The sequence below is a fragment of the Aedes aegypti genome, chromosome 1, assembly GCF_002204515.2.
Source record: "Aedes aegypti strain LVP_AGWG chromosome 1, AaegL5.0 Primary Assembly, whole genome shotgun sequence".
NCBI lineage: Eukaryota > Metazoa > Arthropoda > Insecta > Diptera > Culicidae > Aedes > Aedes aegypti.
Window position 1 is genome coordinate 39,854,265 of NC_035107.1, and position 122,299 is coordinate 39,976,563.

Below are 122,299 nucleotides of genomic sequence, written 5' to 3' on the forward strand. Positions count from 1 at the left end.
TATTCAGGCCAGCCATGTTGTATGCTGTACCAATATGGACTAGCTGTTGTAATACCAGGAAGAAACCCGAGCAGAAGAAAATAACTACTGAATACCAAATTAAGGTATTCCATACCAGATAATTTCCAATACTACATACCTGAATGAGGTATGAATTAGCCCTGCATAAGAGGTAAAATACCTCAAATAATATCTCAAGCATATTCTACGAACACCAAACTGATAACTAGATCAGGTATTATAATACCTCAATAATACTTGATGGATTTTCACATAAAAATGAAATTTTTCAATTGTAGTTCAATACCTCCAGCAGACCTCAATAGCTGTTTAATACCCCAATGAAGTATTTTTAATTGTTTTAAAGATTTTTTTCAATACCATTATAATACCAAATTGAGGTATTGACATCTGAACAATACCTAATTTTGGTATGATACCAAAATATGGTATGCATAAGTTATTGGGGAGTTATTTGTTCGTCCTCGGGAAGCTCTGCAGAGAATTCAAAATAAAATTTTTAAAATGATTCTGAAGCTTCCTCCCTGGTAGTACGAGTACCAATGAGTAACATAGAATATCCAATGTTGAAACATTGGAACAAATGTCAAATAAAATAATAAATAATTTCAGGCAAAAATCGTTACAATCTTCTATTGCCACGATTAATGCGTTATATGTTTATGTTAAGTAAATTCAAAGCGTTTATTTCTCTTATAGGCAGGTGAAATCAACTCACTTGCAAAAATCTGAACTGCTACAGCAAATGAAATGTAGTAATATGTTGTTAACAAAATCTTAAATTTGTTTTACCAAATTAGGATGATAGTGTTGTCTAATAACACAGACCATCTAGATATAAGCAATGAATGTAATGTTTGGAATGATACTAATAAATAAATTAAAAAAAAAAAGATAGCGTTTGTTTCGGATTCAGTTGGTGCAATAAAACAGGGAGCGCAGCGAGCTAGATGGGCAGACCAAATGCACAACCATTTGGCGAGCATGGGGCCGAACCGAGGATGGAGATGAAGTGCTTTAGTTACAGCACAACATTCAGAGGGTCGTTCAATAATAACGTAAACTCTTAAAAGAGTTGGAAGTTTTTCAAGAAATCTTACTTTATCTTACAAGAGAGGCATGGAGCTCAGATCTCAGATGAAATGTTATGTTAACTTTAATGAATAGTTTTATTATTATTTTCTACAGTTATAAGACTTGATAACGATCTAAGTAACAAAACGAATGCGTTATGTCTGTATAAGAAAGTAATAAAAAAAATTACATCATAAATGTGAGAGGAATTTTAACATAAATAATCTCATAATTCCATACATATAAGAGTACATGCAGAGAAAACAATTTTGATATCAAATATATTTTAAATCATAACAACAATGTTTCTGTATCATGTGCCCGCTTATAATAGCCTGTCATTGTTTTAATTACTGCTGGTGATTTAGTTTAAAAAATTTTGTTGTAGAATTTGACAGCTGAGTGAATCACGGTTCAACAATATATATTTTAGATTGAATATATTTTTCTTCTAAAACAACAATATTTTTGCGTTAAAATAAAGCTCTACTACAGTCGCCTCTCCACATCTCGATATCGAAGGGACCATCGAGATAGGGAGAGATCGAGACAAAGAACACATTTTTATTGAATACTAGATTGAAAACACTCCGTTACCAAGAAAATAATAAACAATCAGACGTCATTGCACGTTCCTTATTTGCTTCGAACCCCAAAAATTTCGTCTAGAAACCTTTGATTTTGATCACATCGACATACAGAGAGAAAACTGGGAACGAAAAATCAACAGGGACACATCGAGATAAGGAGGATATCGAGATGTGGAGAGAGAAATTGTATACAGAATGAAGGGACCTAAGAAATCATCGACATAGGGAGAGAATATATCGAGATGAAGAACATCGAGATGTGGAGAATCGACTGTATATTGAAACAAAGGCGAGTTGTTTTTTATTTCATAACATTTGTATTTGTAATAAAAGCGTCTTTTCATTGGTCTCAAGTCCCTCTTTTTTCGTTTTGTTTTTATTTTTAAATGAAAAAAATGATTATGTCTTTGAACCTATAATTTATTGACATTTTTCATAAATATGCTTATTTACTTGCACCACTTTCCAAATGACGAGATGAAATTTGCAGTTTCTTTCTACTAAATTAGTATAAGCGTTTACGTTATCTTGTAAGTAACTGCAATCATTCAAAACAGCAAATTAGAATCAACATTCTTGAAAAATTGGTCGTGACTTACCAATAATGGTTTTAATTGTTGTTTCAGATGTTGCAAAACGATTGATTTAATTTTTCTTGATGAAATTTTTTCCATGTCAAGATCTTCAATAAATATTTTCAGGTCGAAAATTTTCACTTTTACATCGTTATAAGCGAAAACTAAAAAGGGGGGTCACTTTATACATCAACAATGGAGATAATTTAAACAAACAATTTTTTCCATTAGAAGTGAAATATATTTTTGTTGTTAAAATATATCTGATTGAATATGCTGTACGTAAATTCAATGATATTTTCTTGTTGTTTTAATAAAAACCATTGTTGTTTAAACGCAATATATTTAATTACAACAAATTGAAAGTGTATGTTGAAAATAATAAAAATAATAATCATGTTTTCTGAAAAAAATAATGTAAGGAGCAGTTGGAAAGTGTACCAGTAGGGTAAGGGGATTTTTTGTCCATGTAGGGGAACGTCATTTGGCATAAAGTCATTAGGCATAAAGCCGTTTGACATAACTGATTTGAGGAGATTTTTTTTGCGGATTCGGTGGTTCAGTTCGGTGGTTCGTGTGCATAACACTGTTCGACAAAAAAAGTCGATCTGAATGCACAGAAACCGGACACCCCAGGCTTGAAAGTATAAAAATAAACAAAAATAATGGCGTTTTCAGAATGTTCGTGTCTGCCCCAGGTCATTTTTAAAATATACTTGAACTTTTAGCATTTTTTATTTAAAAATCTAATCTAATCAATAAACCGACACAGTGTTTTATATTCAGGACAATGGAATTCATGTGCCATATAATTTTTTCAACTTCAAATACAATATGAAGAGTTGTAATAAGATTTGCAGGGAGCTCTCCCCCCTTATTTTGTACCCTCCCCATTTTTAAAGTATCACAAATGATGGAATATTTGATATACAGGGGGTTGTCAAAATAACTGGAACAGGAAAAATTGGGCCAAATTTGGAATGCTGTAACTTTGACAAAAATTGACCGATTTCAATTCTTTAAGAAGTAATGGACGGATCAACTAATCTAGTTTTGAGGTGCATCCACAGAGATGAACTATGACCACCGGATACCGGTGATAATCCGGATTTCCGGAAGCACGTCTTATGCAGTAAAACTATGACGTGTTTTTAGCAAAGGTCTCGGCTATAAAATCAAAATTTTACTACACATGAAGATAGAAGATCAAATTCTGAAGCGATTTGTGCGCTAAGTATTAATATCGGTCCAGAAACCTCCAATATATGGCCATTTCCCCGGAATTGGTGCCGGTAGTGGATCCAAATTGAGATCAAACATTTTATTCACTCAAAATATGTCGCGCAATATTGTTTTCTCTTTAGCTTATCATTAAATACCCTATTATAAATTGAAAATGAGTCTTGTACAGATTTGGCCACTCATGGCGCCGGCAAGTGCCCCGGGGGAACCTTACATAGGGGACATTTCGACTTTGACACCAAAGCATATCATGCGACGACTAATTCTTCATGTCTTGTCGTTAATAGGGCAACTGTAGACTCAAAATGGATAGTTGACTACAGTGACTACTTCCGGGACCACCGGCTGTCCCCGAGGGAACCTGTAATTAGGGACAATTGAAATTGAACTCCAATACATATCGTGCGCTGGTTCATTTTTCATGTCTCGTGCTAAATAGGGCTATTGTAGACCTAAAATGGATAATTACTACAGTAGCCACTTTTGGGACTACCGGAATTTCCCGGAGGAACCTGTCATTGGGGACATTTCTGTTTTTCACCAAAACTTATCATGCGACGGCTCTTTCTTCATGCCTTGTCGTAAATAAAGTAACTGTAGACTCAAAATGAGAATTTAATTGAATTGGCCACTATTGGGACCACCGGGTGTCCCCTAGGGAACCTATGATTGGGGACAATTGGAATTGAGCTCCAATACTCATCGTGCAACGGCTCATTCTTCATGTTTAGTTATGAATAGGTCAACTTTAGACCGAAAATGGATATCTAATTAGAATGGCCACTTTGGGGACCTCCTATAGTTCCTTGAGGAACCTATCACTTTTGGGACCACCGGAATTTCCCGGAGGAATCTGTCATTGGGGACATCACAGCCTCCCTCAGGGATATCCGGTGGTCACAAAAGTGGCCACTGTAGTCAATTATCCACTTAAGGTCTACAATAGCTTTATTTAGCACGAGACATGAAAAATTAACTGTTGCACGATATGTATTAGAGTTCAATTTCTACAGTTGCCCTATTTACGACAAGACATGAAGAATGAGCCGTCGCATGATATGCTTTGGTGTCAAAATCGAAATGTCCCCTATGCAAGGTTCCCCCGGGGCACTGGGCGGCGCCATGAGTAGCCAAATCTGTACAAGACTCATTTTCAACTTATAATAGGGTATTTAATGATGAGCTAAGGAGAATACAATATTGCGCGACATATTTTGAGTGAATAAATTGTTTGATCTCAATTCGGATCCACTACCGGCACCGATTCCGGGGAAATGGCCATATATTGGTGGTTTCTGGACCGATATTGATACTTGGCGCACCAATCGCTTCAGAATTTGATCTCCCATCTTCATGTGTAGTAAAATTATGATTTTATAGCCGAGACATTTGCTAAAAACACATCATAATTTAACTACATAAGACATGCTTCCGGAAATCCAGATTATCATCGGTATCCGGTGGTCATAGTTCATCTCCGTGGATGCACCTCAAAACTAGATTAGTTGACCCGTCCATTACTTCTTAAAGAATTGAAATCGGTCATTTTTTGTCAAAGTTACAGCATTCCAAAGATGGCCCAAATTTGCCTGTCCCAGTTATTTTGACAACCCCCTGTATATCAAATATTCCATCATTTGCGATACTTTAAAAATGGGGAGGGTACAAAAAAAGGGAGGAGGGCTCCCTGCAAATCTTATTACAACTTTTCATGTTGTATTTAAAGTTGAAAACATTATATGGCACATGAATTCCGCTGTCCTGAATATAAAACACTGTGTCGGTTTATTGATTAGATTAGATTTTTAAATAAAAAATGCTAAAAGTTCAAGTATATTTTAAAAATGTCCTGGGGCAGACACGAACATTCTGGAAACGCCATTATTTTTGTTTACTTTTATACTTTCAAGCCCGGGGTGTCCGGTCTCTGTTCATTCAGATCGACTTTTTTTGTCGAACAGTGTAATTGAAAATCAGACAATGCTGCTATGTTTTTGCATTATCATGGCTTACATTTTCATATGTGATTTTCCTACTTTTGATCACACTGTTCTTTCTACTTTCGTTGTTAAACTAGTGTTTTGCATTGTAACTACAACATTTTCATTAACAAATTTGCCTTCTTTCCTACGTTGGCTTTATTAGTGCTAACATTTTCATCGATGATTTTCCCTTTTGAAGACAAGCTGCTCAATCGGCAAAGAAAGCTCTCAGTTAATAACTGTGGAAGTGCTCATAAGAACACTGAGAAGCAGGCTTTGTCCCAGTTGGGACGTAACGCCAGAAAGAAGAAGAAGAAGAAGATTAGTAAGTTAAACATTGTAAAACTATTCCGCAATTTTTAGATATTTTGTCCATTTTTCGAAAATTTGGCCATGGTGTGACCTCATTTGTAAAGCTTATTTGTTGCTGAACAATGTGCTTATTAATCGTTATTTTGGCCTTCTTTGGATTAACTACAGGGATGATATATCCATGTTGTATTAAGATTTTATAAAATACCTATTCAGCTTTTAATCATGTTCATGTTATGCATGGAAACAGCTGAAGTGCGAAGCAACCAAAACGTTAGTTCGTCTCCAGTAGATCTGTTCACACAATTATATTTGTTTGGTGGAATATTGGCTCTTTAATATAAGGAAAAATGACTTGTTCAACTCATTAGTAAACCAATCTTGACAAGTCGTCAGATATTCTTTGGAGAAGTTTAAAAAGTGTTGATTCTACTATTATTCATGAACATTGACTTAAATTTGGATCTAAATAGCATCTTCTCAGCTCTTTGTAGGGCATTTTTTTCAGCTGTCACCATTATTCAACAATAATTAACTATGTATGTTTATTTATGACACTGGACTGTAAGTTGGGTAACCACTTTCATGTAATTATTGTTAAATTATTATTTATACTTCGATTATCATTAAAAATGTTATGGTTAGTAACTTTTTCGGATATCAAGAAAGTCGCAGATGATGATCACTACATTTGGAAATTTTTAATCCAATGTGATTCGAACTTTACCCTCGTTGATTTATAGTTACCTACATGTCTAAGATTTGATTTAAAAAACATTTGAAATACTTGAAAATAACATAAAAAAGACATAATATGTTTTGCTTGAATAAAAGCATACTCATATACTGTTATTCGCATTGTTTTGAAGTTTTACTAATCATGCTGGTCAACATATTAAGTATTAGACACTGAAACTTCTGTACGATTTGTTGTTAATCAAATGTTCTATATTCTACTAAAGTGATGGCTACAACCTATAGAAGCTTTTATTCAGTCAATTGTTAAACTTCATATGTGTTGTAGAACAAAAGCTACTATATTTGCATTTTCGGAAGTTGATTCAGCTCTTACTCAAAACACAAACATCAAGTGGAATTACAGCTTTTTTATAAGCGGAAATTAATGTTATTCAATTAATGATTCAACTTAAAATTTGTTCAGCAATGGTTGCTGCCTGGGAGGGAGAAACCAATACGAAATTTATGTACGTCAAGGTGAGCCGAGATTCTGCTGTCACGAACTGTCACTGTGAGCCCAGGTCTGAAACAATGGACAAACATGATAAAAGCGCGTAATTGATTAAAACACATTTTTGCATTTTATCAAATGTGACAAAAAATCGATTGAAAAGCTATTCATGCCTATTCAAAAGTAATGTCACAATAGCACCTTCTATTCTGATTGAATATAAAGTATGCAAATACGCATCATTTTACTTTTTTCAATAAAAACGAAAATGAAATGCATAGAAAACTTTGGCCCTTTTTCCATGTTTGTCCAGAACGATCGAAGGAACACAACAAAAGAAAACTACCGATTTTCATCAAGTCTGCCTTGATTGTCGTTGGCAAGCTGAAGTTTTCTTGCAGTTCGAAATAACTTTGTGTCATATTTCGTGTGTAGTATCGGTGTCTCCCTCCCAGGTTGCTGCTATGCAGCTTGTATTAAACACGTAAGTATTTTAAAAGCTACCAATTGTTCCTTTGGAATGGTTTTACAAATAATCTTAACTATAATATCCAAACTCAGAGAATTTCACATTTCCTTCAATTATGAAATAAGTATTGTTAAGAAAATATTCATTAGCTTTTGATTTATGAACGAGTGGACAAAAAATAAATAAAGTTCTGAATGTGCAGGCTCACAAAATCACATGAAATTTTGTTTACGAATTTTAATTCAGGAATGCGAATGTAATTTCTTTGAACCTCTACTTAAAAATAAATTTAGAAATGTATACCAAAATTTCTCTAAAAATATGAATTTATTTCAAACTTGTAACGAAAAATTCTGTTATTATATTCAGAAAATTCAGAAGATATGAAAAGTTTTTTTCTTAGTTTTAAGTTGTCGTTGAAGCGTCTTTCTTATAATTTTCAATAATTCTCGGACAATTAAGAAATAACGATTAACATATTTTCTTGCAAAAAATCACTCATCAATTAAATGTATTTTGTAAGCATTTATGATACTTCTAATGATTTTCATAAAAAACCTTGCAGCAGTCACTTTAGAATTTCAAAAAAGAATATTGGATGGAGTTTTTAAGAAACGTTCCAAGTTAATTGTCGTAATAGCAGGGGTGCTGAAATGGAGGTTCGCCATGAGGTCACGCTACGGCTCTGGAGATGCAAGTGTGGAACAGTCCTATCTTTCCAAATGGCTTGTGAATTGAGTTGATCTTTTGATTTAATGTGCATATGAATCGAAGCCAAACCTCAGATTTTCAAGAGCACAAATCTGGAGAACTAAACAGTCGTTCAAGTAGAATGCTTAAACGATTGGTCACACTCCGGTGATGATCAATCGCTGCCTGGTTCTCTAGATTTATGCTCTTGAAAATTTGAGGTTAGGCTTCTATGCATCTTCGCCTTAAACCGGGAAATAGTGCGAAGGCAAAACAGTATCGGATTACAAGCGGAGTAGGTCAAATCTCTACCGGAATCACAGGACCGAATTCGGCCCCTCCCCTTTAGAATCAACATACTGATCAGAGTATGGAAGGTCCCGCAGCCAGGTAGTAATTGAGCAGATCGCGGAATAGCACCGGCAAATGGTCGTCGGGGACCTCGGAACCTGTTCAGTACTCAGATTAAACGGATCAGTAAAAGTTTCTAGCTTTTACTAGAGGTGTGAGAATTCAGAAGAAAAAGGTAAAACCAAATATGTCATGAGTTGAAACCCTCCCCGAAAACATGAGATAATTCTATAATTTTTAACATTGCCACATTTTTACACACGCTTCCAGTCCTAATATTGAACTATGCATTTTGATTGTAAATCTTCTGATTGGCTCTCCGCTAGCCCTTGTACTTACACGTACGCGTACGTTCACTTTAAATACACACATGCCCGCAGAAGGCAATGAAGGTACGTTACTCTGCAAAAGCGTCCTCGTTCCCATGCGAAGTGCATGGTGTGGTGTTCATCCAAACAGACCACCGACCGTTATCCACACCCCACAAACATCCACCCTTCTCAGCCAGCTTGTCGTCACCCTCCTCATCGCCGTCGGTTGTCGCATCTTTGCTTCGATTGATGCTTTGCGATTTCGATGAACACCGGTTGAGTCTCGTTATTCGGCGTCCCTAAAGTGCTCGCGAACGTATAACAAATGAGGTGTGTTGGCTGCTTTCGCATGCGATCGTTGTTTGCTAGATAGTGAGGTATTTAGTAATAAAATTCCAAACACTTTTCGTGATATCTTCATCATTTGATTGGTGAAGAGGGTGAGTGAGGTGATTCGCGAGGTCTATAACTGGAGTGGCGAGGTGGAACCAACAACAAAGGGCCCCAAGTCTCGTTCAAACGCAAACAGGGAAGCGAACGGCGACGGTCAACAAAAAGGGTGGAGAGACGACTAAAAACAACGCAAACTTGCCTCAGAAGTAACACTGCCTGACTGGAAGAAGTGTCAGCGAAATAGCAAAGAAAAGTGTCAGCGAAAAGTGTGTGAGGTGGGTATGCAAGTGGAAAGTTTTCGCGGAGTTTGGTGTCGTCTAGTCAAGGTTGTCGACGCGCGAAAGTGAGAAGAAGTCGTTCTGCGGGTGGTTTCTAGTTTCTAGTCTTAGCTCCACACATAGTTGCCTCGTCGCGGCTGATTAAGTATTGTGTGTGCGTTCTCCAGCGAAGGAAGACGAACATCTGTGCGGAAGGTTGCAGCCGAGCAGTCGTAGTGTCAAATCGATGGTGTTCAGTTCTTTCGAGAAAGAAATTGCGTGTTTTAATACAATCTCTCCTTCTGGTGTGCCATAAAACAGTGCTTTCTTCGAGGGCCCGACATTGCTCTTCATTTTTTTGATGTTGCCAAGCACGCAATAGAATCTACTTACTATATAGCAGCGTTAGAAGTGTAGTCAGTGAGTCACCCTTCGTTCGTGCCCCTATATTGGATATCAAAGTGCGGTGTTTGTATATAGTCGAGAGTCGCCGAACGGACATCTAGACTCTAGTGAAAAGTGCAAAGTGTTGCTGAAAATCGATAATTTTTCTGCCTCGGGACAGATTTCCATCTCAGCCATGGCTGCGCAAATGAACGACTACAACTCGAGGAAGCGTTTTGCCTTCGATATCGACATGGAAATCGAGAGCGAGGCCTCAAAGCTGATGCTGGGTAAGTACCCTCCGTTCTATGCTATAGGCACTCTTAATCAATTTACATGCGACGTCATCCCAATAGATTCAATCCTCATCAATTTCACCAGATTATTACCCAGCCGAAGTAGAATTTATTTTTAAACCCGGAATGTCTGGAGAAATCTTGCACCTCGTGAAATGATTCCACCTTGTTTCGTCCAAAGATTGCACCCGTGGCCAGATTTTATTACTCCTCAATCGAAATGATTTATTTTCACGAATTAACGGAAGGGCATAGCGCTTAGAAGTTGAAGTGGAATCGAAATAATTCGGCCAGATAGAAGAGGCACATCGTTGTCGCGTTGTTACTGGGGCTGGACATTGCTTTTTTGGTAGAGTGAACTATATGATTGTTGATAAAGTTGATGTTATTGAGTTCAACGAATGTGATAAGCGTTTCGTTTAGGGAAGTATTACTAAGCCGGTTCGTTATTATTGTCACCGATTGGAGATATGTCGACTCTGTGAGTCAACAATCCGCAAGGTCATCGGGGTGAGTTAACAAGCATAAGCATTGCAAAAGATTCGTAGGTGGTGTTTTCTAAAACATGTAATCGCCAGATCATAATAAAAAAAAACAAAGAGGAAGCTCTAATAGTGGATGTTATTATGTGATATTTTTCAATGATGCACGATACGAAAATGATACAAGTAATCGAATAATATTCATGAATTTTAACCGTAAAACTATTTAAAACAATTATTTTGCTTAATTTACTTGCTCCTTTGCACCTATAGTGGTGCATCAGTACCAATAGTGGAGGGTCACATAAGAAATTAATGGTGTGTTCCTATTATGGGTGCAAGGCTTTTTGCAGGAAAATTTCAAATAAATCGTAATTTTTATGCATTTGAGTGATAGAAGGATTTGAGATCTATCGAATGATACATTAAAATCATATATTTCATGATTTTATCACTATGTTGTAGCAGTTTTTCCGTGCACCACTAATGGTACACTCGCCCTACCTCAAGATTCAAATCATGTGTATCTCCTAAATTTTGGATTGTTGAACCTCATGCTTAGAGATTGAATTGATCCAAGTAAATACTAGTATATACTCGATAAAAAAAATGAAAACCGTCTAAAACCATTGATTGAAATAAACAAATAATTTGTTTAACCATATGCATTGCTGTTCATTGAATGAAGTTTATAGATTGCGCGTTGGGACATTAATATGTCTTGTGGTAATATCTGTGGTTTTAATGAAAGACATTGCTAAAAGCGCATAAATGGCTGTCCATTAATCACGTGGTCATTTTTTTTGGATTCCCAGACCTCTTCCTACCCCCGCGTGGTCTTTTGTCAATACAAAAATTTTAAAATTTGTATGGACCGTGGTCATTGATCAGAAGAAGAGAAAGAAAAGAAAAATGAATTCATACAAAATCTAAGCGAATGAGCAATTTTTATGCTATTATATTTAAATTTTACCACCTGTGGGAGCTCATGAGTGCTGACGTCACTTCTTACAGAAAACAACCATAATAATGATAATAATAATAGCTGTGTGGTACCAATTCAACATTTGCCAAGAAACCCCTATATAGAGCGGTTGAATGTTGTGCTTAAGGCGAAGTAGGCCGTCATTGAAATTTGTACGCGTCGTTGATGATTGTTGCTTATTCATCTCACGATTTCGATTCAAAGAAAATCAGTTGGTTTTGCACTGACACAGCTGAAAAAGTATCAGCATACTTTATGCATGTTAGCGCGTACAGTGATACTTTTTCAAGTCAATACAAACTATCAAGATTGAGTTTTATCACTTTGAAATGCAAGCTGAAAAGTCATCATTGTTGCCAAAACGATTGACGGGCTACTTAGCTTTAACATTACAAATGGTAGGAGACAAATAGTATAACTTAGCAAAAATATGTTTTACGTCAATGTGTATGTTTTGAGCGAGTAATACGATGTTAAACGCCTAAGTGATCCGTAACTGTGAGTGATCCGTATCAGTTAAATCTTTTGATAGAAACGTCCTAGCAAAAGAGCTTTCTTCTGCAAAGTTGTTCATTACGGCATTTTCTACATTTCTTTCGAAGACACTAATATTATATCACTGTCATGGGAGGCGCTGTATGACACTTTATTAAAAATTAGCAAAAAATCAATATTGGTCATTTTTTTCATACAACGGAATCGTAAAAAATATATTGTTATAACCTCATTGAAACTTGACGATAACAAAGTAAGTTGATTATATGTATTAGCAAAATTTTCATATTGAAAGGTATTTTCAGTAATTACTCTGTTTTTACAACGTTTTGTAAAATCCTTAACATCACATTAAGCAGCAGCTTTTTTTTGTCTACAAGTAAGGCTAATAAAATATGTTTTTAAACTTTTTTTTAGGGCCAAAATCGATTTTTTTGATGTTTTTAGAAAAGTGTTAAACAGTGCCATCCATGGCAGTAATAAAGCATAAGTGTCTTTTAGAAAGAAAAAAAAAAACATATAGAAAATGCCACAATAAACAGCTTTGCAGAAGAAAGTTTTTTTGCTAGGACGCTTCAATCAAAATAACTAGATCTAAATCAGTTAAACTTATTTAGATCAAAGCCAGAGAGTCAAGATGCAGTACACATTATTTCAAAACACTTTGTCCAAGACACCAAGCCTCAAGGATTCATATCTAGAGTACTATAGGTTTCATTCGTAGCCGCTCTCAGAAATGTACCAGCACGTCACGATTTTGAGCTGAAGTTGCTAAAGTTGTATAAAATACTGGTTCAGTTAAGATTCTTTTAAGAATGATGCATTTGCAAAAACAACAACGGCAGTTCTTTCCGAATGGATAACAAATCTAGAAAACTGAAAACATCTGTTTCTTCATTTTGTCAATTGCGAGATATATACGTTCTTGTTTCTCGTGATTTGATGACCAATCGAAGAAAACTCCTTACACTTACTAGAGTCCTAATGCTCACATGAAATTCAAACTATGATTTATTAAACTTTTTAGTGGCGGAGCATGCAGAACAGGACTTGAAATTTCATGTAGAATATAGTTAAGCATAAAATGCCCAATTAAATTTGGCTTAAATCGTTTTTTTTCCAACATGCATACAGTCTTGGTACAATGTGGAGGACCGGAATCATAGAAGGATTTATCATCGTCAAGTAATTTGAGTGGTTTTCTTGAAAAATCACTAAAAATGTCTAGTGTTTGGAACATGAGTCATGTTCGGAATTTGAGACTAGATGGTACTTTTATAAAGCATCAAAAATAACTTTTTTATGCCATCGAAAGTATTTTGAACTTTGTTGAAAAGTACATCCCGCATAGAAAATCACAATTCACCATACATTTAGAACAATTAATCACTTTTATCTGGTAAGGTTAGTGTACGACAAACAATAGCTTTTATGTTGAACTGTATTCACTTTAAGATTTAAGACATTTAAAAACGGTTTACGTAGTCCTAGCCAAACAGTAATAGTATAAGATACTGTGCAGACATTGTAAAATTATTCGGAAATTCAAATCCCCAAGAAATGGTTAAACTATGACTTGACATTCTGAGAAATTGTTGTTGAATTTATTCTCGAAATACACAAACACATATGCATTTTACCATAAACAACTGATGTTGAACAGTTTGGCAAACAGTGGCACGCTTTGGTGTTTGTGAGCGGAATGCCTGCAAAATTTTTACCGTTTAGCCTCGCACGCTTGAAAAAATGCACACTGATCGTGATAACAATTAAAAAATACTGATCATTTTGTTTCATATTTCCATACATTACTTCTAAAACAATATGAAATAGCACAAATGTTATTTTGTTTGAAACTTTTTCGTTCGATATATGTGGAAATTTGATAAAAATTTAAATATATTTGACTAAGGTTCAATTCATATTGTTGTACTGAATGGCTTTAGAGTGCCTTTCATTTTGTTTTGTTTTGGAGTGAAAAAAAAATGAAAATCGTGCGGAAACAAAATTTCAAGTGTTGATTCTAGCATTTTAAAAGCGTTTTCCCACTATTCGGAGGGTAAAATCCGAATTTAAGTTACCCGTTTTACATCCGGAATTCATAGGTGAGTAAAATATATTGCATTATTCAGTTAGAACTAAACATTTTGTTTCTTCCATGATATGTTGTTGCAATAAAATGTAACCGTCAATCCCGGATGTCCCCGCAATCTTTTTGCTGAGCCAGCAAGAACCTCAAGATATCGGAAGGGCGAAAGTGATAATGAAAATAGCGAAAAAGGAATTACGTGAGGAAATCAGACATACAATCTGTTTTACGGTGTTTCAAGCTCACCCTGACACGAGCTGAATTACGAAATGTATAAGTTTCCTAAATATTGTGGTAAAATAAATAAATATGCATTAAATATTATAAAATTCATCTTTCATTGTTTAATCACAACAGGGGTAAATCTTGGGTCAAATACTATATCACACCGTATAACGATAATTACATATACAGTAATCGTTTTTATTTGAATTATATGGGTCAACCATTTTCTACTTGTTTGGTTTACAGTAGATTGATCATAAAATGGATGGTATTTGAACCGTTTGATAGATTGTAATGTAAAAAATTTGTTCGACAAAATTGGCGTTTTTAAATGGTTACATAACTTAACCGCCTATTCCCCACATGGTAGTTTGCTCAATTACAATTTACCAGATTGTAAAAACCGTTCACGGTACGGTTGGTTTATTGTTATTTTAAATGTCATACGGAATTGTTCTGATACTGTTGTAAATTGTTGTGGATTGAATGGGAAACAGTAGAAATATGGTTTATAATTATGCGAGATAACAATACATTTGAATTCCGAGGAAAATTGAGCAAATAAATCGTCGTACAAGCTAGCAAACTTGCATTGAAGTTGACTAGATTCGTTTAATAGTACATTTTCAACAACCAATATTTCTAAAACTAGTCGTGCTTTGATATTTTTTGAAAACTTAAGCATCCTTAAATTAAATAAAAAGTGGTATTTTGGTACTCAAGACAAGAAAAATGATCCGCACTGTAATTATAAATGATAACAGCCCAAAGGGACCTCTAGCCTAGTAGTAACGTCCGCGGTTATTCTGCAAATTCATGCTCAAGTTGTCTGGGCTGAAAACAATTCAGTTCAGGATTTTTTGCGTAATGGAAATTTCCTTGACTTCCCTGGGCATAGAGTATAATCGTACCTGCCACACGATATTCGAATGTGAGCATGGGAACTTTGGCAAAGGCAGCTCTCAGTTAATAACTGTCGAAGTGCTCATTAAACACTAGGCTGACAAACAGGCTCTGACTCAGTGGGGACGTAATGACACATCTCTAATTTCTGCGATATATTTTATAAATTGCCTAGCTTTAAGCGTTTTTGCTATACTGTAGATATGCAATGATGAATTATGTACATGGATATTGAATTAGTAAGAGTAAAGTGTGTATTTTGCACTTTGTGAACCTCAATAATAAGCATTTAGATTGTTTTTTTTCACTTCGAAAGGTTTTTTATTTACTACTAGTGGTCCCGGCAAACTTTATCTTGCCATCAAACTTACAATTCCGTTGCCCTGTTCTTAAGCCATTTCATGACATACAAAACACCACTCCATTTTTATTTAGACAGATTGATTTTGAACATGTTAAGAAGCTCTCAAGAATTCGCCAAGGATTTTGTTAGCAATTTTTATCTCACATCTCTTTGATGTGTTCTATTTGGTATTTCTTCAGGGATACCTTCACATACGCTTCTGTAGGGATTTCATTTGAGTTCTCAGAATGAAATTCTCCATAAATCCACATAGAAAATTATTAGAGAATCCTTAATAAATGGTTACAAGAGAATGCAGCCACTGCACCGCGGATTTGACGAAAAACAATCCTCATCAATTCCACCTTGAGTTTTCTCTGGGATATTCTTCTCTTTTTCAAAATTTTTTTCACGCACTTGACAGCGACTTTATTTAAAGACATTTCTTTCACTTGTATCATAATATTTCAATATTTTCAGAGTACTTGTTCTCCAATTTTTGTATGAATTACGTCCCGAACCCTCGAAGGACAAATCCAGCAATATTCTCAATTCTGGATTTTCTAAAAGAATTCTCTCCAAAATTTATACAAAACTTTTTCTTATGATGCTTTTAGTAAGTTCTCTAGATATTTCTAGAATATTCTGGTATTTCATCAGACATACTTGCATACTTTTCTTAATAAATTCATTCAACCAAAATTCCTTTAGGAATAGCTATAGAGATTACTTCTACAATATCACTTGAATGCTTTTAAAATTGTTTTTTGAAACCTCTCAACATACTCTTAATAAAATTTATACGGAAACATCTACAAGTATTTGACACGGATTTGTCCTAAAACATGATGAAGAATTCTTTTGGAGATCTCGAATAATAGTCTATATATACCCGCGAAAGGGCGATGATATTCAAAACCGTTTACAGGACTAACGGTATCAACATAGTCTAATTTTATAGAAAGACGAAATATTCAATCTTAAATAAATGTTTAGAAGCTATCATGAGAACGAATTCATCTTTCAAGTGTTATATTCAAAACTCATTTCTAGGTTTACTCCACAAATTTCTCCTAGATAAAATCTCAGATACTTCAATGACAAAACTTTGCTTTTATTTTATGCAATTATCTATTTATTATTACAATGCAGTTTTTTTTATTTGTTATATGTAGACAGTCCTTAATCTACTCTTTTCTTAATATCGTTGCAAAAGTTTCTTTTTTGTCTCAAAGTCCAACATGTCAAAACTTTCAGTCCGTATTTTAATATTGAGTCCCTTAAATTGTGTGGAGAACCTGAACACTAGTAGGCTCGATGCACCAATAGTCGCATAGCTAAGAACAAATATTCGTATATTATTCAAAGAATAGGGAGTCGATGTCCCTACAGAAAAACATAAAATTAACACTCAAAGCAACCTCATTCCTATAAAAATCCACCGGGGGAGCTTCAATCGCACTGTTAGTCAGCAGTTTCAGGCAATTTTTCTTGGTTTGAGGTGCATAAATACAGATATTTGAACAGTTTTGTAAATAAAATCACACAAGAGGGTCCATTATTAGCAATTCCAGGTGGATAACACTATACATGTATTAAGAAACAAGCATTTGTCCTTTGTTGTTCTTGAATTGCATTTTGAGAACTTTGTGGTAGTTGATTAGTTATTTTCTTGTTTTAGCCTTCTGTAATTGTAACATCTATGTGCCATTCTGGTGTTCTTTAAAGCACTACTTTCATCTTTCTCCTTCAAACGTTCATTTTCCGAAATGCTTTCGCCTTCACGCTTGCACTCATTTATTCACCAAGCGACTTCTTTACGAATGTATCATTTCCATTTGAGTAGTAAGCTAACAAAACATCATCTTTTTTTTTTTGTATGAATTTATCCATGCGTGTATCAGAGCCCATCGCCATTTAGCTTTTAATTTAAACCGACGACGACGACGCAGTCACATCTCATTAGTACCATTATATTCCCCCCTGATTAGCGCGAAATGGTACACGGCCAAAAACAAACCCTCGATGCATTCACTGCACGCTGCACAATTGGGTGACTACCGCCAGGTTTTTTACGTCATACCTTTGCAAACGCCGTCTCTACCCATCTAGTTATACTTAGAGTATATTTGACATTAGCCCGTAATGCCAAGAACTTGATAATTTATTCCTGCACGTCGTCGTGAAATTTGTTGACCGGTGGCGTTATTAATTCAATAGATTGTGAGCCGTAATTTGTACTAAATGATGGAAATCAGTTACACAAACATGCTCCTATCGGAATCCTGGGGCTTGTTCCGCAATCCAAGATTTTTTATTCATATTTTCTAAAATTTAGGCGAGTTATAGTCTAAAAAGCATCAGTGACGATCCCATCAAGGGCAACTTAAATAAAGTAAACAGCAATGATGATGATCCAGAAGCCATCACTCAAAACAGCAGGTATCAGCTGCAAATAGTTACTATGTTTGGTAATGTCTACTCAAGCTATTCCTCCGTCTAGCGAAGAAGGTTATCTTATCGCAAAGTTAACACTCACGTTATTTAACGATGGATTTAGCCGACCAACAGTAGCTTGAAAGATTGGCAATCATTTATTTGAGTATTAAAACGAGAAATGGTTTATTAGGAATTACATACACAGAGTTGGGGATATGATAAAATACCATCACATCGCGCCAAGTGTCATTAATTAAAACTGCTCTAGCGCCAGCTCAATGTATTTGCCAAAATGAATTATTTATAGCAATTCAAGCATGGTGTGGCCACGTCATCAACGAATGGCATCAACGTAATAAGACGGTAGGAAAGAATGTAAACTAAATTGAGTGTAATTTTCCCAACATTTCCCCTTTTCGCTTACTACAACATTGTACTGGGAAAACGTATCACAGTACACAAAGAAAACTATTGTTTTCACTAAAGACAATACAAAGAACATCATTCAACTCATAACATGATTTTGTATAAAGTGTTGCAAGCTAAGAGATTCTCTACGATAGGCAGACAATCTAAAAAATCGTTGTGCAGAATCGAACTCTCGATTCTAATTCGATTGATAATTAGATGATGCCCTGCACTTATTTTTGGAGAACCTTAATCTTCAGTGACTAATTGGTGAACTAGAAGTACGATAAGCAATCAAAAGAAAGAGGTATTTATTGAATCATTCTCGACTGAGCACATGTTGCCAAAAATTCTGAGAACGGTACAATTCTAAAGAACCGCCTATCAAATAAAAAAATGGTGCATACCAGATCACCAGTTAGTTCACCATCGTGAAATTTATAAAGTTATGACAATTATGAGTGCCAAAAACTTTTCTGGGAAACATATCATTCTGGGAAAAGTTTCACAGCCAATTTGAGTTAAACTTTCTCTTCAAGACATCGATCGAAAAATGGCATAAAATATTGTAAACAAATGACTTTTTACAATGATTTTCTGAATAAAGATTTTTCTTACATCTATTGCAAATTTTACATCGTGCTCGTTAAAAACAATAAACATTGGGTTTATTATGAAACACCCTGCAAAATTAACGATGGTATCCTGCCAAAAATCTCTGTCCGAAGCTGGAGGAGATTTAAAACTGAATAGAGTTTTTATTTTTTCATTTTTTTTAATAAGTCTTTTTTTTTTGGGCTTCGTACATTTTGTATGCTGTGTAAAATTATTGAATCACTCACATCCGCTTTTCTCAAAAGTATTACACCATATTCTTCCAATCCCCTCAAATATTACTTTATTTCTATGTATAATGTTTGATGGCGGCAATTTCATGATAAAATACCGAATAATGTCGATCAATTCACACATTTTACCCGAAAGTAAAAACTACAGGGACCATACTCAAGTTCAGATCCATAAAAGTGTAAATTCCCAAATCACGAGCAAAGTTTTCCTTCCGACGTAACGATCCGCTTCAAATGAACAGCCCGGCAGTTGCCAATAAACTGTCGAAATCCCGTTGGCGGTGTGTTAGGGTGTCAAGTTCAAGCCTTGTGCCTCGAGACCTGCTTATGCTGGCCGGTGTTGGAGGGTCGTGTTTCATTCATAAGCATTGCCACGCCGCCGACCGAGGTGGTAGACTAAATTGTTCTGGAAAATCTGGGCGGCCGAGGGAGAATGTTTTATCAATATCATTCATCGGACACGGCATTATGAGTGCGATCTGATTGGGAGATGTTCATGGACTACGTACATCATTTTTGAACAACCCAGACTTCCTCAAGGATAGCTTTAGTCCACATTCCAGTGTAGATTTTGATCAGACCTCCAATGATAGGGCCACGTAGCTTATAAACGACCCCTCACTACTTTCAACCACAGTCACGAACTTATTTAGTGTAGTGATACGACACCAGCAACAGATACACATGTTTACAGTTTGATAAACGGACATCGTCATACAATCATAAACATTTTTTTTTTATATTCGTGAACGCGAAATTACCAAGTCATTGTGAAATTATCTCTGGTGAACGCGACTTGATTTATTGGAAATACACGATGCATAGGGATGTTCACTATTGTGAACAGCCTTTTATATTTATATCATTGCCAACTCAAAAAAGTTTCAAGGAACTATCAATATACTGCAATTTTCAAACATCTAAACTGGTCGCGCTACTTGTAGAGGAAGATCCCTCAGTACCGGACACCTAAGCCGCTAAAATCACAATTCAAAAACTATTGGTGTTGGTGCCCATTTAAGATAAAAAATATCATTTAAGTAGCGTACAACAATAAATTTGAAAATAAAATTATGAATTTTGGCATTGCCTTTTGATGATGTATTGTAATACCAAATTGACCAATCTTAAAAAGTGGCACCCAATACCGCAAACGATTTGGAAATGCCTCGAATTCTATGAATTTTTACATCATTACAGGTTGGACTCGATTTTCCGGAGACTCGATTATTCGGAGGCTCGATTATCCGGGATTCGATTATCCGGAATTTTAGACTTGATTATCCGAAATTTGTTTTTTGATGTTCTTGTTTTTCAATTTTATGCATAAATCTGAGATAATTTGGTATTGCAATATACAATATGAATGGTTTTGCCCTGGGAGGGAGAAACCGATACGGAATTTATGTACGTCACAGTGAGCCGAGATTCTGCTGTCACGAAATGTCACTGTGAGCCCGGATCTTAAACACTGGACTAACATAATAATAGCGCGAAATTGATCAAAACATATTTTCGTATTTCATCAAAGGTGAGAAAAATCAAACGAAAATCAATTCAAAAGTATTCAAATATAATGTCACAATAGAACCTTTCATTATGATTGAATACAATGTATTGAAATACGCATCTTTTGCACATTTTTGAATAAAAAAGAAATTTTGAATGCATAGAATACTGTGGCCCTTTCTCCATTTAGTCCGGGAAGGTCGAAGGTACACTATAAAAGAAAACTAGCGATTTTCATCAAGTCTGCCTTGATTGTCGTTGGCAAACTCGAGTTATCTTGCAGTTTGTAAAAATTTTGTTTAATATTTCGTGTGTAGTATCTGTGCCTCCCTCCCAGGTTTTGCCGTTTTGAACGTATTTGAAAAAGTGTTTTTTTTGTGTATGCTCATCAAAAATTTTATTTTCTTTTAAAGACCCCTATTGTTCCTAGAAATAATTTCTGGCTACGCCAACGCATCATATAAATAAAACAAAGAAAAAAGATAATATTTAAGTTCTTTTATAGAAGATTTCATATTTTTACGGAGGATTCGATTATCCGGAGTGAAAAAAATCGATACTCCGGATAATCGAGTCCGACCTGTATATGTTTTTAATCTAAAAATATGTAGTATTTTATTGCCATTTTAATGCATTTGCAACATTTACAAGAGTTTTTTTAGTTTGAAATAATCTGCAAGTCGTCCATCAAAAAACCTCTTTCATATATGATGAAAAATGACACATATTACGTGTTGTTCTGAATTTTTATTCTTATTTATATCAAATCTTAGATACCACGATAAATAGATAGATAAAATAATTACGAGAGACTGACTGCTGCAAAAATTAAAAAGATATCATGCAACGAATCAAGCTGTCCGAAGCTGGCAGACAGGAGGTGCTTGAATATAATTGTAGTTTGACTATATTTAGTTCAAATATTTATAGTACAAAATACATTCTTACTTCCAAATTAGGATGGTTTTACATTAGTCTACAATTACAAAGTCTGAATCATGCAGGGAAGGTCATTCAATTACTTTCAAAGCAACACTGCTTTTTGCTGTAGAACATAGTAGCCTGTATTAATTTCGACGGTGTCCGGTATTGGGTTTGGGTGCTGTCCGGTGCTGGGAAATCTCCCTCTAAAAGCTATAGGAAAGCTACAGTTCCTCCATGGTATAGTTGCTTTGCACGAAAACTACAACAAAAGAAAAGGAATTTGGGTAGTTTAGCAACCTAACTAGAAAAGGCTTCGAAACCCATCCTCTGTAAATTAAACTGAAGACTTTCTATAGAGGCATCGAATCATATAATACGGTTTTATAACGTTTAAAGTAATTCAAGAGTCTTTCCAAAAATCTTTCCATAAAGGTATTTGCAATAGATTGTCATATATATTTATCAAATTTATTCCACCATTAAATAGATTGAAAAGAATTATAGAATTTGTATACAAATGACAGCTAGGATTCTTCAAAATTTTGCCATATATTTCAATTAAGACATTTTTAAGCATTACTCTTGGCGAAGATTCTCCTAAATTTGTAGGGATTTTTCCAGTAATTTTTCCTAGTAGCTTTAACGCATTAAGGCCGGTTTGCTACTGACAAGAAAAGGAATCGCCTATCTCGATGCGTGGAAAATTTCTCCCAAGAAATGGTCAAGAAAATCACTTTTTCCTGATCGCAGTATGCAGTTGAGAAGAAATGTCACTTCAAAGGGGGCTCTCTGTAGGAAATTTCTTGACCCTTTCAGTCAAGGAATTTCTTTACTTTTCTTGAGCGAAACAGCATACTTAGCTTTACTTTAGGAATATCCCCAGATATGCCTAATAGTATTCAGTGTCAGTGTATCAGTATCAGTATCAGTGGAAGTCGCGCCTACTATGGGCTCCAGAAGAAGCTGCGGTCGAGAAAGATTCACCCCCACACCAAATGTACCATCAACAAAACGCTTATAAGACCGGACAAGGAGCCGGATAAGAGCCACATGCCACTTTTGAATATAATCTTCTTAAAAGAAAAAACACACTATTATTACTTTACAAAACATGCTCTGTGAAAAAAACATTTGCACGTGACATCCGCCGAATCTATTTTAAACCAGCCGAATAGAAAATAACACGAAACCGAAGTGAATGTGGCAGAAGAGTCAAAACACAGCCGCCCGGCTTGCTACGATCCGGTGTCTTGAAAACTTGGCAGCTCAACCTCCAAATGGTAGTAAAGGAAATTACAACTGTCGATTAGAGATCGCCTCGTCGAGATTTTTGAAAAATTTCCGATTTTTATGAGTAATATCAGACCAATATTTCTAGTTCCAAGAAAATCGTAAAATCCATAGTTTTATATTTTATATCTTTGAATAATCTGTATGTTTTGCATGAAAATTATGCACACTGATTTTTTGAATATTCGAAAACCATGATTTTTGCAGCTCTTTTAGTTTATATGTCAAAAGTGGGTGTCAAGTTTGACGCTTGTCTTATTCTTTATTTACGGAAAGATGAGAAATTTGGCGAAGAAAAGTTCTGCCGAAGACATCATAAGACTGGGTTCATAAATTGGTGGAAGGGTTTTAGCAATTTAGTTTCTGACTGTGTAACGTTTCTTCCCGGTGGGACCACAAAAACCTCCAGCAAAACAACGAATGCCCGAAACAATAAAAATCTCGTTGGAAAAATCTCAGCTTAAGCGCCAATCCAAAAGTTGGATTGCCGAAATTTCGCTTTAGGATGCCCGCTAGCTGTCGGCCAGTCGTAGGTCCGACCACACTCGATTCTATAGAGAAATTTGCTCAAAACACCGTCGCACATAAAAATCAAAATCCAATCACTTCTTGAGAAAAACTACTGTATTAACCGAAAGTGTTCTCACCCACATTAATTATTGCTTATATTGGCCAATTTTAACGAAAAATAACTGTAATGCTAATTCACAATTTTGATCTTATCATACTAGGTGATACTGATACTACGCGCAAACCATTTGCCAGGAAAATCAAGAGTTCGTACACAAATACTGACTTTTCATTTCTTCATGCATGCATTTTCACTTATCTGTTTCACCGACCACCTATCCGCCCTGGGCAGGAACCGTCAGCAACCACATCCAAAAATGCTCTGCTCTGGTCAGCCGCTTAGAAGTCGGATCGTAAATCGTGCAATAAAACCGACTGCGATTAGGCACTGTTTAAAGAGGTCACAATTACTACACATTTTTGGTCCTTTTTCCAGCTTGACTTACGTCGGTTGTCGACACGTGCACAAAATCACTTCTCCCTCCACATGCAATACAGCTGAGCAAATCCGATGCAGTCGAAATGCGCCCAAATATCGGTGGACACCGGTGGGGTGGCAACTGTATAAGAATATTTTTTTCAGTAACTCTTCTTCTGGTTTCATTGCAATGGAAATTACAGATTGAAAACCAGGCCCTTAGCGAATTAATCCACCTCGGTGCCGTCGGCTTGATTGTGCTCTGCTCCGCAGGCTGGTTGGCGTTCGACTGGACGAACTGCGTCTCTGGTCAGCTTGCGCACGGTTGCTGGACACACAACCACTTCGGCTTCGCAGGTAGGGTTTTCTGCTCTGGCTGGAGACTTCTGGATCGAACTGATCTTCGTCACAGGTTTGCACAAAATACTCATGGTTTGCGTATTTGCAGCCTCTATTTATATTAATTGCGCGGAGGCTTTTCTAGCTTAATAGTTTCTGGTTGGTAGGAACACTTGTAAGCAACGAGCCAATCAGAGTCAAGCAAATGTTGCGCACAGTGCTTGGAACAATTATCGTTACAACTGTTGAAATAATGTCTATTTCACTTCATGCTAAACGTACAGTGTCAAATGTATTACGCGAAACGTTCTTATTTATAATATGTTAATTCGAAAAAGGTCACCCTTCAATTGTTCAAAATACTTTGGAAAAAAATACAGCTACTGTACAGCATAGAGGATAAGAAAAAAAGAAAAAAAATAAACAAACTAAAATTTGAAAATTTGGATTCAATTTAAATGTGACAAATTGTTTTGGTTGATCTATAACAACATTATGAGGTTTAGTGCTAACGACGTTACAATACTATTAAAAAAATCGAGCATGTAGTTACTGCAATAAGGAAGGAAAAATGAACTAAATAGTCAAAAACCATCTTCCACATAATAAATCCCACGTTAACAATAATTATAAGTGAAACATAGTGTGCCACTCAGTTTCGCTTTGTTTTAGGGGGTCCTGTGTTAGAAATTATATCACATGCTTAAGATATTCTGCAAAAATAACCAAAAAAGTCACATTTCTGCCAGCAGTAAAGCTCGAATAACTCCAAAAAATAGAGTAGGGTACAGAACCACTTGGGCACTTCCATGATTCACTTTGGCATGGGGGGTTTTTCTCGGCCGAATTGCCTGAAAATTTGCAGTAAGAAGCGCTTTAGTATGACGCATATTGTGGCCAAATATGAGATCTGTAGCTTTAAAAAAAAAACCCTGCTGCCCAAGTAAATCAAAAGTGCCAAGAATAGGATCCGACACCCTATGATGCCTTCGACAAAGTTTTTCCTTAAAAAAAAAATTCAGATCTTTCAATAAGTAAAGAATAATTCAAGCGTTATGTTTGATACCCACTTTCGATAATATAAAATAAAAATGTACTGAAAAATTCATAGTTTTACGAACATTCAAAAAATCAGTGCGCCGAATTTTCGTGCAAAACATACAGTGAATGGTTTTTTTCCAGATAGTTTGGACCCCAAGAAAGCTACAAAAAATATAAAAACTATGGGTTTTACGAAATTTTGCTAAACTAGAAATATGTATCTGTCATAACTTACGGGAATCAGCAGGGCCGCATTTATGGGGGGTCCGAGGGGGCCATGGCCCCCGGGCCCCCACATTTTAGGGGCCACCACAAATCTTGACAAACATATTTGTAGTTAAACTTTTACGAATAATTAGAATCAATGCAATAGTTCATACTTTTTTAAACCACATCATATGATTTTAAAGAATCAATTTTATTTTAAGAATTCCGGAATAATGGGTGAAATTTATGAATTTAAATTAAATACTGAAACAAAATATCAGAACATTCAGAATGGAATTTTGTTGACTTCATGAGAAACAAGAAAATTCGAAAACGATCTGGATAAACGAGTAGAGTGCAAATATTTGGCTTAAATTCTTAACGATTTTCTAAAGTTGCAAAATGACTTTATAGAACACACTGCATAACTGGTAGTGTTCAAGTGTAGGAACTTTAGAGACATCTAGCTTGAAGAAAGAGACCAAGAAGAGACAGGAATCAAAAAGAGACCGAAAATGGACCAAACAGGAATCACAAAAGAAAACCGTATTTTAATAGGATCCAGAAAATAAGAGTTTGATTCTTTATCATAGAATCAAGTCAGACATTTCTCTATTATTATAATTCCTCGTGACATTACGACAGTATTACTGCTCGTATTACCGATTGTTATTTCTTCAAGATTTTCTCAATAAATTTCTAGTATTTTCCCAAAGCCTCAGAGATTATTCTGAAGATTTCTCCAGAAGAGCATGAAGTGATTGTTTCCCATGGAATTCGTCAAAGAATTTTGCTAAGGAACTTTTCCAAGTATTTTGTTTGGGATATTTCAAGATTATATCCTGCATTTTTTCAAGGATAACCATAAAAAATTACCTTAAAGCTTCCATCAGGAATTTCTCCAAAGATTCACAGATATTATTTAAGGAAGTCCTAAATCACATAGAATTTTCCGATGATCGATTTAACATCTATTTCCCTAGTATACCTTCCAAGATTTAAATCTTTAAAAAATCTGTAAGTTCTCCTAGATAGTAATAACTGGAGAATATCTAGAGGAACTCCAAGTAAGCTTCTCTGAAAAAAAAATATGGGAAGTAATATCTTTGGAGAGCTCAAAGATTTCCTGGAGAAAATCTTCTAAACATCCTTTGAAAAATCACTGGAAGCATATCTGGGAGAATTGGTAAAGGAATCTATAGAATAATTTCTAGTAACATTTCCTCGAGGCATGTGAGACGAAATTCTTGAACTACCTGCTGATTAGCCATGTCAGCCTTCTTCTTCTTCTTCTTTCTGGCGTTACGTCCCCACTGGGACAGAGCCTGCTTCTCAGCTTAGTGTTCATATGAGCACTTCCACAGTTATTAACTGAGAGCTTACTATGCCAATGACCATTTTTGCATGTGTATATCGTGTGGCAGGTACGAAGATACTCTATGCCCTGGGAAGTCGAGAAAATTTCCAACCCGAAAAGATCCTCGACCGGTGGGATTCGAACCCACGACCCTCAGCTTGGTCATGCTGAATAGCTGCGCGTTTACCGCTACGGCTATCTGGGCCCCCCTTCTCAGCCTTCTATTTTTTCTTCTATTTTGCATCAGGATTTATTGTAACCAGAAAAAGGAAAAAAGAGACTTCGGATACCATTTTGATTGAACTAGAGACCTTCCATTAAAAAAAAAACTTTTTAGAGACTTGCATAAAAAAGGAAACAAGTTTCTAGAAAAATACCTGCTACCAGCACTAAATCAATTTATTTAACTCAAAACTGTTAAATAAATCTGTATGTTCAACAACTTCAATATTCAGGTTCATATTCAACAGGATTAGAATAAGCATAATTTGAATTAAGGTACCAATAAGAAAGAAATAAATCAAATAAATTTTATTGTTGTCGAAAAAGCACCTTAACCATTTAATATACATGATTTCTGACAATGAAAACCTTACAAAAACATTAAAAATATCTAAATCTATTATCAAAATGTTTTTTCTGGGAAAAGGGCCCCCACAAGACAATGGCCCCAGGGCCCCAACATTTGTAAATCCGGCCCTGGGAATCAGACTAAACGTCATTTCATAGAGTTCCCCTGTACAAAAGTTTGATTGTAACATTCTTCACTACCATTTGGAGTTTGAGCTCCCATGTTTTCTGACAGAGTTAAATTTTGGGGCACCCTACTGTTTTGCTCTATTCGATACTTTATTAAATCTGTTAAGATCAAATGCACCCTTAATAAAAACCTCAATAAATAACATCTGAGTCCTGAAGGCATTGGAATTGTTACTTGGAGCGTTATGTTCGTCGCCACTGTCTTAACAGTACACGTCTAGCTCAGCAAGAGCATTTCAAAAAGAACGGGAATCATGATCAGGAGCAAAGAAGAAAAAAACAATACATAAGGAAATCGCTGTGGGAGTAGAATGAAGAAGAAAAAAAGAAAGCAGGTGGAAGGGAAAATAGAAGAAAATGAAGAAACAGGAAGCAAATGAAGGAGAACTGAAAAAAGCAAAAGGAAGCCATCATCGAAGGAAGCCATAGATAGTTAGGAAGCACCTCAAGAAAAATATGAAGACAGTTAATAAGGAAGAAGAAGAAAACATAAGACAAAGAAAACAACAATGAATTGTAAGAAGAAAATATGAAGAATGAAGAGTAGAAAACATAATAATCAAACTGATCAGAAAAGAAGTTTAAAATAAGAAGGAAGATACTCGAAGAAACAAGCAAAAGTTAATAAAATGTGGAACACCGATAAAAGTAAATGAATACATGTGAAATGAAAACATTAGAAACATAGCTATCAAAAATAACGAGAGAAAGAAACCAGATTGATGAAAACAGCAATGCCTAAGAGAAGTGCAAATATTCAAACATATTTAGGTAGTAGAGCTTATTTCAAATCAAATTCCGTTTTAGGCAGAATAGATAATAAAACAACACCTAAGGGATAATAAAGACTGTTTCGTGATAACTGAGTAATCTATTACCTACTTCGTCGCATTTTCAGTATCATTGTTGTAACCAGACCAATTTGATCAACCCTAGCTCGCACGCATACTTGCATTTCGGGAAAGAACCATCCAGCGCCCAACCGTTCGTCGCCGGCGTTTAAGAAACAGCGCCCTACCAGCACACCGGCATACCTTACAGTTGTCTTGTGAAGCGCAGCTGTGTAAGGGAAGACGGGGTAATACGCGCCCTAAGGAGAAACTTTATTTTAACTGGGAATTTTGTCGAAAACGTAATTGAAAGTGAGTTTACAGTGACATTAATAAGCTCGTAATTACTAAAAACTGACATTAGATTAAGGCAATCACCTCTAAAAAAATGGGTTAAAAAAAGAAACCATGGTCAGCGATATTCAGAATGGATTTTGTTTTGGCAAAATCTAGTTATTTTTCAAATGTTTATGCATGCAGTAGATACTATGTACAGCCAACTCTCCATGAATTCAAGGGTTTATCGAGTTAGTCATGGAAATGCAATTCTATAATGGTTCTCTAACTGGATATCGAGATAAGAAATAAAGAGCAAAGGAACGTTGATTGGAGTTCTATGTCTCGTTTGAGTTTGGGTTTTCGCGGCATAATTTGAATTTCACTGATGGTTCCTGAGCAACCATTAAGCATGACGCATTTTTCCTCACGTGTTAACACCCAAAGTTGCTAAAATCGTTCTCGATTTTTTTGTGTGTAAATTGGGATATGTTTTTCCGTGAGATGCTTTCAAATTGATAGCTATATCGTATGAAATGATCAAATTAGACCAAATACCTTTTATCTTGAAAATATATCGGTGGCGCATTTTACACCTAGTTCCCCTAGAATCAAAACACGCGATTTGTACTCAGAGCATTCGAAACGGCTGACAATCGGATCGGCTTGCTGTGTGTTTGCTTGGGTGTAGAGCGCGCGCCAACAAAGATATACATTCATGCCAGCCAAAACATAGTCACCAGTGTGAAAATCTGTTTCGTGCAGTGAAGAAACAACCGAACTGTTTCAGTAGTGTCTCGACAACTTATAGTGTGCCGCCTACTTGGATAGACTAGTGAAGAAGATAATTGCCACCCATCACCATATCGTCCGTCCTCAACGCGCGTGAATCGTGACACAGCGCGTGAATAATTCTAAAATTTGTGATTCGGTGACAAAACAGTGCCTACTCAGTGAAGAGAAGAAGTTGTACAAAATTCCGTGAACCAAAAGCAAATCCGTCCAGTGAAAACTCCCATTCGCAGTGGTAAACACGACATCGAAATACGATTACGTAAACAATCGTGCAGGGAAGAAAATCCGATTTCGTCGAATTTTCCACCTCAATCTAGCAACGAATGCACGCCTCTCACGAAAATCACGGCTTACTTTTCGAAAACATTGACAGAGAAAAAAAAACTCGCGGCTTGTTTGATGTCGAAAGACGAGAGTCATTAATGTGCGATCCGTCCGAATTGGACCAAACAGGAAAAACACATGACGAGAATGAGAACAAGCGGCGGCGAACAGAACAGAAGCCGAATGACGCAGCCACCCACTTTCGTGAAAATGCAGTGCACGGCGGATGGGGTTAGGGTGTCCCAGGAAAGATAGATATTCGAAAAGTTATGGTGCTCAACTCTGGAATGAAGTGTGCTAGTTTATATCATTTTGTAGAACAAACCTACTTTCTTAAAAACGTCAAATCGGTTTTTGAGAAATAGCCATTTGTATGAAATTTGTCATATTTAGACGTTTTGTGGATTTTTTTTCTCCAACGCCTACTATTTGCTAAAGTACAGGCCGTTTAATTTATTTCGGAAAGTTAATATGTTCTACAAAAATGCTATAAGTAAGCATATCTTCATTTCTACGACTGATCACTATGACTTTTCAAACATTGCTTTTTCCCTGGGACACCCTAATGCAGCCTGCAATTTGGGAGCGCTTTGTGTTGGGGGGTTTTCTTTGTGATCGGCCCATGTTTGTCGTCTGTTTCCTTCTGATGCGGGGTTTGAGACTTTTGTTGCAACGGGTGGATATTTACCCGGGGAAGGTCAATGTCAGATGGCAATAAATCATTGACCGAACTGACCGCGGTCTGAACATGCGATGGTAACGACTCGTCTGGACGGTTGACAGAATGGTGTCAGACTTTTTGGTTTATCTGCCGGGTGAAACGGCTTAAGGGGCGCTAATTATACACTCTAAACACAGATGTTTACGGGTGAGACATGTTTTCAAATCCATTTTTAGATATCGCTGAAGTGGGTTAACAACAAAGTAATACTAAACCTTGGTTAATCGCTATAATGTGTTGTTGTCGTTATCGGTTTGCAATTAACAACAATCATCGAGCTTTATCAAATCGCAACGCGGTATGATTCAAAAACAACAAACTCTTAGCAAGCAATTGCCAAAAATTGTGAAATCTGATAAAGCACTTCACAGAAAATAACACAACCCAGATAAGGATTTTGAGATAGCTTCGTCTAGGATGCTGACTTGTATATGCCATAGCATCCCGCATTTTATACATATCCCGCCTGGAAATCTGGGAGAATCCCGTTAGGGGTTTTGAGAGAATCCCGTATGGGATTCTGAGAAAATATCGTCTAGGATTCTGGGAGAATCCCGTCTAGGATTCTGAGAGAACCCCGTATAGGATTCTGATGGAATCCCACTTGGGATTCAAGGAGAATCCTGCCTGGGACTCAAAGACAATTCCGCCTGGGCTTCTAGGAGAATCCCGCCTAGGATTCAGAGATAAGAATCCCGGAGGGAATCCCAGTCGGGATTCGGAGAGAATCCCGTCTGGGATTCGGAGAGAATCCCGTCTGGGATTCGGAGAGAATCCCGTCTGGGATTCGGAGGAAATCCCGTCTGGGATTCGGAGAGAATCCCGTCTGGGATTCGGAGAGAATCCCGTCTGGGATTCGGAGAGAATCCCGTCTGGGATTCGAGAGAATCCCGACTGGGATTCGAGAGAATCCCGACTGGGATTCGGAGAGAATCCCGACTGGGATTCGGAGAGAATCCCGACTGGGATTCGGAGAGAATCCCGACTGGGATTCGGAGAGAATCCCGACTGGGATTCGGAGAGAATCCCGACTGGGATTCGGAGAGAATCCCGACTGGGATTCGGAGAGAATCCCGACTGGGATTCGGAGAGAATCCCGACTGGGATTCGGAGAGAATCCCGACTGGGATTCGGAGAGAATCCCGACTGGGATTCGGAGAGAATCCCGACTGGGATTCGGAGAGAATCCCGACTGGGATTCGGATCCGGACGAGAATCCGACTGGGATTCGGAGAGAATCCCGACTGGGATTCGGAGAGAATCCCGACTGGGATTCGGAGAGAATCCCGACTGGGATTCGGAGAGAATCCCGACTGGGATTCGGAGAGAATCCCGACTGGGATTCGGAGAGAATCCCGACTGGGATTCGGAGAGAATCCCGACTGGGATTCGGAGAGAATCCCGACTGGGATTCGGAGAGAATCCCGACTGGGATTCGGAGAGAATCCCGACTGGGATTCGGAGAGAATCCCGACTGGGATTCGAGAATCCCGGAGAAATCCCGACTGGGATTCGGAGAGAATCCCGACTGGGATTCGGAGAGAATCCCGACTGGGATTCGGAGAGAATCCCGACTGGGATTCGGAGAGAATCCCGACTGGGATTCGGAGAGAATCCCGACTGGGATTCGGAGAGAATCCCGACTGGGATTCGGAGAGAATCCCGACTGGGATTCGGAGAGAATCCCGACTGGGATTCGGAGAGAATCCCGACTGGGATTCGGAGAGAATCCCGACTGGGATTCGGAGAGAATCCCGACTGGGATTCGGAGAGAATCCCGACTGGGATTCGGAGAGAATCCCGACTGGGATTCGGAGAGAATCCCGACTGGGATTCGGAGAGAATCCCGACTGGGATTCGGAGAGAATCCCGACTGGGATTCGGAGAGAATCCCGCTGGGATTCGGAGAATCCCGCCTGAGATTTGGAGAGAATCCCGCCTGGGATTCGGAGAGAATCCCGCCTGGGATTCGGAGAGGATCGCGTCTGGGATTTTGAGAGGATCCCGTCTGGAACTCTGAGCGTATCCCGGCTAGGATTCTGAGAGAATCCCGTCTGGAATTCTGAAAGATTCCAGTCTAGGTTCGCCTGAGATTAGAGAGAATCCCGCCTGGGGTTCAGAGAGAATCCCGCCTGGGATTCAGAGAGAATCCCGCCTGGGATTCAGAAAGAATCCCGTATGAGATTCTGAGAGAATCCCGTCTGGGTTCTGAGAGGATCCCGTCTGGGAATCTGAGAGGATCCCGTCTGGGATTTTGAGAGAATCCCGTCTGAGATTCGGAAAGAATCCCGTCTGGGATTCGGAAAGAATCCCGTCTGGGATTCGGAGAGAATCCCGTCTGGGATTCGGAGAGAATCCCGTCTGGGTTTCGGAGAGAATCCCGTCTGGGATTCGGAGAGAATCCCGTCTGGGATTCGGAGAGAATCCCGTCTGGGATTCGGAGAGAATCCCGTCTGGGATTCAGAGAGAATCCCGACTTTGATCCGGAAAGAATCCCGACTGGGATTAGGAGAGAATCCCGACTGGGATTCGGAGAGAATCCCGACTGGGATTTGGAGAGAATCCCGACTGGGATTCGGAGAGAATCCCGCCTGAGATTTGGAGAGAATCCCGACTGGGATTCGGAGAGAATCCCGACTGGGATTCGGAGAGAATCCCGACTGGGATTCGGAGAGAATCCCGACTGGGATTCGGAGAGAATCCCGACTGGGATTCGGAGAGAATCCCGACTGGGATTCGGAGAGAATCCCGACTGGGATTCTGAGAGAATCCCGTCTGAGATTCGGAAAGAATCCCGTCTGGGATTCGGAAAGAATCCCGTCTGGGATTCGGAGAGAATCCCGTCTGGGATTCGGAGAGAATCCCGTCTGGGTTTCGGAGAGAATCCCGTCTGGGTTTCGGAGAAAATCCCGTCTGGGATTCGGAGAGAATCCCGTCTGGGATTCGGAGAGAATCCCGTCTGGGATTCGGAGAGAATCCCGTCTGGGATTCGGAGAGAATCCCGTCTGGGATTCGGAGAGAATCCCGTCTGGGATTCGGAGAGAATCCCGTCTGGGATTCGGAGAGAATCCCGTCTGGGATTCAGAGAGAATCCCGACTTTGATCCGGAGAGAATCCCGACTGGGATTAGGAGAGAATCCCGACAAGGATTCGGAGAGAATTCCGACTGGGATTCGGAGAGAATCCCGCCTGAGATTTGGAGAGAATCCCGCCTGGGATTCGGAGAGAATCCCGACTGGGATTCGGAGAGAATCCCGACTGGGATTCGGAGAGAATCCCGACTGGGATTCGGAGAGAATCCCGTCTGGGATTCGGAGAGAATCCCGTCTGGGATCCGGAGAGAATCCCGTCTGGGATCCGGAGAGAATCCCGTCTGGGATCCGGAGAGAATCCCGTCTGGGATCCGGAGAGAATCCCGTCTGGGATCCGGAGAGAATCCCGTCTGGGATCCGGAGAGAATCCCGTCTGGGATCCGGAGAGAATCCCGTCTGGGATTCGGAGAGAATCCCGTCTGGGATTCGGAGAGAATCCCGACTGGGATTCGGAGAGAATCCCGACTGGGATTCGGAGAGAATCCCGACTGGAATTTGGAGAGAATCCCGACTGGGATTCGGAGAGAATCCCGACTGGGATTCGGAGAGAATCCCGACTGGGATTCGGAGAGAATTCCGACTGGGATTCGGAGAGAATCCCGCCTGAGATTTGGAGAGAATCCCGCCTGGGATTCGGAGAGAATCCCGACTGGGATTCGGAGAGAATCCCGACTGGGATTCGGAGAGAATCCCGACTGGGATTCGGAGAGAATCCCGTCTGGGATTCGGAGAGAATCCCGTCTGGGATCCGGAGAGAATCCCGTCTGGGATCCGGAGAGAATCCCGTCTGGGATCCGGAGAGAATCCCGTCTGGGATCCGGAGAGAATCCCGCCTGGGATTCGGAGAGAATCCCGCCTGGGATTCGGAGAGAATCCCGCCTGGGATTCGGAGAGAATCCCGCCTGGGATTCGGAGAGAATCCCGCCTGGGATTCGGAGAGAATTCCGCCTGGGATTCGGAGAGAATCCCGCCTGGGATTCGGAGAGAATCCCGTCTGGAATTCTGAAAGATTCCAGTCTAGGTTCGCCTGAGATTAGAGAGAATCCCGCCTGGGGTTCAGAGAGAATCCCGCCTGGGATTCAGAGAGAATCCCGCCTGGGATTCAGAAAGAATCCCGTATGAGATTCTGAGAGAATCCCGTCTGGGATTCTGAGAGGATCCCGTCTGGGAATCTGAGAGGATCCCGTCTGGGATTTTGAGAGAATCCCATCTGGGATTCTGAGAGAATCCCGTCTGAGATTCGGAGAGAATCCCGTCTGGGATTCGGAGAGAATCCCGTCTGGGTTTCGGAGAGAATCCCGTCTGGGTTTCGGAGAAAATCCCGTCTGGGATTCGGAGAGAATCCCGTCTGGGATTCGGAGAGAATCCCGTCTGGGATTCGGAGAGAATCCCGTCTGGGATTCGGAGAGAATCCCGTCTGGGATTCGGAGAGAATCCCGTCTGGATTCGGAGAGAATCCCGTCTGGGATTCGGAGAGAATCCCGTCTGGGATTCGGAGAGAATCCCGTCTGGGATTCGGAGAGAATCCCGTCTGGGATTCGGAGAGAATCCCGTCTGGGATTCGGAGAGAATCCCGTCTGGCATTCGGAGAGAATCCCGTCTGGGATTCGGAGAGAATCCCGTCTGGGTTTCGGAGAAAATCCCGTCTGGGATTCGGAGAGAATCCCGTCTGGGATTCGGAGAGAATCCCGTCTGGGATTCGGAGAGAATCCCGTCTGGGATTCGGAGAGAATCCCGTCTGGGATTCGGAGAGAATCCCGTCTGGGATTCGGAGAGAATCCCGTCTGGGATTCGGAGAGAATCCCGTCTGGGATTCGGAGAGAATCCCGTCTGGGATTCGGAGAGAATCCCGTCTGGGATTCGGAGAGAATCCCGTCTGGGATTCGGAGAGAATCCCGTCTGGGATTCGGAGAGAATCCCGTCTGGGATTCGGAGAGAATCCCGTCTGGGATTCGGAGAGAATCCCGTCTGGCATTCGGAGAGAATCCCGTCTGGGATTCGGAGAGAATCCCGTCTGGGATTCGGAGAGAATCCCGTCTGGGATTCGGAGAGAATCCCGTCTGGGATTCGGAGAGAATCCCGTCTGGGATTCGGAGAGAATCCCGTCTGGATTCGGAGAGAATCCCGTCTGGGATTCGGAGAGAATCCCGTCTGGGATTCGGAGAGAATCCCGTCTGGGATTCGGAGAGAATCCCGTCTGGGATTCGGAGAGAATCCCGTCTGGGATTCGGAGAGAATCCCGTCTGGGATTCGGAGAGAATCCCGTCTGGGATTCGGAGAGAATCCCGTCTGGGATTCGGAGAGAATCCCGTCTGGGATTCGGAGAGAATCCCGTCTGGGATTCGGAGAGAATCCCGTCTGGGATTCGAGAGAATCCCGTCTGGGATTCGGAGAGAATCCCGTCTGGGATTCGGAGAGAATCCCGTCTGGGATTCGGAGAGAATCCCGTCTGGGATTCGGAGAGAATCCCGTCTGGGATTCGGAGAGAATCCCGTCTGGGATTCGGAGAGAATCCCGTCTGGGATTCGGAGAGAATCCCGTCTGGGATTCGGAGAGAATCCCGTCTGGGATTCGGAGAGAATCCCGTCTGGGATTCGGAGAGAATCCCGTCTGGGATTCGGAGAGAATCCCGTCTGGGATTCGGAGAGAATCCCGTCTGGGATTCGGAGAGAATCCCGTCTGGGATTCGGAGAGAATCCCGTCTGGGATTCGGAGAGAATCCCGTCTGGGATTCGGAGAGAATCCCGTCTGGGATTCGGAGAGAATCCCGTCTGGGATTCGGAGAGAATCCCGTCTGGGATTCGGAGAGAATCCCGTCTGGGATTCGGAGGAGAATCCCGTCTGGGATTCGGAGAGAATCCCGTCTGGGATTCGGAGAGAATCCCGTCTGGGATTTCGGAGAGAATCCCGTCTGGGATTCGGAGAGAATCCCGTCTGGGATTCGGAGAGAATCCCGTCTGGGATTCGGAGAGAATCCCGTCTGGATTCGGAGAGAATCCCGTCTGGGATTCGGAGAGAATCCCGTCTGGGATTCGGAGAGAATCCCGTCTGGGATTCGGAGAGAATCCCGTCTGGGATTCGGAGAGAATTCCCGTCTGGGATTCGGAGAGAATCCCGTCTGGGATTCGGAGAGAATCCCGTCTGGGATTCGGAGGAGAATCCCGTCTGGGATTCGGAGAGAATCCCGTCTGGGATTCGGAGAGAATCCCGTCTGGGATTCGGAGAATCGGGAGAATCCCGTCTGGGATTGGGAGAGAATCCCGTCTGGGATTCGGAGAGAAATCCCGTCTGGGATTCGGAGAGAATCCCGTCTGGGATTCGGAGAGAATCCCGTCTGGGATTCGGAGAGAATCCCGTCTGGGATTCGGAAAGAATCCCGTCTGGGATTCGGAAAGAATCCCGTCTGGGATTCGGAGAGAATCCCGTCTGGGATTCGGAGAGAATCCCGTCTGGGATCCGGAGAGAATCCCGTCTGGGATCCGGAGAGAATCCCGTCTGGATCCGGAGAGAATCCCGTCTGGGATCCGGAGAGAATCCCGTCTGGGATCCGGAGAGAATCCCGTCTGGGATCCGGAGAGAATCCCGTCTGGGATCCGGAGAGAATCCCGTCTGGGATCCGGAGAGAATCCCGTCTGGGATTCGGAGAGAATCCCGTCTGGGATTCGGAGAGAATCCCGTCTGGGATTCGGAGAGAATCCCGTCTGGGATTCGGAGAGAATCCCGTCTGGGATTCGGAGAGAATCCCGACTGGGATTCGGAGAGAATCCCGTCTGGGATTCGGAGAGAATCCCGTCTGGGATTCGGAGAGAATCCCGTCTGGGATTCGGAGAGAATCCCGTCTGGGATTCGGAGAGAATCCCGACTGGGATTCTGAGAGAATCCCGACTGGGATTCTGAGAGAATCCCGACTGGGATTCTGAGAGAATCCCGTCTCGGATTATGAGAGAATCCCGTCTGTGATTCTGAGACAATCCCGTCTGGGATTCTGAGAGAATCCCGACTGGGATTCTGAGAGAATCCCGTCTGGGATTCTGAGAGAATCCCGTCTGGGATTCTGAGAGAATCCCGTGTGGGATTCTGAGAGAATCCCGTCTGGGATTCGGAGAGAATCCCGTCTGGGATTCTGAGAGAATCCCGTCTGGGATTCGGAGAGAATCCCGTCTGGGATTCCGAGAGAATCCCGACTGGGATTCGGAGAGAATCCCGTCTGGGATTCTGAGAGAATCGCGACTGGGATATTGAGTGAACCCCGGCTGGGATTCTGAGAGAATCCTGTCTGGGATTCTGAGAGAATCGCGTCTGGGATTATGAGTGAACCCCGGCTGGGATTCTGAGACAATCGCGTCTAGGATTTTGAGAGAATATCGTCTGGGATTCTGAGAGAGTCCTGTATGTGATTCTGAGAGAATCCCGCTTGGGATTCGAAGAGAATCCCGCTTGGGATTTTGAGAGAATCCTGCCTGAGATTCTGAGAGAATCCCGCTTGAGATTCTGAGAGAATCCCGCCTGGGATTCAGAAAGAATACCGCTTGGGATTCAGAAAGAATCTCGCCTAGGATTCTGAGAGAAGCCAACTTGAGTTTATGAGAGAATCGCGTCTGGAGATTCTGAGAGAATCGGGTCTGGATATTCTGAGAGAATCCCGTCTGGGTTTCTGAGAAATTCCCGTCTGGAATTCTGAGATAATCACGTCTGAGATTCTGAGAAAATACCGTCTTGGATTCTGAGAGAATCCCATCTGGGATTCTGAGAGAATCCCGTCTGGGATTTCTGAGAGAATCTCGTTTGGGATTCTAAGAGAATCCAGTGTGGGATTCTGACTGAAATTTCTTCGGCTTGACTCTCGAGAATTTTGGCTGGATTGAGGGATGAATCTATCCAATTAATCCTGTGAAAAGATTGCACTAAATTACACTCCACTTGAAAATTTCAATTTATCACTGGTTGGAATCAAAATCCCACAAAATTTGTCATATCCTTCCACTCTCAATCCGTATAATCTTTCGCGTCAGCATACCATCGCAAATTATACCGAAACCCTTCCGTTTTGGCTTCTTCCCAAGAGAAAATCCCCACTAAATCACGATCGAGTGACATTCCGGCAATTCTTCAACAGATTTGATCACTTGAGAATTCTACTTAAGATACTCTCTGCGGATCGTTTGTGACTCAATTCCGTCGTCTATTTTAGGGCCTTTTTTAAAGTTAATTACCTGCCAAAAATGTTCCTCTTTATGTCCACGTTAAGAATGACGGACGACCGCTTAACCCCTTCAGGACGGATGGACCATATTGACATAGCTTCTTTGTGCTTTTTTTTTTACCTGTTGGCTCAACTAAGACATGTTTTAATTCCATGGAATATCTTCCAAGCCATGGTTGCACTAGTAGATCGGATGGTTTAAGCTCAAAGACAGTTTGGAGAGCGTAGAATATCTCAAATATCTTCTTAAAGAATTATAGGTCCTTTCATGGACAAAATGGTGTTGTTTTTGAACAAAACTAAACAATTTTTTGGTTGATCTAGTAGATTGAAGGATTAGAACTTGGAAACAATTTGGAGCACCTACTATATCTTGATTACTTATTATGCTTTTGGCATGTTATGCAGCATGTTATAATGAGTCGATGGCGCTTCTTGTGCATAGCTTTGTAGAAAGGAAGCTTTTTATCAATACTTCATTTATCTATATACAATCATTGATAATCCAGAACAGATTGGATGACTCAGTACATCCCGAAAAATATTCGTTCTCAACATGTTTTGCTGTTTCTTCAAATCCGTGTGTTGAATATGTGCTAAAAATGTCGTCCTGAAAGGGTTAAATAAATGCATGTTTTCTGAGCTGCTTAAATGCTCGAAAGTGATCGCACTTCCATTGCCACACCCATCCGCCGTGAAATCGAATGAAACCGCTAGAAATTCGAATCTTCGCGCCCGGAGAAGAAAGTGCACGCGCTAGTTATTCAAGCTAGATCGCTTGTCCCGATTGATTAGATAGAATTTTCACGTTTACCCGCGAAATCCAATTAGCACATCGGTTGCACTGATATTGATGACATCTGAAACCCATCACCATCAGATTTTTTTAGGAAGCCAGTAAGACAGATTCGAAGAGAAGAGCCAACGTTTAATATTTATTAATAAGTGCCTGCGAGAAGTGAACTCCGGGGTGGACAGAAACCGGACGGTGCTTGCGACTGAGTACGGTGTGACGACAGTATCGCAGCAAGAGGCGGAAAATATCAGTGTGAAAAATGAGTGCCCGTGGAATGCTGCTGAAAATTGACGCTCGCCGAGATTCGTCCCTCGATCAGTTGGATATGATGCTTTCACCGCGATCGCCGCAAATTTTGATCAACGATTATTTTTCGCCGGAAGGTGAGTTGGATTGTAATTTTGGAGTCTGTTGTTCATCTAGGAAAATGTGATCAGTTTTCCTTTGTGTGATTGGAATCAAGTGATCAGTGTATGTATTAAAGTGATGTGATGTGATAACAGTCATCCAAAGTATAATTATAAACATATAAACATCATTCAGTAATCGTGGAGTGCCATTGAATTCAACAAGGAACTCATTGCTTGTGATAGCCACAAGGGCGTAGCCAGGATTTACATTATTCTCCAATTTCTCACAAAGTGCTATTTTTTTAATGCACGCAATGTAGCAATAAGAAGAACGTAAAACCTTTTTATTCTATTACAATGGGCAAAAAGGAGTCTGAAAAGCGGATTATTTCAACTTCTTGACTAGGTAACGGTTTCAGTTTCCGGATTTAGTCTGGAGATTTGCTTGGTGGCGGTTATATTGACCTACAATTTTGTTCTTGTCAGTTAGAGGCCCGAGCCTGAGGACAATCATATTCAATTGTTTCTTCCAGTAAGAATTTCAGCAAGAATTCTGTAAAGAAATATTCCTCCAATGAATACATTTTGAAATTCTCTTGATACCTGAAGAGATCACTCAAATATTTTTTCAGATTTTTATCCAGGAGATTTTTCTAGGAATACAAAAGCGCTAAGCTACTTCATTGCACTTACATTCCCATTATTATTTAAAGCAAAAGTTTTTTCCGAATAATTACGTGAAGATTCCTGCATAGGATAGGTGTACAAATTATGGATAAGTACCCAATAATGGCAATGGCTTTTAAACGTTTGGTCGAATGACCTTTGGTCGAACGGACATTTGGTTAAAGACGAATTTGTAATGATTGATTGTAAACTCTTCTTGTCTAACAGATATAAAAGTAAACTGTTATTTTTTCACGATGGATGAACATTGTATCTTTAGAAGTCAATATTGAATCTATCTATATGATATTAGCTACACTTTACAACGTGATTAGAAAATATACTACTGTCTTGGTAGGATAATTATTCTTGTCATTTATTTTATTCTTCAACCGTTTTTGAATTTATCAATTTTTTTAAATCTAGCGAATTGTGTCAAATGTGTCAAATGCTAAACAATAGTTTACCTACGATCAACGAAACATTTAGCAACTTTAATTTTTCTTCAAAATAGTACTCTAGCTTAACGTTGGAAACATAAAGATATATTGATTTAAGTATTCTTCCACAATATCATCATTCTTTGGAAAAATAGCTCCCTAATACTTTCGGTGCCTAGTTATTGAAGTATCAGAGTTTATCATTATTTCAAAAAGTAATCGTTCTTTATAAATTACTGATGATCTTTATTGAACGACAGTGACGACCGAGATGACAGAAATTTACATCTTTTTGCGATTTGCTTGTTGCGATTCATACGAATGTCAGAATAAGAGAAAAAATGTCATCAAGAAACGTTAAAAACGCAAGGAGTCAATCGATGTTGCCGCAGAGTTTGATTAACTGTATCTCAAAAATATCGCTCGTCGCATAATGAAAACTTAAAGTTCGTTCAAGGACTTTTTTGCACTCAACCATATTACTTTAGCAGTACCATATACAAAATCTAAATCTGTACAATAATCTGAAAAATCGATGATCGACTAAATTATCGACAAAATGTGTTTTCAACCAAATGCCGTACGTTTTGTAAATGAATTAAATTATTTTCGACCAAATATTCATTCGACGAAGTGTCCATTCGACCAAATGTACTTTCGATGAAAGGTCATTCAACCAAATGTCATTCAGCCACATGTCAAAGATTCGATGGTAATAATCAACGTATTTTGACAGCTACTAAAGGTACGCTGCATTTTCGTTTATCTTACACGAAAATACTCACACAGATAAAATAGTTATGAAAATCCGTCAGATTTGTACTGAAATCGGATTATAAATTCAATTTATTCAATTGGCTTGTTTGGGGGTATCAAGTTTTTTACATATCATGATTCTACGTTAAAAATTGAGCCAGAATCCAAAGTTTCATAAGTTTCCGTGCTCTGGAACTATTTTTAAAACACATTTGAAGTTAGTGTGGAAATCGCTTTTGAATCATTGCTCGGCAAATGTGTAAAAACAGAAATGTCCCCAATGACAAGTTCCTCCGGGAAATTCCGGTAGTCCCAAAATTGGCCACTGTAGTCAATTATCCATTTTAGGTCTACAATAGCCCTATTTAGCACGAGACATGAAAAATGAACTGTCGCACGATATGTATTGGAGTTCAATTTCAATTGTCCCTAATTACAGGTTCCCTCGGGGACATCCATCGGGGAGCCGTCGCATGATATGCTTTGGTGTCAAAATCGAAATGTCCCCTATGCAAGGTTCCCCCGGGGCACTGGGCGGCGCCATGAGTGGCCAAATCTGTACAAGACTCATTTTCAACTTATAATAGGGTATTTTATGATAATCTAGGGAGAAAACAATATTGCGCGACATATTTTGAGTGAATAAATTGTTTGATCCCAATTCGGATCCACTACCGGCACCGATTCCGGGGAAATGGCCATATATTGGTTGTTTCTGGACCAATATTAATACTTGGCGCACCAATCGCTTCAGAATTAGATCTTCTATCTTCATGTGTAGTAAAATTTTGATTTTTTATTTTTTTTCCCTCATCTGTAGAGCCTTTTAACCACTGCTTCCATTATTTAGGAATATTGTGGTATGACCCATATTTTATTTGGTGCTCATCAAATATCCTTTCACAATTGAGATGTGATAGACATTGGTTGATGTGTCGCATTGTCCGAACTGGGCACAACTCGTTTTATAAAGTCTATTACCCTATTAGGACTACCTTGCCAAATTTCCAAGGGCTACCCTTTTCCAAATGTTAACGTTCTTTGATTAAGCAATGCTCCGCAGTTGCAGAGTAAATGCTCAGTAGTTTCGTCTTCAGCTTGACAAAAACGACACTCAGAGGATTGTATTTTTCCTATATTTTTAAGATGATACCTACTTGGGCAGTGTCCGATCATCAGGCCAGTTATTACCCTAAGATTTATTTATTAAGATTCAGTATAGCCCGGGCTTTAGCTAGACTGGGTTTTATGAATCTTTTCGCTTGCTTGGATGTATCCGTGGCGTTCCAATTGGATTCTACCATGGACATTTCCCAATTTTTCAGTTTCATCCTGAGAGTGCACTCAGGAATACCACAGAACGGTTCAGGGCCGACAAAGCTCGAAGCTGCACCCTGTCTTGCCTTTAGAGCATTCAAAGCTGCTTGACTGTCTGAGAAAATACAGATCTTTGCAAACCTATAGTTTCTTTTGAGACAAACATTTGTACAGTCAATGATGGCTTGTATTTCAGCTTGGAAAACAGTGGGACTGCGCCCCATAGCGATTACCTTGCTGATACCAGGGCCGAAAACTCCAGCTCCGGTATTGTCGCCCATCTTTGACCCGTCGGTATAAAACACAATAGAACCTGCACGCAAACTTGGCCCACCAGAATCCCAAGTATAGCGGCTTGGTTTAACCACTTTAAAGGGAACATCATAGTTGGTCTTCGTTGTCATCCAATCTTCTATTGTTTTGTTATCTGAATTCAAATTGAATTTCTTGATGATTTTCATGTGACCAATCAAATCACCATCTAGTATTTTATTATAACGAATAAACTGCAAGGCATTTTTTGCAGCTTGCAGTTTAATGAATTGATGCAAAGGCAGGATATTAAGAAGGGCATCCAAGGCAACCGATGGTGTACTTTTCATTGCCCCTGTCATTGATATACAAGCAAGTCTCTGCAACTTAGCCAGCTTCTTCTGAGCGGTTACCTCATTTGTCTTGGGCCACCATACCAGTGAAGCATAATCCAGCATAAATCCAGTTTACCATATTAGGTCGCAGTCCCCAAGTTTTTCCTAGGGCTTTATTGCAGACCCATAGGGCATTAGTACCCTTACTTATGACCTTGCTCAGATGAGAGTTCCAGTTCAATTTCTTATCCAAAGTAACACCAAGGTGTTTAACTTCTTCCGAAAATTGAATTTGAACTCCATTCAAAGAAGGCTGTATAAGCTTTACCTTTTTCCTTCTGGTAAAAGGCACGATAGTAGTTTTTGAAGGGTTTACGTTTAACCCCTCTTTCCTACACCATTTGAGAGTAATGTTTAATGCAGTTTGCAACCGATCGGAAATCGTGTTATCAAACTTTCCACGAACTAAGATGGCCACATCGTCGGCATATCCAATTACCTCAAAACCTTGATCTATTAAATTTCTAAGGAGTTCGTCTACTACAAGAGACCACAGTAAGGGCGATAACACTCCTCTTTGAGGACATCCCTTCGTAGATCTTATAGATATTTGCGCACCTCCTAAATCAGCAGAAATTGTGCGACCCTTGAGCATGGTCATAACCCATTCGATAACACTTTTATCCAAGCCCCTTGCTTCCATGGCTGAACTCATAGAGCTATAGGATGCATTATCGAATGCTCCTTCAATATCGAGAAAAGCAACCACGGCTATTTCTTTGGCTTCAAGAGATTTCTCGATTTTATTTACCAGCGACTGCAGCGCCGTAATGGTAGATTTACCTGATTGATACGCAAATTGGTATTTACAAAGAGGCATTTCTGTTAAACTTGTTGACTTGATGAAGTCATCAATTATTTTTTCCATTGTCTTTAAAAGAACAGAGGAAAGGCTTATAGGTCTAAAGGCTTTGGGAGTTGTTTTATCCTTTCTTCCAGCTTTTGGAATGAAGACAACTCGAACCTTTTGCCACGCTTTTGGAATTATGAAAGCGCAACACTTGCTTTGAATATTTCGGTTAAGAGCGGACAAAGCGTCTCTTTTGCTTGTTGCAGTAACAGTCGTGAACTGTTCACCGTTATACGAATTCTTATTCGTTAAATGAAAACGATAGAGATCCCAATTGGTTTTCTTCGGGTTTCTTTCTGTTATTTCTGATCCAGCTTTAAAATCGAACCGGATTTGTTTATGATCTGACAATGATTCTTCATCAGAAACATGCCAGTTCACAATCTTCTCCGATAACAAGTCGCTACAGATCGTGAGATCAAGAACCTCTTGTCGGATAGAGTTTACAAAAGTAGGAGAATCACCTCTATTACATATGTCTATGTTGTTAGACGACATGTAGTTTTAAAAGATCTTCTCCTCTTTTATTAATATCGGTGCTGCTCCAAATTGTATGATGGGCATTTGCATCGCACCCTATTATAAATTGAGCATTAATTTTCTTACAGTAGTTGACAAAATGAACGACAGAGCATGGAGGCACATCTTCAACATCTCCAGGAAAGTAAGCAGAAGCAATACATACCTCCGTTTTCCCACGGATAGTTGGCACCTCTACTTTGATCGCAACAATGTCTCTACGGATAAATTCTGTAATTGGGACAAATTTTGTGTCCCTATTTACAAGAATAGCCGTCCGTGGTTTGGACTGAGTTTCGTCGTACAAAACTACAACTGCTCGAAGGGCAACCAAGTACCCTTCCATTATTTACCCAGGGCTCTTGAATTAGTCCCACATTGATATTTTCCTTGGTGAACCTTCTGCTGAGCACTGCTGATGCGCCCTTTGCATGATGAAGGTTCACCTGGATAATTTTGATTCGATTCATACTACATTAACATGCTCCCACTCGTATCAAGCCTCTGATTTGAGGCTAAATATGAGTAGCCGATTATTTCGGAGAAGTACAAGGTCAACTGCGCCATTGCTCCGGGTAGCACAGTAAGGGCATAATACTGTGGAGGGTGCCCTGGTACTCCACAGGCACCGTTCACGGTTAGGTTTCTTTTGACCCCCCTAACCATTCATTCCTAGGCACGGTATGCTTTTAGCCGCATGACACCATGAATTAGGGGCCACCTGTATGATGGACTTATACCACCGGAACAGGCAATCCGTAGTGTTATTTCTAGCCTTGTTGCAATCGGCTACCGACACTACACGGCTATCTAGGCTATTCAAATATAGAAGCTGATATTGAGGATCAACTTCCATTGAGGCCGAATAGCCAGTATTTTATTTGATTTTTTAGCCGAGACCTTTGCTAAAAACACGTCATAATTTTACTGCATAAGACATGCTTCCGGAAATCCGGATTATCACCGGTATCCGGTGGTCATAGTTCATCTCCGTGGATGCACCTCAAAACTAGATTAGTTGACCCGTCCATTACTTCTTAAAGAATTGAAATCGGTCAATTTTTGTCAAAGTTACAGCATTCCAAAGTTGGCCCAATTTTTGCCTGTCCCAGTTATTTTGACAACCCCCTGTATATCAAATATTCCATCATTTGCGATACTTTAAAAATGGGGAGGGTACAAAAAAGGGGGGAGAGCTCCCTGCAAATCTTATTACAACTCTTCATATTGTATTTAAAGTTGAAAACATTATATGGCACATGAATTCCCCTGTCCTGAATATAAAACACTGTGTCGGTTTATTGATTAGATTAGATTTTTAAATAAAAAATGCAAAAAGTTCAAGTATATTTTAAAAATGACCTGGGGCAGACACGAACATTCTGAAAACGCCATTATTTTTGTTTATTTTTATACTTTCGAGCCCGGGGTGTCCGGTCTCTGTGCATTCATATCGACTTTTTTTATCGAACTGTGTAATGCACAGTCGTGAATAGCATACCTTCTATAGCTGTCAATATACTTACACGGAGAAAATGACATACTCAAATTTGGGTTCTTTTGACCCAACTCGGCACGTTAGTGCGTTACCCCAAATTTGAGTAAATAGCCTAGTACTCAAATTTGAGTAATTGTACCAAATCAAATCGGTGGGTGATTTTTACTCAACGTTAACTTGGGAGTAAAAACTCAAAAATAGGTATTTTCATACGAAGCGAAATCCAAAACAAAAATATATCAAAATTGATATAATAAGCATGTGTTTGTGATATATAAAGACCAAAAGATTAATTTAAAAAAAACCTTTATTCGCTTGAAGCTTTTAGTCAACGACGTGGATGCCAGGAGCGACGTTCACGGTGCAAAAAAACATTTGGTATCGGGTGTGAAAATTTACTGCAATTAGGCGGTGGCATAGGGTGGCTGGAACGGGAAAACAAAGCTCGGAGCGGGGTGCCATCTGTCGAAATCAGTGCGGTAATTCTTTTGAGATCAGTAATCAGCATCTCGGTTCCGGAAATCATTCACAACGAGTGGCAGGGAAGAACTGAGGATCTGAAAAGAAAAAGTCCGTTCGATATTAATTTCTTCGGCAAACTGAACTCTTCGGAGGAAACTAAGTCAAGGACACTTACCTTTAAAAAATCACTACACTAATCCACCAATTTTGCGACTATTTTTTAGAAACGATCACGATTTACATCCCTCACCGACGATGACTAACATGGAATGATCTGTGTTGACATTTTAAAGTGGCTGCTACATTTTTTCATCCAAAATTGTGTTTAAATTACCCAACGGCTAGAACGCAGCCTAAATGACTGCAATAAATTGAACAAGTTGATTTTTACTCAAATTTGAGTTTTCGATAGAGAACTCAAATGTTGGGTAAAATGTATGTAATTGACAGAATGAAATTTACCCACTACTTCAGTTCGACTGCTTTACTCAATTTTGAGTATAAAAAAACTTATTTTTGAGTACTTCGTTTTCTCCGTGTAGGGTAATAGTGGGAACAACAAGAGATTTATTCTTTTGTTCCACTAAAATATAGCTGCTGGTATTCACTAGAACTGAGCTGTGATGGTAAATCCACCAAAATGGCTTTGGTGAGTGATTTTGACGGATAGCGCCGACAATTTTTGTCGCATAGGATTCATCGAATGTAGCGCGGTTGTTGCACCATGGCCAGATTCATTTCCCGAACGCGTGCACGGAAAGAAATAACAATTGTGATTTAAAAAAAAAACAGTAGCGGAAAATCAACTGATGATCATTGTCGTTCTACTATTATCAAACGTTTTAATAAAAATAAAATGCTTTTAGAAGTGCGCAGCAGTGGTAAATCGGTCTGATGTATTCTGCGCAGTTCATATGTTTTTTCTACACGTTCTCCTATAATTGTTTTTAAACCACTTCGATACCGTCAATCCGCCCCCAAACGGATGGCGTACACTCAGCTTAACGCCATTTATAATTAAGTATTGAGTTGTATAGTATATATTAGTATATATTAGTTGTGGTGCTAGAGGACATCTTGAAAATCCACTGAGATTCTTTCAGAAACCCTTCTGAAATTATTATATGTAGTTATTTCTTTCATCGCTCTGATTTTTCCAATAACTTCCTTGGGACTTCATATTGGACTATCCCAGAAACCCATCTTGGGTTATTATGGAAACCCTTTCAGGATTCTGCTGTAGAATTCTGGAATTCTGCCGTAAAATTCTGGAATTCTGCCGAAAATGATTTAATGATTGCTTTCCAGTGTAATGGAATCTATTTTAAAAATCTGGGTTCGGGGATTCTCACAAAATTTCTAGGGATTTCTTCTGGAAAACCAATCGAAATTATTATTTAAATTCTGATATTTTCCTCGTAATCCTTCAGTATTTCTTCCGTGAAACTCTTTGAAAGTTCTTCAAAAATCCCTTTGAGATTCTTTCCGAAAAATGTCTTAGATTATACCTATTATTCTGGAATATTCTCGGAAAGAAGCCTGAGACTATAATTAAAAAAATCTATTATTTCACTTCACTTTCTTCCGTGCAAATTCTTGGGATTCTTTCGGAAATTCCTCTGGGATTCTTTTGTAAATCCCAATGGAATTCTCCCAGAAATCCCTGTGGAATACTTCCGAAAATCCTGCTAAGAAGCTTCCAGATGTCGGGTTTTTTTCAAATCTTTATTTATGTAAATCATCCGAAAAGTCCTCTGTAATTGTTTGGAAATCCAAATCATTTGCTTGGATCGAATTTGATGAGTCAATCAAAGTACTTATTTTCAATGAAACTAGGGCTACTTTAGAGAGTAGGGGTCAATTTCTTTTCGAGCGAACAATGGCGCTTAAACCAAAGCTCTTTAGTTTGGTTACAAGGTAGAAATACCTGTACCCCATCTTTGGAAGACATCCGCATGAAATGACATTAAATGTCTTAGCAACGTCACTCCCAACAATTTAAATCCGGTCGTATCACCCGATTACAGTGAATCCTAGACCACTCCATTCCCTATCATCCAACTCCTTGACATCTATGCGGGCGTCGGCGAGTCACAGGCCTCTCTTTAGGTGTCATGGTCATAAAAGTGCTAAAGTAAATAACATGACATCTACGAAATACTTCGTTAGCACGCAACGCAATGCAAAAAGCTAATAATCAGTCGACGACACGATTCATATGTTTAGCCGGTTAAGAGCTCCCGAGACTTGACCATAACGAAGGAAGCTTATTAATTCGTCATGACGCAAAGCTTATGTGGCGGATCACTGCAGCAAACAGTCATCCAACGCTGGTTGAGTGACGAAGACAATTATTTTTTCAGTTCCGTCGCCGAATTTTTACCCTGGCATTCACATTCTATTCCACACATAAATGAATTTTTTGTTGATATTACTGACTTCATAGTAAAATTAAGAACTGCACCAACGATTTTCAACTGACTAAATTAACCTTAGTAAGGCCATTGGGTCTTTTTCGACCCATTTCAAATGTCAAATCAATGTAACTTTTGATTGAAATGACCTAGCAATTTGATATTTTCTGACAATTATTTTTTGTGGGAAATTTTATGTTTGCGGAAACAAAAATTTTGAATGACCCCTAGGGGAGCTTTCATTAAAAAAAAAGTTACAAACTGTGACTTAGGGTCGTTTTCGACCCGAATATTGAGAGCTGTTCGCCAAATTCCTAGTTGCGGTATAAAAACTGAAATGTCCTGCAATACAGATATCTCCGCTGGTCATTCCTAGGTTATTTCGGTGGTCAAAATTAGCCAGAGTGATCATTCATCTAAAATTGAACTAAAAGATTCACAGGGATTCAAAATCATGAAGATTGATCCGTCGTATGCCTACTTTTGGTGCTGAAACTTAGTGGTCCCATATTACGGGTATTCCGGTGCTCCAAAAGGACCAGAATAACCATTCATTCATTGGGCACAATTCATTCGGTTTTTGGGGCATGAATCCGAGTAATTTCATCGAATCGTCCAGATTGACCACGCTTCGGGACTCTAGGAACCGGTTCCGCATGGACTATACTGGGCCTAATTTTTCAGGGAATGTGCGCCGGTAATTGGTTCCTTGTTACATAGAAATTTTATGCCAAAATATCCATCTACCGAATAGCACCAATGGGAATTATATATAAAAAACTGCGCCATTTAGATGTTCCGGGTTTCCGGAACCGGTTAAGAATAAGGAAATGATTTGACAATCTCCACGACGATATCAAAAGTTTTGCTCTACTTTTTGCATCTTGACAATATCAAAGCAACTTTTAACTTCAGAGTCAAGTGCTAGACAGTAGAGATAAGTAAGAACTTTTTCAATCATGATGACGTTTTGAATTGAGTCAGTAGATCAATCCATTCAATTGAACGTGCTGATATTTTAGAGTATACCCCATTAGGCATAAAGACGTTAGGCATAAGGACGTTAGGCATAAGTATGTTAGGCATAATGGAAGTTAGGCATAAAGACATTAGGCATAAGGGATGTTAGGCATAATGAACGTTAGGTATAAAATAACCTACGTGTGTGTCATTCAAATCTCTTCTCTTCTCATATTGTTCGGGTCCATTTACAAATTCCATTACGTTGATGGGGTGGGTGGGAGTCCTTAAGATGTAACAGCTCATAAAAAATAGCAGAAAATTCATACAAAAAGCGTTACGAGGGAGTAGGTTAATTGGTTGATTATAAATTACTAATTCCGGTGTTATGAAGCTTGACAATGAATCGCAAGATATGGAAGAAGATAGTTATCATGGTCAATGTTATCATTCTTAAGTCCAGTTTAATCCATTTATATTTGCGATATGTAAGTGTTATTTATTTCTAGAGATGTATAGTTTGGGGAGTATATGACATTTTTGTTATATTTTTCTTACATGATTGCGTTAATTCTAAAGAAGGGAAGTCTTCCATGTAATTATTAGTACATATAATGCAAATTATTAAATTGAAGACAACAATCTAGATTCAAGTCAAAAATTCATGTTATGGTAGGTGACATTATCTTCAGCATTAAGGTTCTGGTAGTGTGACGGCAATAAAAGACTTAAATTCCCACTATGAGTCTGCTCATCAATTTAATGTGGTGAAAACAGTTCCTTTGCCTCTACTGGAATTTTCGATGATTTTAAAACAATTTTGATCAGCCACATATGAAAGCATTGCCGAAAGCAACTTGAAAATATTTGAAATTCGTCTAGTTTAAAAAGTAAAATTAGATTTCAAAGTCAATTTAGCAGTCAAACTCAAATTTATCATAACATAATATACAGCATTCAGCATGGCGTGCATTTTTTTATGGAAATATTTACATCTACAGTTCCAATAACTATTAGAACACCAAGAATCCACAAAACAGCATATTATTGGAAAAAGGTGCCTTTCTTACAGTCATTAAATTGACCGTATAAGTATTAAGAATAGCCTATGGTTCAAAGAAGGAAAAATGTATGATGAAAGTATTAAGAGCGATAGTGACAGTAATTTTTAAATAAGTATTTCTCGAAAGAACAGTTTAATTATAAAAGAAGAAAAATTTTCTGTTTAAAACATTAGCACCACTAGCTCCAGTAATTGTATCGACAGTATAACTATAAATAACAACCTTCAATTTGAAGACGGGATAATCTATGATGAAAAATTTGCCAATAATATGTGTACAACCAAACTTAAAAGACGAGCAGCAGCTACAGCGTCATTCATATTTTTGGCATAACACCTCAACCCAAGCTCTTAGCTTAGTTTTCTAGAAGCACTTCCACAGTTATTACCCACATGATTGCTTTGCCAAAGTGACCATTTTGCATTCTCATTTGTGCACGATACATAAGGACGTTTACGCTTCGATGTCGCGCGTCGGTCGAATGAAGTGAAAAAGTGCAGCGATCGGTTAGTTCTGTTTGACTTTCGACCTTACGCTCGCTCCTTGGTAGTGCGTCAAGAAAGCTCGAGCAGTCGTCAGTTGTTTTCCCTCTCGGGTCGTGCGCCTATTTTCTCTGAGTGCTTTTATTTACCCGTCAAACGAGTTAAGCTGAAAGTGGATTGTTGCTGCTCAGTCAAGGATGACGGATCAATTGGTGAGCTCGTTTCATGCTACTATTTCTAATCTATAAAATATGTATGAATGCACATTTAATCGATACAACGGTAGGACGTAAATATGATGTTTCAACAAACTATGAATGGTTCGTCACTATAAGTGTCGACATAAACTCTAATTCATGAATTATTTATGTTTAACATATTTTTGTTTTCAAACCACCCCTTTCTTTTTACCTTTATTTTGTAATTTAAAAAACTTTGAATGGTTCGACACTACAAGTGTAGACTTGCGAAAGGTCTACTTTATTCAACAAACTTTCGATGGTTCGCCACTGTAAGTGTCGGCAAATGAATAAGAGTGTTCTATGATGTTCCAGCCAATCGAGTTTTTTGTTTCTTTTCAAATAAGTAAAACATAATAACACATGCTTTCGTCCTGACAGCTGTAGGAATGTTACATTTAGGTATTTGTTCAACAAACTTTAAATGGTTCGTCACCTCAAGTGTCGGCATAATTTTCCTCTACATAGAAAATTGTTCATATCAAATGAAAATATTATATTTTCATAAAAGCTTATTTATATTTGACAAATGGTCTAATTACTTATCAAAGTGAATCCTTTGACCCAGCGATCCTCCCCATTAACAAACATCCCTCCCAGTAACCTTTGTGGATATGCAGAGGCAAACACGGTCTCCAAATAGCAAAGGTTACACACTAACGTTCCTTCCCTCAATCCCACCTAACTGCAAGGACGTGGCCGGCGCCGTTATTGACCTTGTATAAATAGAGACACTGAATTATGCGCACTGAAGAAGATTATGGCCAATCCCAGCCGAACTTCTAGTTGATTTTTTGTGCATTTTCACTGACTTCGGTCAATCACGGAATAGCAACCATTGATATGTGTAGTCAGTCTAAGCTAGGCTAAGCTAAGCTAAGCTAAGATACATAAGCACGTTTATACTTCGTGGCCAAGGATCCTTGATCGACTTGAAACTGAACTAAAATGCCTTCAGCATGGCTTTACTGTATGGTCACAGAAGTTACCACAAAGGCAATTGACAGCATTTTCATGCTAATCATTTAATCAAGTTTTGTTCTAGAAATTGACTTCAAAGGATTCACAACTATGGGACGACTGCAAGGCAGTCGTATTTCAAATTACTCACTTTTGATCTTTGAAGCCCTTCACAATTACCAAAAAAAGTCAGCTCACTTTTTACACAAACAATTTCATTTTTTTTATTTTGTAAATTATGCCTATCGTCCATTGTGCCTAATGTCCATTATGCCAAACATCCATTATGCCAAACGTCCATTATGCCTATCGTATTTATGCCTATCGTACTTATGCCTAACGTCTTTATGCCTAACGTCGTGCACCCGATATTTTACTATGTTGTATTAATACAACATAACAAGTATAATTATACTATGTAATAAAGCACAAAGAATCAGTTTATGAGTTTTTTTTAGAATAATTTTGTGAAGATTTCTATGTAGACCACTTCAAGGTTTTCTCAAAAATTTTCAAGGGATTTCCCATAGTATTCGTCTAAGAATTCAACTAATGACTCTTTAATGATGATAATTGGAGATTTCGGCTTTCAAACACAAATTAAGCGTTGACTGCTTTTTTTTTTGTAGACAGATCCTTCCAAGTATTTCCTGTTGAATTTATTCAGTAGAAACACCTGGAACTTGTCAATGGATTTTTAACGTATTTTCTTCTTTTTATCAGCCTGTTTCTCAGCTTAGGGTTCAATAAGCACTTAGCATTAAGCATTTCGCTCAAATTCGTAGGTGGTACAGTCCTAGACCATTGTATGAGGGTTGCCTCCTTCCCGTCCGTTACTGAAGTCAGACATTTGGGACTAACCTCTAATTCTTAGACAAGATTGAGGCATCCTCCAATAGTCAAGAGCTGTCCTGGCTACGTCCTTGCGAAAGCTGGGGAATAGAAAAGGATGATTGATTGAACACCTACTCAAGAAAGATACAGAGAACTCTACGACCTCTCATAGGTGTTACGGGATGTTGTGGAATGTTAATGGAAAGGGTAGTGCCATAGGATACGTTCGCTAGATGTTCTGGTCGACAAATGGTTAATATTTATTAATATATTATTTATGATCAGAACAAACTCACCACATTCCTTTTTCGAAACTCCTCTGAAATCCGACGCTTCTCTAACAATGACTAATAACGTGAACCGTAACTTAGCACTGCTCAACAAAATGCACGCACCACACGGAAAACCGACAAAAAACTGCAGTTCATAATCCATCTTGAACCGAGCATCCACATTCAGTTTTTGAATCAACACGTTTAACACACACACAGGAGATAAAACAAATAATCGCGCAAAACGAATTCATGCTTTCTTACCTTAGTTTATCGCAAAAGAAAAAAAAACTATCCGGGTGGCATATCACTGGCCGAACCATTAGTAGAATTATTTAAAAGTTTAGCACATGCAGAACAAATATTCAGGTATAAACTTTCAAATGAAAAAAAAAAAACACTTTTATCACTTTAACAATATGTTTCCACATCATCCACATTTACACGCGGCATAGCGCCATCCGCCGAATGAAATTCTGCACCAGCCGAATAAAAAAAAACGCGGGACGAAGTAAACGTGACATCAAATTCAAAATGCAGTCGCCCGCGTGCACGGCTTGCTGCGATCCAGCTTAGGGTTCAATAAGCACTTCCACAGTTATTAACTGAGAGCTTTCTTGGCAAAAGTTGTCATTTTCGCATTCGTATATCGTGTGGCAAGTACGATGATACTCTATGCAAAGGGAAATTACGAAAAGATCCTAGACACCTTCAGGATGGCTTAGTTTTGTAGCCGCGGACTCTAACCACTCGGCTAAGGAAGGCCCCCATAAGATATTATTTAATGTAAATTGCACAATTAAATTTATATTCAGTCGACTTTTTCAATATGATTTAGTGGATACGAGTAACTGACACTGAAGAAGACTACAAGTGGTGGTCGAAATACGCGTATCTGTCAAAGATAAGCATTTAGGGGCGGAATTAAAAGGTACAAGGTACTCCATCTACTTTTAAGTTTCTCTATGATTTAGATATTTTTTAAAAGCGACAATGGATTCAGTAACCCTTATTTGTATAAATAGCAGATAGCTGTGTTATTTATAAAATGTATTAAATTTGAATACTTATGACTCATGGCATTGCTTGATTAATTCTATAGCCTCTCGAGTGATAAGCCTGCTACAATAAGTGCAAACATCGACAGTCTCGTGTTTCTACCTGACGTAATGTGTCTTAAATAAAGTCCATTTCTATCGAAAACTTGTTCTGATGGCATCAACACTGATTAGTAAGGAAGGGCCAAACTTGTTTGTCAAGATTAATCGCTTTGAATTTGTTTGATTTTTCCTGTTCGATCCAATTACCCAAATAAATTCATCTTTGAACGAAACCGATCGTCGCGTCGTCGAATCGACACATGTAGATGTGGAGAAAGTGTGGACTGACAAGATTCTTCAGCTCGCTGTCGTGGAAGGTTGATAAGAATGTACAATGTAGGTTGTAGATGCAAAATGAGCTCGGTGGAGGAAATTTAAGAATTTTCTCAATAAAACTGTTCTCGTATTTTTTTATTCACATTTTGTTTGTAGTATGTATCACTGAAAAATTTCAATTTTAATTTATGTATTTTTTTTCTAAAAACCTTTTGATTTATCCACCCCATATCAAACAGAATACCGTCAAATTAATGAGAATCTTGAATTTAATGTTCAAGTTACCCCGTTTGACGGTACTACTACTCTTGTTCCATCTGAGAATGCATTCCGAGCTCTTTCCCCGCGGCTCTAGACACCGATATGATGAAGGTCAAGTCACCTCCTGTCGGCCGTCGTAATCTGATCGGATGCGCTCGTACTCGAAGATCGCCTTCGTCAGTACGGCTCCAGCAGTGGTCAAGAGAACACCAGCTTCAGCTTCAGCAGCAACAGAAGGCATGGCTCACCAAGGCTATCCCAAGTCCAAGGAGATTAATTTCAACAAACAGGATTCTCGCACCGCTCTGCAGGTCCTCAGCGATCAACGGCTGATCGAGACGCTCAAGCGCATAGATAGTTCCGAGTCGGCCGATGAACCTGGTGATTGTGTTTGCTCAGATAATGGGATTGGAATTTTGATGTGTCGTACATTTGACTCCTACTCAGCAGCCGACTAATCAGATATCTGTTTTCCTCGTTTTTCTGTTTTCGTTTGCAGTTCAGGGCAATGAATCTCCGGGAATCCACACGAGCACCGGAGCCGGAGCGGGAGGAGGAGGAGGCGTTGGAGTTGCCACAGCTCTGGGAGGAGCTCTCAGCTTGTCACAGGAGAATCTCGCCGCAGGGCTGCCCAATGAAATCTCCGCCCCGTACGAAGTGCCACAGTTTCCCATCGAGCAGATCGAGAACAAGCTGCAACTGCAGCGGCAGCTGAATGCCAAGTGAGTAGCATTGGGGTTTTGTAATTAAAAAGCTTGTTCGAATTGATGTGCCTCTATTTTAAATGAAATACTGATAAGATATATTGCTTTTCGCAAGAAGATTGAAAGTTTTCTTCGAAAATGTGTGGTTTTCGAATCCGGAAGAATTACATGTAAATTCATGTTCAATTACAGTGATCGATCAGTGATTCAAATGAAGGGTTTCTTTGTCGTTTTGATTGCTTTGATTGTTAAAAATAAAAATAAAGTCTAATAATTAGACTTAATTATTAACTCATTGCACGTGGCACAGAAGGTCAAATATGGAGTGAAGTTATGAAAAATTCCACATGCTCAGGTTAGACTTTAATCCACGGTTGTATGCTAGACCTGAGCAGATGTATTTTTGTTTTCGGTAAAGCTAGCCTTCTTCTCTCGTGATTTGTAAACATACCTCCAAACCAAATGGAGCTCAATATCTTATGTCCAAATCCAGCAAACTCGGAAATACTGGCCACGATTATCGACACCCTTTGCTTCTTCACTTGAATCGAATAGTCCTGCATAGCCTGGGCTAGTGGCTACTTTGATTTGTTAATCGTGCAATGCATCATATTGGTTGATCGTTTCAATACAGTTTTCAATACTTTTAATTACATCCTAAAAAAAGGCATACCATAGCATCAAAAACAAATCTGTGCTAGTCTTATCTTCTCGATACATATGCAAACCGCATTACTTTTAGAAAATTTAGTTGACTACATGGTCTGAACTTCAGACTCTGAAGTGGATAATACAACAATAATTCGGGATAATTCGTAATACTTTACCGAAACCGCAATTAAATTGAACATGATTCCAATAAAAGCACCAAGCACGAAAAGTATACTCTATGCCCTAAGAGGTATTGGATGATTTCAACACGAAAAGATCCCCGGCCAAATCGGGATATGTACCCGCTACCCTCAGCATGGTCTTGCAAAAAAAAAAAGCCCCGGGTTCTTAGGGGTCCTGAAATCATGGTGCAAATTTCTCATAGGGGGTCATGCACAAATTACGTCACGCTCTGAGGTGGGAGAAGGGGTCAAGCCAGATTGTACCCCGTTTGGCATAAAGTCGTTTGGCATAAGGTCGTTTGGCATAAAGCCGTTTGGCATAAAGCCGTTTGGCATAAAATCGTTTGGCATAATGGTCGTTTGGCATAATGGCCGTTTGGTATAATGGTCATTTGGCATAATGGTCGTTTGGCATAATGATTGACTTAAAATAAATATCGGCATTGTTTAAGCTTTTACCGAGATCAACACCACCGAGCCCATAGCAAAAAAATGTTGGTAGGTTCTAAACAAGCGTGGTGTTCGTTCAGAGATTTTCCAAGCTAAGAATTTCAAAAAATATTGTGGCATTAGAGAGCATTACTAAATTAAACTCGTGACGGGTCTCTATATCTCAGAACATAGAGTATCTTTGAGCTTGTTGCGATAAACAAATTTGAAACAGTAAATTGGCAAAGAAAGTTCGCAGTTATTCATCAAGGGAACGCTCATAGAATATTTCGCTGCAGATCAACCTCTGTCCCAGTTTGGACGTAACACTCGATGAAATTACTTGATAAAATAATGTTTTTTTTTTTTGCAAAATATCTAAAGCTATAGTCCAAAGATCTATCAATGCAGCTTTATGCAAAAATTGCCTACATACGAGAGCAGATTATTTTTCGTTTTAAATGTTTAAGGCTCTAACGCAAAAAAGTCTGTTCAAAGCATAGGTCAAATGAACAACACATCTTTAAAAGAAAATATTTGTGGCGAAACTTTTCAACGGTTCAATGTAAATTCTAATGTTGAAAGTGTACATCAAAAACACTGTCTATTATCGAGAGAAGGAAAAATTCGTGATTGAAATAATATTTTTTCTGGCATACCTCGGAAGGAGATCGCGTTTGCCCCAAAAAAAAGTATATGTTGAAAATTGGCAGGTTCTAAAGTAATTATCATTCTCACAACACATCTGGCAAGAATTGATAAAATAGTTAACATTTAGGTTTACTAATAAAAAAATTTAAAACAGTATAAATATAAAGAACAGTCTATTTTTAAAAGAAGGCAAAATTTATAATAAACCATTAGAAGAATGGACGCAAAAAAATATTTTGGCATAATAAAACGAAAAGACATAAACAAGTGCGTACAGACTCATCGAAGTGGTTGTGCTACTTTTCCCCGAATACCATTTCTTCGAATGACTGGTTTCCCCGAAAAGTGGTGACAAGAAATAACGATAAACATTCAAAAGAAGGAAATATTCTGTTATTCTCGGCAATACACATGTTGGTAAAAATGCTGAGGACGGTAAAACTCGAAAGAACGGCCAATTAAATAAAGAAGGGTGCATATTAGATGATCAGTTCGTTCACCACCATGAAATGTATAATGTTACGACAATTATGAGAGCTAAAAACTTTTCGGGGAAGTGGGCTAGTCGGGGAAACGGAATATTCGGGGAACTGGCATTCGGGGAACCGACATTTGGGGAAAAGTAGCACAACCCATCGAAGTAACTGCAGTAATCGATTTCTCTTTTCGCTGATAATTTGAGCATAATTTGCCGCCCTTTTGTCAGTTACAGTAGCGTAACCAGGATTAGTAGTAGAAAAAATCAATTTCTGGACAAACGTTTTCAAGAGACGAAACAACATTTTCAAATTTCAGTTTCTCTCGTCCGCTCCAGGCATACCTTTTTGTATGAACTTACACCCCTAGTTAAAAGGATTATGTTGTAACTGATGTAATTTTTGAAAACTTTCCAAAATACGACTGTGGTGGATGAAAGAAGAATCGTTCCCACAGGATATTTTATTCTTTTCAAAAAATTGGAATAGATTCAATATGAGTAGTTAAAAAAGTTCATATGAAATTCAAATGTACTGATAACGATTTAAATATTTATTCATTCTGGTTTGTTCGAAAGTTCATCCAAAACTGTTTCTTCACTTATATTTATCATTGGCTTAAGTTGCAGTAGGAAACGTTGCGATTATTATTAGCAGTTTGTCGAAGGAAAATCAGCATTGCAAATTTTGTCTGCATTCATCGATTTCTCTTTAACGTTGCCCTCTTTGCATTACTACAGAAAACTGTTTCACTTTTCGTTACATGTTTTCGTGCTGTAGGATTTAGAATCACTAAATCTCGCTTCATGAACAAAAATATTAGAGATTTATTTTAATTTGACAAAGCTTTTAGTGAAAGAGAGGGTTTGTGATTTTTCATCGTAGATTTGTGATTCTTCAGCTTATAAACCATTCTGCCATCCCCTTTAAGCTTTTCTTGGACTACGATTTTATAATTTTGTGTTCATAAAACTTTTATTAATAATGAAGTCACAACTTAGAAGAATATAACTGTTAATATAACCTTCTGCTCCAGTTTTGGTAGATTGCAGTATGGTAAGATAACCGAGTATGATTTTTTTTGCTCTGGGGGGGGATTCGACCCCCAAAACCCCCCCTTGGTTGCGCCACTGGTCAGTTAGAAACAAAAAAATACTTAAAAAATATTGCTCCAAAGAACAGCCTATACATAAAAGATAATCATATTTAAAAAAAAAAACAAGAAGGGTAAATTTGTGCCTAATATATAAAAATTTTTAAGTGCAAAAATTTGTTACAATAGCGAAACTCAAAAGAACACACTTAGTTTAAAATGCCGCATCTCGTCTAATTTTAACCGAGATCCGCACAACCGAGTAATCGGCAAACAAATTTCCTGGGATCTTAGCAAATAAGAGCCGAGTTCAGTAAATCATGCTGCGTTGCTAAGCAACCGGACAATTTGTTAGCTAAGTCTCGGTTATAATCGGGAAACTGAGATTCGCACAGCCGAGCTCGTGAAAAAAATCTGAGTGTGAAGAATTAATTTTTGAAAGAAGGGTAATTTCTGGATAAATAATAAAATAGTATTGGCAATAACTTTCCTAATATGCTTAAATTTATTCAAGAGTGAATGATTGTTGAATAAAGTGTCACTTTGTATCAATTGACTCCAAAACAAGCCTGATGTGATCAGAAAGATTCAATAGAAAGGTAAAAACGAAAAAATGAGAAATTCTCGGTTTCAGACTCATTATGCCAAACGACTATTATGCCAAACGACCATTATGCCAAACGACCGTTATGCCAAACGACCGTTATGCCAAATGACCATTATGCCAAACGACTTTATGCCAAACGGCTTTATGCCAAACGACTTTATGCAAAATGACCTACCACCGTCAAGCCAAGCGTGACAAGTCTTACAAAAATTTTGGAGGACTCATACAAAAAAACGTGACAAAGGGGGGGAGGGGGTCGAAAAGTTGAAATTTAGCGTGACATAATTTGTGTACCATCCCTAGCATTAGAAATTGAGTTTTTGACAAACTTAAATGTCAGGCTTGGAGGGGCCCTGAATTGGTATAAGCCTCTGAACGTGCCATAAATCCTTTTGTTCTTTTGATTTTACTGTGCGCCGTGTGTTGGTGCTGTCTCGCTCTCTCTAACGGGCAACTTGAAAACAGGGCGCACAGTAAATGTCAAACGTTTTATAGCATGCATAGGCTCATTGAGCAGGGGCCCCTGTATCATCTAGTATATTGATAATAGTAGCGTTTATTTCAACAAAACAGTACTTTTGAACAGAGCATCGTGGTTTTGGAGCCAAAAATACATTGTTCTGTTAATCATCGAATATCAGAGAGCTCTCTATAACTTATTTTATACATTCTTGAAAAGCTCCAGAGCATATTTCGATAACGCGAACAAAAGTACCATCACACTGTGTTTTATTTTCACGATTTCATGCGCTTTTTGAATAGCGCCCAAACCGTTGATTTTAGCGATATAGTTTGTTCGGAGAAGTTTCATGGTATATTAAAGCGCAAATTTTGACGTAAAAAGTTTTGTGATCAATCCACCTAGCAGTGAGATAGAAAAACTATTTTTTCAAAACATTTAGATAGACATATGGTGTCTTCGGCAAAGTTGTAGAATTGGCAATTTGAAACAACTTTGTCGAAGACACGATTTTTCTATCTCTTATATTTTTTGAGATATAAATGGCGCAGACAACTCTTACAAATCATGAAAGTACCATATCTCCCCTTTCGGCAGTTGATTAGAACTTTTGCCCATAAGCGTCTTTGCATGGGTTTTTACTATCAAACAAAAAAGACTTATTAAAACGAACTCGACTGATAATTCTTTTACTTTAAGAGATAAAGAGGTGCGATGTCCAGCAGAAACACGCGTTTTAAGATGTTTAACAACTTCGTACAAGACATGAAAGCCTTGGGGCGCGCCTGGGAAGAACTAGATCTACAACACCTACAAAACCTGGTGAAAAGCATGCCGAAGCGCCTCCAGCAAATCCTTAAGGCCAAAGGAGGACACATTAACTATTAAATTGCTTTTTATTTTTCTTAAATCATCTTTTTTGGGGCCAAGAAGGAAGTGGGCACTTTTTTTGTCACTGTTTTTTTTTTCAATACAAATTGATTTTCTTTTTCTTTGAGTAAAATTCTTTTTTTTATCAAAATTTCGTGAGTGCAACTTTAAAAGGCTATCAAAAATAAAATATAAGAAAAGATTTAACTGTGTTAAATATAATTTGAACCAAATCAGTAAGAGAAATTCGAAAACTGGTAAGGTGGGCACTTTATTTTGCCTATCAGTGTATATTAGGTACATCTTAAAGTTCTCTAGGACATCAATTACAAAATTCTAGCCTGTTCAACGCTCTGGAATAATTCAAGCTTATCTTATGTAGGTCAGGTATGATACAAGCTGTATTACCGCCCTGGAGTAATTTGACCTTATTCTATATAGATCAGGTGTAAGTTAAAGATCTGTAGGGCATGAATAAAAAATTCCAAGCTGTATAGTAATTGATCTTGTCTCATGTAGATCATATTAACACTTTGTAGAACATCAATTGCATGTTAGAATGTGAATGCATTCTGAGCAATATCAACACCCAGGAATAATTTGACCTTATCCTTTAAAGATCAGGTACATTTAACGCCCTGTAGGATATTAATTGAAAATTCCAAGCTCCATCAACATCCTGTAGTATTTTCACCTTAGTCTTCATTAATGAAATGAAAGGTAAAGCCCTGTAAAAATCAATAATTTTTTTAATCTATTTCAACGCCCTGAAGTGATCATACTTTGTTTTCCGTAGATCAGCTGCATCTTGGCGCCTTGTCGAAAACCAATTAAATTTTGTGTGTTTTATCACCTTAACTAACGTATATCAAGTGAAGAGTAGTATTAGGTTCTTTAGTTGCGCTATCTGCTCTTGCAGGAACGAGCGATGCAATCAGGATCAATGTTGATTAGCGTATTGGGTATGACGAGCAATTTATTTATTATATTGGTAGATTCTTTCCATTTTATATGTTGTTTATAATATCATTTTATATGTTGTCTATAATATCAAACGATTGCTACTTTTCCTCGAATGTCGTTTCGGCGAATGATGGTTTCCCGAATGACCCTTTTCCTCGAATCCCATTTCTCCGAATGACCTGTCTCTTCGAAAAGTGATGAAGGTGCAAGAATAATTCTCAATGAAAGGGGCCTTCCTTAGCCGAGTGGTTAGAGTCCGCGGCTACAAAGCAAAGCCATGCTGGAGGTATCTTGACTTCCCTGGGCATAGAGTATCATTGTACCTGCCACACGATATACGAATGCGAAAATGGCAACTTTGGCAAAGAAAGCTTTCAGTTAATAACTGTGGAAGTGCTCATTGAACACTAAGCTGAGGAGCAGGATTTGTCCCAGTGAGGACGTCATGCCAAAACGAAGAAGAAGACAGGGCGTGTACCAGATGACTGGTTCGTTCTGAAATGTAGGAAATTGTGAAACTAGATATTCGCAGAACAGACATTCAAAGGACTGACGTTCGATGAAACGAGATTTGGGGAATCAATATTTAGGGCAAAGTAGCACAATCCCTTAATTAAATTGATATTACGATATAAAAGCATTTACCTACAGGGCTGAATGCGGTTGATCCCTTGTATTTGGTATTATTAAACAAATTATCTCGAGAGATCCTTCGATAACGCACGTGATCATTAAAAAGCCCAAGACCACTCTCGAAGTTCGATGATATATGTTAAAGTTTAAAGCTGAGAAAATCTTCAACTTATATGTTCATACCCTTGTTTATTTTGGACTCATAATTTTCATGTGATAGTGATAAACTTTCATTAACAAGTTTGCATCAAAAGCAGCATTTTCGTGTTTGTAAATTTGATGAAATTAGTTTGAAACCCTTTTTTAATGGATACTTGGCAACTTCAATATATCTAACGTAAAACTACAAATGATAAAACCACAGCGAAATATATTGAAATCCGCGGCAATAGTTGATTTTTTTCATTTTGATATTACCTCAAGATATTCTATTCTTAATTTAAGCCATATATTGGCTAAAAATCGAACACCTCTTATTTAAGTAAAAAAAAAAATTCAAACGTTCTAGATGTACTGCTTTTAGAAAACTCAAAAAAATCTTTGTAATCCTAATTATTTGATTCATTTGTTAAAGAAAACATATCATATATTTCTATATGTTTGATTCATATATTACTTTACGTTCAAACATTTGAAGACATGACTGAGAATACGCATAATATTTCGTTAAAAAAATGTTTCGAGTTATGGTTGAGTAATTATCACTGAAACGCGGTAACCATCGGCATACATAATTAGAATTAAAGTTTGCGTCGTAGTTCGCTTGAATTTTATAAAAATAGAGGAGAAGTATTTTGGTTAACTCAAAATGCTGGACCTTTGCTAAAGACTCAGTTTATTATAAATTATATGTATTTCTTCATATATTCCTTGAAACACAAAGCAATGGAGAAAAGATGTAGTCGAATTTAAAATAATTTTGGCGACCATTTTGAACTAGGCTTGATCTTCAATTTTATCATAAAGACATGTTTCAACGGTGCGTTTTGAATTCTGAAATCAGTATGAAAAAGCTTAGAGAAACTGAGTTAGAGCAGCTGCAAAAACTTCCTTAGCCGAGTGGTTAGCGTCCGCGGCTACTAAGCAAAACCATGCTGAAGGTGTCTGGGTTCAAATCCCGGTCGGTTCTGGATCTTTTCGTAAAGGAAATTTCCTTGACTTCCCTGGGCATAGAGTATCATCGTACCTGCCACACGATATACGAATGCGAAAATGGCAATTTAGGCAAAGAAAGCTCTCAGTTAATAACTGTGGAAGGCTCTTAGAACACTACGCTGAGTAACCGGCTCTGCCCCAGTGAGGACGTTAATGCCAAGAAGAAGAAGCTGCAAAAACTGTCCAATAATATTTATCTAATGAACGAATGTCATTTTTCAATGCCATTTTGTTCTTAGTCAATTTATCAAACAAAAATAAATACAATATCTAGTAATAAAAAAATCATACAATTCAGTTGTATTGTCAAAATTATGCTTTTGACTTTTGAAGAGCTTTATACGGGCAGAATGGTACTAGAAACATAAATGGTCGTTGCTCAAAAACTGTTGCATCAATTTGCTTAATTTTTCACATTTTTTTAAGCGAATTGCAATAACAATATATTGTATTAAAAGTGAAATGCCAAACATAAGAAAAAATTTGAAACTTGAGGAAAAAAACAAATACGTTTTCAAATAAACGGTCGGTGAAGTTTTTGAATTGACACTAGATGACCCGTTTTACACTGAGTGGTAGATTCTAAAAGACTGAGTTCATTCCATGGATTGAGATTTCTTTTAAAAGGGCACATCGGAATAATCTTAGTTGTAAGACTCTAGGAAATAGTCACATAGCATATACAGTAGTATATAGGGCATTTTATGGTAGATTCAATTGATAAAAGGACAACATAACTTTCACTTTTTACATTACATTTTGAGCCCATGTACTTGATCTCTTCGTTCCATATTTTAATAGAAATGGAACACAAACTAAATACGTGCAAAAGCATATTGGCTTTCGTTTGTTAGGAATGTGTATTGAAGTGTTTGTGATATTTGTAATATTTATATATTAAAATGTTGGTTTTTGGATTTCCGTTTATGATCTGTATAGACTGAAAGTCGAAAACCCATAGCAGCATAACCTCCATCACAGATGATCTCTTTATATATTAAAATATTTGAGTTATTTCTCATGAGAAGACATGATTAACGTCTGGGAATAGAAGCGCCCTCTGGGCTATAATAACGCCCCCCCTCAAAAAAGGGCGACTAAGAAGCTCAAATTTTACGACGACAGGGCTGATTTCAAGCTTCCAAGAAGGTGCTTTTCAACCTTCTTGGAAAAAGCTTTTCAAGCTATATACTTTTATCAAGCAAATAGGAAGATCAATTTGAAGCATCTAGGAAGCAGCTAAATCATAAGAAGATTTTTTCGAAGCTCTCAATCTTTAAGAGAAAGCCATGTAAAATTATGAACATTACCAATAACAATAAAAATATACCATCGAAGAAAGATAAAACCTGTTCCAGATCAAACGGGAATAATCCTTTACGTCGGTGTCCAATAGCACAACCTTCGATAACGAACGGTTAGGATTGTATTACCGACCGACAATCCTTCCCCCATATCGACAGAATGGGAAATGGCTTCGCGAATCACCCCATTTGGTTCCTGTGGGGAATCAAGGTTTATTTTTGTATTCCCATGTACCTACAGTACAACTTGAGTCGTCGTGTATAATGACGCCACATCAGCTACCGGTTTCGTATTCACCGCCGCAGCCGACCATACACGTGAGTAGGGCAACCTGTAGGGCCTCCACACGCTGGTAAATTTTGACTCATCGCGTCAAATATACCTTCACTTTCAAATCTGATTTACTGCTTTTTTTTTTTTTTTTTTGAAAAGAAGTTGGACTTTTAATCAAGAGTGGATACCCGTTGTTCCATTATAAAAGTTAATAAAAAAAACTATCTAAATTACGACTTTCGTAGATGTGCCTCCAACGACAAGTGAAAACTTGTCAGCGTGCAGACAGTGCATACAGCCTTAATTTCTGCAACATTACAACATTCATTGCCGGTGTTGCGTACCGCTTCCATCAGAGCGCTCCGCGCGAAGTAATTTAATTTAACACCTCCGACGTTGAAGCTCCTTCCTCATCGCGTTCGGAACCGATTGAGGGTTTGGACTGTCTTGTTCCAGCGTCCAGAGGTGCGTGACACGCCGAATTGATTGATTGGTGACCACCATACCGCATTAAGGAAGGAAAAAAAGCTAAGTGGATATCCCTCGTGCACGGAAGAGAGCATCAGTTCACTGTTTGAATTTGTCTTATTCTTTGTCCGATCGATTTATTTCCCTGCCATTCGGGTCGGTAACGGTGGCCGGACAGGACTCAAGTGTCATCATTAGGTTCCGAGCGGTACTGTCAATCGGAGGTGAAGTCTAGAAAGTTTGAAGTTTTTGAAGTGTTAACATGCTGGGAAGCGCAAGCGACACCAAGAAGTGGCTCTCGGAGCGAGATTTGCTCAGGTTGGTATGGTATACTAGACAACTTAATCCAATTAGTGTCCGGTGAAAACAGAGGTAGTTGCATACCAGCCTCAGAATCAGCGTTTACAAACAAATGATAGTTGCATGGGAACAACTATAAATAGTTAAATAGCAGGGTACTGCAACCGGCGAGATCTTGCTGATATGAAACTGGAAGGAGACGTCTAGAACCCGACGAGTTCCACAGCTGTGTGCAAGGTTCAGTTTGTCACGTATCGCGCCAACTGATCGTCGATTGTTGACTGAGATGGGAAATCAATCGACTGATCTTTCAGTTTATAATCGTCTGAGAAGAAGAACGAATCTTAAAAATTGGTGAAACGTGCTTTTGCAGAAAGTTTTGTGTTCATGAATATTGATTTAGAAGTTTTGTGGTGTTTTAGGTGATCATGGCTAATGGGCCTATTCACATGACGTTCCAAAACAGCTGATCGGGAAGCTCTTTGACAGTTCTTCTATGAAAATGACAGCCTCGTGTATGCACCGGTCCTCCACCGATGTAAACAAATGCATAGACGGACCTGTCACATGAAAAGGCCTATATAGAAAATTACTGGTGAGCAACTGCGATCATGAAGGCCTTCTTTATTTCTTCTAAAATGCTGCAACATTCATGTAAATACAGTAGAATAAGGCTATCCATGAGGACTTTTCGTGATAGGACTGTCAGCTGAAAGTGTGAATGCAACCGAAATGAAAGAGTAAACAAATCATGCGAGTGTTATCGGAGCTTTACATTTTCCTTTGTAATCGAAAGTTACTCCGATCGCGAAACGTCAAAAGCACATGGTAAACAAAAAAAACAGCTGATCGCAGCTGTCTCATGGATTGCCTTATGCAGTGAGGAATCAAATAGGGTGCAGAACCACTTGGGCACTTTCATGATTCACTTTGGCATGGGGGGATTTTTCTCGGCCGATTTGTCTGAAACTTTGCAATACGAAGTGCTTCATTACGACGCATATTGTGGCCAAATTTGAGCTTTGTAGCTTCCAACTAACCCCACTGCCGAAGTGAATCAAAAGTGCTAAGAATAGGATCCGGCACCTTATAAGTTGAATGTTAGGTATTTTCTATTCTGCTGTATCATAACGTTCGTGAAGGTCAACTACGAATTATATTACGATTAACTGAAATTAACAGATTTATAACATGATCTACTAATACTAAAAACTCAATTAACCCGTATAGGACACATTCCACGCACATTTACGCCAAGATATCAAAATTTCAATCTCTGAAATTTTTTCAAAGCCATGCAGAACATGAAAGACAATACGTTTCATAGTATAAAAAAACATAAATTTGATTTAAAATATCATAAAAAACTCTACCTGGAAAGTTTTGTATAGTTTATTGGTGAGAAACTGAGACATTTGAAAACCATGATGATTTTTTTTTATAAGAGTCCTGTATCATAGTTTATCAAGTGTCATATGACTGTCGAATACGTTAACTAGAAGGGTATTTGATAACATTGTTATGTGCGGGTTAATTTTTATTAGTTTTTCTTCTTATATTTTGCATACTCTTCCTACACGTAAGGATCCGAATCCAAATTCGAACCATTCTTCGAAAAGTTACACTAACCGCAAAGTTATGGTGTCGCGTTACGTTCATTTAAACGGTAAATGTCCAGGATGAACCAACAATTTTCAAAATGCTTGTTGCCGGCAATGCTCCGACCGGTTTTCCAAATCGGCTTTCAGTGGAAGGAAATAGTTGAACTAGCTTTTAGCGGGCCACCCCGATGAAACCCTCCCCGTTTTTGTAAGATGTAAATATGTCTATAATTTTCTCGTTTTTCCCTAAATGCTGATTAAATAGCTCTGGTTGTTGAATGTACTCATTGGCTAGTGACCTATGTAGCCCCTCGGCTGCTCAGTGGGATAATGGTGGGTGGGAAATTATGTCGAGCACGGGGTCGTTTATTCTTATTAGCAACGTCACAAATACTTACAACACTCCTTCGCCACTCACCTAAGCGGGAGCTGGATTCTGAATATCCAATGTCAATTTCAAACTTCCAATGATCAAAGTGGATCCGAATGCAAGGTAAAGATCTTACAGCGGACTAGTTAGATCGAGGCCTGGATACCCCTTTCTGGGCACGGAAAACGATCTGAAATCAAAAGGGTGTATAATGTAGGGCTTGCGTTCTTAAAAAAGGCCAACTACCAAAAATTCATCTTATAATACTATCATTTTATTCGCCCACGCAGGGGCATATCATTTAGTGAGGGTTTTTCGACATTTTGGTGTACTTGCGGTTTTTCGGGGATGGCAGGCGATGCGGAGGATGCTGGTTGGCCGTTTCTCTAACCGGTCGATGGGCGGTGACCTGGAGAACCACTGACAGGACGCTGGAATACAGCTTTGGCACGGATGGGCCGGATCATGTAGACGGATACCCAGCAAATTGCAGGGTTTGGTGGGTTTTCGACGGAATGGTAGATTGATGCTGACGGATACCCGGTGGGGTACTGGGTTTGGTGGGCCTTCGACGGCCGGCCAGATGATTTGGGCTTCGTGGGTACTGGTAGATGGATCAAGGCGACCGTAATTAGGCCACGCGGTTGTAATCGCCAGCTTCCAAAATGGCGTTGGAATATGGCCGTTGTATAGCGCCTATTGTCCTCGCTGAAGTTCAAAATGGCGTTCGGCTTCGCGGACGGCGCGCAAATATAGCTTGCACAAATGGCCCTGGGATGTCCTGCGGAGAATCAAAAATCTCCGGAAGATGTTTCCGGATGTCCCAAAAGAAAAGAAAAGGCCCGATAACGGACCTACACCGGAATCATTAGTACACCAACAAAAATGTCATTTTTCCCTCACAATTCCCATCCAATTTCGCACAAGTACACCTCATTTACAATAGATTTGTTACCTTTTCTTGGATTTTTACAGGTTTTCTTCGTTTCACTGGTAGTGGTAGATTTCGATCACTTCCTATTGTTTAGCTAGTTAACAAAATTAGAATTTAACACACTTTTAACAATTTTACTCTAAATAACACTAACCGTACTATTAGCATTTAGGAATTTGGAATTAAGCACTTTCAATCTGTTTGTACCGTCCGTTTTGACTTCATGGACTTTAAACTATAAAGAAAACGCAAGAACATTAGACACACTATAGAACTTTTAATCAAATTTTACCTAATCCTACTTTTTACTTTTATACGGCGCGCACTTCACTATCTAAACTAGTCTTCCACAGAATGAGAGATTCTCATCGTCGTTCGGACCCTTTTATCTTTGATAGGTATTTTTTTTTTGAAAACCCGAAGTTTGACATTTGGTATTTTGATCCCTTCGACCTAAGGGTTGGCTACCCTTTCATACAGCGAAGCGGTTAGGTCAACTCTTTTAACTCGTAGGGTTTTGATCTTCGCTTAAACCGCTGTCAATGAGTGTGAGTGCGAGTGCCTGGAACGAGTGCTAATAAAATAATCAAATGGCTCTGCACATTTTGACTGACAACTAAGGATGCAACTGCCAGCAAGGCTGTCAGCACATTGTTTACAGGGTCGGATTGAGGTTTTAGGTGCTCACTGGCAGGTGGGTTGAATGAGAAGGAAGCTTGTGGAGGAGCCAACAAGCCACAAATATGGAACCAGCGGTTACACCTAAAACACATCAGACACAGTACCTGTCTTAATGAAGAAATAGTCACACACATATTCGGAAATACTTCGCGCCGATTGTGGTTCATCCTTCGCCGCCACACGCCGTTCTCCTGCACGCCGCCGAAGATCGTCCTTAGCACTCGGCGTTCGAAAACCCCAAGAGCTTGCAAGTCCTCCTCGAGCATAGTCCACGCCTCATGCCCAAAGAGGACTACCGGTCTTATGAGCGTTTTGTACATCGTGCCTTTGGTGCGGGGGTGAATCTTTCTTGACCGCAGTTTCTTCTGGAGCCCATAGTAGGCACGACTTCCGCTGATGATGCGCCTTCGTATTTCCCGACTAACATTGTTGTCAGCCGTCAACAAGGATCCGAGGTAGACGAACTCGTCCACCACCTCGAAGGTATCTCCGTCTATCGTAACACTGCTTTCTAGGCGGGTCCTGTCGCGCTCAGTTCCGCAAACCAGCATGTACTTTGTTTTCGACGCATTCACCATTAGCCCGACTCTTGTTGCTTCGCATTTTAGGCGGGTGAACAAATCTGGCACCGTTTCAAATTTTCTCCCAATAATATCCATGTCGTCCGCGAAGCAAACAAATTGTCCGGATCTCGTGAAAATCGTGCCTCGACTGTTAAGTCCGGCTCTCCGCATAACACCTTCAAGCGCAATATTGAACAACAGGCACGAAAGTCCATCGCCCTGTCGTAGTCCCCGCCGAGACTCGAACGAACTGGAGTGTTCGCCCGAGATCTTCACGCAGTTTTGCACACCGTCCATCGTTGCTCTGATCAATCTTGTGAGCTTCCCGGGAAAGCTGTTCTCGTCCATGATTTTCCATAGCTCTATGCGGTCGATACTATCGTATGCCGCCTTGAAATCGATGAACAAATGGTGCGTAGGGACCTGGTACTCGCGACATTTCTGGAGGATTTGCCGCACGGAAAAGATCTGGTCCGTTGTCGAGCGGCCGTCGATGAAACCTGCTTGATAACTTCCCACGAACTCGTTTGCTATAGGTGATAGACGACGGAAGAGAATCTGGGATAGCACTTTGTAGGCGGCGTTTAGGATGGTGATTGCACGATAATTTTCACACTCCAGTTTGTCGCCCTTTTTGTAGATAGGGCATATAACGCCTTGCTTCCACTCCTCCGGTAGTTGTACCGTTTCCCATATTCTGACTATCAGCCGATGCAGACAAGCGGCCAACCTGTCCGGGCCCATCTCGATGAGTTCAGTTCCGATACTATCCTTGCCAGCGGCCTTGTTGTTCTTGAGCTGTTGAATGGCATCCTTAACTTCCCCCATCGTGGGAGCTGGTTGGTTTCCGCTGTCCGCTGTGCGGACGTAGCCATCGCCTTCGTTGTCCTGATCTTCTGTGCCTGTGTTCTCTGCGCCATTCAGGTGTTCATCGTAGTGCTGCTTCCACCTTTCGATCACCTCGCGTCCGTCCGTCAAGATGCTCCCATCCTTATCCCGGCACATCTCGGCTCGCGGCACGAATCCTTTGCGGGATGTGTTGAGCTTCTGATAGAACTTCCGCGTTTCTTGAGAACGGTACAGCAACTCCATCTCTTGGCATTCCACCTCTTCCAGGCGGCGCTTTTTGTCCCGGAATAGGCGGGTTTGCTGTTTTTGCTTCAGTCTGTATCGTTCCACGTTTTGCCGCGTACCATGCTGCAGCATTGCAGCCCGCGCTGCATTCTTCTCCTCTAAAACCTCCTGGCACTCCTCGTCGAACCAATCGTTTCTTGAGCTCCGTTCCACATATCCGACAACGCTTTCGGCAGCGTCGTTAATGTCGTTTGACTGTCCTCCAGCAGTCCTCAAGAGGGGCCCTATCGAGCTCCCCCTCATTCGGCAACGCTGCCTCAAGATGCTGCGCGTACGCATTTGCGACATCCGGTTGTTTCAGTCGCTCGAGATTGTACCGGGGCGGGCGTCGGTATCGTGCATCATTGATGACGGATAGTTTTGGGCGCAGTTTCACCATCACCAGGTAGTGGTCGGAGTCAATGTTGGCGCCACGATAGGTTCTGACGTCCATCGATCAAAACGATCCCTATAAAATCGAAAAATAAATCCAGCGGCATTATTTTTGCATCATCTGAAATTATTCTGTCTTGCTTTTTGTGCACGGTAGCTTAAATTTTAGAGCTGTGTGTCAACGGTCATTAGATAAATAGCTCTTGACCTTCATGTTAAATAATGTTTTGCAACGGTTTATAGCAAAACGGTCGTGAAAAGCCACTAGAGTGCGACTATAGGGGACTGTCCCTATTTGCATCTCACAAAAACGCGGATGGTTTCAGCGGAATAGCGTCAACGATTAAGGTGACACGGGAGACCTTGTTATTTTCCCTATATGTTGTCTCACTCTAACAATTATCACCAAAACTTTGCAGAAGCAAATCTCGAGTTTTGGTGATCCGATGAATCTGAAAATTTAAATATTTTATACATTTCATATATAGAATATAGTGATAAATTTCGATATACGGAGTAGTACTTGAGATCTGCTTCTTCAAATGGATAGGATGATAATAATGACGTCCCGTGCGGCCTTAAAAGTAAAAGTGTTTCGGATCAATAAAAGCTAAAAATGATCATTTCGAAAATTATAGGTTCGTCCGGAAATTTTACAAGTTAACATGTACACTCCCGTGCATAAGTTTGGGTTCACCCCCTAAAAAACATGCATAAGTGTTCTGTCCATATCTTTGTGTTTACACGTCCAATTGAAACTCTCTAAGTCGCATTCGAAAGGCAAAGAGTTATTCTTACTTCGTATGTATTTTTCCAAAAATATTCTTTGAACTTTGTATACTAAATTTTTACTTAAAGTTGTGACATTTTTCAAAAAACACACTGAAAAATCATATATAATTTCCTCAGGATTGGGTCGACCAAAATTTTAAATCAAAGTGTCATTAGAATCGTAAACTTATATTCTTTGAAGAGACGCCACGAAATTTTGGCGGAAAAATCTGAAAAGTATTCAAAATCAATGAAACAGTCAGTCAAGTCATCGTGCAAAAGTTTGGGGTCACCCCTCAGTATGGTGTATCGTGCAAAAGTTTGGGTTCAACTGAACTTATTTAAATCTGTGAAATCTCAAACTAATCATGTACGCGCCATTATTTGCGCTCAAAAAAGCTTTAAACTATTAAAATCGGTTGAAAAATGGCAGAGATATTGACAAAAATGATGTGCGTGCGGCTCAGGTGAACCCAAACTTTTGCACGATTTACATCATACTGATGGGTGAACCCAAACTTTTGCACGATGACTTGACTGACTGTTTCATTGATTTTGAATACTTTCCAGATTTTTCCGCCAAAATTTCGTGGGGTCTCTTCAAAGAATATAAGATTACGATTCTAATGACACTTCGATTTAAAATTTTGGTCGACCCAATGCTGAGGAAATTAAATATGATTTTTCAGTGTGTTTTTTGAAAAATGTCACAACTTTAAGTAAAAAATTAGTATGCAAAATTCAAAAAATGTTTTTGGAAAAATACATACGAAGTAAGAATAACTCTTTGTCTTTCGAATGCGGCATGAAGAGTTTCAATTGGACGTGTAATCACAGAGATATGGACAGAACACTTTTGTATGTTTTTGAGGGTGTGAACCCAAACTTTTGCACGGGAGTGTATTCATAGTTTTGCCTAATAATTTGATAATTTGAACCCATCTTGACTGACACGACGCGAATCGCTGCGAAATCGCGTCGCTGTGGCTTAGACGCGCTCATCAAACAGTGCATGCAGCGAAATCGCGGCGATTGTTTGTCGCTGTCGCCGTAAAAAGTCGCTTAGATCTGGGGGAGCCTTATAAGTGTTTTTTTTTTTTTTTTTTTTTTTTTTTTTTTTTTTTTTTTTTTTTTTTTTTTTTTTTTTTTTTCAATGTCACAACTAGTAAAAGTTTAGTATAAAAAATTTAAAGAATGTTTTTGGAAAAATACATACGAAGTAAGAATAACTCTTTGCATTTCAAATGCGGCTTAGAGAGTTTCAATTGGACGTGTAATCACAGAGATATGGACTGAACACTTTTTGTATGTTTTTTTAGGGGGTGAACCCAAACTTTTGCACGGGAGTGTACATCGTTGAAAGGTTTAAATCTATCTATATATAAATAAAAATGGAGTGGTGTTTGTATGTCACGAAATGGCTTCCGAACGGGTCAACCTATTTGAATGATTAGAGGTGAAATGAACCTATGCAGGTTTAAAACCTCTTAAATAAATTTAAAAAAAAAAAAGATTTGAATGATTATTTTGTCGTTTTGTTCGTCAAGTGTTCCGACGTGTTTGTGTGTATAAAAATCCCAAGATATTCACCGGGAAAGTCGGAAAAACAAGCGTGAACGGAACTGTCATTTTGTATGGGACGATCATAGCGTTTTCCAACAGCCTACTTGATGGCAAGACAAAGTTTGCCGGGCCCACTAGTAATGTGATAAACAAATAACAATACTAAACATGTTTTTTTTTTTAACATGAAAGCAACACTACCGATTTGTCAATAAAAATTAAATTTAAACATTCTTTGACACAAAAATTTTCTCAACACACATTTCTACAATAATTAATTCAAACTAAGGTAATTTACTTCGGGTTACATTGATATTGATACTCTATTGGTAATCGTGTGACATTTTGATCAATTTCACCCTACCGATCAGTTTAACTCGAATTTACGGTATCAATTTTAGAATTACTTCCAGGATGCTATAGATAAACGCCTATACCATCATGGTCAAGGTACTTCTGTCTTGTAGAGCAGGATTTGTCTAGTTGGTCCTCTCTTAGGGCCCAAGTAAAAATGGAGAAAATGTCGTAGTAAAGTTTATATTGCGCATTTCTTTCACCATTGGACCATCGCAAATTTTTTTACAAGTGCGGAAACGCTAATAAAAGTCCGCGATTACATCAAATCGGATAGGTGTCTTCGGGGGATTTATTGTTCGTAAATCTAAGAATAAGTGCTCTGAAGACACTAGCAGGATTCAATGCAATCCCGCACTTTTTTCACACTTTCGCTCTTATGATGCCTCATTTCGCAGTTCAGTAGTGTAAGAAATGCACAATACTTAAACATTAATATTGCAATCAAGAAAGGTGTTGGTTCGAAAATCAATATGGGACAGTTATGCTTCTATGGGTAGTTTAGCCAACGTGCTGCAAAATTTTGACATCTTTCGCTTCAGAGACTCGGTACGAATTGGCTGATGTACGCCGAAAGAGGCTTTTATGCAGCTCCTAATCACGATATAGTTCGGTTCGTATTGGCCCAGTTAACCCTATCGTTTATTCGATTGTAGAACCGACTTGATGCCAAGTTTTACAGCTTACTGGTTCCTTGGGGAGTGTTGCATCGTAAATGGCGCTTTAATTGCAGTCAATCTATAATTACTCCTATTTTTCTTTCTCCATCGACAAATAAAAAGTGACCTTAGGAAAAGGTACGAGGGGCTATCAATCAAGCGGTAATTTACGCCCCCGATCCAGTGTTAAGGAGCCAGCGGTGGGAAAAGTGATCTCGAGAATCGATTAATAATTGCTGCCCGTTTATTGTCACGTTTCTGAGTTTATGGATGGGGCTAGAACACGCTCGTTCGGTTGGTCGCTGATGGTATCTGGTTTATCTCGTTTGAGATAAAATTATGAAGAGGTCAGTGCAAACATTCGTGTATGTTGATAAAATTTCATTATAAAAGTATCGAAGAGGTCAATGAGGTTTTTTAGCGGCTACAATAACTCCCAAGGTTCAGCTACATTTTAATAGAGCGGACAGATTCACAAATTCAACCACGTTTAGATTAATACAAGCTCTTGCAAGAAACTATCCTAGGCTTTCTTAAGAAGCTTTAAATTACTTTTTTTTGTGAATGGTATAGGATGCTGGCATGAAAATTTCGGAGTATTTTTTTGGAGGAAGCTTTTGAGCAGCAGTTTACCCATGCTCACTGGAGAGGATTAATAAAATTTACCACAGAAATTTTTCCTTTTCCGTTATTTTTGAAGAATTAGGGAAAGTGTACCAGTTATGGCCATAGTGGTTCCCTATTTGGCCATATGAAAAATTTGGATAACTATTACATTTTTAATCTTTTTGAACGTTTTAACATCAAGAATTTTCCTTTATTTTACTGCTAAAACACAAAAGATTTTTCAAAATGTGAAGGCATTCAAGATATCACGTATGGCGAAATAGGGAACCACTATGGCCATAATTGGTACACCTACCCTAATGGGTTTATTAAACTTTTCGAAAAAAAAAAAGTTTTTCAAAGTTTCTTGCACAAGTTGACCTTTTAGATCACCTAGGCCGCCGTGAATCTCAAGACAGCTCCACATCATCATCAAAATTGAGTTGATATCAGTTTTCAACATATTTTCCATCAATATCGCACTATTTTACAGTAAACTTTGAAAAAAACAACAACTCGAGTTATCCCATAATGGACAACATAACGAAATGTAACCACATATCAGTCTATCTAAAGATTTCTGCACCCTGTAACACAAAATTAAACCGTTTTGTTCAATTTGTAAGTTTCATTGATGATGAAAAACTCTTACAGAAAAATCCGAACGTATTGCTACAGTAACTTCCGAAGGAACTCCTACAGGAACATCCGGAGGACCTCATAGCGGAACTTCAAAAAAATTTTTTAAAGAAAATTCCAGAAAAATCCTAGAGAAACCTCCGAAGATTTCTTAGAAGAACTTCAAGAAAAAATTCCCTGAAAACTTAAAAAAAAACTTTTAAAGAAATTCCGGAAGAACTCATAGAGGAACTTCTTTAGCAAGTTCCGGAGGAAATTTTAGGTAATCTTACAAAAGAAATACTAAAGGAACTTACCGAAAAATTCCTACAGAAACAAGCGGAGGAACTTTGAGAAGAAACTTCAGGATACATTCTTGAAATACTTTCGGAAGAACTAGAGGACTTTCAAGGAAGAACTCATAGAAAAATTTCCGGAAAATTCCGGAGGAAGTTTCGGAATAAACTCTACAACTTCCAGAAAAACTCTCTAGATGAAACCCTAGGGGAACTTCGGAAAGATCACCCAGAGGAACTTCGAAGTAAACTACTGGCGAAACTTCCGTAGAAATCTGAGGAATTTTCGGAAGAACTTCCACAGGAACTTGTTGAGCAGCTCGAGCTGGATTGGCCGCCCGTGGTTGCTACTCCAGTATCGCTGGACTGCTTGGGATTAGCAGACACCCTCAGTGTATAAGTGCTGGTGATCTTCTATTTTTAGGCAACAACGGTGTCAGAATGCAGACCAATGAGGGGAAGGGGAAGGAGTTGATGATGCATTAAACTGGCCCCCACGGTAGACCGTATATACCACTGCGTCTACACCAGTTCATACGGGAAGGGTGAATGGGTGGAGTAATTTTTATGGCAGAGAGGCTTGCCGGTTTGGTTAGCAGACTGCCTTTGTATCAGGCGTAAGGAAAGGAAGCGTAGGGAAACGGTTTTATTTCTGTCCGTCTCGGGTTCTAGCAAATACTATGAACTGCGATAGATCAACTGTGATAGATTATGAGTGGTAGGGTCGATGTACCAATATCCGCATAGCTAAGAACAAAAATTCGTATAAAATCGAAAAATAACACTAGCGTCATTATTTTTACAGCATCTGAAAGCTTTTTATCTTGGTTTTGTGGGAAAAATATGAAAACTACGAAAACTCATATGTTCGTATTTATTATCGCGTGTGCCACTATAGGAATACAAGTGCCTATAGTAGCACTTTTTCTAATTTCTGTTCCTATAGTACCACTAGCATCACGGAGTTGGCAAAATATATATCAAAACCGTATTTTTACAAAACTTTTATATTTTTCTTTAATTAAAAGCTTTCGTTTGATGTAAAAAAATTCTTAATTCATCAATTATTTCGTATAATAAAAAATAGTTTCTCTCAGTAGTGCTACTATAGGAACAATAGGTTTACTATAGGCGCAAAGGAGCTCAAATTTTTAGCAAAACTAAATATTTCGATCATTTTTTGAACAAAATCAAGCTGTGTATCAATGGAACTTAGATAAATAGATCCTGACCTTCATGTCAAAAAATGTTTTGTAAAGATTTATAGCAAAACGGCCGTAAAAGGCCACTAGTGCGACTATAGGGGACTGTCCACTAAGGGAACACCGACTATAGATAGATGCAAGTGAAAGATACAACTACAAAGTACGAGGAAAGGGACGGACCTGGGATTGAACGCATGACCTTCTGCTTCTGAAACATAAGCTGTAGCCATTACACCACCAACCCCGTCTATTCCACATGAACTTATTGAGGAGCTTCTAGAGAAACTCCTGGAGCTTTTTTTGGTAAATTGCTACAGGAACGTTCAGAGGAATTCCTGCAATAGCTTCCGAGCGAACTGCTACTGAAACTTTTGGAAGAACTCCTACAGGAACTTGCGAAGGAACTTCTACAAGAACTTACGAATAGACTCCAATAGGAACTTTCGGGGAAAATCATAGAGAAGCTTCCGCAAAAAATCAAGAGAAACTTCCTTCTAGAGGAACATTAGGGAAAACTCCAAGAATAAATTCTAGACGAACTTCCGGATGAACTTTTAAAGGAGCTTTCCGAAAAAAATTCTAAAGCAACTTACGGAAAATTTCCGAAAGAACTTTTAGAGCAACGTCCAGAGAAAATCCTACAGATGCTTCTGGAGGAATTTCCGGAAAAACTGCTAGAGATACTTTCAGAGGAGTTCTTAAAGGAAATCCTAGAGGAACTTTCGTAGAAACTTCTAGCTGAACTACTAAAAAAGCTTCTGAGATAAATTTCGGAGGAAATCTTTGGGAGCTCCTAGGACAATTGTCAGAGGAACTCCAGGAGAAACTTTCGAAGACGATCCCAAAGGAATTGCTGAACGAATTTCTGTAGATACCATAAATTTAAACAGACGTCGGAAAGTTAGAAGGATCCGGCATCAGCCGTAGGATTTTTGGCAAAACAGCGATATCAAATAAGAAGGGGGAGAAATAAAAACATTATCAGCTGTGAAACAATATCGCCATAATATCCAGTGGGAACTGGTTTCGTGATACCTATAGTTATATCACGTTGCTTGTATCATGATAAAACTCCGTAGCCTGAAAAAGGCATAATAAGAGATATAGAGTATCTTAAACGGTTGATTATCAGAGTATTATGATGCTGACTTTCCAGTCCAGATTAAGGAAAATGATTATGGGTCTTACTTGATCACATATAGCTGGGCCCAGATAGCCGTAGCGGTAAACGCGCAGCTATTCAGCATGACCATGCTGAGGGTCGTGGGTTCGAATCCCGCTGGTCGTGGATCTTTTCGTGAAGAAAATTTTCTCGATTCCCTATAACTCTTCTTCGGAAAAAGTGTATCAATCTTCTTTTTATCCTTAACTGAGAGTTTTTTCTGCCACATGTATAATTTCTAAATGGTTACCTGAGTCGTTTCATGATCCGATTTTCTTATCTTCCCCAGGGTCATGGAACAGGACCGGCACTCGGTGGCCGCCGAGATCCACCCGGACGAGCACCTGCCGTTCGATGAGCACGACTTTGTGGCCCACTTCCAGCGGGTTTCCATTTCCGGCGAGGACACCAGCGGCGTTCCCCTGGACGATCTGGAACGGGCCTCGGCGCTGCTGGTCAAGGCGCTGGAACTGCGCGAGAAGTACATGCGCAACTCGTACCAAAGCTTCCCGCAGACTACGGGCCGGTTCCTGAAGTCGACCCGCCCGGAGAGGTACGCCCACCAGGAGAAGAAATCGATTGCAGGTAGGTGGGTCGTGGTAGAGAGGGAAAGGGGGTTCGAGATGTTGAAATCAGAAATTGACGATCTGTGGGTTTTCTGTGAAAATTTGGGCTTATTTCTAACGGTTTTTGTTTTTTACTTTCACGTCTCGATAATTTTGGTTTTTGAAATCCTCGATTATATTTGACCGAAATGGCTGGTGTTTTGTAATGCTTTTTACGGTTAGTTTTTACAATTGTTGTGTGCATTTTGTTTTCGTTTACGTTTTTCTATATCTATTTTGTATTTCTCGCGTAGTAACAATTTTATTCTTAATTCTGTTTCGTGCAAGCAGCTCATCAAAACTGTGATAATTACTTATTGTTTCCTAATCACATATGACATTTTTCAATCATGATCTTATTTGTTTTCTGACAGTTGTTCAGGAAGAGTTATCTAAGAGTTTATTTGAATCGTCCTCTAAAAACTTCTTCGGAGATTTCTAAACACGTTCACTCAGAGTTCGTTTTAGGTTGCTCTAGTAACCTACCTTTAAATTTCTTATCAAGTCTTCAATACATTTAATTTAGTCTTCAAACGGTTTACCCTTATCGATATTTTGGGATTTTTCAGTAGCCTAAAAATCAAAATAACCTATCAAGGAAAAATTTAATTATTTTATGACTTACAAATGTTTGGAAATTATTTATTTTGTAATATAATGATTTTTTTCCAGAATCAGACTGCCATAGTAAAAGAGCCTGCCTGGTGTTATTGAATATTTTACAGAACTTCGTTTTCATCAGTTACCTATGGAAAAAAAAGTTTTCTCAATAAAAAAAAAATAGTTTATTTAGAGTTTAGTTTTTTTTAAAGAATTAATCCAAGATATCTCCGAACAGATGTTTATCGCATTTAAATTTTGACACGAAGTTTCGATATCAATTTCTTTAAGCACTATTCTTATCAGATCGTCTGAAAGTTTTTTTTACATAATCCCTTGAGAAGATTCGTTTTCTTCTTCGTTAAGTTCCAACTCGGAATTTGCCTGCATTTCCGTTTAATGCTCTACAATTATTTTCGGATTCTTCACCTGAGTCTTGTCGAAACGATTTTTGATAAGATCTTCAATACGATCCTGATAAACTGTTTAGCAAATTTTTGTCGAGATCTTTGGTTGATTTGCGTTTAGACATCTAGAAGACCTCATCTTAGCTTCCAGAACTGATGCAAAGCTTCATTTTTATCCACTTTTTATTAGAAATTTTACAGCAAAGCTAGAAACTTTCATCTAATCAGGCTATCTGGGTGGTAATGGGGCTTAGGCTCTGTAGTTCTCACTCAATGGTCTATTACGGATGCACTTCTCGAGTGTGGTACAAAGAACCATTGATTGCCTTGGACTACAAGTCCAATGTACCCACCCGGAACTACCTCATGGTACTACTTCAGGGGGCTGAGGGCTTATTGACGCTTCTACGCCATTTCGTCACCTCTGGCTCATGCTGCGATTTATCTCTGCAACGTCACTTACATTTTTGGTCCGGCCACACGCCCGGGCCATGTGTGACGGATGATAGATGCTCATGTGCTTGTTGCTTCTCTGGACTCCACAGCGCTGCCCGTCATGCTTTTCTGGCAGACCGCTTGGATACCGAGGTCAATCTTGCGATTCCGGCTGAGGGGTTACTTCCGGTACACAAGCGCCCCGACGATCCAAAGCCGGAGGTACGTCGTTATCGTACCCAACGGTGAATCTAGCCTACTCCGATAGAGAGTTCCCCGACGGAGGAATATCTTCCGAAAGTAACGTTACGCGTTGTTGGTCGGTAGAGTGCCGAAGTCGGCCCAACGATTCCGGTTGAAGAATGGCTTCCGGTTCACTGGCGCTCCGACGACTCAAGCCGGTAATACGCTACGTATTACTCAGAATAATCCCCGACAGTGGATCTATCCACGTAAGATCTTCCGAAGCGATGATATCCGAGTAGATGTCGAGGTCGGCCCAGCGATTCCGGTGGAGAGAAACTTCCGGTTCACGGGCGCCTCGACGACCATTTCGGGGCTACTTTGCGATCTACTCAACCAGTCCTCGACGGTGGACTTAGTCTAATCCGAAGCTGGCCGGGCAGATGCGTCGGTCCTGCGATTCCAGCAGAGGTGCCCCGACGACCATTTGCCTGTGCTAATTCGTGGTCTACTCAACTATTCCCCAACGGCGGACCTAGTCTATCCCGACAGTTAACTCGATGCTGGTCAGTTTAGTGCCGAAGGAGGATCTAGTCTACTCCAATCGGTGCTCGACGCCCTCTGGTTCACTCGTCATTTTTGTTGCCAGGTACTCACGTGTTGACACGTTTTCTGCACGATGTTGTCGGGGTTTAGTACTCCATCGCTGCTTCCGCGCATTTCGTTCCGCACTTCCGCGAATCTTGGGCAGTCAAAAACTACATGTTGCGGTGTCTCCTCGATGATTGAGCAACCTGAGCAGTGTGGTGACACTCATGAGCTAACATCCATGACCTGATAGGAACTGTGTCAGGTAGAAGTTCACTTCTCCATGCTACCTATTCATCCACGCCGACAGGTTTGGGATGAGCCGGCGGGTCCATCTTCCTTTCTCCGCGGAGTCCCACTCGTGCTGCCACTTCGCCATAGATCCGAATCTGATCATCTACCGTACTTTTCTGACGTCTCTTCGTTGGTAGCACTCGATATCCTCCGCCTAAGTGATGCAAATGGGGATCACACCGGCTATAACGCATTCAGCATCTGACGACATCGCACTCGCATTCTCATTGTTGCACTCCATCTGCTGACCCGCCTTGCAGTTGCTGACTAGTAACACCTCAATCTTCTTTTTGGGTAGCCGCAGTGTCAAGACTCCATCATTACATCCCGTTTCAAAGAGTTGGACCGAGCATGGAATCTTGAGAGACGCCCGTTGTCACTTACATTGACTTCTGCTCTTCATTTGTTTCGTACACCAAGATTCTGCTCTGGAAGTTGCTCTTCAGGTTCTCGCACAGATAGTCAGGGTCCTGCATTCTGTGCAGTGCCGTGGCGATGGCTTCCCAGCAAGCGCTGTTGAATGCTTTTTTTTACATCTATTGTAACCACGGCGCATTATCGATCTCCTCTTAGTTTCTGCTTCGACGCTTTCTTTGTTTATTCCTCTGCCATCACACATGGTTTCCTGCACGTCGCCAATGATGGTCCTAAGCCCCAGGCGTGATCACCCTAAGAGCTTCCAAGTTCTCCTTACACTCCGTATTTTACTACTTTAAATAGAATCCTAAAATATTTAATGAAAACTTGTTTTGATTAAAAACACGAAAGAGCTTTGTTGTTGTTGTTGTTGTTGTTTAAGAGGGACTTTAACCAGAAGGTCATTCGTCCCTAACACGAAAGAGCATGTTACAGCAACTACTTCAGCATTTTTTTCCGTTCAAATAACGGCTATATCATATTTAAACTTTAATTTAAAAAATGGGACCATAAATGAACCTTAACACTTTTGATCGTGTTTGACGTTCGCTTAGTCGACAAAAACACCACAGAGCTTTTAGTTTTAACACAAGGATTGTTCCTATCTGATATTTCGGAAGGGACACGGAAAACAAAATACACCCAAAACTTGAATTTAAGCTAAGGGGTGTGACAAAATCTAGAAAAAAAAATTAAAAAAGTGTTTTTTGGACTTAAACAAACGAAAAGCTTAAAAAAAAAACTGAGTAAACATACACTCAGGCAAAAATATTATGAATATCCATTATTTTCCCTTATGTTTTTTTGCCACAAGAAATCGGTAAATATTTCATTGATTCACCTTATGAATTGATCTGAATTATGCCAATGGGGTGTCTTGCTTATTTCATAAAACAGCATTATGATAATTGAAATGATAATTTAAGAATTTCTTCTATTAGCAGTATACTGCCCATACTCGCATAACAGTCCCATAGTCTATGGGATTTCCTATATAAATGGGACTGTTATGCGAGTATGGGCAGTATAAACTACATTAGTTTTTATGACACTAATTATTATTCCACAGTTCGTTTTTTATACCTCGTGGACAATACATTTCATTCTGAATATTTACAGAATTTCCTATGTGTTCATCTACTTAATATTAGATAACTGATTTCCTAACGTGTGGAAATCGAATTTTCACCTACTTTGTAAGTATCGGTCAGCCAATCGGGAGCGTCTTAGAGACTCCCCGACTCAACTGCCTCAGGGTCGGCACGTTCACCTAAGTCTACCGCGGACAGGGAATCTTCGCACTAGTAATTTAGGAAAACCCAAGCACTTCACTAAAACCTCGAACTTTATTTTCCTCCACAGGCTGTATTTCTTCTACCATCTACTCCTCGCTATACACTTCTTTGCTACACTTTCTTACAGACTAATCTGACCTGTTAACTTTTGGGGCCTCTTATTCTTCCGGCTACCACCTGTCCACTCCTTCCTTTCGGCCTGGTATCGGCCGCCGGCGTTCTCCTACCACACCAGTGTCCTTCGGCCACGTCTGGCCACGCTATCCTCGGATTGGCTTGGGGAACTTCGGCTGCAGCCTTCTGGGACCCTCTTCGCCTCCTAGGCTACCGATATGTTGTCGGATCGGTCTTCGGCCAACGACGGTGCCGGAATCTACCCGGAATATGGCTCTAGGATGGCGTAGGGCGGTAATAGAAATTATGTGGTTTCTATACCAAAAAACGGCGGGGTCCTGGTGTCCACTCTCCGCTCACTACTTTCTCACAAAATCTTTCGTTTAACTTTCAATTGGGTTTATTCTACGACTGGCGTGAGGTGACAATTGTCGGTGTCGTATAGCGAGGTGACAATTCTCGACTCGAGTGAAGTGACTCTCCATTTGATTTACATGGCGAGTCACTTCACTCGAGTCGAGAATTGTCACCTCGCTATAAGACACCGACAATTGTCACCTCACGCAAGTCGTAGAATAAACCCAAATATCCAAACTAGCTTTTCGACTACTCTCTTCAGCTGTATCCGGGCAAGTGAACGACCAGTCATCTGCATTTTTCCCAAGAGGATTGACTAGGTCGCCGGTCATTACCCTTTTTCGTTCGGGATATCTACGATGGCCCCCATTTCGCCACCCCTCATGGCCGCCCATGCCCATGCACGCTATGCTACCAGACATCTGGTGGTGGGTTTTGGGAGCTCGGTGGGTGGTAGCCTGAATGGTTACGGTCAGCTGACATATGCTTGCCCTAGCTGTATGCCTAGTGCTACTGGGAAAAAAACTACACAACTACTACGAATATTTCCTGTCGGTTTAACGTACAAACAAAATACAAAATCACCTTAACACTATCAATTGGCAAATCAAACACTTACAACTTTGTCGTGTTGCTACTCGATTTACAACAATATGTAGTAAAGTACTGATGCATATTGAGCTGCGACGCGACGAAGGATAAAAATTCAATTTTTACACGTTTTACAGCCATTTTCATTTTAAAACAGATAATAATGAAATATGCAATACATCAGAATCCTCATTCTCCTTTTATTAAACTAATTTTTCTTTTTCTATTTTTTTTTACAATTTCCACCTTTGTTCATTGTCGTAGTTCCTTCCCCCGTAACTATTATCTTTGAACAAATTGATGGTGCTTCTGTACATAAATCCGCAATCAGCGTCTAATACAATGCTTCCAATTGCAATTTTTCATAATAACAACCTTATGAGTTTTTCACACTAGTCACAGCTATGTGAATCATAAGGTGACCTAATGAAATTGATACACGTTAATGAGGTCTATCATTCTTCACAATTATGCTTTTCATCGAACTAATATGAAATCCATAATAGCCTTATGAAAGATGGTATCATTGAGGAAATGACTAATGACGGCAATGGAAATCATAAGGCGCGCAATTAAATTTGTAAATGTTCATTATAATTAACTATTTTCTCAATTATGATTACCATTTTAACGATATGAAATCCATATTAGCCTTCTGAAATAGGTTTTTATAGATTTTTCAATGCTTCATAAGGGAAAATTTATGGAATTCGTTAATTATTTTGCCTGAGTGTATGTTTTTGGCCTAAACTCAAGCGTTTGGCACTGAAATTGTAACAGGGCTTTGAGACCATATTAATATTGCAGGGAAATTTAAAAATTTGGATTACCTCGCGGAAATAACGCGCAGCGAGCAATCTTCGCATAGAGCAAATGGACCAATGCACGAGTTTACTAACCTGACATTTGAGCGGTGCCAAATTCACTTGTTTCTAACGTGATTCAATTGACATCACAGATTCACAACATACCGATACGTTAGCTGGAAGGTTTTAAAAGTTTGCCGCAGTACATGGGATTGGAGTTAGTTGATTCCTTTTGGTAAATAGCGAAACGTCTGGAATACACATCATTTTCATGTATGTGAATGTTGGGGTGAATCCATAGTAATTTTTGCCATAAAACTCCATGTTAGAAGAAATTAATTGTAAAACAATATGCTACGGATTCCTTTCTTAGATTTCTCAAATGCTAAAGATCGCAACGTGTTCGATTCCCATCTATGTGTCTCACATGTAGGGATCGCTTTGTCAATGTTTCAATCCGTTTTTGAAGTTTTTTCGACGAGGTTTCATGCGAAATCCGTCGAACCGATCAAATCAATCGTAACAGCTCATTCAGCATAAACAAAAATATTAAATTTTGTAAGCATCGGTGGCTATGATTATTCTGATGGTAAATTTAGCGATGAGTAACTCTGGATTTTCTTGGAATCAAAATTTTTCTTGCAACGCGTAATACCAATCATCAGCAAAGATCCATGGATTTTGCTCTGGAAGTAGCTCTACAGGACCTTGCACAGATAGTCGGGGCCTGTATTCTGTGCACTGCTGTGGCGATGGCATCCCAACAGGCACTTTTCACATCTATTGTAATCACGGCGCAGTATCGATCTCCTCTTCGTTTCTGCTTCGACGCTTTTTTTTGGGTGCTGCCATAGTGAACGCGTCTTGCGATGCGTGCGCGTGTGCGAGCCCGCAAAGCAGAATATCAACAACAGGAAATCCTTTGATCGCATCGCGTTCGCGGACGCGGACGCGTTACTATGGCCGCACCGTTTCTCTGTTGCGCGTATCCGCCATCACACATGGTTTTCCTGCAATCCTAAGAGCTTCCCGGTTCTTCTCGAGCACAGTCCGCATGTCATTTCAGTAGAAGACTTACACTCCGTATTTTACGACATAATACCAGCCGTCAGCATAGATCCATGGTAGTCGAACTCATCGATCACAACTTCATCTATTATGACGACTTTTGCTGCCTCACGATTTAGGCGGTTGTAGACGTCCACCACCTTTTCGAATGTTCGGCCGACAATGTCAAAAACATCCGCGAAGCAAATAAGTTGACTGCATCTGTTGAAAGCTTTTCTTCAGTTTTTGAAACTGCTTCTTTGCATAACATGTTATGGAGCGGGATTTAAACGAACTGGAGTGTGACAGGGTGACAGTCGACGGAAGATGATCTAGAATAAGACTTTGTAGGAGTTGGGGATGAAACGCTGAATCTTGTTAGCACCAGCTACAAGCTGAAATGTATGTATTCATTTTTGAATGAAATACAATCAATGATGGGCTCAACTCACAATTTCAGTCCTTATATACCAATTCAAGCAATGATCCCCGGCAATGATGATATCTTCGATTGAGTTATTTTTTAGGCTACGAATAAACAGTTGATATAGTGATAATGGTAATTTAAGTAATAACTGATGCATACTTCTTACCCACGAAACGATTCTCATAATATCTATCGATGCATCGATAGCTTTAGGTACCTTTTATCATATCGCTCCCTGACGTTCCTATTGTCATTATCCCATTCTGTCAAGAGTTCGCTCATTGGGCTTTCGCTCTGGCGAGGTTGCCAGTTTCGCAACGTCCTCCCCCTGGTGGAACCCACGATATCTCTGGTTCCAACATTCCTGTTCCTGTCAAGTGTATTTCCTCTTCCCCGCTTCGGGTATCGTTCATGTTCACTCCCCCCATAGCAAGATACGCTGCACGCATCAGCGACGACTTCTTCCATATAGGGGAACTTACGTATTGTCGGCAGCCTAAGCAGCTGAACTTTTAAAAAGGCAATTTTACGCAACAATGGAGCACAACAATTAGCAGGAGACACCTGAACTACACTTGAGCTCTCTTCGTTTATTGATTGTTATACTTAAAACACTATTTTGTTCTCTTAATCTTCTATTTTTCCTCACCAAAGTCACGAGGCACTTGTTCTTTTATCGGCAATGCAATTACTATTGTCGGCAACAAAAATGTTCACTTCGGCAATCTAAAACTGCGCAAAAACTAGTTTATGTATTGGTAACATTTCGTATTTGTTGACAATTCCTGAAATTAAACGTTACTCATTATGTTCTACTCGTTGAAAGGGCCAATGCAGAAAAATACAGACTACACTGAGAAAATAATTGCAGTTAGAAATAAAATAGCGGAGATTCAAATTGAAAACACAACGCCACTAAATTTATGCAGACTAAGGCGCCGTCCACATATTACGTAACGCTCTAGGGGGAGGGGGAGTAGGCTCAAACGTTGCGGCTCAAACACATTTTTTTTTTTTCATGCAAAGACCGTTGCGGAGGGGGAATAGACCAATCCAGTTGCCTGCGTAGTAGTGCAATGTTGACTAAATTTTCTTTGTTTGCTGTGAGAACTGTCACAACATTGCTTTTGTTTGCTGTGAGAATCCAAATATAAACAGAATTGCTGCAAAACAACCACTTCCTTGTTGGCCTGCTGTTGACCGAAAGCTCAATAACGTCAAACAAACATCGATACATTTTCATTCTGAGGAAATCGACTTGTGTAAGATTGATTGTGCGTTGGTGTTCGTGGCAGTTTGCTTGGGGACCTCTATGGTCGAAAATTGTACATTTTAACGTTATATCATAAATGGACACTGCCTAATTTCATTTTCATTTATTTCATCGAATAAATTTTGTATTCAATCTCACTATGGCAGCATTTCGGCTTAATTGCCATGTCAAGGTAATAAACTTGCAGCAGGTGCGAATCCAACCTAGAAGTTGTAGCGTGACGTCATGGTTAATTGATTCTTAATATTGTGCTCTGCAAGAAAAATCCACGGAACGCGATTATCGGATTACTTGAATTTCAGAGTTGCGTTTGAATGAGTTACATGCATGCTCCTATTTGCTACTCGCACATGCGCTACAGTCTATTTAGGGTGCGGCTTATTTTTCCAAAGTTCTCAAAACCAAAAATTCGTGTACTCTTCTGAATTCTAATCATATTAGTAGAGAAACCTCGAAGTTTGAGCCAAAAATATTAAAATTTAGAGGTGCAAGCGTCTTGGAGGTGAATTTTCAAGTTATAAAAAATGGCCTTCAGTGAAGTCACCATAACTTCGGTAATTTCAGCACCATTACCTTAATTTTTTTTTTTTTTTTTTTTGAAAACTTTGTAGAGCATCAAATTTGTGTAAAATCAAAACTAGTTTCCATAAAAAGTAGTTTACTCCAATTTTACTGAAAAAATATCTTTGTTTGACCATAATTTCATGAATACTCAACCGATTCCAAATCTTTTTGCATGGTTTTGAAGCTTATTTAATTGTGTTCAAACTTTGCATACACCGCATTTTACTGTTTTGTCCAAGATATTCAAAATTTTAATTTTTATCAGTTAAACAATATTCTTAAAGCTGAAACTGGTTTTCCTTATTTGTTAAACCTTTGAAAAGGACTTGGCAACATTTTTTAAATAATTTTGAAACAATGATATATTTGCACATGTTAAAAAAATACACTATTCAACTTGTAATTCAAACAAAATGCTTTAGAAACATAAGTTTTATATGAAACATGTAATATTCGGCAAAAAAACCTAAAAATAATCCAAAGAAATTCGATTTTTTCTTTAAAAAATCATGTTTTTGGGTAGTTTTTGTTACAAAACTAAGCAAGGTCCTTGGTTCGATTCCAGGTTGCCGCGAAAACTAGTTTTGTTTTCAGATTTCGGTTCCATGACGTAAATTTATGAATTTCAATCCAATTTCTTGTGGCAAATTTTCATATGGGGTTCCTATGTTTATCGATAGTTCGTTTTCCTGAGTGTAGTTTGTTTGGCCCAATATCACCTTCTCGAAGGGGTGAGTTTGGGCCAGTTTTCAAATGATTCCTATTTCAAGGAAAATAATCAGATTTCAATTATTTGATCAGCTTTTGCAACGTATTCTCATATTTAACCGAACATATCAAGTTAAATTGCGAAAGTTATTTAAAAATAAATGAGAACTTACGCATTTTTGGCCAAATCTCACCCCCAACGGTGGTACTTGCATAGTTGTTTTCATTTTTTTTTAATGTCAAGAATTTCACCGTGAATTGAACTATTCATTGACAAGCTTGATGGCTCGATATGGTTTTGGTATGTAAAGGTTGCTGCTCTTGAACGCTCTTTCACCAAGTTATTACCGAGAGAATGAATGGTATTACAGTCCAACCTCTTTTCACGACCGTTTTTTTACCGACGGTTCGTTTTACGACCACTTTTTAACGACCGAAATTCAGATTAACGACCGTTTTTATAAATGACAAATATCTTACAAAGTATTCAAAATAGATGATCATGATGTTCAGCAAAATTGTTCAGTAGTTCAAGGGCTAGCACCACCATCACTGAATTGCGGAATTCTACCACTGAAGCATGAGCATGAAACATTTGTTTTGCGGTTATCTTAGGATCCTGGCCACTTAGAAATATGGCGCCTTCTGCAAAGTTGTTCAGTAGCTCAAGGACTATCATTATAAAAGCTATGAGATTCAAAACTTTGCCACCAGGCGGCACAAGTGAGCATGAAACTTTTGTTTTGCGGATATATCAGGATCCTGACTACCTATAAAGATGGCGTCTTCGATAAACTTGCTGAGAAGCTCAACTTTGCCCAAGACGCCATGTCTATGTAGTCAGGATCCCGCAAAACAAAAGTTTCATGCTCACTAGCGCCGGCAGGATGCAAAATTTTAAATCGTATAGCTTTTATAATGATAGCGCTTGAGCTTCTGAACAACTTCGCCGAAGGCGTTATTTTTCTAAGTGGTCAGGATCCTGAGATATCCGCAAAACACAAATTCTACGCTCACTAGCGCCGCCTGGTGTTCGAATCTCTTGGCCAGAATAATGATAGTCCTTGAGCTACTGAATAACTTTGCCGAAGACGCCATCTTTCTAAGTGGTCAGGATCCTGAAATATCCGCAAAACAAAAATTCTACGCTCACTAGCGCCGCCTGGTGGCCAAATCTCGAATCTCTTGGCCAGAATAATGATAGTCCTTGAGCTCTTGAACAACTTTGCCGAAGACGCCATCTTTCTAAGTGGTCAGGATCCTGAGCTATCCGCAAAACAAAAGTTGCATGCACACTTGTACTGCCGGTGACGCAATTTCACTTAAGCAGTGTTGCCAGCTACGACAAAATTTTGAACCCTTCATGAAAAACTGGATTACAGTTGAAGAGTATTACTATGTTGCTAAGCATTCTATTTTTCTGTTCCGCTCAAGTTTTATGGTTTTGATCTTTTCCTTATTCTTCTTGAACAGTGCTGCCAGCCACATGAACATTTGTGATTCGGCCGACTGTATAGCACGCAACACTTCCTTCAACTTTGATCAACATTCGGTACCGTCATCATTGATTTTTTTTTTTTTTTTTGTATTTGCATATCACACCCCCATAAAATTGGCTCTTTTGATAACAATCGAGCAGTGTTGCCATCTATTACCAAAATATGAAAACTTGAACGGCCATTTTGGAAAGTTCTCAACCCATGCTTCAACTTTGCCGAATATCCCGAATCAGTATTTCCGCATAGAGACGTTGCATTTTTCAAAAACATTATTATTACCCAGATTTTTTTAACGACCCCCCGATAACAGTCGTAAAAAGATGTTGAGGTGTATTAAAAAAATCCGATTGCGATGTCCCAGGATTTAATTTTTTTGTTTGTTTTTAATATCATTCTCCGAATATGGTTCGATCAGCTAATTCGGATCAAAATCCAAACCTTGCCGGTAATTTTTAAGGTTCATATTCTTCTCAGTGTATGAGAAAATCAGAATAGACCCTTTTCAAATCTACTCACTTTTGTTTTTACACAATCTCATCATCCACTGATTGCCTGTAGAACAACAGGAGTGTTGCCAAAATAGTTAACCTATTAAAAGACGTATATTTTATATGTTTCTCAGTATTTTGAAGTTTATGCGCTACAATCTTCAAATAAGGAAGGCATTGAAAGACTCAATTATTACCCATGCATGCTTTGTTGCATAATTCCAATAAATTAATTAGATGTGTTCGATCTTTTCTGTGAATTTAAATCGTGAATAATAATTACACCGCAATTGAATATGGTTTTCTGGCAACCTGGTGCAGTAATAGAAAGTGATTGCCGAGGAAAACAAAGTTCATTAATTTTTACTTGTGATTTGAAGCATAAAAATTAAGTATTTTCGAGTGCTTTATAGACCAATCAAAAGTTTAATTGTGCATAAGTGATCGGTGCGTAGATTTTGTGAAAAAAATGGCATTGGAGCGGAGAATTGGACCTTTCGAAGTGGTGAGTTTTTCCTAAGCTGTTCTTGTGTTGTTCTGTTCGGCAGCTCACGAATGACGATGATTTCGTAAGCATTTATTTCATTTAATAATAAAACCCATGTTATATAATATTTTCGTCAAGAATGTGATTTATATGGAAGATTATAGTTCAAGGAACATGTTGAGTACATTGAAGGTAACCCTTGTTCCGTAGATAAATTCTAACAAGGACGATAAGTTAGTGTTGCCGAAAATACCCTCAGGGTGCCGAAGCCATCATTTACCCTACTCGCCGAACGTTTGAAGGTTTATCAGATGCCGATTCTTCCGGTACGATGCCCATCGCATTTTCTACTCTGTCGGCAGCTTTTCGACCAAATCTTTCAGTAGGGTTGGGTTGCCCAGATGATCCAATAGATTGGCAGCGGTAATATGGTCACAGAGTATGATTTTTTGTTCCATACTCGATTATGGTGTCGAACTTATCAGCCTTGGGACTCGGCGTACTTCTGACTGGCTCGATCAGCAGTTCAGATCGTTCATAGCGCATGCGAAGTCCTTCACTCACGTGGGGTACAGAAGCAGGGAGAATTAGACGACTTGGCGTAGCTTTCCGGGCTGCACCTTTCAAACAACGCTGCAACCGAATCATGTTCTCGCCATCACTGTATCCACAGGCAAGATTTGTCGAGCAGCAAGTTGTTGAGGTGTGGTACCGAGTGCTACAGGAAACATGGGAGCTTCTGACTGCCTCCGAATTTCATCTGGAAAATGAACATTTTCGACAGGAAGTTCTTAACCTTTCAGTCGTCGCATGATTTTCCACCGTAAAAACCACCACGCTGATGCTGTGTACGATGAGCGAGGTTTTTTCAACACTGTTGTACAAAAAAAAAACAGCGCGACTACTGAAGTGTTAATTATGGAGTACAGCGGGGATTCGCTGGTTGGAACACGACTGCCTTCCATCTAGCGAATCCGATGCTCCACACTAACGCATCTGCAGCGCAAATCGTCACGAAACGCACATATACATACACATTTGTTCTATATATGGAGACTGCAATGCGACGGTACTCAGACGTCAAAGTCAGTTTGACATTTTCTGTTGACATTCGAGTGCTTTTTAGTTGGAATATTTTCCAACCAGCGAACATCCAACCATCGAGTCATTCCATGTAGCGGACCCCCAACTGTAGAGCGGCTCGTCGTAACTCCTCTACGTCTTCGGCATTCGATGTCTGGTCTAACTGGTGCATTCCTTGGTCACTCTTCAATCTCTCGACGTACACTGGCATTTTTGCTGCTCGAGGTAGAGTGTTGGGTTTGGTTTGATCCTTCTCAGGACCCGTATCTCCAATCTCCCCACCGCCCGCGCCTTCCTGCTCTCCGTGGACGTTTGAGGCAACTTTTGTTTGCATTTCTCAAGTACAATGTTGAGGTTTTCCATTCAATCACGTACCTGCAGGTCGGATTTTCCTCTATTAATTTTGCTGCGGACGCATCGTCCGCTATTGACGCATCCAGAACCCCGAACTTCTTCCTGGTATATTCTGCTACGATTTCGAGTGCTGCCTTTTTCTTCTGAACGGCTTGCTCCTCTTCGAGCCGCTGTAAATGTATTTGCAACCTAACTCGCCGACTAGCACTGGTAGATGCTGAGCCCAAGCTTTCAACGTGGCTGGTGGTTTTATCATTGTAATCTCGGGTTGATCGATCTTCAAGTCGATTCCCACTGGGTTTTCGCTCTGGCGAGGTTGCCAGTTTCGCAACAGTAGGTCTCATTTATAATGGTGATCATTTGGAAGTTCCAAAACCCCAATTTGTCGCCTTTATTCTATAAGGAGCGTTTGTTCCTCTAGTAGCTGTTATGTTTTACACATTGAACCTATCAACCGGTGTAGATAAATGGCAAAGTTTTCCTGGCTCATCTTGATGAGTTCAGCTATCGGCATACCAGCTGATTTATTGTTCTTGAGCTGTCGAATGGCATCCTTAACCTCCTTTGAAGTGGGGAAGTTCGCCCTCAGCACCATTCAGGTGGTCATTGGAATGTAGCTTCCACCTTTCGATTTCGTGAAAATGCTTGCAGAACGTTGCTTTTTGGGCTTATTCTACGAGTTGCATGAGATACGATTTCTCGTGCTTGTATAGTGAGGTGACAATAGTCGATTCGAATGAGGAGATACCCCATTTGCTTTTGCACAGTCACTTCATTCGAGTCGAATATTGTCACCTCGTTATACACTGAGGCAAAAAAAACTTAATAATTTCTTAAGGAATAATTATGATCTGGCGCCACAACGATTATTGTTGAAATTCTCAAGTTTTACTTATGATTTTGGTGAAGAATTTTAATGCTAAATTTCATAAGTCAACCAATGAAAATCTGTAACCAATTTAATGAAAATTGCATAATTTAATTTATCAATTATTAATAATGTTTGCCTATAATTTTAGGCGTGCTCAAAAAATGACATGTTTTGATAACATGTGACCTACTCTCTACTAACTTGTACCCAACATCGATAGCGGGGCAGTTGCTCTAGCGATCGCTAGAAAAAATATTTCGTGAGATGGCTTTTAAATAGTTTAAAGCTCTCACTTATGAAACGTATGATCCCATTTTCGAAATGGTTAAGCGTCCAATGGAACCATAATGTGGTTGATTCACAAGTCATGATTTATGGAAAATCTAAGTATTTTTGCCTCAGTGTAGCAGACCGAGAACTCTAATCTCATGCCAGTCCACTATTGGGCAGGGACGCAATCTGGCGGGACAAAATTAATAACTCGGTAACGAAACGTTCCCGGTATTTGGTGTCTTCGGCAAAGTTTTTTGTAACAACGAGGACCATCTACTGACATAAACGGATAGTTCGTTAATCGTCCGCATAGGTGGCGCCACAATCTAACTTTTTACTTTGACGTTCTAGAGACTTGTCATGTTCGGCAAAGTTGTTCATTTTGATAAAATAAACAACTCACTCCAAGACGTCAAAATTCCACAGCCTACTGTTTTCGAGTTATTGGCAACATTAGAGAAAATTAGTGAAAAACGATTTTTTCACCGAATTTGACATTTTTTCTAAGAACCATGTCATATAATATTTTTTGCTGATAAATATATAACAAACGCAAGCTTTGATGGAAAAATTTCAATGATACGACGCATAAAACTTGAGAAATCATGAAAAAACTTGAAAAATAGAGCAATTTTTGAACCTTAATATCTCAACAAGCGCAAAAAATCGCAAGCTCAAATTTTCAGGCAACATAGAGCAATATTTGATGGAACGGATTGCAAAATTCCAGAGAGGTATAGAGTAAAGTGGGGCAAAAGTTCGAGTGGGGTAAGAGTTTCTTTTTAAGATTTCTAGCTCAATTCAAAACAAATCTTATAAATGTCATGGTGGTCCGAATGCTATTCAAGTAAGAGACTTTCACTCCAAATATCATAAAAATCTATTGAGATTTGGAAAAGTTATGGCTATTTGTTGTTTTTCGACGTGAATATTGTAATGTTTGGTCAAACTTTCGTTGCATGGAACTAATTGAAGATAAAATCATTTTCAATATTTTATGTAAGGGCGTTTCTAGGCCTATCATTAGGTTGCTTTGAGGTGTATTAGTTTTTGCATAAATGCTTGAAAACAATTGTTGGCCCATAGTGGGGCAAAAGTTCGACCCATGTATAAAATCACGGAAAAATTTGCAAATTGCCTAAAATCCACATATTATCTTCAAATTTAGTTGAATTTGTCTGATCGTGTGAAAATTGTCACCAAAATTTTACATTTCCACTATGTTTTGCGAAAAACTGCTATTTTTGAGTATATTACAATTGACTTGGTTTTGGGAAATTTTTTGATGAAAATTTAGTGTGTATTTTTCGTTAAACTTAAGTTTACGGCTGGTGTAAGGTATACCTGTCATAAAAGGATCGATATTTTGTGTTTTAGCCAGCGAACTTTTGCCCCACACTAGATTCGAACTCTTGCCCCACCGGTGGGGCAAAAGTTCGAATAAGACAATCAATTTTGAAACTGTTATAACTAAAAATGAGTAAATATTTTGACACAAGTTTGTTCAGCAAAATTATAGCCAATATGTTGAAGATTCACTGTATGGCATTTGTTTTGTTTTAACTGGTATTGTTTTCCTGGAAACTTTGATTATACCACTAAGGTCGAACTTTTGCCCCACTTTACTCTATTTTGGTGTTTTTGAGATTTTTTTTACGGTCCTTTCTATTACACGATTAATATTGTCATGGCAAATATTAGAGTGTATTTTAAAATTATCGGAAAAATATATTTTATTATGAAGGAGATGAACCAGCCGCGGGCTGAAAATCTCCCTAATAAAACTAATAATAGTAAAATTTTATTATTTCATGACATTATTATATCTACTCACAGTACAAGCTGGCGTTGGGTTTCATCTCGAATTCGTTGTCACAGTTTTGCGGTCCCGCCCATAGTGCACTCGTAGGATAAGAAAAAAAAAGACTGATGCCGAGAGTCAAGATATACAGGGAGAAGTGTGAGAGCATTTTCAAGCGATCGAAAGATGGAGGCAGCATTTTGATGAACAACTGAATGGTGCTGAGGGCGAGTTTAGAAGTTACACAATGGACTTTTTTTTAAAACTTACGCATTTTTTGAGAGTGACACAACTGTTCCATCACTTCGCATTCCGCTTCTTCCGAGCGGCGTTTTTTCCTCGCATTGATGTTGTTTCGTTGTCGAGCATACCAAGCATGATCTGTAAGAATCCCGCCTAAATTCTGAAAGTTTTCCATCTGGGATACTGAGAGTATCCAATCTTGGATTCTAAGAGATTCTCGTTTGGGGCTCTGAAATAATCTCGTCTAAGATTCAGAGAGAATCCCGTCTGGCATTCTGAGAGAATAACGTCTGAGATTCTGAGAGAATCTCTTCTGGGATTCTGTGTGAAGCCCGTTTGGGATTCTAAGAGAACACCGTCTCGGATTTTCAGAGTATTCCTTTCAGAGTTATATTAATAAACTATTAGTTGCTCAATAGTCGAATTAGAATTAAATGTATTCCATCTTGGACCTTTCAGAGAGAATCCCGCCTGGGATTCTGAGAGCATGTCGTCTACGTTTCTGAAAGAATTCGGACCGCGGTTTTGAGTTAAATCCGTGTTTCTGATTTCTGATATAAAGTAAAAAGTAAAGTGTTTCTAGTTTCTGATATCAAGTAGGAACTACGAAACCAACGAAATCTTCGAGAGTTCCAGTAACTTTATTAAGATCTCAATTCAACCAACGCAGTAGTTCTAGTAAGGTACCGCGGGGCAAGTGGGTAAATGGGGTAAGTGAAAACAATTGATATATTTTACTGAATATGTGAATTAACGTTTTAAACTCATGCGTAAACCTTTGAGGCCATTGAGAACAATACGATAGGTAATAGATTTCTGAGATTTTTCAGCCATTATTGCATAATAGAGCGAAAAATTGTTAACCTGTCAACTGTTACTCCGTAACAAGTTGGCGGCGTACAATCTTATTTTAATATTTTTAGTGGAAAAAAGTTGCGAAAAATAATTTCCTGTACCACTTCTTAGTTGTCCTCTGTGACAGTTTCAAACTGCAATAAAAAAAGTTTTAGAATTAATTTGACGTAGACCTAAAAATAACTGAATTTAAACACCGTCAATTTTCTTATCAGGTGGGGCAAGTGAAAAGTTTATCATTAGAGATTGAATTTGTGTTTTCTCTTTAAGTAGCCATAAGTAAACATGGTTTTCAATTATCATAGAAAAACATAACGTGCTGATAATTCAAGAAACACTATACTCAAGCGTTAAAAACTATTAGAAAACATGGAACTTCTCTAAAAGATGTTACCAAACATTACAATATTAATATGTCTACTTCGGGCAGCCAATTGAAAGGAGGACGTTGACTGAAATGTTGCAATATTAGAGAACACACGGAAATCTCGTGGAATGTCTATGTAAAGCTAGTTCAAAACATAAAAATGGGGTATAGGTCTATCCACATAAAAAAGATTCTAAATACGTTATTGAAGGATTCCGTTTGATTTCTCCCCAAGAGTTATCCGACGTTATATCCGACTTTCTCAAAAACAAATAACGAGCGGTGGAAATTCTACAGAGCAGAAATGCACTTGCTGTCCTATAATGTAAGAACTAACATTGGAAATGTTGCATTTATAATGTTGTCGAATCATTTCAACTAACATAACTGAAGAGAAGAAAATTAAAGTGAAAAGAATTACATTTTCTTTGTTTACATGTTACTTATGTTATTGTTCATTGGGAAGTCTTAACAAATGTTAAAGCTAATAGAAATCGTGAATATAACTGTTTGTTTTTGAATTTATTGTTCAAAACGGTAAACTTTTCACTTGCCCCACTTTTGGGGGAAAGTGAAAAGTAAAGAGACATTTTTCAAAAACATTTTCTGTATTTTTTTCTTCAATTTTTCATAAAAATCTATTTCAGCATGCTGCTTATATTTGGTGGGAGTCAAGCTAAAAAATATACACGACCTCATTTGTTTCAATTTAAAGTCTCTAGAATTTGAAGAATCTCAACTATGCGAATTCCATTACCCACTTGCCCCACGGTACCGTATTTCAATTTGAACCACAGCTGATGTGATGTTCTTCGATGTTTTGAGAGACCGATTCAGGTCAGCATTCTCTGTAATTTATGATTTTTCATACAGAGTCTTAAAGGGTCCTTTCGTAGAAACAATATAAACGGCTACGAATCAATTCAAGGGTCAGGTTTGATAAAGATAAATCTGAATAACCTATTGTTGTGTTTACGAGTACTCCCAGACCTGTCGTAATCTGACAAAGTGATGTAATTGGTATTGAGATTTTCAACACATTTTATAACATCATTGGGACAGAGACAACTTCTTAGTGTAGTGTTCTGTAAGAAATTTACCTTACCTTTTTTCGTAAGCGAATAAAGACACAGAGTCTCATGTATCACCTTTTGAACGCTCAATCCGTAGCCTTTCTACGGTCTTCAACATCATGTTGAAAACTATAGTAAATCTTCACCTTTCAATCAAATGATAAAGTAAATTAAACAGAAAATTATGTTATCAATTTTTTTGTATTGTCGTCCATGTTTTATGTTTGTATACTCATCACATCTTTGAGTAGAACTGTTTGCGAATAAGGCTCCCAGGACGCCTCGAGTTTATCTTCTTCGAAACACATACGTTCAGCAATTCTCTCTAATAAACTATTCCCTTCCCCGTCAAACCAAACGCAGACCATCCAGTGAACCCACCGCAGAGCACCCAGTCACCATGGTTGATCGAATTCCCTGAGGACTGCAACTACGACATCCGCTCGAATGCAGGCGTCTTTGAGGTGTTCTCCAGTTCCGAAGCCAAAGAACCGCTCCCGTACGAGTACACCAAGCTGCCGGAATTTGTGCAGGACATGCAGATGATGTGTTCTATGATTGCCGACGGACCGTTGAAGTCGTTCTGCTATCGTCGACTCAGCTACCTCTACTCCAAGTTTCAGCTGCACGTACTGTTGAACGAACTGCGCGAGTTGGCCTCGCAGAAGGCTGTCCCCCATAGGGACTTCTACAACATCCGCAAAGTAGACACTCACATCCACGCCGCCAGCTGCATGAACCAGAAGCATTTGCTGCGCTTCATCAAGAAAACGCTGAAAAACTACGCCGACGAGGTGGTCACGGTAACCAAGGGACAGCAGATGACCCTGTCGCAAGTGTTCCAATCGATGAATCTGACCACGTATGATCTGACGGTGGACATGCTGGACGTGCACGCCGATCGGAACACGTTCCACCGGTTCGACAAGTTCAACGCCAAGTACAATCCCATTGGAGAATCGCGACTTCGGGAGGTCTTCCTAAAGACGGACAACTACCTGAACGGAAAGTACTTTGCCAACATCATCAAAGAGGTGGCCAGTGACTTCGAGGAGAGCAAGTACCAGAACGCGGAGTTGCGTTTGTCGATCTACGGCAAGTCGCCGGACGAATGGCACAAACTTGCGAAATGGGCCATCGAGGGCAACGTGTACTCCGACAACATTCGCTGGTTGATCCAAATTCCTCGGCTCTAGTGAGTTGATAGTGGATTATTGTCAGAAGTTTCCTTTTTCTAACAAATCCTTTGCCTATTTCAGTGACATCTTCAAGACCAACAAGCTGATGAACTCGTTCCAGCAGATTTTGGAAAATGTGTTCAAACCGCTGTTCGACGCCACCAACAACCCGAGTCAGTATCCGGAGTTGCACAAGTTCTTGCAGTACGTGATCGGATTCGATTCGGTAGATGACGAGTCAAAACCGGAGAACCCGCTGTTTGACGGAGACGTTACGACGCCCGATCAGTGGACCGACGACGAGAACCCACCGTATGCCTACTACATCTACTACATGTATGCCAACATGACGGTGCTGAACCACTTCCGATCGGAACGCGGCATGAACACGTTCGTCCTGCGACCCCATTGTGGAGAAGCCGGGCCAGTTCAGCATTTGGTGTGTGGCTACTTGATGGCGGAAAACATCTCCCACGGGTTGCTGCTCCGGAAGGTACCGGTATTGCAGTATCTGTACTATCTCGCACAAATCGGTAAGTGATTCATGCTCAGCGATTTGTAAAAATTTGATTGCTCATACACTTTTACCGTTTTTCCAGGTATCGCCATGTCTCCACTATCAAACAACTCCCTCTTCTTGAACTATGACCGCAATCCATTCCCGGAATACCTGGCCCGCGGTTTGGTAGTGTCACTGTCCACGGATGACCCGCTGCAGTTCCACTACACCAAGGTAAGTCCCTTCCTCGAAAGCTACGGAACATCTTAACTCAACCTCTTCGAACTCCACAGGAACCACTCATGGAGGAGTACAGCATTGCGGCCCAGGTGTGGAAGCTCAGCTCGTGCGACATGTGCGAACTGGCCCGGAACAGCGTCCTGATGAGTGGCTTCCCGCACAAGATGAAGCAGCACTGGCTCGGGCCGAACTATACCCGCGAGGGAGTGGCCGGAAACGACATCACCCGGACGAACGTGCCGGACATTCGGGTTGCCTTCCGGTACGAGTCGCTGCTGGACGAGCTGTCCAACATCTTCAAGGTGAACAACGAACGGACGCTGGGATTGGCAGTTTCCAACTAGGAACATATGGCGGGACCCACAACGGTTTATTTTGTACGGACTAAAGTAGCAGCAAAGTGATGTGAAATCAATGGCACTGATTGTAACCTGAGATGTTGATTTTGTTTCTTTTTTTATGAAATTTACTATCGATAGGAATATTTATTAGTTCGAGAATTTATCGACTGTTGAATCTAAATTTACGGCGTGTGTCGACCGACCAAAGCCATTCTGAACCATAACTATACATATATTTATTCGTGTTTATAACAATGTATGACGTACGTACACTTACGAACAGTCCCATATGTAACCCTTATTGTGCATTGTGTCGAGACAAAATGCAATTGCAAAAAATGTAATTTGCATTAAGCTCTGTGGTAATCGTTTCAGTAGTGGATTGCATTCTGTATTTCTGCTAAGTCTCATCGAAGTAATAAACGTATCTGTTTTGAATTTACCACTTTGTCGCGTTATAATATTCCTATCCGAAATGCGCCCTATCAGTTCACAATTTTCATTTGTACTAGGAACGAGGAGTTACTAGGAGTGTCCGAGTGATGGAAATAATTACTCTCCTTGCCTTGTCTGCAATCCGAACACTTGATTTCGAACCATCCAGCGTAGCAGGTATCAGCCTAATTTGTTTTACCGGAAAACCATGATCAGACATTATCTGCCACAGCTCATTTCTTTTCATTGAATCGTACGCCGCCTTGAAATCAATAAACAGATGGTAAGTCTGCAAGCTATATTCCCGGAATTTATCTAGGATCATCTGGTCTGTTTTGAAGCGGCCCAGCTTGGTATTCGCTGACGAAGAACTTCTCTATCGGTCTCAGTTCGTTAAAAATAATGCGCGATAAACAGTGCGCATCGTACCTTCGTGCTGTGCGTACACGAATTCTCTCTGCTCTTGGAAGTTTTCTTAGAAACTATCTAAAGCAATTGGGCTGCAAAACGGTGAGTCGACAACAATGAAGGAGCGTTCAACACAGCTCTGGTCCTCACAAGTTCCTACCTCACGCTTCCACGGGTCAAACGATGACAAAGACCGCCAGCTAAGGGTTGCGTACTTAGCTGGTAGTGCAGCCTGGGCACTGTTGTCCTTCTGACATCAGCTAGATTGAGGAGGTACGTCTCGAGCGTCTGTTCACCAGGAGGTGCGGCTCAAACAGCGTCTGTTCTGGTATCCAGCGGCTGAGCAAGAAATGCTGAATCGCGCACAGCTAAATCCAAGGTGGTAGCCCCATCAGCGCGATCGTCCTAGTGTTAGTTGGGACGTTAAACAGAGCTGGCACGATGGCGCTCCGGCGAGACAGGAGTGTTGGCGTAGGCCCAATAAGCCACCCGTAAAAAACCTTATTGCGAATAACATAGGAGATAATACGACCCGGAACAATCGGCAAAGACCCACGCGACGAAATAAGGATTACGATTGGAAACTTGGAACATGGAACTGCAAGTCACTTGGTTTCGCAGGTTGCGACAGGATAATCTATGACGAACTACATCCCCGTAACTTCGATATCGTAGCGCTGCAGGAACTTTGTTGGACTGGACAGAAGGTGTGGAAAAGCGGGCATCGAGCGGCTACCTTCTACCAAAGCTGTGGCACCACAAATGAGCTAGGAACTGGCTTCATAGTGTTGGGCAAGATGCGACAACGCGTTATCGGGTGGCAGCCGATCAACGCAAGGATGTGCAAGATGAGGATAAAAGGCCGTTTCTTCAACTACAGCATCATCAACGTACACTGCCCACACGAAGGGAGACCCGACGACGAGAAGGAGACGTTTTACGCGCAGCTGGAGCAGATTTATGACGGATGCTCGCCGCGTGACGTGAAAATCGTTGTTGGCGACATGAACGCACAGGTAGGACGAGAGGAGATGTACAGACCGGTGATCGGGCGGAACAGTCTGCACGCCGTATCTAACGACAACGGCCAACGATGCGTCAACTTTGCAGCCTCTCGTGGTATGGTAGTCCGAAGCACCTTCTTCCCCCGTAAAGATATCCATAAGACCACCTGGAGATCACCCGATAACCTAACCGAGAACCAAATCGACCACGTTCTAATCGACGGAAAATTCTTCTCTGACATTACCAATGTTCGCACATACCGCAGTGCGAATATAGATTCGGATCACTACCTAGTTGCTATATGCATGCGCTCAAAACTTTCGACGGTGACAAACTCGCGTCGAAGCCGAACGCCGCGGCTTAACATCGAGCGGCTACGGGACTCAGAAGTAGCCCAAGAATACGCGCAGCAGTTGGAAGTGGCCCTACCAACGGAAGAGCAGCTCGGCGCCGCCACTCTTGAAGATGGCTGGAGGCACATAAGATCCGCCATAGGTAGCACCGCAACAGCAGCACTAGGTCCAGCGGCCCCGAATCAGAGAAATGACTGGTACGACGGCGAATGCGAGCAGTTGAAGAATGAGAAGAATGCAGCATGGGCGAGAATGCTGCAACACCGCACGAGAGCGAACGAGGCACGGTATAAACAGGCGCGGAACAGACAAAACTCGATCTTCCGAAGAAAAAAGCGCCATCAAGAAGAACGAGATCGCGAAGCGATGGAAGAGCTGTTCCGCGCTAAAGACACACGGAAGTTCTACGAGAAGCTTAACCGTTCGCGCAAAGGCTTTGTACCACAAGCCGACATGTGCAGAGACTTTGACGGAAATCTTCTCACGAACGAACGTGAGGTGGTCGAAAGGTGGCGGCAGCATTACGACGAGCACCTTAATGGTGATGTGGCCAGTAGCGGAGGTGGCACGGAAATAACTTTGGGAGCACGCGCGGACGACGAAAGACTTCCGCCTCCAGATCTCCAAGAGGTAGAAACGGAGATTAGACGGTTGAAAAACAACAAAGCCGCTGGAGTGGACCAACTTCCTAGCGAGTTGCTAAAATACGGTGGTGATGCACTGGCAAGAGCGCTGCACTGGGTTATTTCCAAGATTTGGGAGGAGGAAGTATTGCCGGAGGAGTGGATGGAAGGTGTCGTGTGTCCCATCTACAAAAAGGGCGACAAGTTGGATTGCGCCAATTATCGTGCGATCACAATTTTGAGCGCCGCCTACAAGGTACTCTCCCAAATTCTATGCCGCCGTCTATCACCAATTGCTAGAGAATTCGTTGGACAATATCAGGCAGGATTTATGGGCGAACGAGCAACAACGGACCAGATATTCGCCATCCGCCAGGTGTTGCAGAAATGCCGCGAATACAATGTACCCACACATCATTTATTCATCGATTTTAAATCGGCCTATGATACAATCGATCGAGAACAGCTATGGCAGATTATGCACGAATACGGTTTCCCGGACAAACTGATAAGATTGATCAAGGCGACGATGGAGCGAGTGATGTGCGTAGTCCGAGTATCAGGGACACTCTCGAGTCCCTTCGAATCTCGCAGAGGGTTACGGCAAGGTGATGGCCTTTCGTGTTTACTGTTCAACATTGCTTTAGAGGGTGTGATAAGAAGAGCGGGGATAGACACGAGTGGCACGATTTTCAGAAAGTCCGTTCAGTTACTTGGTTTCGCCGACGACATTGATATCGTAGCACGGAACTTTGAGACGATGGCGGATACGTACATCCGACTAAGGGCTGAAGCTAGGCGAATCGGACTGAACATCAATATGTCAAAGACGAAGTACATGATAGCGAGGGGCTCAAGAGAAGACACGGCACGCCCCCCACCTCGAGTTCATATTGACGGTGATGAAATCGAGGTTGTCGAAGAATTCGTGTACTTGGGCTCACTGGTGACCGCCGACAACGACACCAGCAGAGAAATCCAGAGACGCATCGTTGCTGGAAATCGTGCCTACTTTGGACTCCGCAGAACGCTCCGATCGAGCAAAGTTCGCCATCGCACGAAGTTGACCATCTACAAGACGCTGATTAGACCGGTACTCCTCTATGGGCACGAAACATGGACCCTACGTGCAGAGGATCAACGCGCCCTTGGTGTTTTCGAACGGAAGGTGTTGCGGACCATCTACGGCGGAGTGCAGATGGAAGACGGAACGTGGAGAAGGCGGATGAACCATGAATTGCACCAGCTGCTGGGAGAACCAACCATTGTCCACCTCGCAAAAATTGGGAGGCTGCGGTGGGCCGGGCATGTCACCAGAATGTCGGATACCAACCCGGTGAAAATGGTTCTCGAAAACAATCCGACCGGCACAAGACGACGTGGTGCGCAGCGAGCAAGATGGGTCGATCAAGTTGAGGACGATCTGCGGACCCTTCGCAGAATGCGTGGCTGGCAACGGGCAGCCATGGACCGAGTCGAATGGAGACGTCTCTGTAACCAGTGTCAGTGTGATGTCTAGTGTTGATGAGATTTGTCGCGTTTAGTTTCGTAAGTGTATTGTTGAAAAAAAGAAAACGTTTGTAGATAGATTTAAGTAAGATGTCCCGAAAGCTCCCACGAACGCAGCCAACACAGCTCCACCCTATAGAAGGACGAGAGTAGTACCGCTAGTCACCACCAGGGCTGCGCTAAACCACACGAATGGGCGGCCATGGGGGTGGCGAAATGGGTGGCCATGATGAGGCGGATCATCGATGACGTAGTTGGACATGGGTCAACGGCCAGAGGTTCGGGGTCAACGATCACCAAAACGAAACATCATAAGCCTGGTGATCGTTGAAGACAGCAGAAGTGCTTTCCAAAAAGTTATAAAGTTATAAGAGAAAGTTTGAAGAAGTTTAAGAAACTAGATATTTTGAAGAGGAGAAAGGAAGTGAAGTTGAACTGGACATCCAGGTAAATTTCCGTCCCCAGATAACCCCGAACCTAGCCTGACCGTACCGCGTCTAACTCCCACCATTTTGAATCCGTCGTGCCCACAGGACCTCGCGGTTTTTATTTAAAAACGCCATTGCCGTTTGAGCCGTTCCTACCTGCGTTGACCCTAGGCGGCTAATTCAGGAGTGAATCCGTGACGACCTGTACCCCAGAACGACAACCAAGTGCGCTTGGAAACCCAGGCTTTCCAGTGAATCCACGGATCACTGAAGCCTCGAGTCCGTCACCATACTCGAGGGGCGCACGGGACAGGCAGGAGGTCCACGAGAGGCTGCAGCCGAAGAAGAATAGAGAAGGAAGCATCGTCACCCCTGGCCAGAAGAGAAGGAGACGTCTGAGCGATCGGTGAAGGAGCAACGGTGAAGGAGAAGTGGAGAAGGTGCTGCAGTAAACGGGCCCCGAAGAAGAGAAGAAGACGTAAGGTAGGAGTAGTCATAAGAAAGTGGGAGGCGTAGTCCAACGTAGTGGACGGACGCAAGGAAGGTTAGAGAAGAAGTTTAGAAGTCAGGAACAGGAAGTAGGACGTCAGGAAAGTGGAAATATAAGTGTACACGAGACCACGAAATAGAGGGAGTTTTACTGGAGCCATCTATAAGTGTTTTCTTTCGCGGAGTGTCACGAGCGTAGCGCCGACCCTGAGGCTTGGAGACGGGGGTCTCATCTAGGCTGGGAGTAACACGGCCTGCAAGTTACACTTTGGCACCCAACGTGAATTGTCTTTGGCATTCCGTGCTAGGGAAACACTTTAGATTCTGATAACTTTTCTTTGCGGAGGTCTCTGGGAAAACATCCCGAAGTCACTTACGGAATTGACATCACGAACTACTTTGGAGTTGTTCAGAACTTGTAATCATTGTTACCATAACGGAGGTCTTGGAAGTCCCAAGTGGCAAGATAGCTACCAATCATTGTTGAGAACGAATTTAAAACAGAATCGGAGTAATTTGTTAAATTTCGCGATAGAATTCCGGAAGTTATCTTGACCTGTGTGTTTCGGAGAAGAGTGTAGAGAAACACCGAGCAAATCTAGGAACTATATTTCAATTTTAACCGGGTGAACCAATTAGACTTGGTCAGCATTTTTCTAGGATTTTCAAATTATTTAGAGCTTTTGCTAAGAAGCGTGAACAAATTTTAGGTACTTTTTCAAATTAATTTAGCTTTCGAAAAACGAAAGCGTTTACAAAACTAGGTTTTTTTTTCAAATTTTACAGCTTTGTGCTGAAATAGGTTTCTTTTTAATTTAATTCTACTGATTTCCGGTGGATAGAGCTGCAATCATGGAGATGTCAGTGCTGCGTGCACAGTACAGTACGTTGAATACTGCCCACCTCACCGTGGATGAACTCGAACATGAGTTGATAATCCGTCGTATGGACAAACTCGCACCTCGCGCTAGTTTGGAGAGAGCGTTGCGTAGTCGTCTGAAAGAAGAAGATAGTCAGTCAAATGTTACATACGATTTTGCCAAAGTAAATGTTGTTGAAGAGTTAGAAACATGTGACGATAAATTGAATTCGATCAAGGCGTTTTTGGAGAACAGACGATCGAAGAAAGCTCCAGACCAGGTTTTCAAGAGCAGGTTATTTCACATTCTATTTCGTATGGAAAGATTGAAAGATCGGGAGTTGAGCGAAGAGTGTATGAATAGCCTGGCTGTAATTGCTGGAGAGTGCTTGCGATTGTTAAACACATATTTTTCTGCTACCTCACATCTCCCGGAGATTAGAGCAGCCGAGTTAGCGATTGTAAACGAAAGTTTAAATCGTATGAGAGGCGAGTTAGTTGAAGGAAATCAACAGCTTGAAGAAGAAATAGAAGAGCTAGTCAACTTAGATGGAGATGAGAATGTAGGAGAACAGGAGCGTAGAATGACGCAAAGAGTAGATGAGAATGAAAATGCCGTTGAAGGAAATCTTGAGGAAGACGAAAATGTAGAAAAGTTGAAGAAAGAACAGGAAAAGCTGTCCGCCGAAAACAAGCAATTGTTAGAAGTAGTCAGCCAGTTGCTTCAACGTATCGAAGTTTTGGAGGCTAAGCAACCAAAACAAGCGATACAAGAACAACAAGCCAAAACGTTCAACAGCACCCACTTAGGCGAAACTGAGAAGGTTCCACCAAAATCTTCTCAGCCAAAGCCGACAGATTTTCTGGAGTGGTTGAAAGACAGGAACAGTTCAATGGATAGTTCAGAGCAGTTAGCAGAACCAAGAAAAGTAGTGGTTGATCCTAGCCAACCGAAATCGTCAGAGAGAGAATGGTCGAAAGTAAATAGCAACCGTTTGCCGGTGCATAAATGGACGATTCGGTATGACGGCATGGACAACGGTAAACGCCTGAATGAGTTTGTGAAGGAGGTTGAGTTCAATGCTCGTTCAGAAGGGTTCTCTGAAGATGAACTGTTTCAGAGTGCTCATCACCTGTTCACTAACAAAGCCAGAGCTTGGTTCATGGAGGTGAATGGTGATTACGAATTAGGGTCTTGGAAAGTGTTAGTTCGCGAACTTAAAAACGAATTCTTACCGATTGACATCGATTACGTCTACGAAAGACAGGCGTATAATCGGAAACAGGGCGCCAAGGAAAAGTTTCAAGACTATTACTTGGACATGGTCCGTATTTTCCGAGGTATGTCCAACCCCTGGGATGATAGGCGCAAGTTTGATGTGCTCTTTCGCAATACGCGTGAGGATGTGCGTATCGCCATGCTTGCTGCCAACGTGACCGACGTAGCTAAAATGAAAGAATTCGGTAAGAAGTTTGATGCGATCAACTGGCAACTATACCAGCGAAATGAAAGATTCTTTAATAATAGGCCAATTCGGGTAGATGAGATTAATTACCACCGACAGAATTTCCCAAATAGACAGGATAGATACAACAAAAATGAACCAGATAGGAGGAAGGAATCGGGAAATTTCAGGCAGAATTTCAATAAAGATAATGGGCAGAAAGGTTATTGGAAGCAGCGCAGTTCGGGTGAGGAAAACCAAAAAAGGGATGAGTACAAGAAATCTGAGAAATCAGACAACAAAACTCACAATCCTCAGAGACAGAAAAGTCCAACTCCAGGACCGAGTGGAAGTAGTGCCTTACAGCGTATTGTCAAGGCTTACATTCCAATTAAGAAGGGCATTTGCTTCAACTGCCATGAAAATGATCACAGTTTTGAGGAATGTCCTAAGGAGAAACATATGTTTTGTTTCAAATGTGGATTCCCTGGATTCACATTGAAAAACTGCCCTTACTGTCAATCAAAAAACATGCACGAGACTGCTCAGTGAGGCAAGTCAGTCTCCCAAATAACGTAGAAAGTCCTCACGAAATTGTCGCGTCCGAACCTCCAGAAATACTGAACCAACTCGGCTATGAGCAGGTACTCGGTGAGAACTCAGGAAGTGAAGAGATCGCAACCATTGTCACGCTGAGCAACGATCCGAGACCATTTGCGAAGGTTGAGATTCTAGGTATTTCTGTGTTAGGTTTGTTAGACAGCGGTGCGGAGAGGACTGTATTAGGTGTAGGAAGTAGGAGGCTGATTAGTTCATTAAAACTGAAAATTAAACCCACGAACACAAATCTGAGAACAGCAGCTGGAGAAAGGTTAGAGGTGATTGGTTCAGCAGACATTCCAATTAGTTTTAACGGTGAAACGAAGATCTTACCCGTAGTGATTGCTCCAAAACTCAATCGTAGATGCATCCTAGGGTACGATTTTTGGCGAAAATTTGGGATTCGTCCGACGTTTAGCCAGTCTGTCGAGTCCGTTGACGAAGACACTAACAGGGAGCTAGAAGAAGAAGAACAGTTGAGCGAAGAGCAGGTTCAACAGTTAGAGGAGGTGAAAAAGTTGTTCTTGGTAGCCAGTCCTGGGAGTTTTGGAAAGACGGATCTTATTGAACACCGTATAGATTTTAAGGAGGAGTTTCAGGGAGCGGAACCTGTTCGGAAGAATCCGTATCCCTGGAGTCCAGAAATACAGAAGAAAATACATAATTCCGTCGACAAAATGCTCCAAGACAACATCATCGAACCTTCTGAATCTGACTGGGCTCTACCTGTAGTATCAGTAAAGAAACGTGATAGCGAAGAAGTAAGGTTGTGCCTTGACGCTAGAAAGCTCAACGAGCGCACAAAAAGGGATGCGTACCCCCTCCCCCACCAAAATCGCATTTTAAGCCATTTAGGACCATTTAAGTATCTGTCCACTATAGATCTATCCCAAGCCTTTTTACAGGTGCCCTTGGGGCAAGAATCTCGTAAATTTACGGCATTCTCAGTACCAGGGAAGGGTCTATATCAGTTCACACGTTTACCGTTTGGACTGGTAAACAGCCCAGCCACCTTAAGCAAACTTATGGACCGTGTTTTAGGGTATGGTGCCCTGGAACCCTTCATTTTTGTATATCTGGATGATATTGTAGTGGCCAGTCATACGTTTGCGGATCATATCCAAAAACTGCGAGAACTTGCGAGACGTCTCAAGGAGGCAAATCTCTACATAAACCTTGAGAAGTCTAACTTTTGCTGCCAAGAACTGCCCTATTTGGGCTACATTTTATCCCGAGAAGGTCTTAGACCTAACCCAGATCGAGTCCAAGCGATATTGGGTTTTGAGGTCCCAAACTCGGTGCGTTCATTAAGGCGATTCCTCGGTATGGTCAACTACTACCGTAGGTTCATCGATAAATTTAGTGAACTCACTGCACCTCTCACCGACTTGCTTAAAAACAAGCCAAAGAGAGTGCAGTGGAACAACGCAGCAAATGAAGCTTTTAAGGCCATTAAAGAGAGGCTGATATCAGCGCCTGTGATGGCCAACCCAGACTTTAGTCTGCCTTTTTGTGTCCAAACAGACGCAAGTGACACGGCAATCGCTGGAGTTCTTACGCAGGTCCAGAATGGGGAGGAAAGGGTGATTGCGTACCATTCCGAAAAGTTAAAGGGCGCAGAACTGAACTATCATGCAGCGGAAAAGGAGGGACTAGCCGCCTTACGCTGCATTGATAAATTCAGATGCTACATTGAGGGCACACACTTTATTCTGATAACCGATTCCTCGGCTTTGACCTTTATAATGAAGGCCAAATGGAGGTCATCTTCACGTCTGAGCAGGTGGAGTATTACTCTACAGCAATACGACATGGAAGTGAAGCACAGGAAAGGGAAGGACAACATTGTACCGGATGCCCTTTCTCGATCAATCGAAGCTCTAGAAGTAGAGGATGAGGACGAGTGGTACAAAAATTTGTACAATGCTGTCGAAGAAGATCCCGAAAATTATATGGATTTCCGAATAGACGGTGGCAAATTGTACAAACTTGTATCAGCCCGATCAGATGTCCTGGATTACAGCTTCCAGTGGAAGGAATGCGTTCCAGAATCATCTCGTCCACAAATCATGAAGCAGGAGCACGATGATAACTTGCACATCGGCTTCGAAAAATGTGTGGAAAAACTCAAAAGGCGGTATTACTGGCCTCGAATGAGTGCCAACCTAAAAAAGTATATAAGCAACTGCGTTTCGTGCAAAGAAAACAAACCGTCGACAATTTCTACTGCACCTCAAATGGGCCAACAACGGATCGCAACCAAGCCGTTCCAGATCATTTGTATGGACTACATTCAGTCTTTACCCCGGAGCAAGCAGGGAAATGCACACTTATTGGTCATTCTTGACATTTTCTCTAAGTATTGCCTGCTTGTCCCGGTGAAGAAGATCTCGTCCGCTAGTCTGTGCAAGATGGTGGAAGAGTTGTGGCTGCGAAAGTTGTCGGTGCCCCAATATCTGATTTCCGACAATGCAACAACGTTCTTGTCGAAAGAGTTCCAAGAACTGTTGAAAAAGTACGAGATTCAACACTGGGCGAATGCTCGTCACAGGAGTCAGGCGAATCCTGCGGAACGTTTGAACCGTACAATCAACGCGATGATCAGATCATACGTCAGATCAGATCAACGTCTGTGGGACACTAAAGTGTCGGAGATGGAGTACGTGTTGAACAACACAGTTCACTCGTCAACCAAATTCTCTCCACATCGAATCGTGTTCGGAAATGAGATCATGACTCGTGGATCTGACCACCGTTTAGAGAGTAACGAGGAACTCAACGATGAAGTTCGTATGGAGAAGATGAGAGGTGTGTCCAAAAAGGTGTGGGAGATGGTTGTAGAAAACCTAAAAAGGACACACGAGAGTACGAAAAGGCAGTACGATTTACGGCACAAGAGGTACTCACCAACATTCGATGTAGGACAGCGAGTGTATAAGAGGTCATTCCGACAATCCTCAGCTGGGCACGACTACAACGCCAAGCTCGGCCCAGTCTACTCCCCCTGCATCATTGTTGCCAAAAAGGGTACCAGCTCATACGAACTCTCCGACATGAATGGAAAATCTCTCGGCGTCTTTTCGTCGGCAGATTTAAAGGCGTAGTCAACACTCCTTGGTACGTCTTGTTCCTGAGAATCGAGTGGTCGAATCGGTTGACGACAGGTTTTCCGTAAAATCCTCATCAGGAAGTCACGTCAGATACCATTCGCATAAGCTCAATTCGGGGATGGAACAAACGGACACATTCAAATGTGTGCAGCTGCAGATGCATTCATTCATCAATGCCCATCGTTAACGAACGAGGCATCGCATCCATTCAAAAATCCTAGGAAACCGTAGAATATTTTAATAATTTTGTGAAGTAAAATTTTATGTGTTATTTTCTCCTTTTGTTTTTAATTTGTTTGTTTTAAACCGTGTTGGAAAGTGTTGGAAATTATATAATTAAATATGTATTCAAATGCAAAGTACGTTTTATCATTTAGCTAGCTTCCTTGTAAATGGACCAGTCTAAGGTTGCTATGTTAGTGGTAGATGAGAGTGAGCATGGAAAATAGTATATCCATAGAGCATGGGCTAGGCAAGATCGAGCCACATAAACTCTTACCACAATAATTGTAGGAAACACATCAATAGACAAACAAATTTAGGATAACCAATTAATCGCTCACAATAGTTTAACGGTGCACAGTACAATTAAAAGTACTTACCTGGAATCATGCCTCATGGCAAGCACCACAATGAGCTTCTAGTCAGGAATAAACCTGGAAAACTAGGCCTTTTTATGAGAATTGAACCATCAAAATGATCATTTGGCCAAACTTTCGTCGACGAAATGTCATTAAAATGATAAAAAAGCTCTAAAATGCCTGTTTTCACAAATTTATCCTAACTAGAACCACATTGGATACTTACCACGTCCTAACAATAGCCACATATGCAGTCCATAAGTATAACTCGATCTTCCCGAACAGCACACAGTTGATCATGATAACGATAACGCGCGTATATAATAGTAGATCGGCCGATCGACAGTGAACTCCGACACTGAGAAATATTGCAAAATACTAAACGAAATGTTTCGTACCATAGTAGAGGGTATCTCTGCAACGTTGTTTTTTTAAATAATAATTCCGGAATTTAGTTTGATTATTTTGCATGTCGTTTCAATTGTAGAATGTGTAGTATTTTTATTGTAGTATAAGCAACATTTTTATTTGGTGATAGGTAATTTTTTAATTCGTTGTAAATATTTTTAAATTGTTTCTCATCAATGTTGGTCAATAAAATTTAGTATCTTGGGTACGTTGGAGACCGGAGTCTTAGTACGTTGATGGTCAGTAGAAGGTTGAACCTTTAAATTGCGTGGAGTTGGCTAAGCCAACGATGATGCCTTATGACCCCGTCCCATGTATATGCTAAAATAAAATGCTCTTTTACCCGGGTGGATTTTTGAAATTGAAGGAGTGGAGCAGTGTGTCAAGATTTTGTCTATTTCATTGTAAAAAAAATAAGTGTATGTCAACGAAGTTTGTGAATTTCAGGTTCAGAGGTACGTGTTAAGTTGTCAGAGTGTTGAGTGTGTAAATGAAAAAAATATTAGCTCCACTAATATTTTTTTTACCCGAGCGGGGGGAGAGTGTAACCAGTGTCAGTGTGATGTCTAGTGTTGATGAGATTTGTCGCGTTTAGTTTCGTAAGTGTATTGTTGAAAAAAAGAAAACGTTTGTAGATAGATTTAAGTAAGATGTCCCGAAAGCTCCCACGAACGCAGCCAACACAGCTCCACCCTATAGAAGGACGAGAGTAGTACCGCTAGTCACCACCAGGGCTGCGCTAAACCACACGAATGGGCGGCCATGGGGGTGGCGAAATGGGTGGCCATGATGAGGCGGATCATCGATGACGTAGTTGGACATGGGTCAACGGCCAGAGGTTCGGGGTCAACGATCACCAAAACGAAACATCATAAGCCTGGTGATCGTTGAAGACAGCAGAAGTGCTTTCCAAAAAGTTATAAAGTTATAAGAGAAAGTTTGAAGAAGTTTAAGAAACTAGATATTTTGAAGAGGAGAAAGGAAGTGAAGTTGAACTGGACATCCAGGTAAATTTCCGTCCCCAGATAACCCCGAACCTAGCCTGACCGTACCGCGTCTAACTCCCACCATTTTGAATCCGTCGTGCCCACAGGACCTCGCGGTTTTTATTTAAAAACGCCATTGCCGTTTGAGCCGTTCCTACCTGCGTTGACCCTAGGCGGCTAATTCAGGAGTGAATCCGTGACGACCTGTACCCCAGAACGACAACCAAGTGCGCTTGGAAACCCAGGCTTTCCAGTGAATCCACGGATCACTGAAGCCTCGAGTCCGTCACCATACTCGAGGGGCGCACGGGACAGGCAGGAGGTCCACGAGAGGCTGCAGCCGAAGAAGAATAGAGAAGGAAGCATCGTCACCCCTGGCCAGAAGAGAAGGAGACGTCTGAGCGATCGGTGAAGGAGCAACGGTGAAGGAGAAGTGGAGAAGGTGCTGCAGTAAACGGGCCCCGAAGAAGAGAAGAAGACGTAAGGTAGGAGTAGTCATAAGAAAGTGGGAGGCGTAGTCCAACGTAGTGGACGGACGCAAGGAAGGTTAGAGAAGAAGTTTAGAAGTCAGGAACAGGAAGTAGGACGTCAGGAAAGTGGAAATATAAGTGTACACGAGACCACGAAATAGAGGGAGTTTTACTGGAGCCATCTATAAGTGTTTTCTTTCGCGGAGTGTCACGAGCGTAGCGCCGACCCTGAGGCTTGGAGACGGGGGTCTCATCTAGGCTGGGAGTAACACGGCCTGCAAGTTACATCTCCTACGTACAGCAGAGGCCACCCAGGCCTTAGCCTGACTGGTAAGGTAAGTATCTAAAGCAATAAAACAGTACTTTTCAGTGCTAAAATTAAAAACAGTACTTTTCAGTGCTACTTAAAAAGGACTTTTCAGTACTATTTTCTACTATTGATCCCTTTACGATCCTTGTTTGGACCTGTGCCTTCGATTTTTCGTTGGACCCGTTGGCGGAAGCTAGCGGTGGTAATCCTTCTTGGACACCGTATTGGGAAAAAAACCTCTCGAAGGTCACGTCTATTTTCGTTTATTCATTAAACATGGTATCAACAACAAACAAAAGGAAGGGTGAATCTCTGAATTCACTACTTCCTTCCAAAAAAGTGGGTTTTAAAACTGTCAATACACGTGGCAAGAATGGAAGGAAGGACGCTTCCCCGGAATGCGAACTTTCTTCCAAGGGTGAAATGAATAATTGTATCGAAATGAGCAATCAGTTCGATGCTCTAGACAAATTTTCCGAACACCAAATCGAAGCAGCCTCTAGCCCAGGCTCTTTGATTCAAGTGAGGAAGCAAAGAGTGCCGCCTATCGTGGTTAGTTGTTCCGAATTTGGGGGATTTAGGCAGGAGATCTAGAACTCCATTAGGGGAATCAAGGTTTCCTTCCAAATCGCAAAGAAAGGAGACTGTCGCGTTTTGCCGGAAACTCTTAAAGATCGCGAACTTCTTCTCAAACATCTTGAAGAGAAGAAGCACACATTTTTTACTTACTTACTTATTTGATACTTGATGGGCTACAATCCGCTAAGTTGAATCTACGCCGAATGGATAATTCTTCTCCACTGGGCTCGGTCCTGAGCCAATCGCTTCCAGTCGCCCTGAACGTTAAGTGCCCTTAAGTCCTCTTCAACTGCAAAAGGCCAACGTGTGTGCGGCCTACCACGAAGCCGACGGCCTCGTCCGGGTTCTCTACTGAATATTATTTTTGCTTGTCGTTCTTGCGGCATTCGTACCACGTGACCAGCCCAACGCAGCCTGCCGTGTTATATACTTTTTTTCTATCTTTATTAACGAGATTTTTAGCCCTGGGCTAGTTCATCTCGGGACCAACGGCTTTACTTCCCTTCCGAAGGAAGTCGTCACTAAAATTTTTAGTGACTTTCTCGGGGATGGGATTCGATCCCAGGTCCTCGGCGTGAGTTCTAACCACTACACCAGGTCCGTCCCCCCCCCCCTTTATATACTTGGTACAACTCATGATTCATGCGACGCCGCCAGATGCCATTTTCTTGTTTACCACCGAGTATTGTTCGCAGCACTTCACGCTCAAAGACTCCAAACGCTTTCCGGTCGACCTCTTTTAACGTCCAGGATTCATGGCCGTATAGAGCAACCGGAAGGACAAGAGTCTTATATGTTACCTCGCGGGTAACATCATTATCGCAAGTCACTAAAGTACCAAGATACACAAATTCTTCTACTACTTCAAATTTTTCACCACCTAGCACCACTTCACTACCAACGCACGATTGGAACCACGCTGTGTACCAGCGATCATGTACTTAGTTTTGCTGGTGTTGACGGTAAGTCCAATCCTCGCTGTCTCCCTTTGAAAAGGCACGAATGCCTCTTCTACGGCTCGACGATCAATTCCGATTATATCGATATCGTCCGCAAAACCCAGAAGCATATGCGACCGGGTGGCGATGGTACCGCTTTTTTGCACGCCCGCTCTCCTTATAGCTCCTTCGAGAGCAATGTTGAACAAAAGTTTCGAAAGCGCATCTCCTTGCTTCAATCCATCTAAGGTTACGAAGGAGGTTGAAGTCTCATCCGCAACCCGTTCACTTGATTTCGATCCATCCAACGTTGCACGAATAAGTCTAATCAGTTTCGCCGGAAAACCGTGTTCTACCATTATCTGCCATAACTCATTTCAAAAAGAGAACCCAATCTGGCATTGTTCGGAAAGGGCTTTCTCAAGATTTTTTTAGTGCACTTTAACAAAAAAGAACTGAATAATATTAAAGCTTTAGAAAAAGCAAACTTTTGTTTGATGTCCGTGTAACATGGGAACATTTCCAAAAACCTGGAGGAAATTACCAGAACCCCACTCAGTGCCGTCGGTGCCAAAAGTGGGGTCATGGTACAACAAATTGTCGCATGGATGCTAAATGCATGATTTGCGGATGTTCTTCTCAGGCTAAGGGCGTCTGTCCAGTGAAGGAAGATACCACCAAGTTCATATGCTCTAATTGCGGGGCTAATCATAAGTCAATTTTTTGGAATTGCCCTTCACGCAAAAGAGTCATTGAGGCTCGTGCCAGGCAGATGAAAGATAATATCCGTTACGATAATGGTCGTTTCCGGAATTTCCCTGGTAGAGTATCGAACAATACTCATTTTCCAATTAACGATCGCTTGATCATGAATCATACCCATCAGGAAGATCATAATCATGCTCATTCACAAACTAATTTTAAACCGTCGGGTAGCCGTTCGAATCTTTCAATTTCGAATGTTCTACCCACGGAAAATCCTTTGCCGATATCGTAGCAGGAAATTTGAACTCCTCCCCTGTTCGTACTATGAGTACCCATTCTACTTGTTTCAAATCAGATGGAAAAAAACCATACCGCCACAGGTAACTCCGCTTCTTCGTCTACCGAAAATTATAATAGGAATGCATCAGATAATGTACCCACTTCAAGTGATATGTCTCTGATTTTAATTTTCTAACTGAACAATTGAATCTAATGATTGATGCAATGTTCAAAGCCACCACTATGACTGAAGCAGTCCAAGTTGGTGTCAAATTTACAAATCAAATTGTTATTGGATAACGTTTTTCTAATGGATCCAAATAATAATTTAAATATTTTAAATTGGAATGCTCGTTCTCTGAATGGTGAAGAGGACGAGCTGTTTAATTTTCTTACGGTTAATAACGTGCATATAGCAGTTATTATCGAAACGTATTTAAAACCTGGATCTAAACTCAAAAGAGATCCTAACTTTTTTGTTTATCGTAATGATCGACTTGATGGGGCATGTGGGGGAGTTGCAATCATCATTCATAGGCGTATAAAACATCAACTGTTTTCGTCATTTGAAACTAAAGTTTTTGAAACTTTGGGTGTTTCTGTTGACACACAGTCTGGTAAATATACTTTCATAGCTGCCTATTTGCCTTTTCAATGCTCTGGACAGCAAGTTAATTTGCTCCAAACTGACTTGCGAAAATTGACTCGCAATAAGTCATTTTTGACGTAGAAGTACGTCTCTCTTCTCTATACAGGAGTGAAATTGGAATTTCAAAACCAAGAGCGTTACGTTGGCATGAAATATTTTAAACGTTTATAACTTTTCGCTGGCTTAACGAAATTTCTTTATTAGCATCTCAATCGAAAGCCAAGACATCAAAGCTTCATGTCGTTTACTTACTGAATCCCACATACCTGTCCAAATAGTTTAATAACTGTTTTAAAAGAGAACGTTGATTTCAAGCAAATCTATAAATAGGGGTGACTAGAGAAAATTTGACGTCATTTGCTTTTCACTCTCCGATTGGCTCGCATCTCAGCAGGCGACAGATCGGCTTGTTCTGACCGGGCGTGCTTCTCAGGCACAGACATCGATAGTGAAGGACGCCCCCGTTTGTCTTGCTTCGCTCAAATCAAACTGTCGAGCGAGCGAGAGAAGATGCCGTCCGAAGCTAAAGCCATCACCGCTGCCGCCGCCTAGAAGAAGAAGAGAAGCAGTCCAGAGGAGAAATTGCGGTCGAACTGTGAACACGGTCGGGCGAGTCTTTCTCGCTTTGTGGTTCACCGCTTGTTTGCGTTCACCCAGCCATCGTCATCGCCGCCGCAAATTTCATCGGCCGAGGAGCTGTTGACCCGCGCTTCAAAATTTCGACTCGTGATGAAATCATCATTGGTGGTCAAGAAGCAATCCCGTTAGGAGCAAATACCAGAAGCCCCCTGAGTTTTGCTGGTCCGAGCAGTGTTATTTATCCGTAACAACATCGAAGCTAACAAAGCCATCGGTTCTTTTCAGAGCCATCATATTTGTGGAAAAGAGTTAAAAGAGAAATATTTCTGACTTTATTTATAACTTCTAGTATTCCTAAATCAATTTCACGGCCTCATACAAAATTTCATTTGTCGTGAATCATAAATCAACCATTTGGGATTGTACTCGCGGACGCTGCTGCAGTGCCGTCGGGTGAGTGCTCAACATTTCAAAACGATTGCAAAATAGAGTGGCTTTTCCAACAGCGCTTTTTATGTTCCATATTTTATGGGAACACTTTGATTAGGAAAATTATCCCATGTGACAAAATTGCGACATATTTAGAATGCTTTTGAAAAGACATTCTCATTGAACAATTGTAATAATTTTGGCACCCATGGATCAGGAATTTTCATAATAAAGAAAACTATTAATTATCAATAGCTCGTATTGAATATTTAGGGAATGCCAATAATTCCAACAATTCATGTTCGACCAATTTCTCACGTATTAGTATTCTCCGCAATTTTCAAGTGATTCCAAGCAAAACACATTATTGGCACATACCCATTTCCCATTGGTCGATCAGAAAGCGAAGAGCACAAAAGGGAGGAGCATCATCTGCTATTCCAATGTTATAAAACATGCTGCCTTCGTTGGATTCAGTTTCATTCCATTTCCGCTTTCGAGCTGGTAAGAGCTCCTCCGAACTTGCTTAGCGAGAAGTACCTCGCTGCTAGGAGCCTGCTGAGCTGTTAATCCAGAATCTGGTTTGTGAAATCGCTCAAGATTTCAAGATTGAGCTACGTTTCCAGATTTCAACTAAATCCCTGTGTACGCTACTCTGTTGCTGTTGTGTACCCAATATTAAGCTTGTTTGTCGAATAAACAGAGAACTTATTCACATCTTCTTATTCTTCTTCTTCTTGGCATTAACGTCCTCACTGGGACAGAGCCTGCTTCTCAGCTTAGTGTTCTTATGACACTTCCACAGTTATTAACTGAGAGCTTTTGTTGCCAAAGTTTCCATTTTTGCATTCGTATATCGTGTGGCAGGTACGATTATACTCTATGCCCAGGGAAGTCAAGAAAATTTCCATTACGAAAAGATCCTGGACCGACCGGGAATCGAACCCAGACACCTTCAGCATGGCTTTGCTTTGTAGCCGCGGACTCTAACCACTCGGCTAAGGAAGGCCCCAACTTATTCGCATGCATTTGCAACTTTTTCGATTTTCCATACAAAATGACCAACTTTGGTAAGTTAGATCTCAGTTATTTATGGAAATATTTTCGAATGAAACATTCACAGAACATCAGATGTAACTCGAATTTTAACATATATTTTTGAAAATTTTTCCAATCACAAGTTTATAAGTAATAACGGTTTGACTAAACTGTAATTTTCGACGAAAAATTCAAAACTTTTTATCTTAAAATCTGATAGCCTTACACAAAAACTGTCTTCAGCAAACTTATTCATCTCGTCAAAATCTACAACTTTTCTGAAGATACCATGAAGCTGTTTAGTTATGTCAATCATAAAAAATCGTCAAAAAATCACTTAAGTCAAACCGTTACTGCTTTTCAACGTGTGATTGGAAAAATCACTCAAAAACATATGTTAAAATTTAAGTTATGTCTGATATTCTGTCTAATTTCATTCAA

At 40.1% G+C, this 122,299-nt stretch overlaps 1 protein-coding gene and 2 long non-coding RNA genes across 9 annotated transcripts; 1 reads left to right on the top strand and 2 right to left on the bottom strand.

The window, feature by feature from the left end:
* The first annotated feature begins 9,023 nt into the window (after positions 1–9,023).
* LOC5579456 (AMP deaminase 2) lies at positions 9,024–103,088 on the top strand. 7 transcript variants are annotated; one of them, XM_021839463.1, is made up of 8 exons: positions 29,579–29,900; positions 39,889–40,187; positions 56,671–56,893; positions 80,570–80,865; positions 100,749–101,580; positions 101,645–102,096; positions 102,163–102,296; positions 102,356–102,982. In XM_021839463.1, exons 2-8 carry the CDS (start codon positions 40,064–40,066, stop codon positions 102,644–102,646), a joined length of 2,352 nt encoding a protein of 783 aa, XP_021695155.1. In that variant the 5' UTR covers positions 29,579–29,900; positions 39,889–40,063; the 3' UTR covers positions 102,647–102,982. The 7 variants fall into 7 exon arrangements, with proteins under 7 accessions (XP_021695159.1, XP_021695155.1, XP_021695156.1 ...); XM_021839464.1 differs by having other exon boundaries at positions 39,899–40,187; XM_021839466.1 differs by having other exon boundaries at positions 39,903–40,187.
* On the bottom strand, positions 23,969–24,464 carry LOC110674879. Its single transcript, XR_002499261.1, has 3 exons — positions 24,266–24,464; positions 24,093–24,206; positions 23,969–24,034 (listed from the first exon to the last, which is right to left on the bottom strand). It is a non-coding gene; the product is annotated as an uncharacterized LOC110674879 (long non-coding RNA).
* Positions 47,141–47,845, bottom strand: LOC110674878. The gene is made up of 2 exons (XR_002499260.1): positions 47,485–47,845; positions 47,141–47,404 (listed from the first exon to the last, which is right to left on the bottom strand). It is a non-coding gene; the product is annotated as an uncharacterized LOC110674878 (long non-coding RNA).
* Positions 103,089–122,299: the final 19,211 nt, after the last annotated feature.

What these genes read in the sequence shown, in the direction of transcription:
- LOC5579456 (XM_021839461.1), top strand. Translation starts at nt 56,321, where the DNA reads ATGCGCTCGTACTCGAAGATCGCCTTCGTCAGTACGGCTCCAGCAGTG. An exon ending in GTACTATCTCGCACAAATCG is followed by an intron (nt 102,097 to 102,162) that starts GTAAGTGATTCA and finishes CCGTTTTTCCAG; the next exon opens with GTATCGCCATGTCTCCACTA. An exon ending in TGCAGTTCCACTACACCAAG is followed by an intron (nt 102,297 to 102,355) that starts GTAAGTCCCTTC and finishes CGAACTCCACAG; the next exon opens with GAACCACTCATGGAGGAGTA.